The sequence below is a fragment of the Hyaena hyaena genome, unplaced genomic scaffold, assembly GCF_003009895.1.
Source record: "Hyaena hyaena isolate Hyena2069 unplaced genomic scaffold, ASM300989v1 scaffold_280, whole genome shotgun sequence".
In the NCBI taxonomy this organism is placed as follows: Eukaryota; Metazoa; Chordata; class Mammalia; order Carnivora; family Hyaenidae; genus Hyaena; species Hyaena hyaena.
This window is the reverse complement of record NW_024080912.1, coordinates 453,925-574,188: the sequence shown is the minus strand read 5'-3', so window position 1 is coordinate 574,188 and position 120,264 is coordinate 453,925. Positions and strand designations below refer to the sequence as shown.

General features: G+C 55.9%; 3 protein-coding genes across 14 annotated transcripts; 1 reads left to right on the top strand and 2 right to left on the bottom strand.

Annotated features, from left to right (window-relative positions):
• The first annotated feature begins 9,088 nt into the window (after positions 1 to 9,088).
• Positions 9,089 to 20,795, top strand: MAFF (MAF bZIP transcription factor F). Its single transcript, XM_039246171.1, has 3 exons — positions 9,089 to 9,312; positions 18,357 to 18,422; positions 18,999 to 20,795. Exons 2-3 carry the CDS (start codon positions 18,387 to 18,389, stop codon positions 19,455 to 19,457), a joined length of 495 nt encoding a protein of 164 aa, XP_039102102.1. The 5' UTR covers positions 9,089 to 9,312; positions 18,357 to 18,386; the 3' UTR covers positions 19,458 to 20,795.
• A 1,590-nt stretch (positions 20,796 to 22,385) lies between these two features.
• On the bottom strand, positions 22,386 to 72,617 carry TMEM184B (transmembrane protein 184B). 2 transcript variants are annotated; one of them, XM_039246116.1, is made up of 10 exons: positions 72,499 to 72,617; positions 47,289 to 47,537; positions 45,560 to 45,725; positions 33,269 to 33,359; positions 32,670 to 32,745; positions 29,337 to 29,428; positions 28,277 to 28,446; positions 27,654 to 27,848; positions 25,769 to 25,789; positions 22,386 to 24,886 (listed from the first exon to the last, which is right to left on the bottom strand). In XM_039246116.1, exons 2-10 carry the CDS (start codon positions 47,478 to 47,480, stop codon positions 24,645 to 24,647), a joined length of 1,245 nt encoding a protein of 414 aa, XP_039102047.1. In that variant the 5' UTR covers positions 47,481 to 47,537; positions 72,499 to 72,617; the 3' UTR covers positions 22,386 to 24,644. The 2 variants fall into 2 exon arrangements, with proteins under 2 accessions (XP_039102047.1, XP_039102048.1); XM_039246117.1 differs by lacking the exon at positions 25,769 to 25,789.
• Positions 72,618 to 85,791: 13,174 nt separating this feature from the next.
• LOC120241158 (casein kinase I) lies at positions 85,792 to 119,489 on the bottom strand. 11 transcript variants are annotated; one of them, XM_039246103.1, is made up of 12 exons: positions 107,946 to 108,165; positions 104,790 to 104,877; positions 96,983 to 97,093; positions 96,689 to 96,837; positions 94,942 to 95,170; positions 93,597 to 93,767; positions 92,024 to 92,172; positions 88,707 to 88,767; positions 87,714 to 87,906; positions 87,482 to 87,621; positions 86,823 to 86,888; positions 85,792 to 85,831 (listed from the first exon to the last, which is right to left on the bottom strand). In XM_039246103.1, exons 2-11 carry the CDS (start codon positions 104,863 to 104,865, stop codon positions 86,872 to 86,874), a joined length of 1,296 nt encoding a protein of 431 aa, XP_039102034.1. In that variant the 5' UTR covers positions 104,866 to 104,877; positions 107,946 to 108,165; the 3' UTR covers positions 85,792 to 85,831; positions 86,823 to 86,871. The 11 variants fall into 11 exon arrangements, with proteins under 11 accessions (XP_039102034.1, XP_039102035.1, XP_039102038.1 ...); XM_039246104.1 differs by lacking the exon at positions 88,707 to 88,767 and having other exon boundaries at positions 107,946 to 108,162; XM_039246107.1 differs by lacking the exons at positions 85,792 to 85,831; positions 86,823 to 86,888; positions 87,482 to 87,621; positions 87,714 to 87,906; positions 88,707 to 88,767 and adding exons at positions 89,550 to 91,233; positions 91,330 to 91,433 and having other exon boundaries at positions 107,946 to 108,157.
• Positions 119,490 to 120,264: the final 775 nt, after the last annotated feature.

The window sequence follows — 120,264 nt, the reverse complement described above, 5'->3', positions numbered from 1 at the left end:
GTGTTTTTTTTTTTTTTTTTTACTTTTTTTTTTTTTTTTGAGAGAGAGAGAGACAGAGACGGAGTGTGAGCAGGGAAGGGACCAAGAGAGAGGGAGACACAGAATCCAAAGCAGGCTCCAGGCTCTGAGCTAGCTGTCAGCACAGAGCCCGACGTGGGGCTCGAACCCATGAACCGTGAGATCATGACCTGAGCCGAAGTCAGACACTTAACCAACTGAGCCACCCAGGCGCCCCCCACCTTTTTTTTTTTTAACTGTTTAAATGTTTATTTATTATTGAGAGACAGAGACAGGGCATGAGCAGGGGAGGGGCAGAGAGAGGGAGAGACATAGAATCTGAAGCAGGCTGCAGCCTCTGAGCTGGCTGTCAGCACAGAGCCCGAGGTGGGGCTCGAACCCGCTTACCGTGAGATCATAACCTGAGCCAAAGTCAGACATTTAAATGACTGAGTTCCCCCCCTCCCCCGCCGCCTCTGTTAACCCCTGTTGGGATTCAAAGGTTGAAGAGGAGTTTGCCAGCTGGATTAAGAAAGTAAAAGCATGCCAGGTGGAAAGAACCGTGGACAAAAGTCAACATCATAAGATTGTGCGGATTGTTCGGGGCGACGGCGAGGGGTCGACCCTCCTGGATCTGGTGTGTGAGCCGGGTGAGTGGGCAGTGAGCCATGGAGGCCAAGCGTGAAGGGTGCCGAGTGCCAGGCTGGGATGCGGGTCTTGCTCTGCAGGGAGTGGGAGCCCCAGAAGGGTTATAAGCAGGCCACTGATGTGGGGAAAAAACAATCCCCCTGCTGCCGTGAGAGAGGTGACTGGAGGGCACAGAGGCCGCAGGCAGCTGTGTAATGATTAACTAATTATATGGCTTCCGACTTTATGGGTGGGGAGGCATCGGGGCTGGTGCCCTCCTCTGGAAGGAAATGAGTGCAGGTGACCTTGGGCTGCACGGCCACATGTGTTCCCATCTTAAGGAGGAAAGCCGGTCCTGGCCGGCTAAGGCAGGACGTCCCCACTCTGGGGGCCCCCTCAGCCCAGCTCAGGGGCTCGCGAGACAGATGGTGGCTTCAGGAGAGGACGGTTCTCAGGGCCGGCGGGGGAGGGGGTGCGGCGGAAAGGACACTTTGACAAGAAGCTAGCTTGAGCCTGGATCCTGACGGCTGGGGAGGGTTTGCAGAGGCTGAGCAGGGGGCATTTCAGGCAAAGAGGTGCACCTGAGCCAGCGATCCTGCAGAGCCTCTTCAGATGGGGTCTAACGTGGGGGTCCCAGGGCTCAGAGTATGCAAGGTCTTCATCCCTTCCTCCTGGGCCCCTCACTTCAGTGTCTCTGGCCAGTACGTATAAAACACCTACTATGTGCACAGCCTCACTCTTGGTGGGGTGGGACACGAAAGGTATCCCTGCCCCTGTCCTTAGAGTTCACAATTTAGTCTATGGCCATACCATTCTGAACGCGCCCGATCTCGTCTGATCTTAGAAGCTAAGCAGGGTCAGGCCTGGTTAGTACTTGGATGGGAGAGTTCACAATTTAATGCAAACTTGCCCCCAAACACGCAGGTCATTGTTTATCATAAAGAAGCACCGGACTGCAGGCAAATATGATTTTCTGGGAGAAATCATCAAGTTACAAGGGATCGCGTTCCAGACCACCAGTCGGAATAGACTAGGGAATGTTATAGCAGCGAACAACCCCACAATCACCTCGGCTTAACACAAGCTTATGTTCTGGTGCACAATGTACGTCCAATGTGGGGGGGGGGGGGGCGTGTTCTGGTCATCAAAGTCATCCAGGAAGTGTCTTGTCAAATGTAGGCTTCGGATTAGAGGCTGCGTTCGAAGGTTCTGGAAGCCACTGCAACTAACTGTCCAGGAGAGAGATGCAGTGGGCTGTAACTGAGGCCATGAGGGAGGGCAGAGAGAATGGACAGAAGTGAGGGCAAGGAGGGCACAGAGGCTGGGTGATGGCCCAGCTGTGGGAGGGAGGGGGAGGGACGAGGTGAGGATGGCGGCCTGCTGTCCCCCTGGGGGTGCCTGAGTGGAAGGTGGTGTCTCCAGGCTGCTAGGGAAATGAGGGGAGGTCCGGGTTGGCTGCCACTATCTTGGCAGAGCTGGGTTGGACCAGCTGGAGGAAGGGCAGGAGGGAGGCCCATGTGTCTGCCGTGCTCAGGGAGATCCGACCCACAGACACGACAAGACAGGAGCTGGGGACAGCCATCTGGGGGTCATCAGCCCCGATGGCACCTGAGATCTTGAGGGGGAATGAGACTCCCCAGGGAGAGGGCAAGGGCGGCTCTGGGCATCTCTAATCACTGAGCTCATAGGGAAGCAGGGATAGAGATTGAAAAGGCAGGAGGGAAGCTTCTAAGCTCTGCTTAGAAGCAGAGCAGAGAGAGTGTTTCAAAACGGAGAGGAGAGAGCCACACGGTCAAACGCTGTCAAAGGACAAGATAGATTGGGATGGAAAAGGGACCCGGATTCAGTAACAGAGCCACCCTGGGGAGGTGAGGGGTCAAGAGAGCGCAGAGGGGGCGAGGGAGACTTGGCTGTGAAAGGGAAGAAGGCGAGGCTGGGGGCTGGGGTGATGGGAGGTAAAAGATGGGGGCGTGGTGGGGGGTGCGGATGACAGCCACTGGGGGGAAACGTCGGTGCTGAGAGAGTGGACAGGAGTTGGAGGGTGGGCATGGGGGGCCAGGAAGAGGAGAGATGGCTTTGGGACGTTTTCTGCAGGGACAACAGGAAGGGGGAAGGACAGGTGCAGGGAGGGGTTGAGGCGGGGGCCATGCCTTCTTCCAGTGGAAGTGAGAACAAAGAAGTTCAGTTTTTCTCCCTGCTGGACCCAAGTCCCTTGAGGGCAGTGACCCGGTGCAAGGACACTCTCTGCTGGTCCCTCCCCCATTTGCCTTAGGATTTAAAAGTAGGAAAGAAGATGGGGCGCCTGGGTGGCTTAGTCGGTTAAGCGTCCGACTTTCGCTTAGGTCATGATCTCGCGGTTGTGGGTTCGAGCCCCGCGTCGGGCTCTGTGCTGCCTGCCAGCTCAGAGCCTGGAGCCTCTTTCGGTCTGTGACTCCCTCTCTCTCTGACCCTCCCCTGCTCACGCTGTCTCTCTCTCTCCTAGAAATAAATAAAACATAAAAATAAAATAAATAAATAAATAAATAAATAAAAGTAGGAAAGAAGAGGGGCAGGGGGGGTGGTTGGGATGGGGGTGGAGGAGACACAGGATCCCTGTACAGGACCCCAGCCAGAGCTGCCCACAGGGATCAGACACTCCAGTGGCTGGTGCCAAGCGGCACATTGCTCCCCTAAAGGTTACGCCGCCTGTGACAGCTCAGCCCTTGCTGAGATCAAGCCCTCCTCCACCACTGACCGGATGCGTGCATATTGGGCTGGTTGTTTTGTCTCACCTCCTGGATTTCCGATTTCTCCGATTTCTCCTCTGGCGATGATAACACCTAACTCCTTAAAATGCCAGAGAGGATTAAGGGCAATCAGGGCCGGCACATCCAGCAACAGGGCGCTCTCTGGGCAGCGGGTGACCCCATAAATTGGTCCGTTTCCTCGCCTTTAAAATGAGGCTGATCATCTGGGCACCACTGCCCACCTGCTGCATGAAGGGCTTTTCTGGCAAGGGAAGTTATAAAGACACTGAAATGTGAGAAAAGTACAGGTAATGGGGGGGAAGGGGATGGTTGGTGGATTTAGCGGTGGGAGAAAAGATCCGGGGAAATGCATACCGTGCAAACAGGTCTGAGGCACTCCGCGCTGTGCCTGCCACAGGAAGCATCTCATAAACATAGTAACGGTAATGAGCATTGAGCAGGAACAAGCTGGCAAGAGGCGTGTGATGGGTGAAGAACTGGGAACAAGACAAGGTGCCGAACACCAGCCCTGTGACGTCACTCCCACCCAGCAGAGGAACCCACCCGAAATGTGGCACCTAGTTCTGTTGATGGAGGGTTGCCCCCACTAAAGGGGGCTGGGAAGGCCCCAGTGTCCATGACAGGAGCTCTTAGGGGCCTGGAAATCAAATCTCAGGGCAGGAAGCACCTCCAGAGAACACCCTACCCGGGACTCTCAAAACCGGCCCTGGTTTCTTTTGAAGAAAGTTTACTGGGCTTGAGACTATTTCAAAATCACTGACCTAATGCTAGGCTTTCAGTGCAGCAAATGGGGAAACTGAGGCTGGGAGCGAGGAATGCCCCACACTGGGGTCAGCCAGGGATGCGAGTGAGCTGAGATCCAGACTTGGGTCAAGCTGTCACAGCACACCGCACCTGCTATTGAGCAAGGCGCCGCCTGGGGGCTGGGGTACCACGGGGATGCCCTTGGGTGCTATTTGGTGTTTTGGACTCCTGGCCGGGTGACCGGGTGTTGAGCTGAGCAGTCAGCGTTCTGCTTGACTCAGCTGTCGGAGATGCTCCCTCCTTAGAAACTGGTAACAAGGCCCCGCCTTGCCCGCAGGAGGTGGGGTCTCCGGCCCCAGGCAGGCGGGGTCCTCACTGCTTTTGTGTCACTCGAGCCCAGGGAAGAAGCAGGTTTCTCTAGGGGACTCCAGACGACTCATCTGTCTCTCACCCAATATCTATCAATCTCTTCTCCCACGCCTGGCACTGGGCCACATGCTTTTAAGTGTGAACACATTAACTTGTTTCTCAATCCATGAGGTGGGCACTATTAGTAAACCCAGTATACAAAGGAGGAGAGTGAGGCAGGGAGAGGTAGAGTCAGCCTGTGAGGCGTGGAGGCCAGGATTTGAAGCCGGCAGACTATCCTGAGAGCCCCTGCTTGAAAAACAAAAACAAACAAAAACAAAAAAACACACCCCAAAACAACAACAACAAAGCAAAAGACTGGTACTAAAAGATACATTGCAGGAATGGCAGAATTTCTGTACGTTCTTCACCCAGATCCCCCAATTGTTCATATTTTATCACATTATCTTTATAATTACCTCGCTATCTCGTTTTGAAACATTCGAGAGTAAACTGTAGACACGAAGCCCCTTTACCTCTAAATGTGCCAATGCGTGTTTCCTAAAATCAAGGACCTGCTCTTACCTGACCGCAGGACAATTACCCAAATTGGGAAATTGATGCCGATAAGATTCTATTAGCCGGTCCATAGAGCTTACTGGGATTTTACCAGCTCCCTTCACAACGTCCTTCATTCCAAGGGGAAATCCTGGATCTTACACTGCATTCGGTTCCCATGTCCCCTGTGGATCTGGAACAGCTCCCCTCTCTTTGTCTTTTGCAATCTTGTCTTTTTTTTTTTTTTAAATGTTTTTATTTTTATTTCTAGGAGAGAGAGAGAGAGAGAGCGTGAGCAGGGGAGGGTCAGAGAGAGAGGGAGTCGTAGACTGAAACAGGCTCCAGGCTCTGAGCTGGCAGTCAGCACAGAGCCCGACGCGGGGCTCGAACCCACGAACCGCGACTACATGACCTAAGCGAAAGTCGGACGCTTAACCGACTAAGCCAACCAGGCGCCCCTACAATCTTGTCATTTTTTAAAGTGCACAGCCTCTCAGTTTTAGGGTTATCTCACGTTTCCTCATGATCACATTCACTAGGCGTTTTTGGCGGAAGGGATGCTGTGTCCTACTCAGTGCATCCTTTAGGGGACACACATGTCGATTCGTCCCGTCGCTTTGATCACTTAGTGGATGTGGTGTCGGCCAGGTTTCTCCGCTGTAGGATTGCTACTGTCCCACTTCTAATTAAGAATTATACTTGGGGCGCCTGGGTGGCTTAGTCAGCTAAGTGTCCAACCTTCGCTTAGGTCATGATCTCGAGTTCGTGGGTTCCAGCCCCGTGTCGGGCTCTGTGCTGACTGCCAGCTCAGAGCCTGGAGCCTGTTTCAGAGTCGGTGACTCCCTCTCTCTCTGACCCTCCCCTGCTCAAGCTGTCTCTCTCTCTCTCCTAGAAATAAATAAAACATTGTTTTAAAAACTAAAAAAAAAAAAAGAATTATACTTGGGGGGGCGCCTGGGTGGCTCAGTTGGTTGAGCGTCCGAGTTGGGCTCAGGTCATGATCTTGCAGTTCGTGGGTTCAAGCCCTGTGTTGGGTTCTGTGCTGACCGGTAGCTCAGAGCCTGGAGCCTGTTTCAGATTCTGTGTCTCCATCTCTCTCTGACCCTCCCCTGCTCACGCTGTCTCTCTCTCTCTCAGAAATTTAAAAAAAAAAAAAAGGAATTATACTTAGGGCAGTACTTTGAGACTGTACAATTTCACATTGCGCATCAAATCTTCGCATCCATTGATGATTCCTCTTTGAATCCATTATTACTAGAATGTTTGCGTAACGGCGATTTTCTAAGTCTGTCATTCCTTCTACTGGAAGGAGGAGTCTTGTCTTATTAATTTTCATTCATCTATCCATTCATTCGTATTAGCATAGACTCATCAATTCTTTAATGGGTTATGACCCATCATTAGTATTATTTACTTTGATGTTTGAATTGTCCTAGATTTGTCCTGTAGGAATCCCCTTTCAAGCCACAGAGCTGCCACTTTTAAAAATGACGTTGCCAGGACGCCTGGGTGGCTCAATCAGTTAAGTGTCTGACTTTGGCTCAGAGCATGATCTCATGGTTTGTGGGTTTGAGCCCCGCGTCGGGCTCTGAGCTCTCAGAGCTCTCAGAGCCTGGAGCCTGCTTTGGATTCTGTGTCTCCCTCTCTCTTCTCCTGCTTGTGTTCTGTCTCTCTCTCTCTCAAAAATAAACAAACATTTAAAAATTTTAACAAAAAAATAATAAAAAATAAAAATGACATTGCTGTATGTCACTTGACCTTGACCAGAAAGGGAACAATGTCTTTGGGGAAGCAGCCTCTGCTGTGTGGGCACTGAGGGTCTGACTCCCTGCCGTGGGCAGCCAGGGGATGGGAGCAAAGGCTTTAGGCAGCGAGGTGTCCGGGGGTGTTGCACAGGCCACCAGGGATTCGTTCACTAGTTGAGCACCTACTATGGCCTCAGCTCTGGAGAAGCTCTTAAAAAATGGGGGTAGGGGGGAGAGAAAGACCACTGATCACAATGGCACAGTTTCTAAAGTCAAGAACTTTTGTACCCCAGGGGCAATGTGATGGTCCTGTTAGATGTGTGAATGTAGGGCAAGGGGTCAATCTGTTGGGGGATGTAGTTCTTTAAGTGTCAGACAAATTTGCCACCACATTTGGTCACTTGGGAAGCTAGTGGGTCAATCTGTATATGAAACCCAAGGCTTTCCGGAGGTGAGAGACCATCCCAGATGGACCCAGAGGCCAGAAGGCATGACAAGGACTCTATCGTTCTGGAGCCCAGAGCAGGGCTTGATCCCAAGAGCTGTGAGATCATGACCTGAGCTGATATCCAGAGTCAGATGCTTACCCGCCGGAGCCACTCAAGTGCTCCCAAAACTGCCCCCCTTTTTAAAAAATTTTTTTAAATGTTTTCTTTATTTCTGAGAGAGAGAGACAGTGTGAGCAAGGGAGGGGCAGAGAGAGAGGGAGACACAGAATCTGAAGCAGGCTCCAGGCTCCGAGCTAGCCGTCAGCACAGAGCCCGACGTGGGCCTCGAAACCATGAATCGTGTGATCATGACGTGAGCCGAAGTCAGACACTTAACCGACTGAGCCACCCAGGCGCCCCAAAACTGCCCCTTTTGAGTGAAGCTCCAGGCACTGATATATCCCTCACATTTATACTGGGACCCACTCACTTGGGTATAGCCCCAAACCGGGAATCAACCAGGTCTGGATTCAAACTCCAGTTCTTATACTTCCTAGCTAGGTGACTTTAAAGTCACTTTCTCTCTCTGAGCCTCCACTCATTTATCTCCTCAACATACATTTATTGAGGGCTCACTGTGTGCTGAGCGCTGTTCTAGGCTCAGGGCATGCAGTGGTTGAACAAGGTAGACAAGAAACTTTCATTCTGGTTGGGGAGACAGACATTAAATAGTAAGCAAATATAGAAGCAAGGTAACACCTTGTGGGATATACTAGGTTAATATAAAAACATATTTCTGAAGTGGGGGCTCTTTCAGCTAAGGGAGTCAGGAAAGGCCTCTCTGAGACAGTGACCTCTAAGCTGAGCTGAGAGATGAGAAAGAGCCTGGCGGTGAACAGAAGAGGAAATAGCTGGTGCAAAGGACCTGTGGTAGGAATAATCTAGGTGTGCTGGAAAAACAGTTAAGAAGGGCAGTGTGGCAGGGTGAGGAGAGAGTGGAAGGAGCTGAGGCTGCAGAGTTGGGTAGAGGCCAGATGGCTTAGGGCCCTATAGACCAAAAGGAGTATAGTTTATGTTTTATATGCAAACGGAAGCCATCGAGGGTATTGAGCCAGAGAGGGGGAGTGTGTGAAACAATCTGATCCTTGTTTTCAGAACTTTGGTGCGTGAAGAAAGCCATTGGGAGCAAAGTGCGGAGGCTATCAGGAAGCTTGCTGCCATTGTCCAGGTAAGTTGATGGTGCCCGGACCAGGTAGGATGACGGGATGGGGAAGAGGGGTCAGAGGCAGGAGGGTCAGATGCAGATGCATCGTTGGAGGGAGAGCCAGCCTGACTCGTGGGGAGGAAGGGAGAAAGAGGAATGGAGCAAAGCTCCTAGAATTGGGCTTGAACAACTGAAACTGCGGAGTCTGGGGGTATGGGGAGCTGAGAAAGCGTTGGTGATCAGGAAGTGGATTTTAGCGGTCCTCCTCTGGCACCCAGGTGGAGGTGCAGAGTGGGCAGTCTTGAACTCAGAGAAGCTCTTTGGGCATCATGGGCATATGAGTGGCATTTAAAACCACAAGACTGAATGAGATCATCAAGGCAGAGGGTGTAGGTTGAAAGGAGAAGAGGTACGGGACTGTCGACTGCAAAATGAGACAAATGACTCCTCCGCCCACGCGGCTCTCGCGAGGTATCACGTGAACGCACCCAGCCGCCTCTAACTAGGGCTGAGAACGCCTGCCGCGCGGAGGCCCAGCGATCAGGCCTTGTGTGGGCGGGGCCTGCTCGGGGGCGGGCCCGTATGGGGGCGGGGCACAGAGCCGAGAGGCCGCTCCGGGGCCGTAGGGGCCGCCAGGCGGTGACGTCACCGCATGACTGGGTTTTTATGAATGAAAGGAATCCTGTGAGTGAGTAATTCCGGGAAGCTCGCCTTACAACTCCGCGCCGCCCCCCGCGCCGCCCGCCCCACAACAAAACTCGGCGCTGCGCTCTCGGGAGCCCGGCTCGGAGCGACCCGCGGTCGGGACCGGAGGGGAATCGGACAGGCAGAGGGCGCGGGCGGGAACAGCAAGCCGGGACGGCAGCGGCAGCCGCGCGTGCACGGGGCGCCAGGCGAAGCGGGCCGAGAGGCGGGTAAGGGACGCGGGTCCGAGACGGGGGCTGGCTCCCGAAACCCGAGGCGGCAGGGTCTACGTGCCCGGGGCGGGGCTCCGGGGCTCGCTCCGTCGGCGCTTTGGTGTGTCCCTCCCCCGGACGACTGGCGGGTGGCGGTGGGGGGGGGGGTGTTCTGGGGAGGGGCAGGGGCCAGAGGACCCGGAGCACCGAGACGGGGCCCAGGCGAGCTTGGCGGAGTGCGGGAATGATGGGCCCCTTCTGGGGGAGCGCGCGGGGAGGCAGCCGCGCGGGGCAGGAAGGGACAGCGCAGCCGACGAGCGTCAGCGTCCGCCCAGGCGGGACCGGGGGCGGTGTGTGCACGTACGTGACTCGGTGAGAACAGTCCCTGGACCGGTGCCCGCGAGCAGTGCGTGCGCGGTTTGTTTACGTCCGAGGGCGGGCGGGCGTATGTGTTCCCGGGCCAGTGTCCCGCTTATCCTGCCCTGTGCGTGCGTGAGAGCGTGTGTGAGTGTGTGTGAGTGTGTGTGTGTGTGTGTGTGTGTGTGTGTGTGTGTGGTGTCCGCCCGCGCGCTCCCGGGGCGGAGGGTGAAGACCCTGGGGCCTGCGTGTGCCTTGGAGACTGTGCCCGCCTGAATAATGTGGAATAAGGACCCGACCGAGGGAAGTGGCCAGTTCCAAGGTCACACGGGGGTACGAGAATTCTCCCTCGGGTTGTCCGCTTCCGACCAGCCCTCGGCCAGGCCCTTGCTGTCCCCGGAGTTTCCCAGGGACACGGCCATGTGACTGCAGTGTTTGTCCCCCGCCCAGAGCCGGCGCCTGCAGCCCTAGGGTGGGGCGAAGTATCAAAGGGCCCATCCGGCTGGGCTGGGGGGTGAGACGAGTGCCCCTCCCCCAGCACCTGATGCCTCTGCCCTTGTCCCCAGGTTCCAGCTGCCTGGGGAATGCAGACCCTGGGGACTCTCCTTCACCCCCAGGGTTGCTCATCCCCTTCCTCTCAGGAGGAACAGGAAGGGCCTGAAAACCCACCACAAAGCTGGGAAGTAGGAAGGAATCCGTGGCTTCCTCTCTTTCGTGGCTCCTGGCTGGTCCTAGTTCTGGAGGTTGTACCTGCTGGGTCGGGGAGGGTGAGGCCAGGCAAACGGGGTGGAGCTGGTTTCTGCTCTCTGGGTGGTTTCAGTTCCCAGGTGGGATTAGTCAGACGGACCTATTGATGGCCAGACCTGAGGAGCTAGCTGAGGGCCTGGGCCAGCCCTGGGACCCAGAGTCCTCACCCTGGGCCGGCCATGGTCCACAAGCAGTGTGGAACAGGTGGTCTTGGTCCTGAACAATGTGTGAGGGGCGGGGCCTGGAACTTGCCCCGCCTCCCCATCGGCAGTGTGGACCAGAATGGGGGATAGGGAATCTTTGCTCCTGTTCTGTCTTCCCCCTCTCAACCACAGGGCATCAGAATGGGGATGGTGGTGGCAGTATTTGAACTTGGGGGGCGGGGTGAGGAACCAGACGATCTTTTAAGCTTGAATCTTTGAGCTCTAGTAAGCCCTGCTTCCCCAGCTCAGAACTTCGGTGTCTCCATCTGTGGCGGGGACTCGGCAACCTGCAGGGTGGCAGGATGGGTGTAGAATGGGGGAGATATGGCAGCCCCCATATGCAGCCTATTTTCCAGGGGACCAATGGGAGAGAAAGAAGAGTCAACAGGCGCAGGCTGGAGCCAGGGATGTCCAAGAGTATAGGGTTTGAGTAAGGGAGGTGGCAGCCAGAAGCACGGGAACCAGGCAGCCCATCCTTCAGAGTTGCGCAGGAACCATCCCCCTGCAGGGCCAGGGGTCAGGGCGCAGGGGGAAGTGGCTGGTTGGCTCACAGACTGAGAGCTAGCACTGACAGGTTTGACCTCCTGCTGAATCACCTCTGGGCCTTCCCTAGGGTCTGGGACCCAACATGGGCTCCTGTGCCTTCCTCAGTCCTGACACTGCCTTGCGATGGAGCCTGTCATAGGCCAGATTCTGGGGTGAGATGATGGGCAAACGGGATCCCTCTGGAGCTTACAATCGAGGAGGGGGAGCCAACGTTGAAGGAAGAGCTATCAGACTCAATGCAAAAGCATCACTGAGATGAGTAGTAGGAGGCAGAAGGCACTGTGATTTGAAAGCATATAAACAGGGCTCCAGTTTAGCCAGGGCAATCAAGGGAGGCTTCCCTGAGGAGGTGACCAGTGAGCTGGGTTGTCAGATGGAGTGATGGTCATCTATGAAGCCCTTCAGGGCAGGGGCTGTGATTCATCTTTGGGCCTTTGGGACCCAGCACCAAGCCTGGCACAGAGTAGGTGCTTCTGGATGTTTGCCGATTGAATGAATGAAAGAGCACTAGGTCCATGTCCTGAAAAGACTCTACAGCACTTGGGGAAAAAAGGTCTGGGAATCTTCCAGTGAAGCAGGAAGCCCGAGTGGGCTATAGGATTCTTGAAGCAGTTTCTCAAAAGTGAGCAGACCCTTTAGGACCCAGGTACCATCTTCTCTCTCTCTCTCTCTCTCTCTCTCTCTGTCTCTCTCTCTCTCTTTCTCTCCATGTTTGTCCCTATGGGAAACATACAAAGATGGTAGACTTTACTATCTGTCCCTTCATTTGTTGTTAGCATGAGGATCCTGGGAGAGAGTGGACAGAGAATATGGTGGAGATGTGGGCCCCCCACTGCGTAAGCTGGAGGGAAGACTGGCATTGCAGGGTTTTGAAAGGGCTGAACGTGGGCAGGTTTGGAGGTGTGTGTCCCTCTCACAGCACTTGGTGGGGGATAGATGTCAGGGCCGCCAGTGGAGCCATGCCGGACTAGAGGCCAGTGAGGAGGCGGCTATGGTCCTGGTTCAGCTGAAAAGGGGAAGTGGTCCCTGGCTGTGCAGGTGGAGCAGACGGATGGTCAAGGCCGCCAGTCTCAGGTTTGTGTTCTCATGCCCCTGCCTCCAGGAAGCCTTCACTGATTTCCTTTACCAGGGCCTCCACTCTGCTGGTGGTTTTGGAGCTCCATTCTAGACCAGAATCTGACACTCTATAAAACTCCTAAATGATCCGTGCTGGGAGGAACGATAGGCTCGGGGGAGGTTTGGCCTGTTGGGGAACTGAGGCCCAGAGAAAGGGGGGTGACGGATTTGAAGTCACGTGGTGAGTGTGAGTGGGTGGCAGAACCAGAGCTAGAAGGCAAGGGCCGTGCTTCCATGGGGCGCTGGGCTCGCCCAGCTTTGCTCCCCTTCCAGCAGGGAGGAGGCTCCAACCAGCGCTGGCTGCCAAGGCCCAGGAAAACACATTTTTTCCCTGTGTCCTCACAGAGGAAGCAGAACGGCTCAGCAGCTAGAGAGGAGCCCATGCCAGTGGGTGGGCCGTCTACAGGATGTCTCTGCAGTGAACTAGGGGGCCCCGGCGGGAGGGCGGGGGTGCCGCAGGGCTGGCGGCTGCTGACTGGGCGAGCCAGCTGTCAATCACTCCCTGAGCATACGTTCCTGTTCATTCTTCGGGCCTCCCAAAGAATGTTAGGAACCTGCGGTCCCTGAAGGTCAACTCCGCTGGCTTCAAAGGGAAGGGGGGGCAGGGATGTGGTGGCTGGCACCGAAGAAAGGGCCCTGAGCTGGGGGTCAGGATCCCTGGGTCCCAGGGTCCCAGCCCTTCATTGCCCTCAAACAGTTGCGTGGTGGCCTCAGTTACAGACGTGGTTGGACCTGCCGCTATCTCAGGCCCAGGGTCCACGGGCTGGCCCGAGGCCCGCCCCTTGGCTTGGAGCCCTGCGACCCCAGGCCTGGGCTTGGAGAGCGAAAGCCTGAGGTTATCAGCCAGTTCTCCCTTCTTGTGACTTGCCCTCGGTGATGGCCTGACTTTGCTGAGCCGGGGCATTCCTGAGCAAACACGAGTGGCTCTGCTGACATCCAGGGTTTGCTTGAAGGGGCTGAGGCTAGAGCAGGAGAAGAGGGAAGCACAGGTTCAAAGTGGCCCTAGAAACTGAAAGTGTTTAGAATCCCAGTCAGCTGAGCAGATGGGAACTTCAGCCATTATATAGACTAGTGGGTGGCCAACAGGTTCCGCCTCTTGGGTCAGCTCTGGAGGGTCGTATGCGTTGTGTTGAGAAGGATTCCGAGGCTGTCTCTTTTCTTTTTTAATGTTTGTTTATTTATTTGTTTGTTTGTTTGTTTGTTTATTGGGAGAGAAAGAGAGAGAGACAGAGTACGAGCAGGGGAGGGGCAGAGAGAGGCAGACAGAATCCAAAGCAGGCTCCAGGCTCTGAGCTGTCAGCACAGAGCCCGACGCGGGGCTCGAACTCATGAACCGCAAGATCACGACCTGGGCCAGAGTCGGATGTTTTTAACTGGCTGAGCCACCCAGGCGCCCCCCTACCCAGGCTGTTTCCAAGCTCAGTGGGGGACAGTGCTGTGATTGATTAGTGATGCCTGCAGAGAGAGTGGAGGAGGGGTGATGGTGAGGCAAGCCAGCCATTGGCCACTCCTGACCTTGTCTAAGTCTCTTGTGTTTTGCGCACTTCGACTGTTATGATTGTCCCTGCTTTACAAGTGAAGAAACCAAGGCCCAGAGATTCCTCTGTTGCCTGAGGGTCAGGCTGTGCCTCCGAGGTTCTGCATCAGCCCCAGCACTCAGCGGCCAATGGGCTCTCAGCTAATCTGCGTCTCCTGTCGGGTGTCTCTGTGTGTAACCCTGGACTTCCCTGTCTGACCACACTGGGCATGACCTCACAGGGCTATCAGGAAGATCACTGGCATGAAAGGGGTCCAGTCCAGCTCTGGGTCCTTTACACGTGTTCAGAGCTCCCCCCAACTTCGGGGGGAGGAGGGAGGCAGCCACTCACCTGCTGTGTGACTTCAAGCAAGAGATGGCCCTCTGTGGGCGTCCACCTCCTCCTGGGAAAAGCGAAGATGCAGGGCTGGATGCTCTCCAAGGGCCTTTCCCGTGTGACCCCAGCCAGCTAGGAGACACTGAGTCACAGCAAGGTCAGTGCGTGCTACCGGCCTGACCCCTCCCGGACGGACTCAGCAATTCTAATAACCCCTGGCGCTCACTGACCGCTACGTTCTACACCACTTGGTTCCTCCAAAACCCTGTTTGGCGGGTATCGTTCTGATCCAAGAATTGGAAAAGCGGAGACCCAGAGAGGTGCAGGGCCTTGCCCGAGGCCGCCCAGCCTGGGGAAGACAGAGATGGGACTCAAACCCACGTTTGACTCAATCCAGTGCCCCTTCCTTCTCATCCCCCACCTGGCGGCCAAACATGGTGATGGTGAGGGCGGAATCGCTTTTGCCCCTTCCCATCTCCCTAGCGTCTGGGTACCATCCTCGCCAGGCAGGAGGAGGCAGGTGGAACGGAGGAAGAATTGGAACCAGAGCCAGGGAGGTTTTCTCCTGGACCCTATTCAGCTCGGCTTGGGCTTTTCAGACGCTGACAAGCTGGGTCATGGTGTCAGGGACTGCCCACCCACATCTTACCAGCGCCTGCCCCCTGCTGGGCCCAGTGCTGGTGGCCTCAGCACCCAGAACTGCTTCGGCCCGGTCCCTGTCAGATGGGGAGACAGCAAGGAAATAGACGATCACAAGATAGGGGAGAAGAGGTACTAGGGTGGGCGGCACCGGTCAGGGAGGGCTTCCTGGAGGAGGAGTTGTTTGGGCCCAGGGCAGAAGGATGAGGAGAAGTCTGCCACATACAGTCACAGGAGAAGTGTCACAGGGTGTGGGGTTGCCCAGACGCCAGAGTGTGGGAGCGAGGAAGTGAAAGAGAGCAATTCTGCGTGACTGCGATGCCAAACGGAGGCAGGCAGGGATGGAACATGATCCTCGGGGCATAGACGCTGTTCCAGGGGTAGTAAGGAGCCGTGGAAGGTTTTCATCTGGGTCATGGTCAGAGTCGCCTGGTGGAGAGACCCTCCAGTTGCTGTGTGGAGGAGGAACGGAGGCCAGCCCAGGAGCCTTCTAGGCCCTCCCTAGGTGTGTGCGGGGCGGGAAGGTGACGATGGAAGAGGCCTGTATTGAAGACTAGGAGTGGTAGGGGTGGTGTGCGAGGGTCTCAAGGTAGTGTCTGTGAAAGGCCAGGGCCCTACTTGGGGCTTTCTGGAACTCAGCTATACTGCAAGAAGCCTGGGTGGTCCTGAGGGCCCTCCCGGCCCGAGGGCCACGGTGGCTGCCTCTCTCCGGGGATCCTTTCAAGTGCCACCTTCCCCTCCTGTCCCCCTCCTGGCCGTCCTCTGGGGCGTCAGGGCCCCCGGCTGTGCGGGCCAGAGGAGCTGGGGGCCTCCAGGGAAGCCTGGGGCTTATCTGCACATCAGCCTGAGCCACACCAAGCATCCCACCTGTAATTCCGCAGGATTGAGTGGGCACCTGCCGTGTGCCAGGCCCCAGACACCTGCACAAAGGCAGAGACAGGGGCGCCTGGGTGGCTTAGTCGGTTAAGCGTCCGACTTTCGCTTAGGTCATGATCTCGCGGTTCGTGGGTTCGAGCCCCGCGTCGGGCTCTGTACTGACTGCCAGCTCAGAGCCTGGGGCTGTTTCAGTCTGTGACTCCCTCTCTCTCTGACCCTCCCCTGCTCACGCTGTCTCTCTCTCCTAGAAATAAATAAAACATTAAAAAAAAATTCAAAACAAAACAAAACAAAACAAAGGCAGAGACAAATGTCCACTGCCATGGAGCTGGCACTCTGATGGGGAGGCAGACACTGAACAAACAGGTACAACAGACGTAATAGCAATTACATATAGTGGAAAGTACCATGAAGAAATATGAGATAGGAAAAGGAGATGGAGAGGAGAGTATCCAGGGCTGGGATTCTAAATTCTAAATTCTAAACTGAGTGAGAACATGAGATTTGAAAAGAGACCTGAAGCTAGGAAGCAAGCCTTGTGGCCCTCTAGGGGAAGAGAAAGCCAGGCCAAGGGAACAGCCGGTGCAAAGGCCCTGGGGAAGAGCCTGCGTGGTTTGTTGAGGAACAGCAAGGAGGAGGGTGTGGCCGGAGCAGAGCAAGGGAACGGGAGCCAAAGCAGAAGCTGAAGTCAGAGGCGTACACTGGAGCCACTCCATGCGGGTTGCGGGCCATTGTGATGACTTCGGCTTTTGCTCCCAAGAAAGATGGGAACCACGGGAGGGGCCCAAGGGACAAATAACACGAGTGGCCTAATGCGTTCTGTGGGGGAAACTGAGGCACAGAGCAGTTATCTCATCTACCAGAATCAGAGGTGGTGAGCGGAAGCACCATCAAAAGGCTCCTGGTGTGTCTGGCACCCAAGTCCGTGCACTTTCCAGTTCCCCACAGGGACACCCGGGGCCTGTGGGGATGTGTCGGAGGTGAGGTGTGCCTTGCAGAAAGCTTGAGAAACCAGGGTGTGCCCTCATTTGCCCCTGCTGGTATCATATGGGGCACTGCTAATGTGAATTGATAGGGTGCTGCATCTCAGGTCACAGGGCATCTTCCCTCCCCCTCCCCCCCTCCTCTGTGCTCTAGTCCTGCCTCCCTGTGGGGGCATCAGGTGAGGAAGCACAGGCTAACAGTGAATGGGAGAGATCAGATCTGCTGGGGACAGAGAGGACTGCTGTTTTAACAGGGGGCTTTGGGAGACAGTCGCCTTCCTGGCCCCTAGCAATGGGCGCTGGCCTCCACAATGTACCCTCCATGTCTCCCCAGTGTCAATGCTTGGCATACCGTAGATGCTCAGTAAATATTTGCTGAAGGAACATAGAGGTTTTATGCCCACGGGGATACATTGAAGGCCACCGGGCCCCTCATCAGTTTAGGTATGGCTGCCCTGTCTGACCGGGGGGGTGGGGGGATCGGGGGGTGCTGAATTAGTGCTGGTGGCTGCCGAGCAGAGAAGCTTAATTTTGGTGAGGAAGGCTTGGGCTGGGGAAGAGGGAGGAGGGGTATGTGTTTTTTCAACTTTATTTATTTCTTTTTTATTATTGTTATTTGTAAATGTTTATTTTTGAGAGAGAGAGACAGAGCACAAGCAGGGGAGGGGTGGAGAGAGAGGGAGACACAGAATCTGAAGCAGGCTCCAGGCTCCGAGCTATCAGCACAGAGCCCAACGCAAACCCACGAACTGTGAGATCATGACCTGAGCCGAAGTGGGAGGCTTAACCGACTGAGCCACCCAGGCGCCCCTATTTATTTTGAGACAGAGAATGTGCCCATGGGCGTGTGAGTGGGGGAGGGGCAGAGAGAGGGAGAGGGAAAGAATCCCAAGCCAGATCCATGCTGCCAGCACTGAGCCAGGTGTGGGGCTCGAACCCATGAATGGTGAGATCAGGACCTGAGCCAAAAGCAAGAGTCAGATGCTTAACCATCTGAGCCACCCAGGTGCCCAATATGTTTTATTTTGATGGGGTGCTGGTTGAACTCTGAAAAAGTCATTGACTAGTGCATTTATTATTATTATTATTTTAAATAAGCTCTACATGTCATGTGGGGCTCAAAATCACTGCCCTGAGATCCAGAGTCACATACTCTACTGACTGGGCCAGCCAGGTGCCCCAAATATATTTTGGGTGCTTTGGTGTATGTAGGTTATACTTTAGTGAGAAGTTAAAAACAATCAAATAGACATATTTGGACCCCGTGCAGAAGGATGGCTGGGGGAGAGGGGAATCCATTTGCTTGATGCATTTTTATTGAGCACCTGCTGTGTGCTAGGCACTGACTTAGGCACACTGATGCTGTAGTACAACAGGCAAGGCCTCGATCCTCGTGAGTTTGCATTTTGGTGGAGAAAAGGCGGGACAGAGACAGATAACCAAGAATGAAACAAAATAATTGCAGAAGAGGTGATTGTTATGAGGGTTAGCAGACCCCTTTGAAGAGGTGACATCGGGCAAAGCCCTACATGATGAAGAGTCACTATGGGAAGATGAAAGGGAAGAGAACAGTCAAGAGAGCAGCAAGTGCAAAGGCCCTGAGGCTGGAATGGACCACTGGGACAGAGAAAGGTGGTATGACAGGACTTCCATAACAGCAGAGGCCTTGAATGCCAAGGTAGTGAGTTTGGGCTTTATTCTAAGTAGAAGAGAAAGTAACCTTGGGCTCCTCTCTCTCCTAGGTCTGAGCCCAGAGGGCACCTTCTGAAAACATGTCTGTGGACCCCTTATCCAGCAAAGCCCTGAAGGTGAGGACATAGTCCCTGTTGTCCCTGTTCTCCCCCTCCCTCCTTGCTTAGAGGCTGACTGTCCCATCCCATCCCAGCTTCGTCTTCTGTTACTGGAATCTTCAAGGGTGGCCGGGCTTCAGGCGTTCATGAGGCCCCCGGAAGGGCCCTGGGCCGGAAAGCAGGAGGCCTGATCACAGCCTGTGTGCCGGGGGAGGTGGAGGGGGGTATTTTCTTCTCTGGGCCAGCTTCCCCATCGGAACAATGCTCACTGGGCTGTAGGACTTCAGAGGTGGTTTCTGGGCCAGGTTTCGCTGGCCTAGTCCAGGTTGGGGCACTGGCTTAGACTGTGAGCCGAGCCCTGGTGTGGTGGCTCCTTTTATGTTCAGATTCTGGTCTGGCCCAGTTTCCCCTTTCTGGATTCCTTGCCTCCCTTCGGGGCCTTGGAACAAGTCCGGCCGCCGCATTAGGGCCTACGGGGATGGACGGTGAGCCGTGTCCGGCACCTGCCGCGCGCCAGGCCCAGGGGTGGGGCCCAGAGGCAGGGTGCGACCTCGGGCCTCAGTCTCCCCATGCGCTCAACGTGCTGTCCCCCAGATCAAGCGTGAGCTGAGCGAGAACACGCCGCACCTGTCGGACGAGGCGCTGATGGGGCTGTCGGTGCGCGAGCTGAACCGGCACCTGCGCGGGCTCTCGGCCGAGGAGGTGACGCGGCTCAAGCAGCGACGTCGCACGCTCAAGAACCGCGGCTACGCGGCCAGCTGCCGCGTGAAGCGCGTGTGCCAGAAAGAGGAGCTGCAGAAGCAGAAGTCGGAGCTGGAGCGCGAGGTGGACAAGCTGGCGCGCGAGAACGCAGCCATGCGCCTGGAGCTCGACGCGCTGCGCGGCAAGTGCGAGGCGCTGCAGGGCTTCGCGCGCTCCGTGGCCGCCACCCGCGGGCCCGCCGCGCTGGTGGCGCCCGCCAGCGTCATCACCATCGTCAAGTCGGCCCCAGGCCCGGGCCCCGTCTCCGCCCCGGGGCCCGCCCCCGGGCCCGCCCCCGCCGCCTGCTCCTAGTGCCCGCCCCTCCCAAGCCCCGCCCCCCGCCCCCCCCCTCCCCTCTTCCTTCCCAAAGTGCCTAAGAGTGGTCTCTGTCCCCGGTGCCTGGTGCCTGTTTCTCTGCAGCCACCAGCCCTTGTGGTGAACACATGTTCCCTCCCGAGCCTGCTGTCTTCCTCGTTGGAGCCCCTATAGGACCCGATAGGTGGCCCTGGGGTGGGGCAACTTTGGTGAGAATGGTAGGGTGGGGCTGGAGGCTGGGGTTTCTTGGGGCTGAGAGGCCAGCCTTCTTAGGCTGGGAGGATGGGGTACAGAGCAGATCAGAGAAGGGCTGTCCGGGCGAAGAGGGCCACCCCTCATTCTGTAAACTGTTTGCTCAGATCGTGCCATAGCCGCCCCCCTCCTTCCCCCAGGATTTAAGACTAGGTTAGGCTCTATATGTCTCTTGGGGCTGGAAAGCTGATGCTCCCACCTCCTCTTTGGGCCCCGGGGTGCCTGGCTTTCCAAAGCTGGGAGAATCATCAGAAGTGGCCTGGTGAAGGTCAGTTAACAGACGGGAATACAGGCCTCCAAGCAGCCATGCCAGTGCCCAAGGCCATCTGGGCTTAGTGGTTGAGCTGGAAAAGCTAGGTCTTCTTACTCCCGAGATTCCAGCGGGGGGGATCCAGGCGGGATTGTCAGGGGGATTGTGGACATGGATGGACCGGAAAAGGTGATGGAAGGGCCTCCCTGGGCCCCGGGGGGCTGCCTCTGTGAGTTAGGGGAAGAGAAGTAGAGGGCCAGAGAAGGTGATACAGTGGAGGAGATGGAAGGAGCTGGCCAAAGAGAAAGGGGACCAAGGATGTGACCACCCACTGTGGCAGGTGGGAAGATGAGAAGACAGATCCAGAAGTCCTGCAGCCAGGGGTGGGGGTCCTGAGAAAGGAAGGGTCCCACCCCTCCCCCTGGGAATGTCTACCCTGGCTTGGGGGCTGGCCCCTGTCATCTATTGCCAGTCTCCTGGGAAGCCCAGCCCCCACCCTCCCTGCGCCCCCTCCCCCATACAGCTGTCCCTCCCCGCTGTTTATTTATTGCACTAATCTAAGTTATTCTCCCCAGCCAGAAACCTAGCACCCACTCCTTGGGAAAAGTGGTGTGTGGCCCTGCGCTGGACTTTATATTTTATATCTGCAGATAAATCACATTTTATCTTATATTTAGGGAAAGCCGGATGACAGCGACCAAAAAAATGTTTAAAAAAAAAAAATTCGCCCGGCCCCTAGAATTTATTTATTTTCTGACTTACAGTAAGCGAGTTATCCGCCTTCTGTATTTTGTAGACTTTCTGAATAAAGTCAAGTTCTCTTTTTCCACAGAGGAGAAGGCTCTGGGCTGTGATCTTTTGTGGGGTGGGGAGGTGGGTGGGGTCTGAATGAGGGGCTCTGAAAGGTAGAGTTCTGCTTTCAACCCAGGGTCCGGACCCTCCGCTCCAATTTGCAAACGAAGAAACGAAACTGCGCCCATCAGCCATCAGCCCTCACTAGCTCACTAGCGCCGGGGCTGTCAGCTGCCAAAACCTCGGTTCTTCCGTCTGGAGCCTCCCAGGGGAAGAAAATACCAGGAGGACAATGAAATGTAGGGTTAAATTCTCTGGCATCCCTTCAGTGAATAAACAGTCCCGCCCAGAGGAAAATTCCCGGATTTAAGAGTAATCATTCCAGCACTTTCCCACCGAGGTCTGATTTTCTACAGCCAAGTCGAAAATATTTTCCCCATGTTCCGGAAGGCATGGGGGTGGGGGTGGGGGGCCGAAGGGGGGTGTGCAGGCCAGAGAGAAGTGACTTCTTCAGTCCCAGCCTGCAGGCCTAAAAGGCGACCCCGTGCCTCTGGGGCTCCAAACTCATTGTAATGAATTTCAACCCAAGCCGCCAGCCCTTCGGGGACACCCTGAGAGCGGAGTGGTCAGGGAGATGGGGGGGGCAGTTTGGATCTGCGGGACTTTTGGTGACTCATTTAGCTTCTCGCCCGTCTGTCTGCCCACGTGCACGCTGAAGGGCACAGGTGGGACGCGCGTCGGGAACCCGAGGGGCTGCGGGCTGGAACACGCAGAGGAAAGGTTCCCGGTGGTACAGACGCCAGCAGCGAGGAGGCTTTCAGTCCGCAGAGACAGCAAGGCTGGGCTCGGGGAAGGACACGTCTGTGGAAGTGGGGTGGGGGGGGCGGCAAGCCATATGGGTTGGCTCCATCCTCAGGCCTCTGTCCCCCTCTCAGGTTGAGGCCCTCGACCCTGATCCCTGACCCTGGGATGCTGAGCTCAGGCCTGAGCAGCAGGAAGCCAGGGTCCCGGACAAGTGGAGATTGGTTGGTGGCTGGGAAGTCCCCCCACCCACGCCGCATTCCTGAGCGCTCCTGTCAGCAGGCCGGCTCCTCCTCCCCAAAGGCCTGTGGCGGGAAGGTGCCCGGGCCCCTTAGACACCTGGCCTGGTAGCCCACTGCCCAGCAGGCCCCGCCCCAGGCGTCCTTACCCCTGCGGCGGGGGGGGGGGGGCGGGTACCTAGGGTCCCATGTGGAGGGTGGGCTCAGGGAGGTAGGAAGATACCTGGAAAGAGTAGGTGCCCCGCCAACCCCCCAGGGGAACCTGCAGGAATGGGGCTGCCCTTCGCCGGCCCCCCGCTTTGCTGGCTGACAGAAGGGGGAGCTTCTGCACCCACCAGCCCTGTGGGGAGGGAAGGGTGGGACCCTGTGACCAGAGCTGCCACCCTGTCCCACTGGCTGGAGGAGACGGAGACGCTGTGTCCAGTGGGAGCCTGGACCCCAATGTCAGCCTCCGGTGATGTGGTTTCCCCCGTGAGCTAGACGTCACCCCGTTTCCTAGGACACCCCTGCCCACGGCCACTCAGCCCACCCCCAGGCGCGCACACGGGAGGCCGGGAAGAGGAAGGAAAGAATCTCACCCACAGGCAGAAGAGATTTCAATACAATCTATATTATCTCATATATAGATTTCTCACTTTATTTGCTCACTTCTGTCACGCATTTAAAATGTCAGAGACCAAAATAGAGCGGCTTTCTGGTGGAACTCATGGCAGTCACACACGAGATACAAAACTAGGGGACTCTGTCCTCTCATACATCATACAATTAATTTTTCAAGTATCTTTTATGTACAAAGAGCTACTCTACCGGGGGGGAAAATTAAAAAAAACAACAACAACAACAAAAAAAAACAGGTAGGTTACGCATCCTAGGAAGGAGGGGTGGAGTGGGCAGGCACACATTCCTGGGCCCTCATCTCCTGGGCCACTAACTTCCTTGCCACTGAGGCCCCCTCCGTGTCCCCCCAGACCACGCCAGGCGGCCAGTGCCAGGGCGGGCAGAGACCAAGGGGGCAGGGGGTCGGCGGCACATGTTGGCCCCAGAAGGAGAGTCAAAGAAACAGCTTCGTGAAAGCGGAGGTGGGCGCGGGGACAGAGGGTCTCCTCAGATGGCCGCTCCCACTTGCTCCTTCCGGGGCAGTTTGGTACCGGCCGGCCAGGGCCGGAGAGCTGGCCTCCAGGAGCCTGCACACAGGCCTCTGGGACCCAGAGGCGCTGGCTTGGTCACAAAGGCCAAAGGAAGCCTGGGGAGATGGCTGGCGTGGAACCCGCCCCCCGCCCTCCCCCAGCAGACCCTTGGCACAGTTCATTCCAGTAATGAACCAAAAGGAAGAGACTCCTTGGTGAACTTCTGGTGCCACAGGGCAGGGCCCCTCTTCACCCTGACACCTTCTCCAGGCTGTTGCGGCCCAAACCCCGGCGCCATCCAGGTTTCAGACCCCAGAAGGCTCCACCTGTATGAACATACACCGTTATGTCACGAGGCCCTGCCTACGACAGTGGCTGGGTGACAGTGGCCGGCGTAAGCCCTGACTGCCTGGGGGGTGGGGGGGCCCGGCCCTAGGAGGCTCCAGGTATATGGGTGTGGAGGTGAGCGAGGGGAGGGGACCGGTGATCCCGGCCACCCCTAAGGCCTGTCCGAGGGTGCTTGGCCCAGCACTGCAGGATCCTGAGCGCCAGCAGCTTGATAGGGCGCCCCCAGCGGCTGCCTGCGACCAGACAGACTGAGGGCCTAGGAAGGGGGAGCTTTCATATGTGACTAAGGCACAGAAGAGATGGGCCGAGGGGCCAGCCGAGGCAGGACACCAGGCCCTGTGTGGACGCGGCGCCAGGGAGAGGAGGCTGGGGTCGCCACGCCCACCTCCCAGCTCGCTGCCGCGTGCCCCATCCTTCCGTCCTCCCTCCCACGGGGCCACGTTCCTCCAGAAGCTGGTCTGAGATGTGGAAACTCAGACCCTTCCCCTGAGGCGGGGAAGAGAAGCCCTAGGGAGAGCCCAGGGCCCGCGGAGGGTCTCACTGCTCAGCCCCGGCAGGAGGGAGGGCTGGGAGCCGCCAGGAAGCCAGGGCCCTGCCCCAAATGCTCTCAAGCAGACAGACCCCAAGGGCTAGGGCAGTGGGGCTGCTGGCTGCCCTTGGCAAGCCGGGAGGAAGGGGGACGAGGCAGGCAGGACGGGCAGCCGCGCAGAGGACACCCAGGGGCCCGGAGACCCCTGCTGGGAGACGTCTAGTCAACAGAAGAGGGGCCCGGTGCGCCTGAGCACCCTTCCACCAGGGGACGCGTGGCTCTGGTCCTTGCAGCATGCCAGGCAGGCCCTGGGGTCAGGAGGGGCCCCGGGGAGTAGCGGGGCTCCGACCTCCCCCTCTTGCCCGAGGTGAGGCTAATCTAGCAAGGCCGGGGGGGGGGCACAAGGGAGGGAGCAGGCAGGCAGGAGCCCCAGTCAGAGTATTGCACGGTGTGGGCGGCAGGGCCGGAAGTCTCACGGGGGAGCGGGTGACCCACGTCGGGGCTGAGAGGGCTGCGGCCGCTGGTCCACCATGGCCACAGCTGGTCCCAATGTGCCGCCGCCACTGCCGCGGGACGAGCCACAGAGGCACGGGAGTCACTCCCGGCCTCCTCCGTCCCTCGCCCAGCAGCGCAGGGGTGGCCCTGTATAAATATTCCTGAAGGCTGGGCGCGAGCCTGGGCTGTCCCCTGGGCAGAGAGCTCCTGGCTGTTCTTTCGGAAGCGATATGTGAGTATCTCTGGTCCAATAAATTAATGGGCACGCTGCCAACGCTGTGCCCGCCTGCCTCCCGGCCCGTGCAGAGGACCGCGGGCCCCGGCGCCCATCCTCCCCGCCAGCGGCCGCACCTAGAACTCGTCGTCAGAGCTAAGCAGGAGAGTCTTCTCGTTGTCGCGGGCGCCGCTGAGGCTGTGGGAGCGAGAGAGGCCGTGGGCACCACCACGCCAGGCGGGCCCGGGCTCCAGGGTGGACTGCTGTGTGTACTGCTGGTAGGCGGGCGAGAAGTTGTGGATGGCGTCCTGCACGATGTCGTGCGGGTTCATGGTCTCCTTGAGGCTGCTGGAGATGCTCTTCATGGGGGCGCAGCGGCCTGCGGGGGCAGGAGCCCAGGTGCAGGGGTGAGGGCCGAGGGGCCGGGGTGGCAGGAGGCCCCTGGTCCTGGGGCTGCCACCCACCCCAAGGCTGGGTCGCCCAACCTCCTCCTCCTGCACCGGAGAACGTCCCCCCGCCCCAACATGAGATGGCACAGGCAAAAAGAAAGGGCCCCTCTGGCCAGGGCACAGAGTGGGTGCCAAGGTAAGCAGCCACCGGGGGCGCCAGTGAGTCTGGCCACCGGGAAAGGACCCAGCGTGGAGAATGGCAGCCTGCAGGCATGTCCCAGGGAGGCCGGAGTGTTGGGGACCCCCTCAGGGGGCCCCCTTCACTCTGGGAAGGGCACCAGTGTCTGCCCTGAGCAGCTCTGTCAGGACAGGCCGCCAGGGGCCTCGGGCCCACAGACGCGCTGACTCGTAAGTCCTCGCAGGCTCCCCTCCGAGAGGGTGGAAGCCAGTAGCCTGGACCCGGATGTGCTTCCTCCTAACTCCCTCTCTCATGAACTGTCCCCATGGGTGAAGGGGGCAGAACTGGCCCAGGCCACAAAATGTCGAGGTAAGAGATAAGCCCAGGTCTTCCAATTCGAATTTGGCATGCTCTTTCCACCTTCAAGTTCTTGGCCACAGATTTCCCATTAACAAGCGTTATGCCCCCAGAACCCAGCATGGCATATTCCAGAACAAAGAGAGACCAGGGTGGAAGCAAGTGAGCTCTACGGAGGGCAGCCCTTGGCAGGCAGGTGCTCTGAGCTCCGCCGCCTGGGGGTGCCTGTGCGGGGAGACAGGGACACAGAGAAGGGGCTAACGGGGAGAGGCATGCCGGTGACAGTGACCAGGACTGACGTGCAGGACAAGACGCGTAGACCGAGAGCAGAACCTACCGTAAGGGCCGTATGTCGGTACTGCCCGCGGCCAAACCCGGGGGCAAAAGCAGGGCGGAGGGGGGACGGGGAGGGGGAGAGAAGCCAGAGAAATAGAGAAGACAAGAGACAGCTGAGTCACACCATCTGCCTGCCACCGAGGAGGCCAGCACACTGAACCCCACGCCCGCCCCGCCTCCCTGCCAGGCCCCACCTAGCACCCGGGCAGCCCCGGCTGCCCCCAGAAGCCTGGCACCTGGCAGGGCATGTCCCCTAGGGATGATTCCCCCCACAGGGCTGGCGCTTCCGGGGGAGGGCACAGCAGCCGCCACATCTAAGTCAGGACCTGCCGCCCCCTCTTCTGTTCAGTCTTGGCTGGAATGGCTAGGGCTGTGCCGTGGGCTTCACAGACCTCACTGCACTTCACAAGTGAGGCCGGCGAGGCTGGGGGGCCGGCGGGGGTGTTTTCTTGTACAGATCCCATGGTAGAGGTGGCTCTGGACCCCAGCCTGACTGGAGGGCCGAGGGGTTGGCGCGTGGGCAGCAACAGGCCCAGGCCCCGTGCGGAGGAGGGGTCCTGCCTTTCTCTGGTACGGCTGGCCTGCGTCTCTGCCAGAGCTGTACTTCGGCCATGCTCTGTTTTGCAGGGGTGGATGTCTGGGAGCCGCGGGTGGGCAGAGAGCCTCAGAAGCCACCGTGTGGGCCACTGTACACCTCAAGGGCCCAGAAAGGGTTCTCTGCTGTGGCCCCCGGCTCCAGGCACGATGCTGCCTTTCCTATGGGCGCAGGCTCTGTCGGGACCAAGTCCAAGGGACATCGTTCTCAACCCTGGGTGGGTGTTTGCCAGATCCCTGCAGTGGGGGGGTTGCCTAGCAGGAAGTGGGTGGGTCCCCAGTCTGCAGCAGTGGGGCGTGGTCAGCACGATGCCCGTCACCGAGCAGGGGTGCCTACAGGCCTCGGCCAGCAAGTGTGCAGGGAGAACACAGTTGGGCGCCTCTAAGAGTTGAGCGACACTCCACAAGCGTCCAGTGGGTCTCTTTCCAGCGAGGAAGAAGGAGAGGGGGGCTGAGGGGCCCAGCAGCAGCCCTCCCCACCTCCCAGTCCCCGGGGCCTGTGGTAGGCCTGGCCGCTAGGCCTGGGGAAGTGGGGTTCTCTCCTCCAGCCACAAGGAAGGGAGCCGGCGGCAGCCCAACCCCGGGCTGGACACGTTAGACCGGAAGCGTCCCCTCCCCAGACCCTGCAGAAGTCATTTCAGACATTCGCATCCTCCCCCCACCATCCCCCCTCTGTCCCGTGGCAGCCAGAGGCAGGTCCCCTGACCCCAGGCCCTTGGGGAGCTCGGAAAGCAGCCCCTGTCGCCGGGCCCAGACACGGGATTCTGAAAGGCTTTCCTTGGCATTACCATAGGGTGCCAAGCTCTTCTCACGAAGAGGAAGATGGGCAGGTGTAAAAAGAAAGCTATTAAGAGCTATTACCATCTGAGTCTGTTTCTTAGAAGTAACCCCTGTTAAAAAGAACTTTAGAGAGAAGGGAATTAGAGCACAGAAGGAAAGCCGCCTTTGACGTGAGGAGCCCTGAGCCACTTGTCTATTCTAGGGTCTCCGCCCTGGCCTTGCGGGGAGGGATATGGCACTACAGCATCTGCGGGGGGGGGGGGGGGGGGGGGGGGGGGGGGCGGGTGGTGTTCCACACTCCAGGCCTGCTGCAAGAGAAGGTGCTCCAGGCTTCCCGGACTTCCCTGCGACCTTGTGTGGGGGGCTGGGGGCGGGAGAGCCCTGACCTCTGTGTCCCCTTTCCCACAAGTCAACAGGAGACACCTGACCGGTCACCACCCGTCAGACACTAGGGGGGGCAGGAGGGGCCCTGGGGCGGGGTAGGGAGTCGTCTCCAGGACCCTGGCTCATACCTTGTGCGTCCAGCCTCTTGTCAGCATAGACCTTGTAGGTGAAGGCGTGCCGCAGGGCCAGCGCCGCGAAGAACATCTCCACGCAGATGATGAAGTCCTGGTAGCCGGCAGCCACGGTGCCCTCACCCACGGACACGCGGGCCGAGTGGATCTTGGGGATGGCCCCACACTTCTCTAGGATGGCCAGGAGCATGCCTGGAAGGGGAGGCACGGGCATGTGGCCCTAGACTGGACCCCTGCCCCGGTCCCCTTTCCTCCCTGGAACACTCCCGAGTGCCACTCCTGCCAGAAAGGATGACAGCGGGGTCCGTGGTTGGTCCTGTGGGGTAGGGAGGCCGACACAAAGCTGAGGCCTCTGGGAACCCCCTCCACTGGCTCCTTGTAGGCTACCAACACTGAGGTGTCAATGATTATGTGGGGTTCCCTGGAACCCCATTCATGAAGTGGCCCCACGGAAGATGCCCCACAGCCAGGAGGTGCCCGGTGGACAGAGACCCTCTGGGCTCCAGGCTGGGCTTGCCCAGGGACAGCACGGGAACTGTGACGAAGAGCAGGAAGAGGGGACAGATTTCAGGGGACGGGGCAGCACGAGGTGGCCTCACAGGGGCTGGGAAGAGGCTCACCTTGCCAGAAGGAGAGGAAGATGACGGACTTGACCATGAAGAACTTGAGGACGGGGCTGTAGGGGCTGAGCAGGTCCCGGGTGGCAAAGTAGAAGAGGAAGAGGGCGTAGAGGGCCAGGCTGACGGAGATGTTGTAGATGATGGTCACGTAGAGGTAGCCGCTGGTGACACTGTGGGAACACGGAAAGTTCTCTGGCTTGGACAGAGCTTTCTGAGGGACGTGGGGGCCTCCCTCCCTCCTCTACCCCTCCAGGATGCCTAACCCCATGAGCCACCGAGAGAGGGATCAAAGCAGCCAAAACACCGGGGGGCGGGGTGGGGAGGTGTGCCAGGGTGCGCACCCTGGGGCGCCGGCCAGCTCTGCCGCCTCCACTTTGCCCGCGGGTGTGTCCAAGCCACCTGCCTGCAGCCCTGGTGCCTGGGCCCCTGGGGGGGACGCCAACATGGAAGCCAGCAGCCGCAGGGGTGGGGGCTCCTCCCGATGGTCAGGGGACAGGTGTCAGAGTGACACAGGGTTCAATTCTGCTCTTTTCTCTGGAGCCAAGTCATGTCCCCCTCTGAGCCTCGGTCTGCTTACCTGCCCTGGTGAGGCTGTAATGTGGGGTGCAGGGGGTACAAAGTGTCTGCAGGCGCAGGGCCTGGACACACGGCACTTTCACTAACCCCCAAAACGAAATGAAATCTACACAGGAGAAGTCTTCTACCCAGGGACTCGTAACGGGCCTGTCGGGGCTCTGACCTTGCTCCCTGCCTCGGGGGTGGTCACTGTTCCTTGCTGACCCACCCCTGGGGCACCACTCAGTAGGCTGTCGGTGAAGGTCATGTGTGCGGCAGGCTGGCTCCTGTGCTGGAGGCAGGGGCAAGTGTGACGGCCGTCACGGCCAGGCTCGGGCCTTGCAACTCGGGGGTGCAGGGAGGCTGTGCTCAGCCTCCCCTCCAAGGAAGGTCACGGGCGGGCAGCCAGTCTACAACCACCCCTTTCCCTAAGGCAGGGCATCACCCACCCACTCCTGAGCCCGCGCTCCTCCCCCCACGCCCCTCAGGGGGACCCGCTGCTTACTCAAAGTCACCGTCCCGGTACTTGCCGAAGGCCTGCAGGACCACAGTGCTGACAGCCATGAGTGGCTTCACCACGCAGAACTGCAGGGTGGCCTGGTCGGGGAGAAGGTCAAGAGTTGGGGCTGAGCAAGGGAAACCGGGTGACAAGCACCTCCTCCGGCCAGCTGGGCCTGTGCTGGATGCTGGGGGGTGGGCCGGGGGGCCCCACGTTCCGCCCCGAGGGAACTGCTGTCTGGAGGGGGAGGGGGATTCTGTGGGAGGACAGCAGTGCAATGCAGCTGTGCGAGCGGACAGACAGATGTTAGGAAGGAAGGATGAAGGAAGGAAGGACAGCCACTGGAGGGGCACAGGAGCACAGGACAGGAGGGCCCAGCAGAGAGGGCTCCTCAGAAACAGGGCCAGAAGGAATGTACCAGAAAGACAAGGAGAACGGGCAGAGCGAGCATCTCCTATGGAGACTGGGAGGCTGAGAGCAGACACAGGCAAGGGGGAAGACACCGGTGACGGACAGCAGGCAGGGAAGGGGCCAGGGCTCGAGGCCTCCCCATCCAGCGCCGTCTGGTTCCTGGCCCCGTGCCGGTTTATACCGGGCTAGGGATCTCCCTGGGGCTGGAGGGGACCCTCCAGGAGCACAACAAAGGGAGCAGCCCAAAGCACAAGGTCTGGAGTCCCGAATTGGAGTCTGAATCCTGGCCTCGCTTCCATCTGGGGAAGCTTGAGAGAGTGAGCGGTTAGTCTCTGAGCAGCCACCTCACTGGTAAACAGCCGTAACCAGCCCCACGCCGCAGGGCTGAAGGGCATCCGGGTGTCTCAGTAAATTCCAGGGCAGCCTGGGGGGGCCCACATAACCACCAGAATCACCAATCTTTTGAAATCAATAAACCTCAGGTCATACCACAAGGCCCCTTCTGTAGAGGCGGAGCAGCGTTAAAAGGATAAGCCCAGGGCACCTGGGTGGCTCAGTTGGTTAAGCACCATCTTTGGCTCATGGCTCGTGAGTCTGAGCCCCCCACTGGGCTTGCTGCTGTCAGTGCAGAGTCTGCTTCGGATCCCCTGCCCCCCTCTCTCTGCCCCTCCCCTGATCGCTCGCCCTCTCTTAAAAATAAATAAAGCTTAACCGACTGAGCCACCCAGCCTCCCCTTAAAAATAAATAAAGCATTGGGGCGCCTGGGTGGCTCAGTCGGTTAAGCGTCCGACTTTCGCTTGGGTCATGATCTTGCAGTTCGTGGGTTCGAGCCCCGCGTCGGGCTCTGTGCTGACTGCCAGCTCAGAGCCTGGAGCCCGTTTCAGTCTGTGACTCCCTCTCTCTCTGACCCTCCCCTGCTCACACTCTCTCTCTCTCTTTCTCTCTCCTAGAAATAAAAAATAAATAAATAAATAAATAAAGCATTAAAAAAAAAAAAAGGATAAGCCAGCGTGGCTCCGAGTTGGGCAAGGACCCTGGGGCAGGGACAGCAACTTGCTGAACCAAGTTTCTGTCCTGCTGGGGCCCTGAGTGTAGTTTGTGGGGAGTCCTGGGGGGTGGGGGCTGAGCAGTGGGGAAGCGTGTGTGATGGACGCTGCCACCCGCAAACCCTCACAGCTCCCTGGCCCCGCCACCTGCCTCGAGGGGACAGGACCAGAATGTTTGGGGAAAAGAGCAGCAGTTGGTGCCCAGGGAGAACTTGAGAGCCCGCCTACGGGCTGGTGTCATCCGGGTCAGATCCCTCTGTTTGCACGGCAGCCCCACCACAAAGTACTGTTACAGGTGAGGAAACTGAGGCAGGGAGAAGCTGAAGAGGCCTCAGAGCCTTCGCTCGGCCACACCCCTGGATCAGTCAGGGCTTTCCAGCCAGGCCAGCCCTCAGAATCACCCTCGTTGCTATAAACACATTCCGGGCCCGGGAGCTCCGGAACAGACCTCCTCCATCAGGCTGCGGTGGGGGGTGGCTGGCCAGAGAATCTCTGCCTTGAACCAGGGGATCCAGAAACTGGGCGCTGGCCTGGGATTTCTCGGGAGGAAACTCTCTCCCAAGTGAAAGGGGCGCAAAGGCTGTTTTTATTCTCTTTCCTTTTACTCCCTCTCCCTGCCACCTCCAGGAAAATGAGCAGGACATCTGACCCCACAGGGCTGGGGAATCATTTATAGCGAGGCTACGCAAGCTAGCGATCATGGGATCAAAACTCTGTACACAATGCACTCATCAAAGAAGGCAGTGAGTCACAGCGGCTGAAAGGCTGGTAAACAATGGCTCCGAAAGGCCCCACCCACCGCGACCCCAGGACAGTTTTAACTCTTTCCCTCCAGGCCCTGTGGGGAGACTGGGAATCTAGGACTGCCCCAGGGAGGGCAGAGCTGGAAACAGCAGTGTAGACCTGCTACCTCCAGGTGGGTGATTTGTGGGTGTGTCCACACTGCAGGCAGCCCCCGCCCCCACCCCCCGTGCACAGAGGGGAGAAGAAAGGCCAGACCTTGGGTGGCCGCAGGGAGCAGGGATCGGCTATGGTTTTTCATTTCCCCTTGTGACAGCTCTTGATGCTTGAGGGGCTGGCAGGGGTCTTGCCACCCCCCCCCCCCCGGGGAGACTAAATTAAGGTCACCCTAGCAAGGCACGGCACCTCTCTGGATAAGAGACAGCGGGCTCCGTGCCAGTGTGTGTTACCTGCTTGACACCTGCCACCACACCTGCTCCTTACACCATCCCTTGAGAGAAGTATCGTTATGCCTATTTTACAGGAGAGGCTAAGTAAGGCTCAGAGAGGTTACATAACTCAGCCAAGGTCACACAGTCAAGAGGAAAAGTTGGAAATCAAACTCAGATGGGCAGACACCCAGGCCCATGCACTCAACCACATCACCACGCTGCCTCCGCCCAGGCTACTCAAGACCACAGGGAAGGCAGCCGAGGAAACTGGCGGGCGGCCCCCTGGGAAGTGGGGAAGAGACCAGACACTGCGCAGGCCTGTGTTGGCTCGCATCTTTTGCACAGGAGCCCTCCTGGCCTCTAGCTGCGGTGGCTGAGAAGTCTCAAACTGAGATTCGAGAATCCCCACACACTTTCCGATTCCCACACGCACCAAGACTTGGTCCAACTGAGCAAAAGCACAGGGCCACTTCCGGCCCAGGGCCACTACAGGCGTCTTCCGGACACCCGCCGCTGCCCCTCGGAGCGCACTCTGCGAACGCACGTGCATGCCTACCAGCGTGGGGAGTGGGCGCTGGGGTTGGGGGGCAGGAACGCCATGAGCGGGTCCTCCAGGCCCCACACCCGCCTCCGCCACTTGACGGCCAGAGGCTCCTGGTCCCTGGCCTGTAACTAACTCTTGGCCGGGGCGGCTATGGGGGGCACACACCTGCTTGCAGAACCGCAGGAATCCGATGGAGTAAGTCTTCCCCCACAGGCAGCAGGTGCCGTACACACAGCTGGACCTGGAAGAGACGAGCAGGGAAGGGGCGGTGGGCAGACAGCCAGGGTTCGGGGAAGGTGCGGCTGGAGGCGGCCGTCCTCCCTCACCCCCACGCAAGCCCAGGTAGAGTGGGCCGGGCTGGGAATGGGGCACAGAGCCCAGGCAGCCTTGAGGCGGAGGCCGAGCACACGGAGAGGCACAGGGGAGTGTGTGCACACGCGGAGGGCATGAGGGGGCGGGACTATGCTGGCCGGGGCGGGCAGTGGGCAGCAAACCAAGGTAAAAAGCACTGAAGGTGAACACGGTGAGAGGGAGCAGCAGGCAGACGGGAAGGGACAGGAAGAGAGAGGGGGCAGAGCCAGAGAGGCCCTCCCCCCCGGGGACCCAGTGACCGGTGTCACTCGGTAAGTGTGGCGGGGCACCGCAAAGCCAGGTCAAGGGCGGAGGCGTCCGTGCGTCCTGCTGACGCCAGGACAGCTGGAAGAACATCAGGCCCAGGAAACAGGGTGCTGGGGGGCGGTGCTCCAGGGAGACTTCATACTCACTCAATGGGCTTCCCTCTGATCTCGGACATGATGGAACTTTCTCCCCCGAGGTATTCATAGCACAGGCTCAGGAAATTATAGATGACCAAGGCTGTGAAGAACATCCAGAGAAAACCACTCAAATCAATGGGATGGGCAAACAGACAGGGGAATTCTAAACAGCAGTGGAAAGGAGGGCACCCCCATCACAGGCAGCAAGGCCTCGGGGACGCGGGGACCTGCTCTGGGACTATTCCAAGTGTGCTCAAAATCAGGCAACAGTAAGTCGTGCTGTTTAGGGTTCACACGCAACGCGGCCGGTCACACCGCAGAGAAACACAAGGAGGCGATTAGCACAGAGTTCTGGATTGTGCGAGGATGCAGCAGGAGGCGATGACACGGCAGGAGGCGAGGACCATGTCGGGCTTACGGGGCTGCTGGGAGCCAGCCACGGGCACGTTTCTCGGGTTCAAGGTACTGGCTTTAAGACTGCTTGTTAGTTTCAGATACCTTTCTGTTTGTGTGTTTCCGGATCCCAGTTCTACAAGGAGATAAGCATAAAACTTTCCCTAGAGGGACCTCAGGAGAAATTTTTAACAAGATCGAGACAGGAGCACCTTTGTCCGTTCAACAACCCGCAGTGCCATGTTGGTGTGCACGCGGCACCATCAACTCTGAGGTGCACGGAACACAGCACAGGCGTCTTGGGGGGGGGGCTGGGGCGACTCATTCTGGATGCGGCTCGATAGCACCACAAAGACACAACTCAGCAACGCGACTGATGGCATAGAAGTATGTCGTCAATGCTACCAATCTAGCAATATGCTAGAGCATCTCCTGCTTGGAGGATTTCTGCGGGGCCAGCAAGATGATGGCTCTGGCCTGTGGATGCTAGGAGCGTGGGGACATACCAGGGACACGGATGGGGAGAGCGAAGAGGAGCAGGGGGGACGCAGCAGAGGCTGCCAGAAGGAAAAGGCCCAGGAGGAGGATTAGGCAGAGAGCGTGGGAAACTCCGGAGCATCCAGCGAAGCAGTGAGGGTCCAAATGGGGTCAGGGGACAGGAAGGGAGGGGGAGGTAGCAGTGGCCCTGTAGCCAGAGGGTTCCTTCTCATCTGCTCCTTGCTGTCCCCCTGTAGCACAGAGGCTTTGAGGATCCCAGTGTAGCCGCTGGCTTGGTGGTCAAGGTTTTTCCAGTGAACTGACCCCACCTACCCCTCATGCAGCCTTCCCAGCAACCAGATACCCCTCTTTCCCAGCCGGTTATGAGGCTCTCCATGCTTTTGCCCTTCTTGATCCCATTGCCTGGGGTGCCCTTCCCTCTGTTCCTGGTCCCCATGAAACCTGTGAGGTACCCTGAGAAGTCTCTGGCCCCTTGCCATGGAGGCTGGTGCATTCTCACTCACGGAACCGCTGATCTGAAGACACTGTGTGGTACTTCCCGCCCTGCAATGTGGCTAAGCGTGATCCCCAGACCGTGGCCCCTGGAAGGGGCCCACTTCTTCCCCCAAGCAGAACCCAACACTCGGCTACCCTAAACGTGGGGCTACCCTAAACTGGAGTACATCCCAGCCTGGTGACAGAGCTACAGGCAAACAGTGGCCTTCGGCAATTTGGAAAGGAGTATTTCTGAGGTGCTTCATAATACTCAGTTGCTCTAACCTCTTAAGAGCTGGGATGGGTAGCACCCTATATACATGATCCACAGCACCCACCACACTGTGCTGTGACTGTCCCTCCACAGACACACAGCAGAGGGTTTGCAACACGGGTTGGCCACTGATTAGCCGTGGGCCTCTCTGTGCCTGTCTCCTCATCTGTTAAATGGGGACAACAGAGGTACCTCCCTTGCCAGGTGGTTTGAGTATGCACAGTATTCAGAAAAGGGGCTGGCATTCTGTGGTGCTCACTGGGTCGCCATTACTGTCTATCTGCTTGCCTTTCTCAAAGGCTAGTGTCCCTTGATGGGGCCGAGGACCTGGATGCTGCCTGCCTGGCACGGAGGTAGCTCAGGATATGTGGGGAGGGCACAAATCTCCACTGAGCTCCAAAGCACTCTTGAGTGACGAGAACTTTGGGGCTAAAGGAGGGTGAGCATTGAGCCAAATCTGACATTGGGCTGCTAACGTCCAAAACCACACAAGGCCAAGTAGAATATATATGTCCATTCCAAGCTGGGTCCAGCTAAAGGGTGGCCACGGTACTTTCCAAAGATGGCCACACCCTGGGACATTGACACCCCTCTTGGGGGAGATAGGGTCTCCCTCCCTCTCTTTGCATCTGGGGGGACGGTGGCAACTACAGAAGTGATACTCCCAGACATCTGATGCTGGGGATCAGGGCTTCTGTCCTCTGGTTCCTTCTCTTGAGATGCCTGCCCTTGGACATGGACACCATGCTTCAAAGAAACCCAAGACAGCCCACGGGGAGAGACTTCCCAGGGTGGCTCATGCAGGAGGAACTGAGGACCAGCCGATGCCAGCATCAACTGCCAGACACGGGAGTGAACCAGACTTCAGATCCCACCCCAGCTGAGGGGCCCCCAGAGGACACCCAGAGAGCAAGGCACAGGGACAGACCATCCTCACTGCGCCCTGTCCAAATATCTGAACTGCACTGTCCATGAACAAAAGAAATGGTTGTTTTACACTGGTCTGTTTGGAGTGATTATTTATGCAGCCGTAGTAAATGTATACATATACACGTGTATAAGTGTATATACGTGTGTGTGTGCATATATTCATGTGTATATGTGCATGTGTGTATACATATATACATGTGTGTATGTATGTGTATATCTACACACATGTATATACATGTGTTTTTGTGTATATGCGTATGTGTGCATAAATCCATGCATATATGGGTATGTACACATATATGTGTACATACCCATAATATGTGTGCGTATACGTGTATACATATATGCGGGCATACATATGTGTGTGTACGTATAATACGTATGTGTGTGTATATGTATGCACATACAATATAAAACGACTCCTGGAGTTCCCAAGACGTGCGATGGGCTCGCACACCTCCGCGGTGGCATGCTCTGATGCCTCTGCTAACTCCTAGGAGCGAGCCCTGCTGAGATGCCACCTCTCCCCTGGCGGCCCTCTGTCCATTGCCAGGCTCACTCCGCACACTGCAGTCTCCCTGTCCATCCTTCTGATCCTTCCTGTTCAGGGGGCAGCATAATGGAGCGGGGTAGCCATGCACCCCAGAGCCAGACTACAGGGTACAGACGGCGGTTCCTCCGTGTAGGAGCTGTGTGACCTCAGGCAAGTTTCTTAAGTGCCCTGTGCCTTGCTTTCCTCATCCATAAGCCAAGGAAAACAGCAGCTCCTTCCCTGTGGGGCTGCTGTGGGGAAAGGGGTAAGAGTGACTCCTCCGGTAAGGCTGAGCTCACACTGAGCAACCCACAGTGTGCCACCTACTCCTCTTCCGAGACAGTGGAGCCCTTGTAGGCGGGAACTGGGGCCTACCTCCGACGACCAGAGGGCCCGGCACTTAGACTCAATCAGCATGGAAAGAAGGAGCTGACAGACATGGGCCTTAACTTGGGGTGAAGCTCGGAGAGGCGGGCGTGCGGGGCAAGCACACGGCCTGCACCCCCGTCTGCGCCCCCCCTCCCCGAGCCCACCCTTCCACGGCTGCGCAGCTGCACCGGCCCCAGGCAATCAGGCTCCGGTTCCTTGAGAGAAGCCACAGGGGCTGAGGCTCATCACCCTCTTGTCCAGAACCGCCCTCCCAAGCCAGGCTGTCCTGTAACCCTCTCCTGAGAGGAGCACTTGGTGTCTGAGCTCACATCCTTTCCTGTGTCAAACATACGTCAGCAGCCTCCTCAGTGACATGGCTGAGCCGGCTATCCACAGCCAGCCCCGCATTCGACTGCAGAATCATCAAATTTCATCCATCTCTCTCAGTTCAAGGTTCTTGACCTTCTACCAGTGCTCTAGGGCCGGCTGGTCTGTAAAATACCAACTCGCTGACGATTTCCTTTAAAGAATCATTAATGAGTCAGTAATGCACTCTCGGAGAAGGGAGATGAGATAAAATCTCCTCGAGGTGACTCAAACAGCCCACATCAGCAGCCACTGACCATCTGCACAAATAATCCCCTCCTAGGAAATTATAGAGCCGGGCAAAGCACTACCCCGACCCCAGCAAGGCTGTTGGCAGTGGACAACTTAACCACCCAGTTGCCCCTTCCCCCCACCAGGAATAAACAGGAGGACACGCCAGCCCTGGGCATGGGAAGAGCAAAACTGCTGGGCTGGGGGTCAGCAGTGCAGTTCGTAGCCAGCAGGCTTGTTGCCCGCCCTGCCTTCTGATTGCAGCCCCGGCTCTGGCCCCTGGAGCGGCCCCAGAGACACAAAGTGGCTCTATGCCTCCCTAAATACTAACGACAGCTTGGTGCCAGACTCTGTGCTCGGCCCTGTGGACACATAAGTGACCAAGGGACCCACAGACCAGGCCCTCCAGTTTAGAGAGGAGCGTGCAGCATGAGGGAAGGGATGGCCCTTCTCTCTGTCCTGCCCTGGACAATCAGGTACCTGGAACCTTCTGCTCCATTCTAGATACCAAATCTTTTTTTTTTTCCCATTTGTTTTTTTTTAATTTGAGAGAGAGACAGAGTGCGAGCAGGGGAGGGGCAGAGAGAGAGGGAGATATAGAATCAGAAGCAGGTTCCAGGCTCTGAGCTGTCAGCACAGAGCCCAACGCAGGGCTCGAACTCACAAACTGTGAGATCATGACCTGCGCCGAAGTCAGAGGCTTAACCGACTGAGCTGCTCAGGCGTCTGCCCCTAGGTACCAAATCTTAAATGGACTGGAGGCAAAGGTACACAACCAGGTGCAAAGGACCAAGTTGGGAGATGAAACCAAGATCATACTAGAGCCTTGAGGCCCAGAGGACTTCAAGACGTCCTCTTTGAGGACCAAAGACATTATGGTCACTCTCTTCCTATAAGGGATATGACCTTGTCCAGAGGGTCAGAAAGGATCCACCTGTCTGACAGCGGGCAGATCCTAGGCCTTCAGCCTAATATCAGAAACAACCGCCAACAGGCCGTCGTCAGAGATGAAAGGTAGTGAGCTCTGTGCCAGCAGGAGCAAGCAATCGGAGGCTGGGGAGCCTCTTGGCAGACACTATAGAAGACTTCCAAGAAACCCTTCTGTCCCTGAGACTCCAAGCCTTCTTTCCTCACCGGTGGCTTCTCTAACCCATGGCTGCCTGGACAGGAGGCTACAGTCCAAGAGGCTGTTCTTCACCCACCCCCTACCTGTGCCCCCCACCCCTCACCCCTGCATGGGCACCTACAACAGCACAGTGCTCTCCTTCAGAGAGGGCCCCCGAGAAAGTGCACCCCGGCCGTCCCTGCCAGCAGCTCCCTGGCGCAGGGGTCCTCATGAGCTCCCCAATGAGGTCAGACGGGCACAGCTGTCAGTGACAGCTCGCTAGACACCGCCGGTGTGTCACGCTCCGTGTGCGGAAACTCGGTGACCCCGGGGACAACTGGCTGTCCCGAGCTGGCCGCCTCCACGCACCTTTAGCATCTACAGCAGGCCCTGCGGCCCAGCCTCTCTTGCTGCCCCAAGGTGGGCTCTGAGCTGACAGCACAGCCCCTGCTGGGGATTCTCTCTGCCCCTCCCCCACTTGCTCATGTGCTTTTGCTCTCAAAGAAGTAAAAACTTAAAAATATATATATATTTTTTTTCAATTTGAGAGAGAGAGCGTGCGCGTGAAAGAGAGCATGCAAGTGGGACAGAGGGGCCGAGGGAGAAAGAGAGGACCTGAGCATGGAGCCTGACCCGGGGCTCGATCCCACGACCCTGGGCTCATGACCAGAGTCGAAATCAAGAGTCGGATGCTCAACCAACTGAGTCACCCAGGTGCCCCCGGAAAACTTAGTTTTGACCACTTGGGACAGAACCTTCTGTGCTCAGGAAATAGGGGCCTCAGAGTGTGCTTCCCCTCTTGTTCAGTGATCACTATGGACGCCGCGTGCTACAGCCACGGTGGGCCAAGAGCCTGCCCTGAGCTGCTCTGACAGCAGATCCCCCTCCCCCCTCGTGGCTTTCCTGTCCTTCCAATTCTGCTTATCACTGCCTCCTACCATCCAGGCCACTGTTTCTGATGCTTCTGATTGGTTTCCTCTCAATGCCCTTTCTTCATTCTCTTGCCTTTGACCTTGGCCTTTGATACCTTGGGGCGCCTGCATATGCGGCCCTCAGGCGGGTTCGGTTGATCCCTGCTGTACTCTCTCTGCCTAAGAAGACGTTTCGCTTCGGGCTGGATTCCAGGGAGCAAGTCTGTCCAAGTTCCAAAATGGGGCGATCGAAGCATCATCCTTTAAAGGTTTCTTTGCAGGCACCTAAAATCTCCTCTCCTAACCAGAGCTCGCAATTCTCCATGGGAGAAACCCATCTTGCACTCCTCCACCAAGCCTGACACACGGCAATTCTGGAGACCAAAGACCCTGGGTGAGTGCGGGCCTCTGGCGATTACTCTCTATGTAATGGTAAGTTTCTTCGCCAACTCAAATTCTTTCCTCCACACGCGTAAAATGGGGATGCCAGGATAGCCACCAGGTGACTGGGAGGTGAGAATGAGCTGCCAGGAATGAAAAACGTGGCAAAACTGAAATGCCACCCAAACGGCATTTTAAGTAAACAGTGCTCAGGGCGCCTGGGTGACTCAGTTGATTGAGCAGCCGACTTCAGCTCAGGTCACGAGCTCACGGTTCGTGAGGGTTCATGAGCTCGAGCTCTGCGTCGGACTCTGTGCGGACAGCTCAGAGCCAGGAGCCTGTTTCAGATCTGGTTTCCCCCCCTCTCTGCTCCTCCCCAGCTCATGCTGTCTCTCAAAAAGAAAGAAAGAAAACAGTGCTCGTGTAAAGCAGTAGTGGAAGCTGGGTCTCCCTCCTCTGAGCTCTGGCCCCTCTGCGCCCCTGATCACAGAGCTCCCCAGGGTGGTCTCACAGTCATCATTAGGGGCCCCCCTCGCCCTGAGCACAAGCACTACCTGCACGCAGGGGGACTCGTTCCGCCCTCCTCTGCCCCCTGCCACGATGGCACAACCCAGTGCCATGGGGATCACTGCCCTTGGCAGATGGCAGAAACGGAACCCTGGCTGCGCCATTTACTTCTCGGAGATTCAGCCGCCCCTTGGAAGACAAGCAATACTGCCATCTATTTGCGGGGTTCGGTTCTACTTGCTGCCCACCCCCCGCCCCAAGGAAATGCTGCTGACATGAGAACAGGTGGGGGTGGGGTGAGGAGTACAAACCTTCACGCACAAGGACACAGCCGACCAGAGATGCTGTCCACAGCTCTGGATGGTGCAGTGTGGTCACCGACCCTGAGAGGGGAGGGGGCCAAAGAGAACCCCGGGGAAGCCCTAACACTGGCCACGCCGGGCAGCTGTGATGGCTGCAGGCGAGGGTGCAAACAGGAAACTCGGCCACAAGTCTCCACATGGAGGTGCTGTGCTTTTACTCTCAGGGCAGGTGGAGTCGGGCCTGCCCTCAGAGAAGACGGCTCGGCTCGGCGGACCTGACAGCAGAGAGATGTGCAGAAAGTAGGCGGGGCCTGAATGCGACAGGCGAGATGCCAGGTGCCTTGCCCCATCTGCACCCTCGACTCGGCCTGCCCAGGCTGGAAGTGAGGACTTTATTCTCTGGGGAAACAGGCCCGGAGTCAGAAAGTCTTCATTTGGTGCCTGCCCCTCTGTCCCCTCTGCGTCCCCCCCCACCGCATAAAAATGGCAGAGGGCACATCTTGTCACCCAAATGGGAGGCCCAGCAGTCTTAAGCCCTACCTTTTTTTTGAGAGAGAGAGAGAGAGAGAGACAGAGACAGAGACAGAGAGAGAGAGAGAGAGAGAGAGAGAGAGAGAGAATCTTAAGCAGGTTCCATGCTTGGCACTCAGTCTCTGTCTCTTTCTCAAAAGTGAATAAACATTAAAGAAAATAATAAATAAATAAATAAAGCCTTTGATAGAAAAGCTCAAGGGTAAAAGATTAAAAACCCAAACAAGGGGCACCTGGGTGGCTTAGTCGGTTGAGCGTCCGACTTTCACTTGGGTCATGATCTCGTGGTTCGTGGGTTTGAGCCCTACATGTGCTGACTGCCAGCTCAGAGCCTGGGGCCTGTTTCAGTCTGTGACTCCCTCTCTCTCTGACCCTCCCCTGCTCACGCTGTCTCTCTCTCTCTCCTAGAAATAAATAAAACATTAAAAAAAAAAATTTAAAAACCCAAACAAAACAAAAACAAACAACTCCCCCAAAGCAGAACAAAACTGAGCTCAAAAATTATAAAGAAATTCTGAGGCTCGATCCAGAAGCGCAACATCCTACAAACAGGAATTCCAGGAAGGGAGGATAAAGCGGAAGGGAAAAGTTATCAAAGAAACATACGAGGAAACTTCCCAGAACCTCAGGACAGGGCTTCCCACCCGGAGAGGGCCCACGGGAGAGGGCCCTAAAAGAGCAGGTCACATAGAGGCACTAAGGATCAGAATCTAGCACTTTCCCCAGACAACACTGAAAGCTAAGTTTCCCCGGGGTAGAAACACGCCTTCAAAATTCAGAGGGAGGATTCCCATCAAACTCCAAAAAGGACTATAGTAAAAATAGTTACAGATCGTTTCCAGATTTTAGGCCTTTCAGGCACCTTTTTTTTTTGCCAAGAAGCTCTGGGAATATATGTACTGACCAAAACGCGGGAGCAGATCATAAACAAGGGGAAAATGGCATCCAGGGAATGGGCGATTCAGCAGAGGAGAGGGGAGCGGGATTCCCAGGATGATGGTGATGGAAAGACCCAGGGCAGTGCCTGAGGGGTAAGAGGCCAGACGGGAGCCAGTCCAGACCTGAGCGAGAAGAGCAAGGCCCGGGGCAGGTGCCAGCAAGGGAAACCCAGAACTAACAGATTCACTGCTGTGGCTGCACAGAAGAGGGTTTCTCTCTGCTATTCAGCGGAAGCATCTGGGAATGAATTAATGATAGCCCCACAGCGGAGCAAACCAAAAAGTAAGGCAAGCAGTAACCAGAGGAAAATAAAGTTATCCAGGGATATGTAGACTTGGAACGCCACAAGGCTATGCTCTGATCAATATTTACAGACAGGTAATAAAGCAAACGTTGAATGCAGACTTAAAAAAAAACGTGATCTAGTCACAATGAAAAGATGAAGAAAAGAGCAGTGTGTGGTATAAAGTACCTAAATCAAAGCCTTGAACAATAGGAAGTCACTATGTAACACTATCTAAAATCGAGAAATCAAGAAACAATAGTATAAGCATATTTTTTAGATTATTCTAGGAAAAAAAAATTTTTCTACAGAGATTTTCTACAGAGTTGAAAAAGCAGTGAACTTGGAAGTGAGGAAGAGTCAGGGCAATTGTATCTTTATATTTCAACTCTGTGCACTATTACTTTAATGAGTACAATTTTAGTTGTCTTAATTTTGTTAAAAAGACAATCGGGGGCACCTGGGTGGCTCAGTTGGTTAAGCATCCGACTTTGGCTCAGGTCACGATCTCACGGTTCGTGGGTTCGAGCCCCGCCTCAGGCTCTGTGCTGACAGCTCAGAGCCTGGAGCCTGCTTTGGACTCTGCATCTACCTCTCTCTCTGCCCCCCACCCTGCCCCACTTGCAATCTGTCTCTCTCTCTCTCTCAAAAATAAATACACATTAAAAAAAAAAGATTAAAAAAAAAAAGATAAGCAGGTATCTGTGTGGCACCCAGTGAGGTGCGGGCTGCCTGGCTCCGAAACAGAGGTCATCCAGCACAGCCCTGCTCCCGTTCCCCCTCTGTCCCTTCCCGGGTCCTGGGGGGCCTCTTTTCGGATTTTAAGGGACATACTCTATCCCCAACTCTGCAGGCGATCCTGCAGATGAAAGGACAGGGGGAGGGGGTCCCAGACGCTGAGCAGAGGTGCAGTGAAGGGCAAGGCTGAGGGCTAAGCCCACCAACTCAGACACTCAAGCTGGTGAACTTCCCCGCAGCTGCCTCACTGTTTGTAAACTCCGTGGGAGAGGGGATAATAGCGTTGCTAGGAGACGTGCCCAGCAGGGAGGCAGACGGCTTACCAGGACCTTTAAGTGGACGGGGAGGAAGGCTGGGACAGGAGAGGCCTGAACAAAGAGGCTTCTGGAGTTGGGGGGGGGGGGCGCCCAGCCAACCATCTGCTGCCGTCTCTGGGGCACAGCGTGAGGATGGTACAGAGGCTCCTCTGGCCGTGCCCCACTTCTGCCAGGTGCCCGAGTCTTCTGGGCCCCGCAGAGAAGGAGGACCACACCCCCCTGCCCCCTGACCACACAGGAGAGGACCCCATGGCAGGGAACAGCCTTCTGCTTCTGAAGGGACCGGAGGGCCGAGGCCACTCCTTCCCGGGCACCCGTGTGACACTGGCGCGTGATCAGAAAAGGATCCACAACACCAGCCTCTGCAGTTCCCCAGGGACCCAGAGGAATCTCTGGCCTCTGCTGCTTCCGGGGACATCAGGCATTAGAGCCCCAGTTATGCCCACAGCAGGTCCCCACCCGGCCTCAGCATTCCCCCCTGGCAGAGCCAGCCAGGGAACCCAGCCTGGGAACTCAGGGCGACCCCACGCGAATCCAAGGCACCCAGCAGGTGTTTGATCAAGTTCCTTATTCGCTCCAAACATCCAGACTGAGGGAACACCTACCGGGTGCCTGGCTCTACGGCCCGGGCTCTCTGCCCGTTCCTGCTCTCGCAAGCAGGGCTAGGTCTCCTCGGGGAGGAGACAGCAGAGCAGGGGCGCGTGGCGGACTTGAACGCCTAGCTGCAACCGTGGGCAGGTCGTGAGGGCGGGGCGCTGGGAGAGGAGCGACAGGGGAGGCCTGAGGAGACTCTGGAGTCGAGACAAAAGAGAAGGTGCGGGCCAAGGATCTCTCTCCAGGCACTGGGGAAGCACCTGCCAGGCGGCCGGAGGGGGCTGGAGGGCAGCGTGGCTGGAGGGGCAGGTGAGGGCAGGTCTGCGGCTGGAGGGGCGGGAGGGGCCCAGAGCGCTCCTGTCAGGAGGCACCTGCATTTCCTCGCCAAGTCCGAAGGCGATGCCTGTGGCCCACATGACGTCAGGGACACACGGGTTCAGAGCGGGACAGGAGGAGAGACTCCGCTTCCGCGGGAATGAGCATGCTGCACTCCCACATCCACGAGGAGCCCGGGGCCCTCGCACAGCCAGGGGAGTGGACGGCTGTTCGTGGTCAGCTCTGTCCCGCCCAACATAAGGAACCCGGCATCTGCTCACTCTGCCCGAGGCCAGCAGTGTAGATATGGGAGGAAAGAGGAAAATGCATGACTCTGACAGGAGGCGCAGGGGTCACCGGAGTGGGGGTCCTGAGCTCAAGGACCCCCTCCTGCCACCCCTGCTGGCCTATGCCAGCCCAGGGATCACGGGCACATGACCTGTCCGGGGATTCCGGCCTCTCCCTCCTTTACCCGTTCTCCACAGAGAGGTTTTCTAACCTGCGCTTTCCAGTGGCGTTGTATTTCCGTGCATCCACAGTAAAAAAAGAAAATCTCATCTCATCTAATAATCTCTTCCAGCCGTGGTCGGCCCCCAGCCCAGCTCCCCCCACCTCCCGGCCCGCAGAGTAAGGATTCCTCCCCTGCACCGTGCACGAGCTCTCTCGTCTGCCCAGGGTGCTGAGTCTCTGCTCCCTGTGTCTGCCGCTGGGCCCCACGGACAGCTGCCCCGACCGACCCGTGGTGACTGGCCAGGTAGGGAGGGGGCCTGCCTTCCCCCTCACAGCCTAGCGCCCAGCCGAGGGCCTGGCCGGTGCCTGGAGCTCAGCCCCAGAGCCAGTGATGTTTCCATACCACACACGAGGCCCAAGGCCCGTGAAAGGCAGAGGGTTGCTTTCTTGGGTGGCCCAGCAGAGCTTGCTCCCGGGACCAAGCCCTCAGAATTAAGACATGTTGGGGAGGGAGACTCACCCCTGCTGCTGCCCTGCCACGGGCCCCCAGCTAAACCCCGTTCATACCTGGGGTTTCTATCTATGAACAGACCAACTTCTTGGCCATCTTCCCCTATCAGAGACGCCGGACTGAGAAAGGAGCCCCAGGGGCAGGGTCCCTGCTTGCAGCTAATCTGTGAAGGGGCTGTGGGAGCCAGGTGGCAAAGTGCAACCCGTGTGTGTCACCAGTCACCTGGGGCCCGGATGGAAGCCCTAAAGTAGGTAGAGAAGGGAGGGGCAGCCCGCTGGAGGGAGCCGAGGAGGGAGGGGTTTCGGGAGGGGTGTGTGCCCGCCCCACCCACCCTGCCCGCAGTCCTCACCCTCGTAGCAGTCCCGCACGGTGCCGAAGTACACGTAGTACTGGTCGTTGGTGAAGAAGAGAAGGCTGAGCCAGGAGTCGAAGGCGTAGATGGGCACGATGAACAGGATGCGGACGATGTAGCGCTGCTCGTTGGGGCGGCTGTAGCAGCGCAGGTGCATGTAGATCTGGGGGCAGAAGCGGGTGGGCTCAGCCAGGGGCCCGGCTGTCACAGCAGCGCTGCAGCCACCGCCCTTCTGCAGCCACCGCCCTTCTGCTCCGCCCTGCCGTCCAGCTCTGCCACTTGCTAGCTCTGTGACCATTACTGAACCCCAAGTCTCGGTGCCCTCCTCGATGGTGAAACTTCCCATGAGGCTGTTCTGAACATCAAGCCAGAGGGCGCATGAAGCTTGCAGGGTGCATTCGGCGGTGCCCGGGCCAGCCTCAGCGACACGGGGCCGGGAGATTGTGCCCAAGGCTGCGCTGATCAGAGTCAAGGATGACCGGGGAGGCTAGAGTCGTAATAAGCTCCCTGGGGACCCGTATGTACAGCCAGACTTGGGAACCTCAGGTGAGGGGCACAGAGCAGATATTTACATCTCCTTGCCTCCACCCCAGCCTCCCTGCCACCCGGTCCCCAGGGTTTCAGGGCAGCAGCATGGGACAGACGGGACCCTCGCTCCCATGGAAGGTGGAAGCGGTTTCTTTTTTTTTTTTTTTTTTTTTTTTAAAATGTTTTATTTATTTCTAGGAGAGAGAGAGACAGCATGAGCAGGGGAGGGTCAGAGAGAGAGGGGAGTCACAGACCGAAACAGGCTCCAGGTCCGAGCTGGCAGTCAGCACAGAGCCCGATGCAGGGCTCGAACCCACGAACCGCGAGATCATGACCTAAGCGAAAGTCGGACGCTTAACCGACTAAGCCACCCAGGCGCCCCAGGTGGAAGCGGTTTCTGGCTGAACAGCGGCCATGACGTCACCCTGCAACTCACTTTCCCATCTGTTACACAGAGGCAGCGCTGCCTGCCTCACCGGGAACTTGGAAGAATGAAGCACAGTTTTTAGAAAGCAGGGGGGAAGGGGATAGAAGCCACACACAAATGCCAACAACTGTTCTGGCCACGCTCCTCAGTCCCTGCAGCCAGAGTCCCGCCCCAGCTCTCGCGAATTCACACTCGGCCCCACCGAGTCCTGGGCCCGGGAGGAGGAGAACAAAACAGTCCCCACTGGCCATGAGCCAACTGCCTTGGAAGCCACTGCATCCAAGGAGGGACAGGGACCCAAACGGGCTCAGCCTCCCCTCTTCAAACCTTCTCCTTCCTCGGACGGCCGCACCGGAGCTCAGGCCACACCAGCCTGCTCTCGGGACCTCGTGTACGGGGAAGGACAGGAGACCTGACTTCTCTCCGGCTGCCACCGGCTTGTGCATGAGTAGACCAGCACCCCCGCCCATCTTGAGGTCTCACGTAACCTACACGTGTTCTGCCCCACGCAAGGTGAGCAGCAGTGTCCTTTCTGGACTGAGATGGCTGAAGAGCCACACCCAGGTGTCAGACGGTTGATGCCCTCAAGCCACAGGACGTGGGAGCCACACACTGGGCCCAACCCACACCTGACAGGGACATGAACAAGCATGAAGTTCTACTGGCCGGAAGCCCAGCTTCAGCCTATTCATTACCGCAGCAGAGCAGGGCCTAACACTCTCTTGGACTCAAGAGGCTCGCTGGCTCAAGGCTCCTGATGGGCCCGGGTACCTGATGGCAGGTGATGAGCAGGGCCGTCCAGACGAAGAAGCCCGAGATGGCCTGGGCGGCCGTTGTCATCAGGAACACAGGCTGCTCCATGGCTGTGGGGCTGCCCTCGGGGATCACAGAGACGCTGGGCGAGGCTGCCATGGTCGTGGGCGACGCAGGATCTGGGGCCAGGGCGGCCCCCCTCACGGTCATGGTGCCTGGCAGCAGGGGGTCCCTGAGAGAAACCCTTGCAGTTGGCGAGGCGCTGGCCTGGAGAGAGGAAACCGCACTGTTAGCCCCCTTCCCGGGTGGGTGGCCGCGCTGCAAACAATCTTCAGGGTCTCTTACGTCCACCATTAAAATGTAACTGGACACTGACCACGTGTCTCCCTGGCCCGGCCACCACGACAGTCCCAGCCCCTACCGCGCCTCCCCCGGGTTCACGAAACAGACTCTCTGCCTTTGCCCCCACTGTCCAGTGCCCACACGGTGGCCACATGAAGCTTCTCAGACGTTAGCCAGACTGGGCTCCCCCTCAGCTCAAAACTCCCCAGTAGGTCCCATCCCCTTTCAGAGTATAAGCTGCTATCTGTCCCCTGGTCCATAAGACCACCAACGGCTCCCCGCAGCTCTCCCCTCCCCTCCTTACAGTTCTCACTTTGACCATCCACTCCAACCACAAAGGCCTCCTGCTGTCCCTCCACCGTGCCAAGCCTGCTCCCACCACAGGGCCTTTGCACTGGCTGTCTCTGCTCAGCCACCTGGCTCACTTCTGCACTGGCCGTAGGTCTCTGCCCGGGACACCGGCTCACACATGGCGACGCCTCCGGGACCCCAGGCACTCCTCACCACTTTGCTTGATTTCTCTCCAGAGCACTCACTCCCACCTGACAGCCTCCAGCAAGGCAGCAAGGCGTACATTTACTCAGTATCTGTTATCAGTCTGCCTCCTTCCCCAGAGTGTAAGCGCCCTGAGGGCAGGAGCTGCGTTCTGCCGTTCTGCCAGCAGTGGGCTCTCCAGCGCCTGTCACATGGCAGACACTCAGTAAACACATCTGCACGCTTCCCAATCTAGCAAGATCACTGTGTTGCTTTATCTCCTCGAAGGGCTGTGCCTTTTGCCTTTCTCCCCAACTTCCCTGATGGCTGACACCCGCTTATCATCTGTCTGTGCTGCCTTAGAAGCTCTGTGCCCCACCTTGTGTGCCTTCACACTGCTCTTTTAATCCAGGTGTCCGGATGGCCTGCCTCCCCCCTCCCCCGGATCTGGGATGTCTATTCCTGTTCCATGCCTTTGTGCTTCTGCGTAAGATGCGGTCCCCTCGCTTGTTTCTCCGCCTGAGGCTGTCCACTCCTTGAGGCAAGACCGCATTTCCATCCTTCCAGCCCCAGCACCAAGTTCAGCCCTGAAGCCATTTACTTTATTGCCTATTGATTTTCAGTCCTTATTACAAAAAACTAAGGCTTTTTGTTTTGAGGCTTTCACGGAGAAGCAGAGAGGAGGAGACTGGCATAAAGGGAGCCTCTGGGTGGGAAAATAAAGACGGTGGCGGGTGGGACACAGGCTGGCGTTCTCGGGTCCCATCCGGCCACCCCGTGCAGGCTCTCTGTCTGCTGCTCTTCCCAGCAGCAGCTTCAAGGCCCCTAGTAACAAAGGAATGATTTCACACGAAACATGAACCCAGATGTCCCCAAGGAAGAGTTGCCGTCAGAGAGCAAAGCGCTCGAGAGGCTGGCCACAGCGGCCAAGGGCACCCGAGCCCCGCGGCCCAGACAGGCGTCCCTTTCGGTTCTGCCGGCTGTTGACAGGCTGGTCACCGCCATCCTGGGGCCCCTTCTCCCTGCAGCACAGGCCCTGGGACACTAGCCTGCAGGGCCACCAGAGTCGGACCAGCTGACCACCAGGTGGAGAGTACGGACACTGGGGAGGGAGGGACACTCTGGCTGCAGCTTGAGTCGCAGGTCCCCCACCAACCAACCATGTCCCCCCCCCCCACAGCTTTGCTGGAGGGTCCCTGCGGCCTGGCCCAGAAGACAGCCAAGCCCCCCAACCCGACCATCTCAGCCAAGATGACCCCTCTTGGTGCCTTCCAACCCGCAGCGGATATTCTCGGCCAGAACCCAGTGGCACCAGCGGGGGCGCCCTGGGAACGCCCAGGCCCATGGCCCCTCTCCCGCGTCCTCATGTGCACCGCGTCTGCTCTTAACTGTGAGTTTTTACCCTCGGAGGGCCCTCTGCATTTCTATTTTCCAATTAAAAAAAAAATAAGTGCTCTCTAACACACTGACCAAGAGATGAATCCGGACTAAAAATCAAAAGTGGAGAAAGGCATCTATATAAAGAAACTCCGAACTGGAGAAGGCGTCTATATAAAGACCGGTGGCGATGGCGAGCTCTGAAAAAGCAGCAGTGACAGGGCTAAGAATAGCTCCTGCAAGCATGGCTGCAAAACTGGAAACCAGTGCCAGAAATACTGCTTTTAAAAAAGAAGATTTGGGTTATAAATCATCATCTTTGTCTATCATCCCAAATTAAATGAATAAACACAGGGAATTGGGAGGGGGGCACCTAGAGGAAGTGCAAATACTCCTAAATCTGCAGCTTCTGAGCAAGGGCGGGCGGGTGGGTCAAAGGCTGTTTTGGTTGCCACCGAAGGCAGTGGTGAGAGGCCCTGCACTGGGGCATCGCTGGACTGACTCTGCCCGCGGGGCAGGGACACGCGCCAGGGCGGCTACTCAGCTGCGGAAGCTGGGCAAGCCGGGCGAAGCTTCCAGGCCCAGCGTCTTCCCAGGGCTTTGCTCTCCGACCCTGGAGAGTCTCTGGCATGCAGAGATCTCTCACGCTCCCCATGTAGGTCAGTGAGTTCGCAGGAGATCCGCTTGGACAAGGTGGGGCACTTGCCCCGGAATCAGGGCCAGGACTCAAACCCGGGTCCTACATATACGTGGTGGGCCCTGCGTGAGCAGCTCCCGTCGGCTCCAGAGCCTCCTTCCAGGACAAAGCCTCTGCCCAGCAGGCCCAGGACCCTCCCTGCAGGAAAGGGCCACCGAAGCTGCCGGGGCTCTCTGGCCTGGCCCGCACTCGCCACGCTTCTGGGTTTACCAGCCATCTATCTACCCGACGCCAGGCAGCGCTCACGGTTTACAAACATCTTCCCCAGCATCGCCTCGTGTTCTTTCTCACGGCAACTTTGCAGTAAACACTCAGGCAGCGTCACCTGCCTCGGCCAAGGCTGGGGAGAGGGTCAGGGGAGGCTCCACAGTGGCAGGGACTTTGGGGCAGCAGAGTGTTTAAATAGCACAACCAGGCTTCTGCTTTGAGGTCACCCAGCAGGGTTCCGGCCAGACTCCACCATGTGCCAGCTGGGACGAGTGACTTCACCTCTAAGGCCCTCAGTTTCCCAATCCCCAATACTTCGGGGTAACTACAGAAATGCTGAGGGTGTGTCCTACTCTACGGAAGTCCCATTAATCAATAGACAGAACAACAGAATAAAAAGGACCATTTTGCAACTCCTAAAACAAATACTAGACGTAGATGTGGATCATCAATGAATGATAAAACCTCTAGCTAACAGGCTGATGGAGAACTTGATAAGGGACGCACTAGGCAGTCCGAGGAAGCCCAACTCTGAGCCCACAGTCAAGATCAACATCCCCAAAATGGGGCAGAGGGAAGTTTCCAACCACCAACCAAGAAGGACCCTCGCCCTAAAGTGAAATGGGACCGAAACAAGATTTTAGAACTACTACCAGTATCTAGGAGATACAGAGGGTAGTGGGCCAGGTTAAACGATCTCACGAGGAAGCAGCAGGCAAATCTAGACGATGGGACAGTCTACAGGACAAATGACTTGGTTTCACCAACAAATCAGTGGCTTATAAGCAAAGGTGCTTGAGGGGCTATTACAGAACAGAGACTTAGTCAGTAGACGCAACTACAACGCGTGGACTTTGTTGGGTCCTGACGCTAACGAACCAATGCTGAAAAGATGTGTTTGAAATAGGTAACACACAGGAATTCTTATCAGTTTTCGTGAGGTGTGATCGTGGATGGCGGGTACATAAGGTACAGAATAACCTTTTCAATAAACAAAACTGGAACAACTGGACATCCAGAGGCACAAAAAAAAAAAAAAAAAGAAAAAGAAAAAGAATGAACCCTAACCTAAACCTTTATACCATATACAAGAAGTAATTCAAAATAGATCACAGATTAAAACGTAGAATGCAAGGCTACAAGTTTTCAGAAGACACATATCTAGCCAATGGCAAACATCTGGAATACAGCAAGTATGCTTAAGCTCAACAGTAAAAAAAAAAAAAAAAAAAAAAAGGTAGAAATCAGAAAATGGGCAAAAGGTATGAATAGACATCTCACTCAAGAAGGATACATGAACAGGGAGCCCGGGTGGCTCAGTTGACTGAGCATCCAGCTCTTGGTTTCAGCTCAGGTCATGATCTCACAGCTTTGTGGGTTCTGTGCTAGCAGCAAGGAGGCTGCTGGGATTCCCTCTCTCTCTCTCTTTCTCTCTCTCTCCCTCCCCCCACTTCTGCGGTCTTGGTCTCTCTCAAAATTAATAAACTTAAAAAAAAAACCAAACACATAGTGGCACCTAGGTGGCTCAGTCAGTTAAGTGTCCGGCTTCGGCTCAGGTCATGATCTCACGGTTTGTGGGTTCAAGCCCTGCGTCAGGCTCTGTGCTGACAGCCAGCTCAGAGCCTGGAGCCTGTTTCAGATTCTGCATCTCCCTCTCTCTCTCTCAGAAATAAATAAAACATTAAAAAAATTTTAAGAAAATAAACACATAAACAGCTGTGCAACATTGTTAGCAATGAGGGAAACGCAAACTGAAGCCACAAGGCATCATCACCATGCACATATGAATACAAAACAGAGACAACCTCAAAAGCTGGCAAGGATGAGGAGAAACTATCTCTTACATACATTCCTGTTAGGAATATAAAACAGTAGAGCCACTCTGGAAAACGGTTTGGTAATTTCTTGTAATACAAACACGCAACTTACCATACAACCAGATAATCGATCACTCTTAAATGTTTATCCTACAGAAATGAAAACATATGCTCACACAAAACCCTACGCACTTAGGTTTGCGGCAGCTGTATCCATAATTGCCAAAATCTGGAAAGAATCAAAATACCCCTCAACAGGCAAAAGGTTAAATTCCAGTACGTCCAGACCATGGAATACTACTCAGCAATAAAAAGCAACAAACTACTGATACAGGCAGAAATGTGGATGGAGCTCAAGGGCATTCCGTTTTGTGAAAACAGCCAATCCCAAAAGGTCACATACTATCTGGGTCCATTGCAGAGAGCGCTCTCAAAATGGCACATCTATAAAATTGCAGAACAGATGAGGAAAGTATGTGTACAGATAGATAGCAGCATAGGGACCCCCCTGTAGGTGAGGTGATCCCCCTCTTCTATCTTGACAGTGGGGGTGGCTACATGAGTCTGCAGGTGATAAAGCTGTACACAGCTACATACATACACAACACACACACACACACACACGGTGAAAACTGACTAAGGTCCATGGTATAGTTAATAGTAGTGTACTAATGTCTACTTCCGGCTTTGATACTGTCCTACAGCAATTCAAGATGTCACCAAAGCCCTGGGAATTCTGAATACTATTTTTGCAACTTCCTGTGAGCCTATAATTATTTCAAAATAAAACAAGCTTTTTATTTTTTTAAATGTTTTATTTATTTCTGAGAGAGAAAGAGAGAGACAGCATGAGCAGAGGAGTCAGAGAGAAAGGGAGACACAGAATCTGAAACAGGCTCCAGGCTCTGAGCTGTCAGCACAGAGCCTGACATGGGGCTCGAACCCACGAACTGTGAGATCATGACCTGACCCAAAGCCAGATGCTTAGCCAACTGAGCCACCCAGGCGCCCCAAAACAAGCTTTTAAAAAAGTCTTTATCAAGCAAGTAGAGAGACATTCTGAATTACTCAAGGGTGAAAAATAACAGGACTTCTGGGATTCGCTCTTTATTATTTTTAAAAAATATTTTTAGGGGCGCCTGGGTGGCTTAGTCGGTTAAGCGTCCGACTTTCGCTTAGGTCATGATCTCACGGTTCGTGGGTTCGAGCCCCGCGTCGGGCTCTGTGCTGACTGCCAGCTCGGAGCCTGGAGCCTGTTTCAGTCTGTGACTCCCTCTCTCTCTGACCCTCCCCTGCTCACGCTGTCTCTCTCTCTCCTAGAAATAAGTAAAATATTAAAAAAAAAAATTTTTTTTAAAAAAATATTTTTAATGTTTATTTATTTTTGAGAGAGAGAGAGATGGAGCACAAGCGGGGAGGGGCAGAGACAGAGGGAGACACAGAATCTGAAGCAGGCTCCAGGCTCTAAGCTGCCAGCACAGAGCCCGATGCGGGGCTCCAACCCATGGACTGTGAGATCATGACCTGAGCTGAAGTCGGGCGCTCAACTGACTGAGCCACCCAGGCACCCCTGGGATTGGCTCTTTAAAAGGGAGAGAGGGGCGCCTGGGTGGCTTAGTCGGTTAAGCTTCTGACTTTTGCTTTGGTCATGTTCTCTCTGTTTGTGGGTTCGAGCCCTTTGTCGGGCTCTGTGCTGACTGCCAGCTCAGAGCCTGGAGCCTGTTTCAGTCTGTGACTCCCTCTCTCTCTGACCCTCCCCTGCTCACGCTATCTCTCTCTCCTAGAAATAAATAAAACATTAAAAAAAAAAAAAAAGGGAGAGAGGGATAGGGCCACCTGGTTGGCTCAGTTGGTTAAGCTTCTGAGTTTGGCTCAGGTCATGCATGATCTTACAGTTTGTGAGTTCGAGCCCTGCGTCAGGTTCTGTGCTGACAGCTCGGAGCCTGGAGCCTGCTTCGGATTTTGTGTCTCCCTCTCTCTCTGCTCCTCTCCCACTCATGCCCTGTTCTCTGTCTCTCAAAAATAAATAAATTTGAAAAAAATGTTTAAAGGGGGAGAGGGATACAGGCAACGAGATGGAGGACATTCCTCACTGTCAAAGCGCAGGGACTGACAGGCAGAAATTCATTCTATTATTTGCTCTACTTCTGTGTGTTTGAAATTTTCCACAATAAAAAGCTTTAGACACTAGAACAGAATTTTCCACCAAATTTGTAATGAGATGGGCAGTGACTCAGGAAATCATCTGTTTCAGAGATTTACTGGTTATCTTGTAGAAAAGCAATAAAAAATACCTAACAACTTAGTTCAACACATCTTTCTCTCACAAAAAAATTTCCACATTTGTCCTTCTTTCTCATGACCACGGGCTATCGGGAATATACTTCCCGGTTAAGTTTCTGACCCATCTTTAAGCATGTTTAACACGTCTCTTCACGGGAAAGGCATGTTATCACAACACGGGAAAAGCAACCTGGGCTGGCAGAGCCTTCTGGAAAAGGAGATTTGGAAATCTTGGAAATGTTTCTACTGCCAGAGTGATTTGTTACCGAAAACAATATTAAGTCTGTAACTGAGAAAAACTCTCAGACCTGAACTCCTAAAAGCCTACGGAAGAGAATTTTCTAATCTGTTTAAAACTTTCCAAAGTGCTGGGGTGGGTTTTGGGCTCGCGTGTTAAGAACGTTAACATCAAATACCTTCCGTTTAGTTCACAAAACCATCTGACTGGCATCAGGAAGGATGGAAATGTACCAGCCAGATTTCAACAAATCCTCTGCACACACAGTGGACAGGATGGAAAAATGAGTAACCCAGTTTGGAAAGCGGGCCGGTGATGCGCTTCCTCTGTGTACGGCTGCGTGTCCCGAGCAGGGATCTTAGAGGGCAGCCATTGAAATCAAACATCCAAACAAACTGAACACGGAGCCAGATCTTCCAACTGTTCTTTCACAGAGCATCAAAGCACGCTTTCCAGAAATAATCAAGCCCATGGAGCCAGAAGGTTTCTGTACCACCAACAAACCAAAAAAAAAATGTTTTTCTAAGTGTTACATCTGTAGCTCATCCTTTGGTTTCTATTTTTGGTGGAGGTTTTATGATACGCACGGTCTCCCAGCAAGGCGATATATGGATACAGCAATTTGCACACATGGGGGCTCGGGCGCACACCCAGGAAGATTTTTACTGACACGGATGTGTGAGTAAAGAAAAGCCCGAAGAGTGTAGCCAGTCGCTGACAGGGCTCCCTCTTCTCCCCGATGCCTCTGCCTCTCTGTCCTCCGGCCTCCCCTGGGGACACACCTGTCCCCTCCATCCCAGGCTGAGTCATACACAAAGCACAGCCGAGGCTCGGTCCCGCCCCTCTCCCAGCAGCGCACCTGCCGGCCAGGTGGCTCCACACCTGTGTCCTCGCACCAACACGCAACCTGCGGCCTGTGGGGGACCCAGGCCTCGGGCTGCACTCTGTCCCAGGCTCTGAGTCAGGGAACCTGAGCTGGAATCCCGGAGCCGCCACCCAGCTGTGACGGGGCGAGTACCTGGGTGTGTCTGAACTTGTCTCCTGGGCGCACCAGGCTGTGGCCGCAGCCCTTGGGCCCAAAGAGTGTGGGAGTGCAGAGTTTTTCAGACGTAGAAAGGATCACAGTGCTGTGTACGGTGTGCACAGAGGGCCACCCCAGAAGGGAGCGGGCAGCACCCCAAAATCGCACACAAAGTATCTCCATAGAGAAACAGGAGGTATTTTTAAAGCCCATAATTAGTCTTGCATCAATTCAGGTCAGATTTCTGCCACGAAATTAGTTTGCTGCAGACTTGGGAGGACCTTTGGGATTTTGAGTGTTCTGGATTCCAGAAAGGTGGGGGCCTGGGCCGCCCTCCAGAGTTGTAGGGAGGCTGGCGCTCAACGAAGCAAGACTCAAATGTGGTCGAACTTCTTCCCTTATTTTTAAATGTGACCACGTCCCTCCTCCTGACCTGAGACCCTCTGAGAACGTGTCAGGATGTGACGTGGGCGGGCTGCAGTCCTGGCTCCTCGGCAGAGAAGCCCACGGCCTTTGGCAGCTGGGACTCAGCCTCGCCCCCCACCTCTCGCCTCGCCCCTGAGGTCCCCGCACATGCGTGGCCCGCGCCTCGATGCCAACCTGACTTCCCCTCAGGCCCGGTCCTCTTGAGGAGAGCCAACTCGTCACTTACCACCCATCCTAAGCATCACAGCCTCACTGGAGGGCCAGCCCGCTCCTGCCCAGCTGCACTGGGCTCAGTCCATGGCACTAAAAGGTAAGCGGGGACAGTTGTCTCCCACACCTGGGTCACCGGTCTCTAGCCTGGCATCATGTCACACATAGGAGGGATTTGGAAGAGAAGGATCCATCAATCAGCTGACTGCGTGGCACTGAGCCACCTGCTGCATAGACCACAGGCTTTCCATCACCTGGTCCCCTCCCCACCATGGACACGCTCCAGAGCATGTCTGAAGGACTTGGACCTTTGGCCAGACAGAGGAACGGGCCAGCTGAGGGCAGAGGATGGAGGCCACGTCACACTGTCCCACACCCGTCTTCCGAAGCGGACAGACCACACCAAGCAGGCCAAAGGGGCTTATTCGATGAGGCCCCACAGGATACAACCCAGTCGACCTGGTGGCAGTGGCAGAAAGAGGAGTCTGCTGAGATGGAGATGTTTTCACACCTCAACCTTTGCGCCATGTTCTGGTTGCTTCCAGAATAAGAAAGCTCCCAACCAAATGAGGCTAGATATCCCCTGGGGCGGGAATACTGACCGAGGAACCACCATTGGGGAGATTACTCTTACCTATCTCTCCCCGCCACTGGCCTGTAACCTCCTGGAGCTCAGAGGTCACGTCTTCTATGCAGCCGTGACACAGCACTGGCCTCTGGACACAGTCCACACTCACTATGCCTGGACCGGATAAGGGACAACTGAATGAGTGTCTGCCCTTTGCAGTTCCCTCCAACTCTGAACTTCTGCGACGCCCTCCGTCACCACCAGGCCAGCCCTGGGGAGCGGAGCACTCTCTCGCGTCCACTCATGGACCTTTGTCCCCAACAGCTGCGACACATGTCGCCTTCTATGACCTATTCGAGTTTGCTCAAGGACCGTCTTCCCGGATCTCCCAGAGCATTTGCCACCCGGTGACTAGATCTGTTCCCTTAACCTCCTGTGAGTTGGGCTCCCTGAGGGCAGGGACCGTGTGCCACGCTGGAGAAGTATTTACTGACTGATTGCTTAGGGGACAGGCAACAACGGGAACAGAGGCGTGGAGGCAGTATGTGGGCAGGTACACAGCCAGGGACATGCCCAGGGCAGAATCTCTGCATCTAGCCCCTGTTACAGATGGAGGCTCTCCAGATGGACAAAGGTCCTCCCAACACGGGTGCAGTTCCCTGGGAGGCCACAGGGGGCGCCAAAAAAAGCAGAGCCCTGCTGGGTCACCAAGCCACAGAGCTGGTCAGAACTCATCTTGTGGGTCAGAAAGCCAGGTTTTAGGGTGCCAGGGAGGGGGGGAATGCTCAGTCAGTTGAGCATCCGACTCTTGATTTCGGATCGGGCCCCCCCGTCCCCAGCTGAGCGTGGAGCCTGCTTAAGATTCTCTCTCTCCCTCTGCCCCCTGCCCCTCTCCCCAACTCACATGCTGTTTCTTTCTAAAATTAAAGAGAGAGACCAGGCTTCAGAGGATCAAGGGAACAGGGTCGAGCAAACCCAGCTCACAAGAAAAGGGGGGAGAGCCAGCTTATGAACGTCCTCTTCACCTCCCACACGGAGCCCAGGAGAGCCAAGCCCACTACCAAAAGGGTGTTTGAGAGCACAGAGCCAGACTACAGAGATTTGCGGGGTCTTGAGTAAAATCCAGGCAAGCCTGGCAAGGCCTAATGAACTAAGCCAAGCCCTAGAAAACCACCTGGAGAGCCGCGGACGCTCACTTCCCCTAATACAGCCCCACCCCATCCTTCTCTAAGCAGGGTACCTTCGGGCTAACCCCTCCTGAAGGTACCCACCTCTTCCGGAAAAGCCACAAAGCTATGTGTGACATTGGTCACTTGCCTTGGGAGTTAGGGATTTCAGAGAACACCTCACCATCTCAGAGTACTTCTCTTCACGTTGACGGGGACGCCTTGGTGTTACTCTCTTCCCCAGATTTCCTGTGCCGAAGACTGAATAATGTGCACCCCCCACCCCCAAAGATGCCACTTCCTAAACCCCTGAGCCTGGGAATATGTTGCCTCACCCAGCAAAAGGGACTTTGCGGCTGTAACTAAACGTAGGACCCTGAGAGTCTCCTGGACCATCTGGGGAGGCAGGTTTTAATCACAAGGGCCCGTATAAGGAAGAGGCAGGAGGCCAAGGGCATGAAGGACGCGGGGGGACAGTGAGAGCAGAGAGGACAGACTGGAAGGTGCCAGGCCGCTGGCTCTGAGGACGGAGGAAGGGGTCACAAGCCACAGAATGCAAGTAGCCTCTAGAGGCTGGAGAAGGCAAAGGAAACGGATTCTCCCGAAGGAACGCGGCTGTGCCAGCACCTTGATTCGGGCTCGGTGAAGTGCATTTTGGACTTTCTGACCTCAAAACTGTAGGATGACAAGTTTGTATCTTAAGTCACTAGGTTTCTGGCAGTCTGCTGCAGAAGCCTTAGGAAAGTAATGCACCTGGTTTACAGAGGAGGAAACAAAGGCTGGGGGGGGGGGGGGCTAAAGAGGTTTGCCCACAGCTTCCGGCTAAAGGGCTGCGGACACTGCCCTTGCCGCACCATCAAATCCACAGATCTCCCAGCTGTGGGCTCTGCACTCAGGCCACTTGGACTCAAGCCCCAGGCCTGCCACTTACTAGCTCTGAGTCTTTGCCTCAACTTCCTCAGCTGTGAAATGGGCTTGCAGTCACCCCAGCCTCAGAGAGAGTGGCGAGGAGCAAGCAGGTTAATACAGGAAAGCCCTCAGCACTGGGTCTGGCCCCATGTCACGTTTCTCTTACGATGACACTCCCATCTTAGGGCCACTTCATCCTGTGGTCAGGCCAGGGGTCCACACACCCAGCAGGCTCTGAGACCCAGCCCCGTCCTGTCTCTGATTGTTTGCTCTGTTTGTTTTTTTAATTTTTTTAAATGTTTTATTTATTTCTGAGAGAGAGAGAGACAGCGTGAGCAGGGGAGGGGCAGAGAGAGAGAGAGGGAGACACGGAATCCAAAGCAGGCTCCAGGCTCTGAGCTAGCTGTCAGCACAGAGCCCGACAATGGGCTCGAACCCACGAACTGTGAGACCATGACCGGAGCCGAAGTCGGACGCTTAATTAACCGACTGGGCCACCCAGGCGTCCCTGCTCTGTTTTAAACCTCCTGAGATCAGATGTTCATTCATCAGGTTCAGACCCAAGCCCTTGCGAGCCACAGCTGTGAAGGCCTCATTTAGGCAGCTGCCACGTCCCCACAGGCCGAGCCAAGCGGGTGGCCTGTTCACACACCAGTCTCCAGAATATTACCCCAGCCTGGGAGAGGGATTTTGTTGAATATATCTAATTTGTAAAAATATATAGGGGTGGGGCGCCTGGGGGGCTCAGCCGGTGAAGCGTCCAACTTCGGCTCAGGTTATGATCTCACAGCTTATGGGTTCGAGCCCCACATCGGACTCTGTGCTGACAATTCAGAGCCTGGAGCCTGCTTCAGATTCTGTGTCTCCTCCTCTCTCTGCCCCTCCCCAGCTCATAATCTCTATCAAAAATGAATAAATGCTTTAAAAATTTTTTTAATTAAAAAAATACATACATACACACACATAGGGGAAACATTTCATCTTAACATCGCTTACTAGGTAGAACTTAACCACTCTAGCACCTGCGAGTGACAACAGCCCCCCTACCTTGTGGGGCTGTTTGGCTCTGTGAACTTGGGGGTGGGGGGAGGAAGCTGCATTCTGGGGCGGGGTTGGGGGAGGCTGATCCACATCAGAGCAGGTCAGCAGCCCACAGCCTGGCCCTCCACCAGGGGGGATTAGAGGAACAGAGCGCCGGAGCTGGCCAATTCTGTCTGCGCAGAGCCTTCGGGAAGAGGGTCACGTGCCCTCACGAGGGGGCAGGGTCCCCTCTCGGCCCCACTCCCTTTAATCAACACCCACAAGCCAGGCCACTCCAGTGGCTCCTCATCTCTCCGCCTTCTCCCGGGGCCAAGTCCCCACAAACCTCCCAACTACGAAAGAAAAATCCTCCAATCATGTAGCTATCCTTCGCTTGGCAGGGACAGAAATATCAGGAGACAAGGTCAACCAAAGTCTTCAGCAAGGGCTGGCTTAATTCAGCCTTGTAATTAAGTTGTCGTTGTTGTTGTTTTTTAATACACACCAGGTCAAACCTTGATCACTCTGTAGTTTCCTCCTAAACCGCGAACAGATGGGCCAAGCTCTGCCTCTTTAGCCTGAGCCTGTGTCCCCTTAAATGTGACCACCTTTCCAGCCAGTGACACCCCACTCGGCACTGCACACACACCACGTGAGCCTCAACTGTCCTCCTGCCCTGTGCGAGCAGGCTGTCCGATCAGGACCCCTGAACCTGCCCTGACCCGGGGGTGCCTTGAGCAAGGAACCTGGCTCCTTCCTGCCCAGGGTGTCTCGGGGGGACACCTCAACCTGACTTTCGCTCCGGCAAATAGGCGCCGACCAGGGTGAGCCGGCGTCCCCCCCGCCCCAGGTGTCCGCCCAATGAGTGCGCGCATCCCGCAGACAAGAACAAGAACCTTCATGCAGCCCTGGGCACACATAGCAAGAGGCAGGACACAAGCCTGCTGCCCACCCTCAGGGGAGTGGATGACTAAATGGTGGCCCCCCACATGGCAGGGGAAAGGAACAAAGGACCGGTAGCCACAATCCGGATGAACCTCAGAGTATTTCTATACGATTCCATTTCTGCCAAGGTCAAAGCCAGGCAAAGTGAGTCAGTAGCGATGAGGTGTGAGTGGTGGTTACCTTGGGAGGAAACTGTGGGGGGCCTTCTGGGCTCTGGGAATGTTCTACAGCCTTGATCTGCACACGGTTGATGTATTTACAGATGTACAAGCTCATCGTGCTACAGGGCTAAGACCAGTGTATTATATTTACTTATTTTAAAGATTTATTTTTGAGAGGGGGGTAAGGAACGGCAGAGAGAGGGAGACGACGGATCCGAAGCAGGCTCCATGCTGACAGCAGAGAGCCCGATGTGGGGCGCGAACTCACAAACTGTGAGATCATGACCCGAGCTGAAGTCAGACGCTTACCTGACTGAGCCCCCCAGGTGCCCAGACTAATGTATTTTACTATATATAGTATGTTAACCTCCTTAAAAACTTTAAAAGCATAAATATTGGGGCACCTGGGTCGGTGGGGTGTCTGACTTCGGCTCAGGTCATGATCTCGCGGTTTGTGAGTTCGAGCCCCACATTGGGCTCATTGCTCTCAGCGCAGAGCCCGCTTCAGATCCTCCGTCCCCCTCTCTGCCCCTCCCCTGTTTGCGCTCTCTCAAAAACAAATAAAAACATTTAAAAACATTTAGGTGTAAAAATATTTATCTTTGAGCACCCCGTGTGTGTTCTTTAAGGGTTCATGGTCTGGTGGGGAAGAAAATATGCTCAAACAATACAAGGATGTCTGTGGCCAGGGGGGCGGGTGGTGAGTAAGCCAAGGGTATCAGTATTACTCATGATTTGGGGGAGGAGACAGAAAAAATGGATTGAATGTAGGACCTGGAGGTGGCCAGACGGGTGTCCAAATCCAGCTTCTTGCTGTGTGACCTGGACAAGCCACTTGCACCGCTTCCTCGTCTGTAAGGGGGACTCATGGCAGGTGCACCTCAGGGGCTCTCGTAAGGATGCAAGGAAGGGATGCACAGGGCACTCGGGCCGGAGATTGCTGCTCCTGCTGAGGCTGCGCTGAGGATCGCAGAGGTGCACCAGGCTCTGCCCCCAACAGTTTCCAATCTCACACGGACTTTGCCTTAAAGGAACCCACAGCCGGCTGGGGAATCAGATTCCTCGGACACCATGTAAAGAGGCTTACGTGCCAGCCAAGGGGAACAGATAAAGAAGCCAGAGGTCAGAGGGCCCTGCACGGGTGGAAATGGACCTGCGCCTTGAAAGGCAGACAGGATTCGGACACGTGGAGACGGCCAGGGAGGGAAAGGCAGGCAGGGAGAGGGACCTACGTGGGCAGAGGCATGGAGGTGGGAAGTCAGCGAGGCACACAGAGGAAAAAGGAACTAGTCAGGTGTGGCTCAAGGAGGGGCCCAGGAAAGAGGGCCTAGAAGGCCCAGGGCTGAGTTTGACTTCATTTGGCTGTCAATGGGGAAGCCCCTGCTGGTTGCAGAGGTTAGGAAGCAAGCATATCAGGAAGCAAGGATTTAAACTGACAAATCATGGGGCGCCTGGGTGGCTCAGTTGGTTGAGTGTCTGACTTCAGCTCAGGTCATGATCTCAGCGGTTCGTGGGTTCGAGCCCTGCAAAGGGCTCTGTGCTGACAGCTAGCTCAGAGCCTGGAGCCTGCTTCAGATTCTGTGTCTCCCTCTTTCTCTCTCACCCTCCCCTGCTCATGCTGTCTCTCTCAGAAATAAATAAAAGCTTTAAAAAAAATTTATTTAAATAAATAAAATAAACTGACAAACCGGGGGCACCTGAGTGGCTCAGCCCGCTAAGCATCTGACTCTGGATTTCAGTTCAGGTCATGATCTCATGGTTTGTGAGCTCGAGCCCCATGCTGGGCTCTGCACTGATAGTGTGAAGCCTGCTTAGGATTCTCTCTCTCGGTCCCCCCGCTCAATAAATAAACATTTTAAAAAATTAAAAATTAAAAAAAAGATAATAAAACGACAAGCCAGCCAATAGCAGTGTTTAGGAGGAAGGGGGTGACTAGTGTCTCCAGGGCTGGGGCTGGGGTCATGTTTGCCGAGAAACATCCAAACCTTCACAGCTGGTCCCCTCTGTGAGACCCAAGGTGCGTTTTGTCTGTTTTTTAAGTAAACTCTACATCCCATGTGGGGCTCGAACTCATGACCCTGAGATCGAGAGCCGCACATGCTACAGACTGAGCCAGCCAGGGGCCTCCAAGTATGCATTTTTGATCAGATGGTGGTAGGAGCCTGAGTGAGGCTGGCAGGTCCTTGAGGGAATGGCCAGGCCCTTGACCTTCCTGCACCAGGCACGATGTAAGGATACATTTCTTTTGGTTACTGTGTCCTTAATTTAGTTTTTGAAAAAACCCATCTATTGCCATGACGAGGCACGCAAGCACTTCAAGGGTTCTCTAGCGATCAGCCTCCCAGCACCAGGCCGAACCCAGAGGCACCATAGGCACCGACTTGCCGCAGACCCCTGAGGCCCTGTGGACACGCCTAAATGCCCTTGACTTTCACGCAGATAGAAGTGCACCAGACACGTTGCCCTGCACCTGTTTCTTTCGCAGCAGCCTACGTCGGCCCTTGTTCTGTGTCCATGCACGGCGTTGCGACCTTATTTTCCATGGCTGCACAGTATTCCGTGGTTTAGATGGAGCATGATTTGTTCCTGGCCCTCTGGGGAGGGACATTAGGGTCCTTCCAGTCTTTTGCTAGTACCAACAGGCAGCAATGACTGACCTTCAAATAGATCATTTCGCACACGCGTTATATCTGTAGGATGAATTCCTGGAGGTCCCACTGCTGGGTGAGAGTGTACAAGAGTCTCTGCATTTGAAAATGTTGCCAGAGAGACAGGATACATTTATATCCCCATGGAGAAATGAGCCTAACTGGGAGGAAGAACACTGACATTGTGTAGCTGTGAGAGTGCCCGGATAAGGAAGCAGTAGAGCAGAGCCCCGTTCAGCAGACAGAGCGCTGGGTCAGGAGATGGTCCTGGACCTGAACCAGCCCCCACGCACCCAGCGCCCTGGTCCACTTGCATTTCTTCCCCTGCAGGGGAAGGGGCAGAGCTGCTCAGCCCCTCAGCTCTCCCTGGTGCGGAGAGGCTCTGCTGCCCTGGTCCCGGGGCAGGTGGAAGGGTGGAGGATGAACCAGGGTCACCACGAACACCCAGCCATAATCGGTCTGCCTGGGCATAGGTGCCAGGGCCCTGGGGGAAGCAGGCCACAGAGTATGTGCCATGGGCAGGCCTGGAGGGAGGGGGTGGGAGTGGAGAGCCGGAGAGGATCAAGTGTTTCCAGCCCGGCCATCCCAAATGCGTGGTAAGCACCCGGTGCTTCCCTGGTTCAGGCTGCAGGGACATCACCGCCACACAAGGCACACTCACGCTCTGTGACATTCACTGCTGGGTCACTACGGATCCCTGACACAACATGTGCCTGACCAAGATGGCCACCTAAACCCCACTTTTCAAGTGGGCAGCCGGTGGAGGACGGAGGCGGGTCTCTGGATGCCTAACGTCCTGCCTGTGAGGACAGCTGGGTAAACACAGTGGCCAGGGTGGGGCTTCCTCCCACCTGCACAAACCCAGCTCAACTACGGAGAAGAGGGAATGAAATGGTCTTTTACCCCCAACACAGCGGGAGAGACCTCTTGGCAAACCAAAGACAGCATTCGAGAGGAAGAAACCCTCACGCGCCTTCCCGTTCCCAGCCCATGCTCCGCTCCGACAGACCGGAGGGCCAGGCACTCCTGTAAATCAAATGCACTGAGGTTACTGCTGCTAAAAATTTTTCTAACAAATGCTCAGCCTTTCTTTGTAGAGCGAACATGTACTGTTTTGGTAAATCTAGATTCTCACACAGACTATTTGCTTAAAATCCACACACAGGCTCATGTCGGGATGTACTTCCCATTCCTGGAGGTGAGGCTGGGACCCCAGATGCCCTGGGACGGCTCACTCGGCCCCCGCTCCTCAACTCACCGTCTCTGCCTGTGTGCGTGCTTGAGGCGGGCGCACTGCCTGGAAAGCCTTCCCCCACTTCTGCACCTGCTAACCCCCACTGACCATCAAAGCTCCCAAGGTCAACCGCCCTTCCCCCAGAGAGTCCTGGCCTCTGGTGCCCCCTGGAGCCCTCTCTGAAGCTTCGACCTGGTCCTCCCAACTCTAGGCAGCCACTCCACCTGCCAAGAGTCTGGTGGCAGAACTGGAGGCTCCAAGGACATGGCTGTGCTGGGGGGGCCACTCAGCGTGGCAGGGGCGCAGGATTAAAACCCAACACCTGTGAGCTTCCCTCCACAGGATCTCAGGCAAATGCACCCTTCTGGGCCTCGGTCTATCCAGCTCCCGAATAGGCGCACTAATTCCAAGGCTCCGGGACCACAGGGAGGCTTCAATGACACAATGGATGGGGGATGTAATTTGCAAGCTGCAAAGCCCCACTCCAATTCTGGTGAGGATTGGTCAGATCGGTTTTAAGACGCTGTAGCTTCCAGGTGGCTCTCAGTTGGCTGATTGTCCGTCCGACTTCGGCTTGGGATGTGATCTCACGGTTCGTGATTTTGAGCCCCGCGTCGGGCTCTGCGCTGACAGCTGGGAGCCTGGAGCCTGCTTCAGATTCTCTGTCTCCCTCTCTCTCTCTCTCTTTCAAAAATAAGTATTTTTTAGGATGTTAATATTAATTAATATCTTCACACACACCCCTTCACCAAGACCCACTGTTGCGCTTTGCAGGCACCCACAATGACTGCTGATGGAATCCCAGATTCTGTTTGTTGTAGAATAAAAAATCCAAGCGCTACAGGCAAAGGCTAGGAGGCTCTGCCAGTGGCTATGGCAGCAGCAGCCATGGAGTTAGCTATTTTTCCCTCAGAGCCTTCCTGTAAATGGTGACCCAGAGGGCTTTGGGGAACAGCCTGGCCAGCAGAGTGCAGGTTCTCGGCCACCTGCCAGCAGGACAGAGCCCCCCCTCCCTGCCCCACCCCGGGGGGGGGGGGTTGGCTGTCCACAGAAGTTGTAGCAGGAGAAAAACACAAGTACCAAACTTCACCGCGACCTCTGGAGTGGGGAGGCTGTCTGATCTGAAAATCCCTGCAGGGTGACAGATGCAGTAACTTCTAGAGGTCTCACCCCACCCACTCTGAGGTGGGGGAGGCCATCCCTGCTATCCCAGCACCGCCCACGGCCACAGGCACAAGTCTCCACAGATCCCAGGCCACCAGCAAGGAGACCAGAGTCTTCAGGAAGATCACCAAGCGAAGTGCAGGTTGGAAAAGCTCGCGCGCACACACACACAGACACACACACACCTTCCCCCGTCCATCATCACGTGACCTGCTCTTACTCTAAACCAGGCCCTCCCCTTGGGGAGCTCAAGGCTTTATAACCAAGGACCTCACCTGGGCCTTGCGGCACCACGGGGAAGTAAGCAGAGAGAGGGCAAGGGACTTGCCCAAGGTCATCACCCCGGTTCTCTGACTTCCAGGCAGTTCTCTGCTTGCCACTCATAGCCACAATGCCACCATAGTGCAAAAAGGGTGGGGATGCCTTCCTTCCCACAGATACGAAATAAAGCAGCAGGAGTTCTGGTTTGTTTGTTTGTTTTAACATTTATTTATCTTTGAGAGACAGAGAGAGACACAGAGCGTGAGCAGGGAGGGGCAGAGAGAGAAGGAGACAAAGGATTTGAAGCAGGCTCCAGGTTCCAAGCTGTCAGCACAGAGCCCAATGCGGGGCTCGAACCCACGAGCCATGAGATCGCGACCTGAGCCGAAGCTGGACATTTAAGTGACTGAGCCGCCCGGGCGCCCCAGGAACTCTGTTTTTTAACTTCTCTAATTTTTTTTTTAATATCTATGCCTAGCTTATTAATTTCACGGGTAAATGTTTATGACCTGGCATTATGTGAACAATGAGATAATTCAGGATTAAACCTAGAAAGAAAATACACCCACATGTCAACAGTGACTATTTCTTGGTTATGAAACTGGGGCTGATTTTTAGTCTTACCCACTAATCTTCTGGGTCCCAAGTTCACTATAATCAACAAGCACTGTTTTCAAAACCAAGAGAAGCCTATTGTTTTTCAAAGGCTGAAAGACAGAGCTCAACCCCGCAAACTTTCCGTTAAATACTCAATGACTCCTGTGTGACTTTTTAAAACGCAGTAGGGCCGGAAGTGAGGCAGGTTAGGCACAAAGGTTTTCTGGGTGGGATCTTCCCGCTCTGGTTTCCGCCCCATGGAGAAGGAAAAGGAGGTGACTGTGGGGCTTCCTGCCTCTCCGCACAGGCCCCAGACCTCCCAGACCCCAGGCTCTCCCATGTGCCCCGTGGGCTCCTGACGGAAGCTTGGTTCTAATCAACAATCCTGTTCTGATTAATCCTGGCCTTAATATCCATCACTTCTCGAGAATAAGTCCAGCCTCGTCCTGAGTGGCAATGACATTAAGCCATACAGTCGTTCATTTGTGCAGTCGAAAACCTTTTCAGCACCTATTCGGCACAAGGCGTCGGGCCAGACACTGAGCCCTCGATCGTCCACCCAAGGCCGGTGGAAACGACCAACCAGAGGCCACGCGTCATCCTTCCAAGTTCTGCCCCAAGCACAGGAGTAACAGAGACGTGAACAAATGCGGTCTGTGTGTGCAGCCTAATTCCAACATCTCAACTCCCCCTGCCTGAGTCCGGAGGCAAAGCGGGGTCCAAGAACAGGTCCCTGTAGAAAATGCTGGTGGCTTAGCGACACTGCGCTCAGGTGCCTGCACTGCATCCCACTGAGCAGATGTGAAGGCAAAGGAGGGGAGGGACCATGAGAAAACCCAAGATTTCGAGACAGTCCAATTCTCTCCGCAGCCCCCTCTCACTTGACTTCTCCTTCTCGTCTTCTTTGAGGCTGAGAAGACCACAATCGATTAGCACTTATTGAAGGTCCACTAGGTGCTAAGACCCGATGCCAAATAATTTTACAGCCAGGAACTTGGAACCTTTGCTTCGCACATGCTGTTCCCTCTGCCTGGAACCTCCTTCCTCTCCTTCCGGCTTAAATGTCACCTCATCAGAAACGTGCCCGCTCAGGCAGGAATGCCCTGATGCTCCCTCAGAGTGCCCACGACAACTGTCATGGCCCGTTTGCCGTCTCTCTCCCCAGCAGGACTCGGCTCCCTGCACTATCTGACACACAGACATGCAGCAGTTTTTTGTTTTGTTTTGTTTTGTTTTGTTTTTAACAGGCTCCACACCAGAGGTGGGGCTTGAACTCAGGACCCTGAGATCAAGAGGCATCTGCTCTACTCACTGAACTTGCCAGGCGCCCAGCAATACCTCTTGCTTAAATAAATTAAGCCACCTGTAATGTAACAATAAAAGCCCCAGGTTCACTGAGCAGGTACTATGTGCCACGTGTCACGCTGAGCTCCACGCAGACATGAGGTCATGACAGCCGCGTGACAGCCACACTATTATTACTCCTGGTTACAGATGTAGGAAACTGCGTCATTTCCCCCCCTATTTTTAAAGAACAGAAATTAGAACCTGGTAAGCAACTTGCCCAAGGCCACAGAGGGCTGACAAGAGAGCAAGGCTCTGAACAGCTCCCGACCTGAATGTCTCCCAGGCCACCAGGACTGCTCAGCCCCTTCCCTCTGCCCCGCAGCGCCCAAAGGGGCATATTTCTTTCTCCCGTGCCGCCAGGGACCGGTCGTCCCCTTCCTGAGTTCTCAGCCTCCTCTCCCAAGGCACCCAGTTCAGAAATCTTGACTCCCCCCTTCGTGTCCTACACCCGGAGCTCCCACACCGGATGCGATGCGATGTCTTGTAAAACAGTCCCTCGGCTTTCTGCCCTGGGGCTTTCTGGGACTACAGAAGCTTTGAGAATGCTGACCCCTTGACATCCAGCACAGCAGGCAGGGAGGGCATGCCCCTCCCCAGTGAGCTCACACATGGGACCTGTAGTTAAACCCAGCTTTCCAACCCCTGCTCGGTCCCTACTCCCCTCTGCTCATCCCCACTCCCCTCTGCCCATATTCATGGCGCTGCTGAGCGTAGGGGCATGACAGCCACCATAGCTCTCAACAGGGAAAGGGAGGGAGCTGCCCGCACTCACTCCAGAGCTTCGGCTGGAGAAGTCAGTGAGGGCCCACAAGGCCCAGGAGAGCCAGGGAGGACTTGAGTTCCTGTTCAGGGGAGTCACTCACAGCCGGCCCTGGAAGCCAGTGGGAGGGCAGACCCCACGACAACAGTGCGCTCCAGGGCCCGTCCTGGGTCGCACGGGGTCATCACAACCAGAAGCCGCTGGAAGAAGAAATGGGAAAGGCAGCTGGGCCTAAAATACGAAAGGATGCCTGTGGGGAGAGCATCCTGAGGGGAAGCAAAAAAGGAGAGAGGAAGGCCAGGGGTTCTCAGAGTTCTCTGCAGGAATAAGGGAAGGAGAGACGGTAACGCTGTCCCTCATGTGTGTAGCACGAGGCCGGGGACCTCAAAACATTTCTGCAACGTTCAGGGGCTCCCTGTTGACCACACCGGGGTCAAGTTCAAACTCCCTAGCGGGGCCTTCAAAGATCTTGATGCGTAGGTCCACCGTGGCCACGTCTGGGAGGCGAGGTATCCCAGGCCTCCCTCCACACTCCGCCCAGGGGCTCCTCATCCTTCTCGCTTCTAGAAGACTTCCAGCACATCATGGGGTTAGTGGAGGAAGAGCTTGGGCTCCAAGGCCAGACCCTCCGGTTCAAAGCTCGGCTCCACCAACTACCACCACTGGAACTTGCTAGGCGGGCTCTCTGCAGAGAGGGAAGGTAACTAATCCCACCTGACCAGGTTGGGGGTGGGGGGAGGATGAAACACAGTGATTCATCAAAGCGCTCTGAACTGTGCCTGGCACACAGTAAGTGCTTAATAAACAAGCTGTTGTTCCTATTGTCCTCTGCACCCCTTTGGGGCCTCTGTTTCAACCACAAGTAGAGCACTGTCTTGCATGTTTGTTACACGCTGGACTCCTTCGGCCAACCACGGCCTTTTAGAAGGCACCGCCCACCATTCAGGACTCTGTCCCCTGAGGCCTAGCATGGAGCCCAGCACACAGTAGGACTTCAGCGAGTGCTTACCGCCACGGTCAAGGCCCGTGGCAGGCCCCACACAGAGCTGACCCAGGGCCCAGCTGCTGGCCCTCCACAATGCGCACACCAAGTCCCCAGCCGAAATGCCCCACAGAGCAAGAAGGGCATTCGCTGTTACTCGGTTTCAAAACAATGAAGGGCTGCACTCTGCTTTACTGAGTTTCCACTCCAGGGAACGAACGAGGAGAAATGAGCACAGCAGGGACTGGAAATAGCACTGAGCCCCTCTCGGGGCGAGAGCTGGGCTGGCCCGCCAGAAACCGGGAGCAAAACCTCAAAGGCAGAGAGGGAGAGCCCACGGGCCACGGGGGTGGGCCAACACGAGTGAAGTAGGACACGGAGCTCACTCGCACCCATTCTGCCTTGAGGGTCTCCTTCCCGCCCACTTGGAGAGCTTTAGAAGGGGTTCCCTGTATAACCCACCACCATGCGGGAGCAACTTACAACACATCCAGAGCCCCAAGGGCCGCACGAAGGCACCCCAGGTTGCCTACGATCTTCAGTTTGGGGTGGGGGGATTCAGTGTCTTCTCTACCCAAATGGGTTAATGGGCCCTGCTGTCTGAATGGGGGTCACTATCTCCTGAGCACACCAAGCCAGGCACCAGGCCCCATTCATCTTCAGATGCCTGTGCCCCTAGCACGGTGCCCAGCACATAGAAGATGTTCAACCAGCAACCGGACAGCCAATTCTGGCAGCAAGACCAGTCCTGGCTCAAGAGTGACTCCCCGGAGGTCTGCCACGCACCAGAGACAAGGGAGTCATGTGCCACCCCCCACCCCCCGGGGTCTCAGTTTCCTCAAGTGCACACAGGGAAGACAACGGCACTGTACACACAAAGCCACCGAGGAAATTAACGGGGGACACATAACGGTAAGCACCAAAGCACGAGGCGAATGTTCATCATCCTTCAAGCCTCGGCTCAGCTGTCCCCATGTGCTGGACCTCTGCCACTGGCCATGTTCCCCCTCCTCCAGCAGTGAACACACCCTGAGCTCTGGCTGTTGTTTTATATTCTTCACTTCATTGAGATTACCCGTTGCTAAGTTTTATTGTCACCCCCCTCACTCACTCACACACACACACACACACACACACACACACACCAACCCAAGAGCTCCCAGAAGCCAAGGGCATCAATAGTTCGTGTCCGAGGTCTGTGACAAAATGGGCACATGGGTAGGGCTTCTGGGGCCCGCCCACCCCACGGTTCCACACCGATATGCACGGCACCCTCTGAGGAGCCTGGGGGGGGCCACCAAGCACGCTGCAAAGGAACAAAGATGGGAAGGGACGCTGCAAACAGAACCTGTGAAGGAAGTCACACCTCTGAGACCTGCATCCCCTCGGAGGTGCAGGTGAGCTTGTTTGCCTGGCTGGCTCCACAGCGCACAGGCCTCCAGGGCACAGATTGCTGCTTCTCTCCTTACGTGAAACACCCAGCAGTCAGATAAATAATACATGGCCTTCACCTCGCACACAGGTATCAGGCGTGCAAACATCTGCTTTGTGCCATGGTGCCCTGGGCGTGCGGGCACACCCATGCCTATGTGTATATAATATCTGGCCTTGCACAACCCCAGAGAGAACACGAATTGGGAACAGATACCCAGGCCCCTCCCTCAACCCTCTTGTCTTGCCATGGCCTGGGATCAGCTGGTACCCGACCTGAGCACTGTGCTCAGAGAGGAAACGTACAACCCACGGGATGGACACATGCGCCCTAAAGCAGTCTCTGCGGTTCCTTTTCAACCAAATATCCTCTGAGCCCCAGGTTAGCCTCGATGCCCCTCCAAGCAGCTGGCTTGGATGCAAGGCGTGTACACCCTCCATGCGAGCATCCCCGAAGGCCTGGCCAGGCCAGCCACACTCCCAGATCACAACCACCCGCACAGGGCACGGATGCCTCCCCCACTCGGTGGTGCCAGGCGCCAGCACACCCACCGGGCACACACAACCCCACTTGCAAAAGGCCTGTCCATCCGCCTTCCCTCTTCCCCGGCCACCCCCACAGGCAGGTCCGATTACACTCCAGGCGAAGGCCTGCCACGTTGGCGAGGAGGGGGCCAAGGCACACCCACGGGCAGCCCCGCGACCCTGCGGGGCGGGGAGGGGGCGCAGGGCGGGACGGGCTGGGCGGCGGACTCCCCCTCCCTCGTCGGCCGGGCAGGCCACCTTCGTGCCTCCCCCTCCCGGGGACCTGCGGCCAACGCGACCCCTGGGGCGCTCCCCGCGCGGGCCTCTCCAAAACGGAGCAGCCCCCCGCCCCCGGGAGCCCGCAGCCACCCCCCTACCCCCACAGGGCCTCCGGCGTGAGGCCGGTCAGGCCGAGTACCTCAGGAGCCCATGGCTGAGGCGGCGGTGGCCTGTGCGGACGGCGCGCGGCGGCCGGACTCTGCTGGCGGGACGGGCGGGCGGCGCCGCAGCCCCGGTGTCTCGCCGCCGCCGGCGGGTCCCGGGCCCAGCGGAGTGCCGCCGCGGCGCGCCTGCGCGCTGAGCACGTCTCCGGGGAGGGCGGGGCGGCGAGCGCGCCGCTGAGATCACCGGCCCGGCCTTAAAGGGGCCGCGCTCGGAACCCCCAGCTCTCCGCGGGGTGGTGGGGGCGACCTAGCTCCCAAACAAACCCTCCGAGAGTCGTCTCCCCCACCTCAATTCGACTCCCCCAACCCTGCCCGCCACAGAGCTTCTTAGGGTGCACGGACAGAGTCCGTGTGGGCTCCGAGGTCTGTCCCCGACCCTCGCAGGCTGTCTGGCGCTTCACTTTTCTTAACTCTAATTACCTCCATTTGGGCCTGTTTGGAAGGTGGTACAATCTGTAATGGCTATTTGTCGAGTGGAAGGATGCCTGTGGAAATGTGGAATTAACGTGTACTGAAGCGCTGTGGGCAATCACGCGAGATGAAATTGCAGAGCAGAGAACGAGACTTTTTCTTCCCATCCCGCTTGACCGCGGCGCTTCGTTCTTGCCCCGCCTGTCTCTAGGCAGCCTAACCAGCAAAATTTTTCAGAGGTCATTCAAGCCGCCAGCCCATTGTTGTTTGCCAGCTCCACACCTTAACCCAGGTTAACTGAAAAAATCCGATCAAGTTCTGACGTTGATGTGCTCAAGATCCCCACATGTATTTATATCCGCTGCCCAGACCCCTCTTCTGAACTGTCTCCTTAACACTTCATACTTGATGGGGCGCCTGGGCGGCTCTGTTTCGGCTTAGGTCACGATCTCACAGTTGGTGGGCTTAACCCCACCCCCACGCCCACCGCCCGCCTCCCCCTTCCTCCCCTCCCCCCCCCCCCCCCCCCCACTGCACTGGCAGTGAAGAGTGTGCTTGGGATTCTCTCTCTCTCCTCTCTCTCTCTCTCTGTCCCTCCCCCACTCACAGTCTCCGTCTCTCTCAAAATAAATTAAAAAACAAAACAAAAAACAACTCATACTTGAAGCCCAGTAGGCATCTCAAAGTCAATGTGCCTACTAAACACATACAAGCCGGCCCCCTCACAGCCTCCCCCAACATCCGTTGGCAACTCTGTCCTTCCAGCACTCAGGGCAGAACTCCTGGAGTCGTCCCTGCCTGAATCCCTCCTCCCGCCCCCTTACCACTGGAGCAGGAAATCCTCTTGGTTCTACCTGCAAAATATATCTCCACTCCGATCTCTTCCACCCGATCTCTCCGCTGCTAACACTCTCATCCAGTTTCTGTCGAGGATCACAGCAACATTCTTGTTATAGACAATGTGTGTCCCCCAGATTCATATGCTGAAATCCTAACTCCTTAGATGATGGTATTGGAGGTGGGGACTTTGGGAAGTCATCAGGTCGTGAGGGTGGAGTCCTAATGAGTCGGATTAGTGCCCTTATAAAAAGGATCCCAGAAAGTCCTTTAGCCTTTCTGCCATGTGAGAAGAGAAGAGGTTGGTAATCTGTAACCCAGAAGAGGATTCTCACCAGAACCCAATCATGCTGGCAGGCGCCCTGATCTCAGACTTACAGCCTCCAGAACTAGGAGAAATGAATTTCTGTTGTCAATAAGGCCTCTCTCATTGAGGCTTCCCTGACCACACCAATAAAATTGCCAAGCCTCTCACGTGTGCTCCTGATTCCCCTCTTACTACACTCTATTCTTCCCCTTATCACTTAATTTCTATTCTCATATATAGTTTGCCTGTTTTTCTGTTTGTCTTCCATCAGTAGCACAAAAGCCCTATGAGGACAAAGATATGCATTCTTTTCATTTCCTGATCTAATCCCAGTACTTAACTCTGGGGTTGGCATAGAGAACGCGTTCAAAAGGTATTTGTAGCACTGATGAATGTCTTCTAAAAAGAGTCCTATAAAAAAAATTCTTCCCCAGCCTCGGGTAAGAAGTTCCTCAGGACAAGCCTTATTGGCTGCGTTATAATAATCTGTTTAGGACTCCCCAGCTCTCCAGGGCAAAGTCCTGGTCCCAGTTTCGCTATGTCTTTCTTCACTTTTTCTGGAAAGCTTACAAACCAGACACATTCCAACATCTGCGAACCCCTTCAGAGTGTTTGAGCCAAACTACATGCAAATTCAGGTTTCTCAGCCCCTGCTTGTCAAGGGTTCCACATCTTGGGTCTCACTTACGGAGGCCCTAGGCTGGCAGGGTCTGAGACAAGTGGTGGGTATTTTTTTTAATAAGTTTTTTAAAATATTTTTATTTATTTCTAGGAGAGAGAGAGAGAGAGAGACAGCGTGAGCAGGGGAGGGTCAGAGAGAGAGGGAGACACAGACTCTGAAACAGGCTCCAGGCTCTGAGCTGGCAGTCAGCACAGAGCCCGACGCGGGCCTCGAACCCACGAACCGCGAGATCATGACCTAAGCGGAAGTCGGACGCTTAACCGACTAAGCCACCCACGCGCCCCAAGTGGTGGGTATTTTTAAGCTTGAAGACAGAAACTCACCTGGCCTTAGTGACATGGCAGGTTAGAGAGCCCTGGTTGTTTGCTCCCTGCCTTTCCTCATCCTCTCTCCCAGGCTTTCCAAAATGAGAATCAGTATCTACCCCCTCTGCCTCTTCCCCACTCCATGCAGTTGCCTGTCCACGGAGGCTCAAAGATGCTGCTCCTATATGTCCCTTCTCCCCTCCACACTTGGGACCACTGCCCTGGTGCAGGTCCCCTTATCTCTGGACAATTCTAACAGTTCCCCAGGCCACCAGCCATCTTTATACCCACCCGGTGGTTGGACTGAAGGCAGAATGCCTTTCTTCACCTCCAGCAAACAGCTACTCTTCCCTCAAAGACCAAGCCGGAGGGCACCTTCTGGTTCCTTCTCGATCCCAATGCAGGACAACAGTGGCAGGATTATAAATATTGGTTTGGTTACCTTCTCCCTCCCACTCTCCCTCATCCCTTGTTTCTCTGATTTTTCCAAAATTTGTTGGCAAAAAGCATGTAATATTTTCAAGATAAGAACAAAGGGCTTTTTTAAAAAAAGATTATTTATTTTTAAAGAGAGGGAGAGAAAGAGAGCACGGGAGGAGCAGAGAGAGGGAAAAAGAATCCCAAACAGGCTCAGCACTGCCAGGGCGGAGCCGGATGTTCAACCCACAAACCGGTGAGATCATGACCTGAGGCGAAATCAAGAGTCTGACCCTTAACCGACTGAGCCACCCAGGCACCCCGAGAACAAAGGTTATTTAAATAAATGATACGTTGTTTTCTTCTCACTGTGCCTCTGAGAACCTCTCATTGGTAGGGACCTGGTTGCCTGATCTCCACATCTAAAATCCACCCCTAGCATTTGGGCGGGGAGTGCAGATTCAGGAAAAGCCAAGACCTCAGCAGTGCAAGCTGATGAGTGGCGCAGAGCCCAGAGCACTCAGGTTACCTGCAGCCTCCGTGTCTCCAACTTGTCCCCAAGGATGCTGTGGGAGACCTGGCCTGGTGCCCTGGAAAGGCAGCATGTGTGGCAGGCAGAGCACAGGCCTACCTCCATTACTTCCTAGTTGTGTACCTTGGGCGTGTGCCTTTGTCTCTCTGAGCTTCAGTTTCCCCATCAGTAAATAGGTGGAATGTAAGAACGCCCCATCTGGTAGAATTGTCCTGATAAACATAGGTGAAAATGTCAGCACAGTACTGTGCACACGGCCGATTGGGCTGCCGTCCACAGAAGATGAGTGCTGAAGACCCAGCTAACTTTTTACCTGCATTAGACCCTTTTGTTTGCAAAGAGACTGAACCCCAATTCAAGTGAAACAATGAGAGTGAATTTATGGGCTCGATTAGGAAGTGCAAGGCAGATCTGGACTTGAGGCTTCCCACACGGTCATTGGGACACTATTTCTCTGTCGTGTGTGCGTGTCTGTGTGTGTGTGCGCCTGCGTTGACCTTATTCTCAGGTTGTGTTCCCCCCCACCTCCCTCCCCCACCGGTGACAATGGCAGAGTACCTCTTTCTCAAGAATTCTCAAAGTTTTGTCTCAGCGTTGCCTCTGATTGGCCCATCTTGGGTCATGTTTCCACCTCTGAGCCAATCGTTGTAGCCAAGAGATTGCAGTGCTCCAATTGGCCAGGCCTGATCATGGCCCTCCCCTGGAGCCAGGGGGTGGAGTCCGTTGCAAACAGCCCAAAGCTCTGAGCAGGGAGAGTTTATTAAGGAAAATGGGATGTCCAGAAGAACCGGGAGTGCTGGGGAGGAAAAACCCTCAGATGTTCAGCAGCTCAGAACGTTTAGGTGGTTCTCCCAGCGTTACCCAGAAAGGACAAGGGCTGAAGTGTGACTTCAACAGCAGACACCGTGGGGAACTAGGACAGAGCCATTAGGAAGGGATGGCTCTTTCTGATGCCTTTAGCCTGTGCAGTGGCCAAACTACTTGGGTCAGCTCTCAGCTCTGCCGCTGCCAGGTTGTGAGACTCTGGGCAACTCACTTAGCTTCTCCGAGCCTCAGTTTCTTCCTCTGTAAAATGGGGGTTCCTAATAGTACCCATCCATCCCTTCGGGGCTGATGTGAGGATTAGATAACACAAATAAAGCTGTCAGAACAGGCCCTAGCAGGTTACCGGCACTCAGTGTGTGTTGCTTTAAAAACCTTTTTTTAACGTTTTTATTTATTATTGAGAGACCGAGAGACAGAGCACGAGCAGGGGGAGGGGCAGAGAGAGGGAGACACAGAATCTCCCTCTCCCAAGTGGACCCCACGCTCCAAGCTGTCAGCACAGAGCGCAAGGCGGGGCTTGAACTCACAAACCGCGAGATTATGACCTGAGCCGAAGTTGGATGCTTAACGACTGAGTCACCCAGGTACCCTGAAGTGTGTGTTTTTACTATCTGCAAATAGAAACAGTAAGAAGGTCCTTTCTGAAACTCCTGTCTGGAACTGAAAACATAAACGGGCTCTACGGGGCTGATTTTGATGAAGCAAACCTGCTTCAAACACTGTCATCAGGGATTTCATTTCCAGCAGCCACCTCGTCTGGTGGCAGGGCCTTGATGCGGCTGTTGTCATCACTGGGAGCACGTTCCTCACTCCTATCTCCGCACCGTTTCCTTCTGCGCCTCCTTTCAGGTCCTTAATAAAACATCAGTACCCCTGGATATGTCCTTAAGTGGAAAAAAGAAAATATCACACAAGACAGTAAGTACTGGATGTCTCATTTATGCAAATATATATGGATATGTGTATTTGTGGGTGGGTTGGATGCGCGCTCGTGCCTGCATGAGTGTGTGCGATTTAAAATGCGTAGAAAATTTCCAGAAGTCAGGAGAATAGTGTTCCCATAAATGGAGGGCAAAAAAGGACTGGATCATAACCATCTTTGCATTCCCAGCACCTGACGCGCCGGGGCTGGTATTGGTGTGCTCTTTAATCACAACAACTGTTTACTGAGCATTTACTCTGAGCAGGCAATGCACTAATCTCTTTATCATCTCAGCAAGCAGCAGTGACTGCCAGATGAAGAAACAGGCACAGAGAGGCCAAGGGCACACCTGGGCAGCCTGGCTCACAGGATGTTGGTGACATGAACCAAGGACCCATGCCAGCCCCCCACGGGGACTAGGAAAATCGGGCAGCCAAGAGCCATGCTTCTGACTTCACGCAGTCTCTCTCTAATAGTGGTGGTGACACTCAGGGCATCAATGGCCATCAGCAAGCAGAACAAGGCCATTTCTTGGGGACGCCGTCTGGGGTGGTCTGTGTATAAGTCAGGGATGTGGCCAGTGATGATTTGCAGGTTGCTGTGCAAAGAGCCTGAGTTGGAGACACAGGAGAGAAGCTTCTTTTTCCTGTCTCGCAGTCACGCACACATGCATCCACACACCTGTCCCTCCAATGTAGGTGAGTGTGAGTCCCACTTCTAATGTACCTAGCAGAAACGAACAAATGAAAGCAGGCCACAGAGACGGATTTGCTGCCAGTTTCCTTGGAGTGCCTAGGACCATGGTTCAGATTCTCTACAAAGTCCCAGGTTGCAGCCAACTACCATGGAGGGCTACCATTGGGAAAGGGAGGTCCGCTACAGGTCGGGGGCAGGTGCGGTGGGGGGGGGGGATAGGCAGTAGGGAAGCATGGGGTTTCTCAGAGAGGCTTTAATGAGAGAGAGGAGAGGAGAAAGCAAGAGGCTTGGCTGTGCCTGCCTTGGAGCTACAGTGACTGGGTAAACCTGGATACAACTTCAAAGCGGCCCCCTCCTTAATCATGGGTGCTTTGAAGATGCTGGGATGAAAAGCTGGGAGGTGTAATTACCCGAGATGCCGTTCTCCCCCCACCCCTCCCTCCCGGGCCTGCAGGAGGCCAGGTTACAGTCGGTTGGGGCCCCTGGGGAGCCTCCTTGTGCCTCAGGGCTGGGCCCTCCACTCTGCTCCCCGCCTCCCCCCTGCAGCTGGCTGGGCCGCTCCCCCATCCCGACAGCCTCTCCTGCAGGGGCAGCACCGCCTAGGTGAAGCCAAGCCCCGAACCTCCAGAGGCTGTGGGATGCGGCTGGGAGGACACAGATGCCGCTGGAGAGAAGCTGAAGGAAGAGGCGGGGAGGGGCCAGAGGAAGAGGAGGAGGGGAGGGGACAGGTGTCACCAGGCAACAGCGATCCTGCCCGCCAGACCCCTTCTCCCTCACCGCAGGGACACGGCCCCAGAGAAGTGTGGCTTGAGTGAGAGTCGTACAGGCTGGGCGGCCGTGGCAGGCGGGAGCTCGGAACGTGCTCACCCGTCGGACTGATGGGCGCGTTAATGTGGGCGCCTGTGTAGTAGACTCTGGCAAGGAGTGACGCAGGGCTCGGCGTTCTGAGCTCCAACTCTGCCCATATCTGTTTCCCAACTAGGGCATGGATGGGGGAGGGGCGGCCGAGGGAGAGAGGATGTTAGAGCAGAGGGAGTGGCCCCCCCTGGAGCCGGCCACAGGGGTCCGCCGGGTCCACGCCCCGTGGACACGAATGGAGACCGCAGGCCACCGTCTAGGAGGGAGCAGCGCAGTGACACCAGGGGCTTGTACTTTTTGCGGGTGACCCAGCCACACAGGCGAAGTGACTGACCAGGTTCTCCGTCTGTCCCCTCCCCTGCCCGCTCCTCCAAGCCCTTCTGCAGCCAGTCCCCGGTCCCCCTCCTCAAGGTGCCCAAGTTGCTGACCCTTAAGACCCACCCGAGGAGGTGCGGGGACCAGGCCTTCCTCCGCCCATCGGGCTCCTGCGCGCACTGCCATCTCCCAACCCCGCTCAGGCTCTTCTCCCCGAGTCAGAAGATCACCGGTTGATGGAATCCGGAAGGGGTGGTGTCCTGTGTCCGTCCGAGAGTCGGGGGCACTGAGGGGGAAGGGGCTTGAGGGAGCCCGCTGGAGTATTGACAGTCGCCTACATCTTCATCGTGTGGTCACTGCACAGGTATGTAGAAACGGGGAGAGAGCAGTGGAGCTGTACATTTAAGATACATACGTTTTCCTAAATTCTATTCCTTTTTTTTTTTTTAAGGAACTACGGCGAAAAGGTTGCAGCCTTACTCTTCCAACTGCTCTTTCGCTTGCTGGCTGCTCACCACGCCCTCCTCTCTGATGCCCCGCCCCCAGCCCCGCCCCTCCCGCGCGGGGAGGGGTTTGGAACTCAGAATGTACTTCTCCCTCCACCTGCTTTCGAGATTTCTGTCGATGTTCCTGCTGTGATCCCAGGCACAAGGCGTCCAAGCAGGCAACCCCACAGCCTCCTGACTCCTCTCTCTCTCTCTCTCTCTCTCTCTCTGTCTCTCTCTCTCTCTCTCTCTCTCAGAGAGCTAAGAACAGACCGCATTCTGAAATGGTTGTCATCCTTGCCTTCTGGATGCCTGCTGCCTGGGTTCCGTCTCCCTGTCTACTGTTGCCAAAGTCACATCCCTCAAGTTCACATCCATTGGGCCCTCTCCCTAATCAGTCGATTCTCACATTGTAGGCGCTGGTGGATAAGGTCAGGTAGGAGAGTAGGCACTAGCTTGGTCAGGCTTGCGGGGAATTACAGCATGATCATTCCCATTTTACAGATAAGAAAACCAAGGCTCAAGAATAATGAGTTGTTTGCAGGTAAAGAACAGCTTTCTGCACCCCAACTTTTACAGAATCACCTCTGCATCCCATAGCATCAGCTGCTGTGGAGTGGATCTTCAGATCTTCTCCCTTCCTCTCTGTGCTTGGAATTCTTCTTCTTTTTTTTTTTTTTTTTGAGAGAGAGAGAGAGAGAGGATGAGTGGGGGAGGGTCAGAGAAGAGAGACGGAGCGAGAGAATCCCAAGCAGGCTCTGTGCTGTCAGGGCAGAGCCCAACGCAGGGCTTGATCCCATGAGCAGTGAGATCACAACCTGAGCTAAAACCAAAAGTTGGATGCTTAACTGACTGAGCCAGGCACCCCTGTGCTTGGAATTCTCTTAGAATATCAAGCTAGTTCATACCTCTGGGCCTTTGCACCTGCTATTTCTTCTGCCAGGAATTACTTTCCGTCAACAAACTGTTACATTTCAAGGCTCAGGGCAATATCTTTGAAACACCTTCCTTGATGATACCAGACACATTCCCTCCCTCCTTTGTCTCTAGTTCACACTGAACGTCTCACACCAGATTCTGGATGGGGATGAACCATTTGCTAGTCTGTCTTTCCCCTGACTCAGCTGTGAGCCCCTGGAAGCCAAGGTCATATCTCATGTTTGAAATGTGTAGTTACCATTTCTGAGCACATATGAAGTGCCTGGCTATAGTGAAGGTTAAAGGCATAGGTTCTGGAGCCAGGCAGACTTCTCCGAGCCTCAATGTTCTCAGCTATAAAATATGTACACACCAACCTCCGAGGATTGTTACGAGCAAAGGGTTGGGAACGTGGCACAGAAGGTCCTTACGCTGTTCTGTCGCCTTATTTAATCCTATCACCCTCTGAAGTGTGTATCATCACCCCCCATTTTACAGGAGAAAAGCAGGACCTAGACAATGCCCAAGGTCACAGAGGGGCCAAGTTGGCCCTCTGGACTCCAGCCCTGTCTGTGCTCCCTACCCCTCACCCCTGCGCCCCCCTCTGCTCCAGCCCAGCACCTGTCATCCCTGGCACCCACACAAGCCCAGTCAGTGTTTGTTGCATGAATGAAAATGATTCACCAAGTGGCACGTCTGCCCCCTCCAGTCTGGGCAAGACTTCCGGGTGATTGGCGAACTTAATAAAAATAACCTGTTTGCATGGTTGACGCATCCTGGTCACCTCTGGTCTCAGTAAAACGTCAGTTCCTCAGAGACTGTCAGCCACCACCTGCTCCCATTTACATTAGCTCACAGAGCGAGAAACAGGAAGGATGAACCAGAAACCAGCGAGGATCGTGGGTAGGAACAGAGGGAGGGGACAGGAACAGGAGCAGTTGTGGGAGCCCGACAGTGACCACAAGAAAGCGTGGTTAGGGACGCGGGGATGTGCCTGCACATGGGGCTCCCTGCCTGGGCACAGCATGCCTGCAAACAGGATGCTCTGCCGGGAGGCCTGCACACAATATCCAAGTTTAATGGTCCGCTCGCAAACGAGGGAACATGCCCTCCTAAGAAGTAAGGAGAAGGCTGGAATTGTGAGCAGGCCTCTTAGTAAACATGTTGTGGTCGCTTCCTCCCTTTGCTCCCCCCTGTCCTTGAAATGTGTTTGGCTACTTGCCCGTAATTGGTAAAGGAATGCATCTTGTAGATTTCAGTTTGTATCCAGTTACCGGGGTATAAAATAAACCACAAGAGGGGCTTGCGTAGAATTGTTCCTCCGGCCGGAGTTGTGTCTGTGTCTGTCTTTTGTGTGTGTCTTGTCCTCTGTGTCATTTCATCCGCAACAGCGGTTCTCTGATTCTAACTTCTCATTCGGCTTGACTTTCACGTATGTAACATCTCCAAAAACTAAAACAAAAACGGGGGGTGGGGGAAGAGCACTAACTCGTTATTAAAATCAATACAGGGGCGCCTGGGTGGCTCAGTCGGTTGAGCATCCGACTCCAGCTTAGGTCATGATCTTACGGTTCATGGGTTCAAGCCCCACGTCGGGCTCTGTGCTGACAGCTCTGAGCCTGCAGCCTGCTTCAGATCCTGTCTCCCTCTCTCTCTGCTTCTCCTCCCCAGCTCTCACTCTCTCAAAAATAGATAACTATCAAAATGTTTTTTCCTAAATCGATACAATAACCACAGAGGAAAGGATATTTTCAAGTTACTTCTGGGCACTGTACTCTGACAGTACATCCTTAGTGAAATACATTCCAAGGGCAATAAAATCCCCCAAAACTGTAAAAACACCTCTTTACTCCATAGGTATTTATTTAGTAGTAATTTTAAAATTGTCATTTTGAGGGGTGCCTGGGTGGCTCAGATGGTTAAGCATTTGACTCCTGAAATCGGCTCAGGTCATGATCTCGCAGTTCAGGGGTTCAAGCCCCATGCTGGGCTCCATGTTGACAGTGCACAGCCTGCTTGGATTCTCTCTCCCTCTCTGTCCTCCTCCCCCTGCCTTGTATGTGCACACTCTCACTCTCTCTCTAAATAAACTTAAGAAAATTTTTTAAATTATAATTTTGAAACTCATGTATATTTTAGGATGCAGCAAATAACACATTAGTGCTACTAAGTATTAGGATTTTTGCTGCAAAAGATACGTGTATTTTTTTAAACATTTAATTTTTTTTGAGCGAGAGAGGAGGGTATGTGAGCAGGGAAGGGGCAGAGAGGAAGACACAGAATCCGAAACAGCTTCCAGACTCTGAGCTGTCAGCACAGCCTGCTGTCAGCCTGCCGTGGGGCTCGAAACCACGAACTGCAAGATCATGATCTGAGCCGAAGTCGGACGCTCAACTGACGGAACCACCCAGGTGCCCCAGGATATATTTTTTCAAAAAAAGATTAGCTCTTCGTATTTTCCCTCAGGGCCTGTAGTTGATAACAAACACCACACTTACTGTTTGATGTCAGATAGGCCCCCTGAAAGGTCCTGAGGGGAGCACACAGAAAGCTGGGGGGCCACCAGCTCTCCCAGGCAGGCCTCCCGGTGCCCAGCCCTGGCGCACTGCCGGTCACTTTGGGCCCTCCTGCGTTCCCTGGTTTTGAGTCATGCCCTCCCATCCCCGATGGTTGTGAATAACAAAGAACGACCCAGCTTTGCCCAAACCTTACACGGAGGGCCAGCAGGCGACCCCTTAACAGGGCTGTGGGGTCACAGGGTCCTCAAATGCTAGAACAGCAGGGACCTTAATTCTGGGAGGGGGCCGGCTGAGCTAGGCCAAGATCTTCCAAACGCCCCTGGGGAACCTCTCAGAGCCCTTGACCTTCTCGCCAGTCAGGTGGCTTTGCTCTGGTCTTGCAGGTTATGTCTGTAAGTGGCTCTTGGGTTAATGAGAAGTGGAAAAGTAAACTGTGTTGGATAAATGTAAACCGACAGGCAAATTCTTCTTCGGGCTGGAGAGACAAAGGCCGGGGAGGCTGAGGGCTGTACCAGGGCCACCGGCGACAGATGGTCCTGGAACCTGACCCTGGGACCCTCACTCACAGGGCTCCCAGGTAGGGTTCAAATCCTGGCTCTGCTGCTAGAGAGCCAGCTGTGTGACCTTGGGCAAGTTAGTTATTTTACTTGTACTCTGTTTCTCCATCTGAAGACAGGGAGATTAATAGGACCAAACTCAGAATTCTCATGTAGATAAGGTCCGGTTGTGAAGAGCGCTTTCAACCTTCCTATGCAATGCGGTCCTGAGTCAGTGGCATCATCTGGATGGACCTCGTGAGGATGTGGATAGACGGACACTCAGTCCCCACGCCAACCCTCTGGAGTCAGAATCTGCACTTGAGTGAGGCCCCCAGCTGGCTGGTGTGTCGGCAGGTTTTGAAACACTGATTTATAACCCTAACCCCAGGGAGGCACCTACCATCGCTGCCAGCCACACCGTTCCTGGGTCTGGTCACACCTGCTCCCGGATCTGCTCAGGGAACCCCCCTGCCCAGCAAAGAGGTGGACCAAGGGCCGCCCATGTCACTTTATCCTTTTCTACTTTATTACTTCAAATTAACAACCACAATAAAGCTCAAAAAAGTCCGATATTTACACAGGAAAAAAGTACAAAATTCCCCCCAAAGTTCTTCAGTATTTTTTTTCAGTTTTTTAAATTACAAAGTAATAAAAAGCTTTGCTCTTTAATTAAAAAAAAAAGGAAAAGAAAAAAAGGGGAAAAAGAGGTAAATAAATTAGGAAATACACACATGGAGAAAACAAACAAAAAGTAAAAACAGGTGTTAAGTAGGAGGGGTGGGGAAAATCCAACGCCCGGCCCGACCCCAGGCTCCTCCTCAAGAGAGAAAGGACGCAGGGAGGTTGGGACCCCAGTGAGGGTCAGGACCGGAGAATTCATTTATAACCCAGGAGCCAGATGCTTTCTGGCAGCAGTCTCCACGGATTCTGCCCCAGGACCCGGAAAGTGGGATGGGGCCCACAGGCTGGTGACAGTCTCGGGGGTCGGTGGTGGCAAGTTCCCTCTGTGCCCATCTTGAGGGATGCGGAGGTCACTGTGTCCTTGTTAGGAGAAGGAGACCGAAACGTTGGCCTGGCAGGTGGGGCGGGGCCCCAGCCGTCCTGGGAGCTACAGATCCAGACACAGACACGCACGCGCACAAGGGATCTCAGCCCCCGCCACCTCGCTACCCATTCCTCGAAGTCTTCTTGGAGAGGCAAAGCAGGGACCCAAACGCTCAGGGGATGCCAGTAAAAGCCCAACACAGAAATTCAGCCACGGTCATTTCAGGGTGGTAGGGGCTGCGCGGGTCTCCTGGGGTCCCCACTGGTCAAGAGCACCCAGTGGGATCTGCCTCCAACCGGCCAAACCGTTCCCCTGGCTCCTCGGGCCACCTCTTGATGCCACCGGAGGACCAGCTGCCTCTCCACCTGAGACATCCCCTCCCAGCCAGTGTCTACGGTGGCCGGGGCGGCGCCCTGGCGCTGGCACGCAGAGCCCAGTGTCTGGGGGAGCATTTGGTAGCCTGAAGGTTGTGGACAGTGGGAAACGCGTGGGGACAAGAATCCTCTGTGCCGAAGGCTTCCCGTCTTCTTGCCGTTGGTGGGGGAAAAAAAAAAAAAGAAAGAAAAAAAAATCAAAGAAACAAAATCCATCGTCGGGTTTATGCTGGGGTTTTTTCTTTTTGTTCTTGTGAGTGGTTTTTTCCCCATCTTGTTGTTGTTGTTGTTGTTTTCTTAAAAGAAAATACAGTGAAGACACTAGAAGGGGAGAAAAGGCAGATCAGGCGCACGTCTGCCTCTGGCAACCCGTCCGCTGGACCCCCCGCAGTTCCTGCACTCTTGACCCCAGACTTTTTTTTTTTATTTTATTCTTTTCTTGACCCCAGACTTTGCACTGGACCTTCTCTGGGGCACCTAGTAAGCGTGCCATTTTCACAGGCAGAACACAATCTCTCCCTCCTCTGTTCTGGTGAGCGGCCACACGCCTGCCCCATCGTGCCACGGAGGGACCGGTCCCTGGGCCTGAGACCCAAAGAAGGTAAGTCCTCCTTTATGTCCCAGCTCTATCTGAGGAAGGAATTTCTGCGGAGCCAATCATGCCCAGGGCGTCCTGGTGTGAGCCCCCCCGCTGGCGGAGCCCCCTGAAATGTATATACCCACCCAGGGAGCTCGGACCTTCACCTCACACACCCCCCAAAGAATCTCCGCCTCCCTTTCCCCAAGCCAGGCCCCAGAGTAGACACCTGCTGTCCACCACAAGACCACACACATGGCCATGAAGTCCCTTCCGGGTTCATGCTGGCCAGAGGGCTGGCCGAGGCCACCAAGGGACTTCTTTTCCAGCACGTCAACTCCCAAGTCCCTACTCAAGTGCTTTGCGGGAAAGAAGTGTTTAAAAACAGCCAAAGGGCTGGGCTGGGGCTAAAGAGGAGCTCCGGGTTTGGGCCCTGGGACTGTCTCTGCTAGGAACTAACTTTCCAGACAACTGTAAGGCAAAGAGGTGGGATTGGGGGTGGGTGGGAGTGGGCAAATGGGCAAAGAGTCTTCCAGCAGAAAAACTAGTTGGTGTGGGCTGGGCCTACTCAGAGCCTGAATCAAGAGGCTTCGAGGTCTTAAATTCTCTTGAGAGCTCTTGGTTTTGAGGGTCCCTGCCACCCCCCCAGACCCCGCAGCATATACTCATCTCTTCCTGGGGCCATGGGTGTTTCTAGACCTGGCTGAGCCTCGTCTCCAGCAGATATGGACTCACCTAAGCAAATACTGGTCGGATGGTGGGTCCTCCTCACTTCCCGAGATGGTCAAATGGCACGCTTGTCTTTGGGAGGAGAGGCACAGAGGTGGAGAGGGCATCAGCAGCTAACAACGGAAACCTGGCAAGCCTCTCCCCACTGCGGAGCTCCAAGCACTGCCAATCCCCCCACCCCCCACCCCCAGCCCCACCACTGCCCCTCAAGCCAAGGGTAGGGCTGTGCGAGCTCAAAGACCGAAGGATGTAGCCGCCCAGAGGGGCAATGCAGCTGCTCCGGGCCACACACACGTTGGGGCCACCAGACGGGATCTGCCCGTCTCTCGATCCTGCGCTGACCCCGACCTGATGGGAGGGGCCATGAGCCCCTCCTCTGTGAGCTCCCGGCTGCCCCCCTAGGCTGGGCCCCGGTAGTGAAGGCGGGACCCCAGCTCTACCACGTGCTGGGGCGAGCTACCGCTCGGAGCCTCAGTTTCCACTTTGGCCAGTGGGGGCCAAGCCAGCTCTCTGAGGATGAAAGGAGGCCAAGACGCCGCTCGAGAAAACGGGCTGCTCCAAGGGTACCGGAGGGGTGAGAACAGTGGCCCGAGCCTGGACTCCCTCCAGGACCGGGCCCTGGGGCGCAGCGGTGACGCACAGGAGGGCCAGGGAGAGCGGCTCACCTGTGAGGCTGAAATCCGGGAGACCTCTTGCCGCCCAGTGAGGTCGGAGGATGAGACGTTGGCGGGTGCACCCCTGTGTAGCCTCATGCTCACCTTCCTCTCTCTGTCGACTCGTGAGATCGCTCTGGGAGAAGTATTGCCTGGAGGGTGGGGGAAGCCACCCTCAGCGTCGGGGCGTCGGGGTGCCCCGGCAGCCCCTGCGCCCGGCCCACCGTGCAAGGTCCCTGCTCACCAGCTTGCTGGATGCGGGAGGCCGGGGTGGAAGCCACAGGCTCGGCAGCACTGCGGAGCCGGTTGGCGGTGGCCCCCGTGGGCGGCCCAGGGGGCAGGGCCCGGGTGGCAGACCCCCGGAGCTGCCCCATCCTCTCCTCGCGCTCGTGTTCTCGCCGCTCCCGGTCCACGTCCTCGGGGTTCCGGGCTGCACCCTGTGGGGAGGAGAGGAGACCCGGTCAGCCCTGCGAGCTCAGGGTGCTCTGAGATCTGGCACTCCCGTGGGGCAGAGCGCGGGGAAGGAGGCCAGGCGAGCCCAGCTCAGAAACCCTCTGGTCCAACCTCCTTTCCCCACAAGGCAGGAAGCCCGAGAGGCCGGGGGATGACCCGCAGTCACAGAGTACAGACAGACGAAGCCACGCGACCGCCCGGAGGAAGGAGGAAGCTGGGTCTGAGAAGCAGAGGGAGGTCACTCTGCCCTGGTCTCATGGGGTTGAAGCGGAGCCCAGAGGGCTAGTGCCCCACAAGGACCAAGGGCACTCCTTGGCCCTCCCAACTGGGGCCCCTAGTGTGTCCAGACGCCCTCGGCCCCTCCGAGTTTCCAAACAGAGCAGAGCAGGTGGTCAGAGGCCCAGAGGAGGAGCAACAGGCTAAAGGCAGGGCCAGCGCTTGGACCAGGGCGCCAACCAGGGGATCTTGTCAAAGGCTGTCCTTCCCCTGTCCCTGGACCTGGCAGCGACTTCTGGCAGGTGCTGTGGGGGAGGCCCAGGGACTCACCCAGATGTTGCCAGCCCTGGGACAAGACGAGAGCTCAGGGGGAGCTCGAGAAAGAATGCGCTAGATGCCCCATGGAAGAAACAGAGGCCCAACAGGCGGGCTAGGGCAGAAGGGGGAACATGAACCCCCAGGGCCTGCCCTCCAGCTGCTGCCCCCACCCCCCACCCCCAGTGCAGGAGGAAAGGAGAGAGGCCCAGAGAAAGGAGCCCGGCGTGGGAGCGGCACCCGGCCGCGTTACCTAGTTGGTCCTGGGGTCGTCCACAGGGAAGGGCAGGGGGCTGGCAGGAGGGGGGCCGCATCTGTGGAGAAGAGAGCTGCAGGCTGAGTGCGGGGGGGGGGCTGCTCACAGGCCACGGGGTGCAGGCTCCTGCAACCCTGTGTCTCTCCCAGGGAAATGGCCAGGAAGGCCCCGTTGTCCTTGGGAAATGAGGGCCAGGGCTGGCCCTTGCCTTTAAGCAACTCCAGGAGGTAGGAACTGGGGATCAGAGTGATTCCCGAATCCTAGTGAGGAACTGAGGCCCAAGGAGCCCTCATGACCTTCGTGGGGCCACATAGCTCAGGATAGAGCCGGGATCTGAATCCAGGCCTCTGCCACCCAGCCCTGCTCCGCGCTCCGCACCCCAGAGGACCTTGCGGGACACTTTTGGCAGGCGCGTGCCCAGACCTCCCACCCACAGGCCTGTGCAGGCAGGCCTGCAACCACCAGGGCTTGACCTCCTGACTCCCAGCCTCCACCACTCCCCAACCCTGGGCTCCTGCCCACTCAGTGACCAGCTGGCAGCGAGCAGCCCAGCCAGAATGAGAGCAAGTGGGTGGTTAAGAGGCGCAGCACCACTCAGGAACCCTCCTGAGGACAGGCCCAGGGCAGGTGGGGGGGTGGGATGTACTAGTCCCCTGCCTGGGGAGGAATTGAGGCTGGTGAAGTCAAGTAGTCCCTTCAGAGGGGTGGAGCCCTGGGGCGAGCGACTGAACGGAGGGCTGGAGCCCCTGCCCTTTGTGACCCCAGAAGTCTCGGGCCCAGGCCGGCCCCAAAGCAAGAGGAGCTATTCTCCACGTTTCCGTCCAAGAAATGCACACTGGGGAGGTTTCTTGGCTTTTATTTGCCCACAGAAAACACAGAAGGTCAACATCAAAGTCACACCAGCATCCAGCCCTGCTGTGTGGACCCCTGTCCTTGGCAGTGTGGACGATCCTCTGGCCTGCTGCTTGGGCCTTGGGACACAGTGGCTGCATTTGCTGAGAGCAGTGTCCCATCTGCTGGAGCAGCAGAGCTCCAGGACTCCAGGGCCCTGATGCTGAGCGGTGTGGCCACTTCGGGGAGGGAAGCTCTCAGTCGAGGGTGGGATCCTTCTCGTAGCCCTCTGTGCCCAGCACGGTGTCCGGTCTGCAGGTAGGTGCTGGTGACGTCATGGGGGACGGCCTGGCCTTGGGGGCGGCAGGCATGGAAGGTCCCCGTCACGGGTCTGTAGATGCTTCCACCAGAGGGCAGGTGGAGATGGTTGAGCTCACCGTGGAGACAGGGTCAAAGGCGCCCGCTGGTCCAGCCCGGGCCGAGTCAGAGATCAGTGCAGAATAAGGCTGTTGGCACCTCTGCTCAGCTTCTGACCCGGGAGCTTGGCTCAAAGGGGACTCCAGGAAGGGGTCAGAGTGGCAACAGCGGGTGGGGAGGGTGCTCCTGGCCTGGCTTGATGCGAGGTGTCAGCCGGATGGTCCCATGAGAGGCTCTGTGAGGAGCGATCTAGAGTAGAACTTTCTGGATGACGGAAATGTTCATATCTGCCTCGTTGGATATGCCAGCCAGCCACTGACCAGCTCACTTGTGGCTCCCGAGGGCTTGAAATGTAGCAAATGCAACCGAGGGACTACTTTAACTTTCAGCTTTAGCTTTAATTAGTTAAAAATTAGCCACACGTGGACAGTGGCTGCTACCACGTTGCATGGCACAAGCCTAGACAACGTAAAGCCCATTCTCAGAACTGCACATAGAGCAAGGGCCAAGCCCATCCCCGAACCAGACCTGGGAATGAGTTTCTACACAGATGACTGAAGGCCCGGCGTCCAGATGCCTTGAGCCACGCCCTCTGGCGAGAAGAGCCAGCCCTTGGCCATGCTCCCGGCTGGAAGGGCTGGGGTGTACGGTGCCCCACTCCCCATCTCCCACCCTCCACCCCTCGGCTCCCTTGGCCTGTGGAGCCGCTGTTCTCTGCCCGACCTCTGTCCGACTCCTTAGGGAACAGCGCCAGGCCACTGCCTGAGACCCAGCGAGAAGAGGGGTGCGAGCCCAGGTGGCAACCCCAGTGTCCAGGACAATGAGCCCTTGGGTCCTGCGCCTGGCAGAGCGGGCCGAGGGGATCCGCCACGAAAGGAGAGGCACACCGGGATGACGCGCAGAACAGGCGGGGGGCGTTTAATGAGTTCGGGTTCGATACAGAGGCCACCGTTGGGGTCTTGGCTCCGGGTGCTCCCACCAGGCCCTCCGAGGCAGTGAGCATTATCCCTCCTTCAGGCTCTGTTCGTCGGGCGGCTGATCCATCCCTATGCGTCTCCCGGCAGGGCCTTCTCCACCACCCCCTCTCTCCACCGCACCCCACCATGCCAAGGGACACCTCCTCAGGCCTGGCCCCGATGGGCTCAGACACACCTGGTGACGTCAGAACTGGGGCCCTGGAGTCCAGACCACAGGCCAGTAGTTTTGGGGGGGCAGCTCCTCCACCTCCTCCACGGGCCTATCTGGAGGGCCCTGGGTGCCCAGGGGCGCCGGGCACCTGGAAGGGACAGAGAGCACAGCAGAGGCTCAGCCTCTTGTGCGTGCCCAGCCAAGTGGCAAATCTTGGAAAGGTCAGGCCTCAGTGGGTCCTTACCAGTAAGAGGGCGGGTACGCGGGCCCGGCACAGGGACAGGGGCGGGGGCAGGGCAGTGCAATAGCTTCGCTGTCTCGGGGCTGAGCCTGGCTCGAGGAAGCCCCCTTTTCCAGAAGAGACGTGAAACAAGACACACAATTTCACAGATTCCGGAGCTCCAGAGCACAGCTGACGAACGCTTCTCCCCACCCTACCCCCAAGACCCTTAAAAGAGGGAGACAGAGCAGCCGCCTAGCAACACCCAGGGTCCCATGACCAGGAAGAGAGAAACCACAATGAATGGGTCCAGGCTGGCCAGAGGGGCTGCTGTGAAGGCGGCCGCCTGGGACGTGCACAGCAAGAGCAAGGTGGCGGAGGCGACAATCAGGACAGCTGGGGGGCCAGCCAGTGCCACCCACGCCCCGCTGAGAGCACCTGGGAGGGACTCGAGGCCCAACCAGGTCTTCTCAGGTCTGGCGGGAGGTGAGGCCCCTCCCAGGCCCCGCTGACTACAGCAGCATGTGCTGTCGGCACAGATGAGGCCGGAGCGGGGGCCCTGTGGGGACTCGGGGACCCCAGTGAGGTCGCTTGTGCGGTCCAGCTCACAGCTCCCATTTTCCCAGAGCCCCGCCCGCCACTGGGTCACTTTGGCCTCATGAGTCAGGGCCTGCCCCGTCCAGTCCCCCAAGCCCGCCTTGGCCTCCACGTGACTCACGAATTTGAGCATGTTCCAGTCGAAGACGTAGTCGTAGGAAAAGCCCTGCCTGTGGAAGAGGTTGCGGAAGAGCTGGCGCAGGTAGGAGTAGTCGGGCTTGTCGTCGAACCGCAGTGAGCGGCAGAAGTTGAGGTATGTTGAGAACTCGGCTGGCAGGGGTTACAAGGCACAGAAGAGGTGAGGCCCAGGCTCCCGGGGGCCCCCAGCAGCCCATGTTGCCCACCCACCCACTGTCCCCACAAACACTTTCATCCGAAGGTAGGGGAGGACAAGATGGCGTCAGAGCAGAAGCCTGGGTGGCTGGGCGGTGCTAAAACCCATTGCAGCCCACGAGCAGGGCCTCTATAGACAAGAACCGAGGAGCCGTGTGTCGGGCCAGTGTTCCTTCTCAGTGAGCTGGGCCCACAGGGCCTTGGGTCACTGCTCTGGGAACCATGCAGATGGCAGACCAAGAGCTGTCATCCATTCTGAAGGACAGCCTAGAGCCCGACGGGAACTCCCAACATCACAAGAGGAAAACTGCCATCGACACCTGCCCAAAGCAGGGGTGGGGAGAGCCCCTCATGAGAGAACAGGAAACATACATTGGTCTCTGGCCCACGGTTCCTGGCGCGGAATTCCTAAAACCCTTGGAAAGCCTTAAGTGCTAAGCGTGCCAGGAGACTCTTTTGCTCCGGGTGAGGCGCCTCTGGGTGGGCTCCTCATGGCTCCTGGGCGGGTGGGAGCTGGGCACCAGGAGGACGCCGCCCGGATAGAAGCTGAGAGTTTCCAGCGACTCATCTCCCCAGACACTTCTCTGGGAGGGAGGGGGCTGGACATGGAGTCGGTGACCATCCGTCTGTGGGTTCGTGAGGAAGCCTCCATAAAAATCCCAACAGCATGGGGTTTGGACAGCTTCCAGCTGAACACAGCCACATACAGGAGGGAGACACACCTCGCCTCTGCGGGGACAGAAGCCCCTGTGCTCGGGCCCCTCCCACACTGCGCCCTGTGCACCTCTTCTTCTGGTTGTTCCCTGTTCCTCCACACCCTTCCTCAAGGCCTTTAATAACGTGGCAAACAAGGTATGTTTCCCTGAGTCCTAGGAGCCACTCTAGCGAACTGAGGCCCTCCGAGGCGCAGGGCGGGAGAACCTCACACACACAGCACGGTGGCATCCTGGCCTTGCCAATGGCGTCTGAGGTGGAGGAGGGGGCAGCTCGTGGGATCGAACCCTGAACCCCCAAGCGGATGGCAGCACCCTGCACTACACTAGAGGCCACCCAGCTGGCGTCGCAGGGAACTGCTCGGTGGGGGTGACGCCCCACACGAGTGGTGAGCAGAAGCATCAGAAAAGATGTGTTCTCTGCAGGCAGTGAAGGAGGCTCCCAGCGTAAGGCCACACTAGCTTTTCTTAACACACAGCCTCGCGAGAAGTGGCCGGAAGGGAGGCCGGGGCAGTGACAGAGCACGTGCCATTAACGTGCTGGCGGTGGGGCAGCAGTGGTCCGGGCTGGGCTGTGTGGCTTTGTCCTGCCCTCTGAGAGGCCTTCGGGGGTCCCCAGGCCGGCCGCCTCCCCACTGGGCTACTCACAGGGGTAGCCTTTGCAGAGGACCTCGATGGGCGTCGACATTTTCTTCTCACTGATGCGCTCATACTTCTGGCGCTTGGTGGCCGCTTTGAGGCCCTGCCAGGGCAGGGAGCCCAGGTTGAAATACATGAGCACGTAGCCCAGACTCTCCAGGTCATCTCGACGGCTTTGCTCTGCATGGAATCAAGGACAGGGTGAGGGGTGGGGCCCACCTGGGCCAGGGCCCCCTCCTCCAAGACACGCTCCTCACCTGAGGGGCACCACCCGTCCTGTGCTCCCACTTGGCACTGCCCCTCCCCACCCATACTGACTTGCTGCGACCCCAACACAAACAGGTACAGGTTATTAGCCCTTGTACAGAAAAGGGCAGTTTGGGGGCACATCTGACTTGGGGTCCAGTCACGATCTCACGGTTCGCAGTTTGAGTCCTCACCTGTACTGTTGGCACAGAGCCCGCTTCAGATCCTTTGTCTCCCTCTCTCTCTCTCTGCCCCTCCCCAACTCACACACATTCCCCTCCCTCAAAAATAAACATTAAAAAAAAGGGGGGTGCCTGGGTGGCTCAGTTGGTTCAGCGTTGACTTTGGCTCAGGTCACAATCTCACGGTTCGTGAGTTCGAGCCTCGCTCTGGGTCCTGTGCTGACAGCTCAGAGCCTGGAGCCTGGTTCAGATTCTGTCTCCCTCTCTCTCTCCCCCTCCCCTGCTTCTCTCTCTCTCTCTCCCTCAAAAATAAACATTAAAAAATAAAAAGGAAAGAAAACGGCAGTTTCTCCAGCTCAGGTAGTTACTCAATCAATAACTATATAATAGGTAACCTGGTCCTCCCCACCAGCCCACTCTGTGGATAGGGCACAAGTGAGGCGCCACGCAGCGCTGAGGTCAGATCTGGCTTTCGTACTTGCTGAGCTGCACAGCCTACAGCAAGCGGTGCTACACCTGCGACCCTGTGTTCCCCACACTGTAAAAGGGGACCAGTCCCCACCTGCTCTACAAGGCTGCTGTGGAGGTGAAGTAAGTCACCTTAAGGTGCTTGCTTTGCCACAGCTCTTCTTCTTAAGGGGAAGACCGGACTTTGGGGCAAAAATTGGGGGAACTGGGCGCCTGGGTGGCTCAGCTGGTTAAGCATCCGACTCTTATTTAGGCTCAGGTCGTGATCTCGCAATTCGTGAGTTCGAGCCCCATGTCTGGCTCTGGGCTAATGGTAGAGTCTGGTTGGGATTCTCTCTCTCAAAATAATAAATAAACTTCAAAAAAAAGTGGGGGGTGGATAAATCCAGGCCGCAGAAAGCCAGGGTCCCGGCCAGCAGCCCAGGGATGCGCACTGCTCTTGAACCTCACACACTCACCGATGCCCAGGTGGGTATTGATGGAGGCATAGCGGGCAGTGCCAGTCAAGTTCTTGTTTTCCCGGTAGGGGATGTGCTGGTGGGTGCGGGCGTCCCGGTACTTCTTGGCCAGACCGAAGTCAATGATGTACACCAGGTTGCCCTTCTTCCCCAACCCCATGAGGAAGTTGTCTGGCTTGACGTCCCGGTGTATGAAGTTCTTGGAGTGGATGTACTCGATGCGGCTGATCTGGGCAGGGGACAGCGAGTCATTGGGTAAGCGGTCCACGGAAGGGCCTTCAATAAGCACTCTGCGCCAGGGCCGGGACAGGGGGCAGAGGGCTGGGGCAGCAGGGACAGAAAACACATCCATGGTCCCTGCCCCGGGTAGGGGAGAGAGATCTGTCTGCAACTGTGTAAGATGATGTCAAGGGGCAAGTCAGAGAAGGCTTCCTAGAGGAAGTGATAGAGAAATTCTGAAAGAGGAGTCCCCCAAGGTGGTTGTGAGATGGGGAGAGAGAGCAACATAGGGAAGCTAATGGCAAGATCAAGAGATTAAGCCTGGAAGGGCATCTGGACCCCCATGGAAGGCTCTGCTGCTTGAAACTGGAGTCAGAGAAGCAATTCGAAGGATGTTCTGGTAACCAAATCATGGCGGAAGGGAGGAGAGGGAGAAGAGAGGACAGGGGTGACAGCGATGGAGTCCAAAAGACAGGATCTGTCCCCCAGCTTGCACAGGACAACCAAGTCAGGCAGACACACAGACTTCTCTTCCTTTAAACTTCATGTCAGAAACTTAAACAAACAGATATGCATACAATTTGTCCTCTGGCCCGTCAGTCCCTCTCTGGACCTCAGGCTTCTGAAAATCAGCAGCTTCCTTTGGCATTGGCCGAGTATTTCCTAAGCCTTTACTGAGTGTCACATCCTGTGAGGCTCTGACAACTCTCCTCTGCACACGTCTGGACCAATACTGTGGGTATCGGCAGACTTTCTGGAGGTCAGCCACAGACCCAGACTCCGGGCTAATAAGAACTCTATGCATCATTCTGGGTCCCAAATTCTATGCTTCAGAGGCCCCTGGGGCTGGCTTACTTAGTAGAACGTGTGACTCTTGATCTCAGGGTTGTGAGTTTGAGCCCCACGATGGGCACAGGGCTAATTTAAAAAGTAATAAGATAAAATTAAGAGTTCAAAATTCTATGCTTTTATATTTGTATAGAATTTTCCTCCCCTGAGTTTAACAGGGCTTGAGACCCCCAGGACTCCTCCTCAGTAGGCATCTGCTCTGGCCCAGGCACTGGGTAGAGTCCCAGTTGACCCCACCCACAACAATCCAGCCAAGGGGAGACTCTCATCTGAGATGATGGAGGCTCTGAGAAGCTTAGAAGTCACCTATGGTCACCACGCCAGGGCGGGACCCAGGTCTGTGTGGCCAATGGTTGGAGAATCACCTGAGAGCAGAGTCCCAGGTCCTACCCCAGGAGCCCAACCCAGGATTCCTGGAGTGGGACTGGGAATCTGTATTTAACTCCCTCCCCCCCATCCTACAGCCAATGGTGAAGGTCCCCTGGTCCCCGTCCAGGAACCAAGCCTGTCCTATGTCCCCGTCACTGCCTCCTGCCGCGGCATCCTCCAGAGGCAACAGGCAGAGCTGGCACCCTGCACCCGTTGGCACGGTGGGCGCGCAGAGGCTGGGAGGGCAGCTGCAAGCCCAAGAGAGCCCACGGTCTCTGGCCTGGGGTGGGGTTGGGGGGGCGGGGCTCACCATCTGGTCGGCCAGGAGCAGCACCGTCTTGAGGCTGAACTTGCGGGAACAGAAGTTGAAGAGATCCTCCAGGCTGGGCCCCAGCAGCTCCATGACCATGACGTTGTAGTCACCTTCCGCTCCACACCACTTGATGGACGGGATTCCCACTGAGGGCCAGAGAGGAGAGGGGCTTCAGAGGGGGCGGGTCAGGGTAGGCCCTCCCGGGAGCGCATGCACGTATTCGCATGCCCATATTCCCATATTCGTACACAGGCCTTCAGGCTCCGCCCCCAGGCCCCTTTCAGCGCTCACCTCCTCCCTGCATCATCTTGTAGAACTTGCTCTCGATGTGCAGCTGCGGGTGCTTCGTTTTCACACACTCTAGCTTGATGGCAACTTCTTCACCAGAGGCGATGTTGGCACCTGCCAGGGGTGGGGGAGGGGCACAAGAGACCCGGGTCACGCTGGGCCAGGCAGGTGGCCCCAGGCCAGGGCTCACTCGTGTTTGCCCCCGAGCAGTCCGGCACCGCTTGGGGAAGGCTGGAATGGCGGCAAAGGGCCCAGCACTGCATCAAAGGGAAGTAGTGGGGCTGTGGGCACAGCGGGCACTAGCCAAGCTTGGGCAGGGAGCAGGAAGAGTGTGTGCGAGGGGAGGCCCGGAAAAACTGTGGCCATGTCCCAGAGCCCCAGGCTGGTGTAGTGGGAAGACCAGATGTAAAGGGAGATGGGTCACATAAAAGGAATTTTATCCTGGAGAGTGGGAGCCACTGAGCTGGAGAGGAGTGAGGACAGTGGGATGTCAGGCTGAGAAGGAGAGAAGGGCGTGGAGCCAGGCTCTGTCTCAAGAAAGACCCAAATCCAAACTGTGCCTTGCCTCAGTTTCCCCAGCTCTAATGCTGAGTGGGCTGAGCTAGAGGTCTGGGGGCAAGACCAGAGACATGGGCCAGCTGTTACCTGTAGCTGCAGTAACTAAAACAGTGTAGCCTTAGCACACAAACAGAGCAGAAAGTCCAGAGAACACCACCGCGAGAAGAACTGAGGGTGGGGGAGAGCCTGAGTCTCAAGTCAGGGGATGGAGGAGGCTATGAAGTAAGGGCCCTTGGGACGGCTGGCCATCTGAGAAGACACCATAGTTCACACCGCACACTGGGAGAAATCCCAAGCAAAGCAAAAGTATGTAGAAAAAAAAAAAGGTGGGGTGTAAGCATAGCCTCTTTGCCCTTTTTTTAAAAGTTCGTTGATTTATTTTGAGAGAGAGAGCGTGCACACAAGAGCAGGGAAGGGGCAGAGAGGGGAGGAGAGAGAGAGAATTCCCAAGCAGTCTCCTTGCTATCAGCACAGAGCTTGAGGCTGGCTTCAAACTCACAGATCATGAGATGATGATCTGAACTGAAATCAAGAGCCAGATGCTCAAACAACTGAGCACCCCAAAGTTTTTTTTTTTTTTAAAGTAATCTCTACACCCAACATGGGGCTTGAATTCATGACCCTGAGATCAAGAGCCATATGCTCTACTGACCCAGCCGGCCAAGCGCCCCAGCACAGCCACCTTCACAACCAGGCTGGCATTTACCTAGTAAGGTCCGGCGTCAGAATGGTAAGTCAGGATGCAGTCAAGAGCGCAGTGCCGCAGGGGAGTGCACGGGAATGGACATTGGCTCCACGCAGCTAGGGGGCGGCTCCGGCATCTCAACACTTGAGTACAAGAGAGCGAGGGGTGGCCCCATTCACAGACACCCAAGGAGAAGACAACCCAATGGCCAGCAATGACCCTGTGGGCACGCCAAATGCCTCTCTCTATGCAGTGGGATGTGACCCGGCCCAAAAAGGGATGAAGGACGGACTCACGCTGCAACGTTAATGAACCTTACTAACGTGCTACGTGAAGAAGCCAGACGCAAAAGCATAAATACTGTGTGATTCCATTATAGGAAATACCCAGAACAGGTAAATCCGCAGAGGCAGGAAGATGATTGCTGGTTGCCAGGGGTGGGGGGAGGGGGATAGAGGGAGATGTGCCACATGCCAATTAATTGTGTACTTTAAAAAGGGTTAACTTGGGGGGCACATGGGTGGCTCAGTCAGTTAGGCGTCTGACTTCGGCTCAGCTCATGATCCACAGCTTGTGGGTCCGAGCCCCGCATCAAGCTCTGTGCTGACAGCTCAGAGCCTGCAGCCTGCTTCGGATTGTGTCTCCCTCTCTCTGCCCCTCCCCCACTCAAGATATGTCTCTCTCTCTCTCTCTCAAACTAAACATTTAAAAAATTAAAAAAGGGTTCATTTTGTTATGTGAATTTCACCTCCATTGAAAAGAGAAAAGAGGAAGACAGAACAAGGCAGGCACAGTTCAAAACAGGCAGCGCTGAGCAGTGTTAGGTCTGGGAATACAAACGTGATAAAACTCTTTAGCAACAGGGAATGATTTCAACAGACAGTGGTCCCCTCTGTGAGGGGAAAGCAGAGGAGGGGACGCAGTGGGGTACCAGGGGCCAGCTAGAGGAGTGGCACATCCTCCTCCGAGAGGAAGAGGGGAAAGGTGCCTAATACCATGCTATCTGCTGTATGTATTCCTTTGTAGCTGCTCAACAATTAATAAAAAGAAAACAACGAGGGGCGCCTGGCTGGCTCAGTCAGTGGAACATGTGACGATCTCGGGGTTTTAAGTTCGAGCCCCACTTCGGGTGTACAGATTACTTAAAAATAAAAAAAAAAAATCTTGGGGCACTTGGGTGGCTTAGTCGGTTAAGCATCTGACTTCGGCTCAGGTCATGATCTTGCGGTCCTTGGGTTTGAGCCCCATGTCAGGCTGTGTGCTGACAGCCAGCTCAGAGCCTGGAGCCTGCTTCAGATTCTGTGTCTCCCTCTCTCTCTAACCCTCCCCTGCTCACGCTGTCTCTCTCTCTCTCAGAAATAAATAAAACATTTTTAAAAATCTTTAAAAAAATAGACAATAATAAAAATTTTGAAAAGTTAAAAAAAAATGAAACATTAGAAGGAGAGAGAACTGCTTTATAACTTTGGGGCAGGCAAGCCTTTTAATCCCTGCTTTAAAATCCAAAGGCCACTAAAAAAAAAGAAATGAAAAAAAGGCTCCCTCCCATCCCTTCTCCGTGGTAAAAATACCAGCAACAAAGTCCTAAGAAATACATACTTGTAACTCTTATCTGCCGCAAAGAGCTGGTAGCCCTAATATGTTAACGAGCTACTATGTATCAATAGGAAAAAGACCAAAGGCAAAAAGGAAACAGAGTAAAAAATCCGAACAGACGCTTTGAGAAGTGAAATCATTCATGTCAAAATGGCCTACTCCTGGGAAAACACACTCAACCTCCTTGTAAGAGAAACGCAAATGGCCCTGAACGTGCTGCCCCAGGCAGGGCTATGGGGTGGGGGGGGGCGGGTGCCCCACCAGGGGTGCATCTCAGCTCCTGCTTCGGGAGTGCACTCAACACCCTGGTGAGTGCAAAAAACGGCCTGGGAAGAGGCGTCCGCTCTGAGCTGTGCTGTGAGCTGTTTGCAACAGCAAAACTCAGACACAGCCCAGCTGTCCATCATTCTAGGGCTGGAGGAGCGGCCCACCAGTAACCCCGAATACAATGGAAAAAGAATGAGGAAGCTCTCTCTCTCTCTCTCTCTGTGTGTGTTGAAGCGAACAGATCTCAAAGATACAGGAAGTGAAAAAGCAAAGTACAGAACAGCATGTATTCTATGCTCTTTCCAGTTTGTAAACAAACCAAAAAAAGTGGGGGAAATAATACATATTTGTGTTTGGTTGTATCTACAGAAGAAAACCCTGCAAAGAAGCCTGAGAAACCAGTGGGGGGGCGGGGGGGGGGTACAGGGCTGCGCTGACCCCTAGCCCAGGAGGGGTGAAGGACACTGCACTAGATACCAGGTTACACGTGGTCACATTTCCCCAACACCTGTTGTTGGAACAGAATTCACATACTTCACACTACTTCTGAAGTGTACAATCCAGGTGGCTAATGTATTCACAAGGCTGTGGAACCCACATCCCCAAACACCAGTACCCCTTCCGCAGCTCCCCCAAACCCCAGCTCTAGGCAACCACGCATCATCTCCTTCGCCTCTATGATGTGCCCATTCTGGACGTTTTGTGTAAATGAAATCTTAGGACATGTGATCATTTTTGAACCACATAAAATAAAATGAAAAAGAAAATAGATGACCAGATCCAGGGAGGAACAGGAGAAAAAGTACTTTGCAAACTGTAAGCACTTCTGGCACATCAACACCCATGGCTGGGGAGAGCCACACACGTGTCTGGGGGACAGGGAGGCTGTGGCATGGGAGAGGTTGTTTTGAGTGCCTGGCACCCAGGAAGTACTCAACATAAATTGGGTTTGGTAAGTACTGGCCCCTGGGCTTCAGAGGTGAGCCCACCAAGGCTGCAAGGGCTCCCAATGCATGAGCAGGACAGTGCCAGAGGGAGGTCACAGCACGTACAAAGGCCAGACGGGAGTGGGGTGCAGTGAACTCGGAGTGGTTTGGTGTCTCTAGAGCTCGAGGTAGCCAGAGAAGACAGAGGAAGGGCTGAGCAAGGGAGACACCAGGAGGGTCTCGGATGCCAGGCTAAGATCATGGCCGTGAGCCTGAGACTCCGCAGGCCGGGTATGAATGCCTCATTACAGGTTTCGCAGCCTCTGGGGTGACAGCTGAGGCCCAGCAGTTCTTTGCTGTGGGGACTGTCCTGTGCACAGCGGGACAGTTAGCACATCCCTGACCTCTACCCACCAGTTGCTGGCAGTACCCCCCTATTCCCTGAGTTGAAACGATCAAAAATGTCCCCAGACCCTGCCAAATGTCTCTTGTGGTACAGATCTGCACTCTCTACCCTCGTTCAGACCCACTGGCACATTAGAAAGGACTGGAGGGGACGGGAGGGGCGAGGGAGACCCAGAAGGAGCTGTCCCAACTGTCCAGGCAAGAGTTGACCGTGGCCCCAGCCAGGCAGGAGGCAGAGACCTAGACACGTCGGAAGTGGGGCCTCAAGTGCTTATGATTTAGCAGATGTGTGCAGAGCACAGAGGTGCTGGGGAGAGCGCCCTTCCCCGAGGTGGGGAGGAGCCCTTTATTCCTGTGAATAGTCTTCCCCAGTCTGGCAAGGACTACTGTTTGTGTCTTTCCTGGACACGTACAGAGACTGAAACACCAGAGGTTAAAGACTAGGCCCAGGCTTCGTGTCCCTGCAGTGTGCTGGAAAGCCGCCACCGCTGCCTGTCCCCAAAGTCCCCCCTCCAGCCCCCCGAAGCCCCTTTGCTGCCTCTGGGTTCTATTATGAACCTGCCAGCCTTCTCTCTGATCTCCCTTACTTCTCACGACTGAGGCTCAGAAAGGTGAAGTAACTGGCCCGAGGTCACAGGACTAGTCGGGGACAGAGCTAGGATTTAGATGTCAGTCCCCAAAGACTCTGCCTTTTTTTCTCTATTCCAACTGTCTAGCAGCTCATTCATTCAATCGACAGACACAGAGTGAGCCCCGGACCAGCTGAGGCAGCCCTGCCCTGGATGAACTCAGCCCACCCGTGGGGGCAACGGAGGGAAGTTCTAAGTGACAAGTGCCAGAGCAGGGGCAGTAGAGGTGACCCAGCCGTTAGAGAACAGTGGCCCTGCTGGGGGATGGGCCAGTCTGGAAAATAAATTTTGGGACACAGAGCAGGGCTTGGAGCTGGCGGGCCCTAGGATCTGGGGCCTGGGGAAGTCCTGGGTGGGGAGAGGGGGTGGCCAACCTCACGTGGGGGCTCACTCAGAGCCACATACACCATCAGGCACCTGGCTGGACTGGAGGGGCCGGAGAGAGCACCCCCACAACCACCTGTTGGGGGACGCCGTCCCCTCGCCATTTAGAACCGAGGAGCAGAGACCAAGAGGTGTAAGGAGTTCTCCAGGGTGCACGGCCAGTGGAGGCAGAGTGGGCCTGGTCTTGGCCCCTTCCAGGCCCTGTGTGGCTGACCCGAGGTCCTGACAAAGCCAGCCCCAATCGCCTGGTTGTCCCCTTGTGATACTGGCAGGAGGGACCGGAAGAGAAGCAGCCCTGTCCACAAAGCCCTCGCCTCCGGGCGATCCTGGAAAGCAGGGCCTGGAGGCCGCGCCCAGCCCCACCTGTAGAGGCCATCTGGAGTCCGGCCCTGGCACAGGCACCTGCGACAAGAACATGGCCAGAGGTCCGAACAAAGGGAGCCAGCGAGGCCAGCCGGGGAGGCCGGACAATCACCGCTGCCCCACACAAGCAAGGAGCCTGGGAATGAGGGGGCAGGACACGGCGTCGGGCCGGGACCCCCTCGGCCAGAGCCCCCAGCACAGGCTGGATGGGGCAGTCGCTCTCGGGGCGGAACTGGCTCCCCACCTCCACTCAGGCCCAATGGGGACCCAAATCCTTTTGACAGTAGCAAATCCCCAAAAAGACGGTAGGTTGGCAGAGGACACAACGTGAAAGCACGACAGCTGGGCCGAGCACGTGCGGGCGTCGCGCACCCTCTGCTCTCATTACCTCGCGCCACCTTGCAGGCCCCATGACCACGTTTCACTGACAGGGAAGCCACGGCCGGCGGAGGTCACCACCTGTTCAAGGGCACACAGCTAATGGAAGCACGCCGCGAGAATTCACATCAGAGCCTGTCCACAGAGGAGTAAATCGGGATCTCGTCTTTAAAATAAACTAGATACACAGGAAGTCCTGCCCCCAAGGAGGTCCCACCACATGGACCAGGGACACTAGCTTTCTGCATGACCTTGGCCTGCCTCTTCCCCATTCTGTTCCCTTCTGTAAAGAGAAGGCCCCAGATCGGGTGTTTCCGAGGAGCAGATGTGCGTGTGCACCGAAAACTGCTTCTCCGTGCCTTTTGCTCTCGGCCAGCCAGGCCTCGTCATCAGACAAACCTTCTGTGTGGGGACACTGAGGCACAGAGCAGCCGCACGACGTTCCCGCAGTGGCACAAAGCCAGGTCTGGAACTCGGGTCTATCTGACGTCTTCCTCTCATGTTCTGTCACCACCCTCTACCCCATGTTGGGGGGACAGTACAGCCCCATCTCCAGAGGCTGCTGCTGCGTGGGGCGACCACATTCGGCTAGGACCCTGCCCAGCACCAACCACGTGCTCTGAGAATGTCCCCTCCCTGTTCCCTCTGGAGGGGGAGGCAGCAGCTCACCGAGAAACAGAGTCCATACTGCAAGAGGGCAGAGACCCAGACCACTGGGGAAGAGAAACCCCCTCGTCCCCGAGTTCAGGACCAATGAGCACAGCATGCTGCCTTGATGGCTCTCTCTGCCCAGGACAGAAATTATTTACTTTGCTTTCCCAAGGAGGGAAAAGGGGCAGAGAGACAGGCACAGGGATAACCCCCAGGGGCTGGCCGCCCTGCCCTAACAACTCCCATTCAAGGGTCCCCCCGCTGTATCTCCCCTTCCAGACCATCATGTGCAAGAGAAGGCCAGCGACTCCTGACCACGCCCTTGGGCGGTGAAGGCAGCATTTGAAGGCAGGAGTCTCTTTTCTGCCAGGTCGGGGAACAGGGGTGAGATGTCAGCAATTTGCTTAAAATGACAACACAGGAGCAAACTCAGACTTTCAACAGGAAGCACATCCGGAGAGAGAGATCCTGAAAGCCATGCCCAGACCCCCTGCTCCCCACCCCCACCCAGAGGTTACTGGGAGAGCCTGTGTCATTGTCATTCCAAAGCCTGCCTGGGGTGAATTCCAGGGCGCCCCCCCCCCCAGCAGAGGGAGGGGGCCTCGCTGGGAGCCGGTGGTAACCCAGGCCTCCTCTATCAGCATCCTGCTCCCAGGAGGCAAGAAACAGGGGTGCTACCCTAGCCTGGGCTTTCTCAGCTGGAAACGAGATCTAAAGATACCGGCCAAGGCAGGTGGGAACCCCACCCCACCCCTCCCGGGCCCGTGTGAGGAGCCCCCCTCTCCCCCACCACCCCCCGCCGGCCTCCTTGACAACCTGCTGCTTCCCTCCTTACCTGGGATGGCCCTGGGGACAAAAATGGCCACAACATGCCACCAGAGGTCTGGAGCCAAGTGCTGGCTTCAGAGCCTGGAGACCTGGCACGTCTCCCTCCTACCTGTCCCCGGCGCTGGCCCCAGGACACTTACCCAGGTAGATGTCTCCAAAGGACCCACTCCCGATCTTCCGTCCCAGGCGGTACTTGTTTCCCACACGCAGCTCCATGACTCACTCTCGCTGCAGAGGGAAGCAGAGACACGTGGGTCAGGGAAGTGGAGCGCCAGAAAGGGAGACTGGCCCCCTGGGCCCCACCACACCCCCACCAGAGGTCGGGGAAAGACACAAGGAACCCGGGAGACCAACGTTCCCCACCCCCCCCAGCCCCCCCACTGTACAAGGAGAGATTTGGCCTGGCTTTGCCCGGGGACAGAAGGACAAGGTGAGCGCAGGGTCCCCTGCCTCCCCCATCCTCACCCCCCATGCTTCTAGTGCCAAGAACTGGACCCTGGGTCTCCATGGCCTGGCCTGGGCTTTCCAGTGGCCAGCACTTGCCAGCCTGCGGCGTGCCCTGCAGGAGAGGGGCCTCCTCCCCAGCTCAGGGGGCAGCAAGGAAAGGGGGCCACCAGAACGGCCGGTCACCGCCCTCTCCCACAACCCAAACCCCTCACGCGGGTCTTGCTGCCCATCTTTGTGGATGGACAGTCTGGGGCTGGCCTCCTTCGAGACTAGAAGGAGGGTCTTCTTCGAGGGCCCCATTGGGCAACCGAGGGGGCCAGAGCTCGGTTGAGCTACCGGCCTCTGGGGTGGGAAGGGAGGTCAGAGGGAGGGATGCTGATGTGAGCAGCTTCCCTCCTTCCTGTGCCCCATCTGGTGGCCAAGCCCACGGGATACCAGGGGCCACCCTGCTAGGGATCCCTGTGCCCTCCAGGGTCATGCCAGCAGAAGAGGAAACTCAAAGGCCAGGAGGTGGTTTCAATAGTTTGGGGATAGAGGATGGTGAACTAGGAAATGGGGAGAAAGACGGGGGATCCCTAAGAACTTAGAGTGTCTATTAAGGGGGGGGGAAGCGTCCCTTTGCCACCAGGGAACTCGGGCCTAGGGAGGCCACATCACTGGCCCCGTGCTCCCCAGCAAGTTGGTGGCAGCCTCCTCACCTACGACCCAGACGGTTCCTGCCACCCCGGCTGACAGTCAGGACTAATGTCCTTCCAGGGCTGAGAAGTAAAGCAGGAAGACAGTAAAGCGGCTGTCGCAGGCACGGCGGCCCTGCCTCTTTCCCAAGCCAAATGCTATCCCGAAAGCCAGACCCACCTGGGAGGGGAGATGGGCGAGATCTAGTTCACGGCCGGCCAGGCTGGAGCTCTGTGGCCCAGCAGAGGCCAGAAGCCAACAGCTCCTGCCCAGCAGAGGCATCCAGCCCCGGCACCTAACTCCCAGGGAGCCACCACTGGCCCTTCACCCGGTGGCCACAAGGAAGTGGCCTCCACCCCATGCCAGCCAAACTCTGGGCTCTCAACCAAGGGCCTCTGCCCACATGCCCGGCCAGTCCCAGCTGAGGTGGCACGGCTACCAGGGAAACACACTCTATATTTGCAGAAAACTCACATGCGGCGCATTTCACATATATACCGACCTGTGTGTACACACCAAAGGAAGAAAAGAAAAGCAGACGCACACCATGGGCCCCACTGAGGGGGGGAGGGAGGGGGACGGGGTGGGGGGGGGTGTCACGGGTGTGTACATACACAAACACTGCCTCCCCAGTCCGTTTTCCGCCAACGCCAATTCAGAGACCACACATGGCAGCCAGGAAAGCCGCAGGTTAGGAGAGAAACATAAATATACCCGCATCCTATATTACATAAATACCCACGCCGGGTTATATAAATACCCGCGCCCTCCGTCTGAGTGTCTTACATAAATACACTGCACATGACCCCCCAGCCCCTCCCCACTCACCGGGCTGTGGGCAGGGGAGAAGAGAGGGTGCAAACAACCGCCCTGCAGGAAACCACTGCTGGGCGCTAACCACCCAGACCCGGGTGGGGGGACCAGGGCCCCAGAGACAGCCTAGATTGTCCCAGGACTGGCCCCTAAAAAAGCCTCCCAGAGGAGAGAAGAAGGGATAGAGTCGGGGAAAAGGAGAAGCTTTCCAGTTCTTTGCCGATTCTCCCCTGGGGGGTGGGGGGTGGGTGGAAAAAAAACGATGTGGAAAAAAAAAAAAGGCAGCTGCAAATCCGGAGTTTCAGCTGGTTAAAAAAAATTTACAAACTACCCAGGAGCAGAGCACATGGACAGTTTCCTTACTCTCTGACACCCCCTCACCCCTTATCACTGGACCATCAAAATAAATTGGAGGGGCCCTCTAGACAGGAAGGCAAAAGCGCCCCAAACACAGGCATTCACTGGGCGCAACTTCAGACACTCTGGATCCCCTTCTCCCCAAATCCTTCTCCCCGAGGAAGGTTGGGTCAAGAACACAAGCAAGAAAACTAAGGGGGAAAAGTTGGGGAGGGGGGTCACCCCATTCTGAGTTCGGGCGTGAAGAGGAAGGAGCTTGGGAACCCTCTCTCTCTAGAGAGACCCGGACACAAACATAGTTTGCGTCCACACAGTCTCGCAAAACACGGATTTCTCCCAGGGACAAATGGGAGAATCCGATCTGATAAATAACCCCCACCCCTTTCTTTCTCTCCACAAAGGAAAACAGAATCTGTGGCTGAGTGACCACACACCCCATCACCGCGGGGGCCCCCCGAGCGCCCCCATTCAATATGCGGGAGCAGCCTTGCTGACCCCCAGGTCCCGAGCCCCGAGGCGGGAGAGAAGGGGGGAGGCGCTGCTGATTGTCCGGTGAAACACACAGAAGCCCAGGGTTTGGCCGAGAAGCCCGAATCAACAGTATCAACAGTCTGGGGTGGCCCCAGCACCCTAGTCCCGGATCCAACCCCCCTCCCGCAGTGTCCCCCAATCCCAGCCCCGGGTGGCCTCTCGGCCGGCTGGGGCCTTGAAGGGTCCAGCTGGGGGAGGGGGAGGCGGGCCGGACTGGGGTGGGGGGCTCCCCCGGTTAAGCCTGCAAAATAATAGTCACCCTCCTCCTCCTCCTCGTCCCCAGCCGCGCCTTTGTCCTCGCCGGGCCGAGCGGGCGGCGCCCGGGCGGCCCCCCCTCCCCGTACCCGAGTGCGAACGCGCGTGTGTCCGCCCTCCCCTCCCCTCCCTGTCGCGCAAAAACAAAGAGGCGGAGGGAGCCCCGTTTCCCCCCGGGTTTGCGCCCCTCCGCGGGCCCGCGGGCCCCCAATATTTACCCCGCCGGGAAGGCACCGGTGCCGGGCCGCTGCTCGGGGGGCTGCCGCGGGCGGGGGCGGCCCGCCGGGGCGGATGCCGGAGGATTCGCGGAGCCGCCCGGCGCGCCAGCCTCTCCCGGCCCAGCCGCCGCCGCTGCCGCCGCCGCCGCTGCCGCCTCCGCCGCCGCCGCACTCCGCTCCGCTCGGCCCCGGCCGGGCTCTGGCTCTAGGTTCTTGCCGCCGCCGCCGCCGCCGCCGCCTCCCTCCTCCGGGCCCTCCTGCCCGTCCGCCCCCGCCGCCGGCTCGCGCGCTCCCGCCCGGCGCGCGCGCCCGCCGGCTCCCATTGAGCCCCGGGCCCGACCGCTGATGTCATCCCCGGCCCACCGCCGCCGCCCCGGAGGATTTAAAGGGCCCGCGCCCTCGGCTCGCCCTCCCCGGAGGATTTAAAGGGCGCTGGGGGTGGGGTGGGGGGCGCAGCAGGGAAACGCAGTCCCCCGGCCTGGCGAGGAGCGCATTGCAGGCTTACGTGTGGGGCCAGGGAACACGCACAGACACCGACACCCTGATCCAGTCTGGGGCACAGGTGGAAAAAGCTGGGTGGGGTTGGGGAGGAGGCGGGCGCACAAGAAGCTGGGGTTTTCTAGACCCAGAGCCTCCTCTTCCCCCGGCTCGGTTCTCTCTCCTCTCAAACCAAAAGAGAATATTTAGCGAGCTGGGTGCTCTGAAGACTGCAGAGAACAAAGTGTGAGACAGACCCTCAAACCCGAATCCTGATCTCACCGGTTTCATGAGAGGCCCCACACACTGCCAGGGAACTAACACTTGAGTCTGGGGCGCCGCAGGCGGTGCAAGGTTAGCTAAAGGCACCTCCCAACTCCCGGCTTGGGGTTCCACATCTGCGAATCAGGAAGAAGACCCTGCTTCCCCAGGTCACCAGGAGGATTAATTAAGGCTTCTCACCAGCTTCCAGAGTAGCCAATGAAAGGTTCCAGGGCAAAGTTATTAAGACGATATTGACACTGTGCCATGCACAGCTCCAAATTATGACACACATCCACACACACACGCACACACACAACTGTGATTGCGGACACACAAAATGCCTGAGTGCACTGTATCCAATCCCGGAAGCATGGTTCCTGGGAAGAGTCACTTCTATAATAACCGCATCTTCCCTCGAGCCTGAGGGACTGAGTCACACACTGTCCAAACTGGTGGGAGCCCTGCAGGCCAGGCCCTCCGATCACACAACAGGAAACCGTGACCCAGAGAGGGGAGGGGTTTGCTCAGGACCTTACAGCAGGGCAGAAGAGATAGCTCTGTTCTCCCAATGTCCCTGGAAGACTGAGTCTATCATGAGGTCATTTCCAAGATCAGGAAAGTGACAACGAGCCTTCTGCCAGGGGAGATCTGCAGCTGTGAAGTGGGGACCCAACCTCAGTGCACCCTGCAGTCACCAGCCAAGGTGGTGGGCTTTGCTGGACCTGCAAGGTGTTTGTTATTCATACGGTTTTGTTCGTTGATAACCCGGTATTGTAAATGGGCCGGTTTCATATTACCGGTCCATATTCCTTACTTCTCTTGAAGGCCCGGGAAAACGGGCAACTCTGGGTCCAAACTCACACTGGGCTGTGACCACACCCAGCGGGCCTAGGCAGCCATCCATCTCATTTCCTCACGTGAGTCTGCAGTACCCATTTTTATGACTTCCTTCATCCCCTGGAAGTCCCCAAGTGTGACCCCGTCCTAGAGGCCAGCCACCACCCTTCCATAGATACCAATGCCCTTGGTTATCTGCTTTCATCCTAATCTCACCAACCCTGAATCCAGAGGCTGTTTCCAGTGTCTAAGGATGCCAGCCCTCCATGTGGCTGCATGTTCTCCTAAAGTGACACAAGGTGCCCCAGCCTGGGCCCAGGCAGAGGGACCCTAGAAGTACAGGGCAAGGGCGGAATGCACCCCTGTGTCCTCCATCCTCACCACCCACTCTTCCAACCTGGTCCCTGCTTCCCAATTAAGGCCTCCCTCTCCAGGAAGGGACTGGTACTGCTTCAGCATCTACTAAGGACCTGGCCCTGGGGGAGGTGGTTAACCTCTCAGACAACAGATTAAATCCTATTCTATTCTTTCCCTGGGTTTACAGAGCACAGAGCACAGAGCCAGCATCTGAGGCTCTTAACAGTGTTTGCCTACGGGCATGCATTAACCACAAAGTCCCAATGTCCCTGTCCAATCTTGTCCCCCCACAGTCCTCCCCACTGAAGGATCTTGGTCAGTTCCCTGGGCCACCCAGTCTTAAGATCTACTTGTCCCCTAAGTCGGCTCCAAGGCTCCCTCCTGCTGTCCCCACCCACCACCCACACGACACCCGATTACCTATTGTAATCAGGTTTTGGGGTGTAGTGGGTCCCAGTTCTCTTCTTTCCTACACCCCTAGAGAACCAGCCCCCCAGGGTCCTTCCAAAGAGCTTTGCAGCTCAGCTCTAAGGAGAAACTGAGACGTGACATAAAACCTAGCAGAGAAATGGAGGCAGTTCCAAAGGGGAAGAAATCTTAGGGAGTTCATTCTAGCAGCCTCTGGGCCTGACTTCTGTTTTCATGCTGGTTTCTCAATGATTCCTCCTGGGACTTAACACCCAAGGAGCTGCCCGCTTGAGTTCACCCTCGTCTGCTCCCTGCACACCCTCTCACTCACCCAGAAGATTCACTCAGCCTTGAACAATAGGCACCAGTGGGGTCCCAGCTCACGTGGGCCCCACCCCGGAGTTTGGCTGCTCTGCACTGGGGTCAGGAGGAGAGACACCCCGACACCCTTCCAGTCTGACCCTACTCTTTCCTTGGAACCCTGGAGCACTGGGCTGGGGAATCTCAGGGTCAGCCCCAGAATTGCCAGACCACACAACAATATTGCAGAAGAAGCCAGAGATGGGGAGGGAGTTTTCAGTCCTCCCGAAGGGATCTGTAATCTGAGTCTTGACTGTGGGCACCCTGGGTTTACTAAACATCAGGGAAGGTCCTTCAAATGGCCCTTCACAATATGTGCTGAGGCCTTAGCCTGGGCTGTTCCTGCTGCCTGGCATGCTTTTCCCTCAGACGCCCGCATGGCTCGTTCCCTCACCTCCCTGAGGCTTTGGCTTTCATCTCCTTCACAGGGAGATCTGTGGTTTAAGATCCGGACCCTGCTAGGGCCCTTTTCCCCCCTTTCTCTGCTTCATTTTTTTTCCTGGCACATAACTATAATATATTCTCTACATATCATTTCCCTAACATATTCTCCATATAACATATCTCTATATAACATATTCTACATGGTACTTATTTGAATTTTTTTTTTTAGTAGGACATAACCTCCATGAAAGCAGGGAGTTATTGCTATTTGGGGGACACCACTGGTCACCAGTATCAAGAATAGTGTCTGGCGGGGCGCCTGGGTGGCTCACTTGGTTAAGTGGCCAACTTCAGCTCAGGTCATGATCTCACAGTTTGTGAGTTCGAGGCCCACGTCGGGCTCCTATGCTGACAGCTCAGAGCCTGGAGCCTGCTTCTGATTCTGTGTCTCCCTCGCTCTCTGCCCCTCCCCCGCTCACACTCTGTCTCTCTCAAAAATACAATAAAACAATTAAAAAAAACTTAAAACAAAAAAAGAATAGTGTCTGGCACACAGGAGGTGTTAAGGAATATTTGCTGAATGAGTAGTCTATGAAGAGACAGCCTTCACTCCGTCTGAAAAACAAGCGCTTCATGTATTGAGCACCTATTGTGTGCCAGGCACGTTATAAGACCTGATACCTGCATTGAGTCATCCAACCTTCACATACATTCTCAGCAGAGAATGTGGCCTGGCAGAGGCCCCTAACTGCTTCCCCCAAGCTGGTGGAGAACACAGAGTAGAGAATAGTTCCTGGCCCCCCTCCATCAGACTCCTGAGCCCCACTCCTAGAAAAGCAATTCCGGGCCCCTTCAAGAGCCCCAGGGGCTCATTTATTCCAGCTCCATCATTCTGCAGGAGGAAAATGAGACCCAGGGAGCCTTGCTCAAAGTCACAAAGGTAGCCCAAGATGGAAGTCCACTGTGGTTAAGAATCTAGCTTGGAATGCTCACTGCTACTTTTTAACTATGTGACCCTAGGAACGTTCCTTCACCTCCGAGTCTCATTTGAACAATGGGGATGATCATGCACAAAAACAAGTTAGCCCAGAAGAGGCTTCAGGGTAGAGGAAGATGTTGACAATGTTGTGAGGAGCGGGCAGGGAGTGAAATCCAGGCCACCCAGCTTGGACTTCTTCTAGCACCATCTCCGGCTTCTTCTCCCTTGCCCTCCCTGGCCCCTTGAGTGGAGGTGGGTCGGAGGTATGCAAACCCAGGGGGCCCCAGGTGAGCCATGGGCCTTGCCCACGCTCTGTCTTCACCCATGGCCTTTGCTCTAGGATGGCCCCACAGGGAGTTTCTCAGAGACTTCTTCTTCTCAGCGGCTACATGGGCCTCTCCAAGACCACAGAATCTGCTCCAAGGGGTCCTCCTCGAGCCTGCCCACTGGAAAATGCTGCCCTGGCGCATTCTTCTCGCCCAGTGAGGCCCTGGCAGCTGGCCCCCAGACCCTTCCCTGATGCTCCGCCCACCTCCAACTGCTCTCAGGGCCGCTGTGAGGCCCTTGGCCCGGGGCCTCTCCAGACTCCACTGGCTCTAGATGCTTCTCCTGGTGACCTCACCACATCGCCATGCCTGGTCTTTCTCCAGCAGTGGTTCCTCCCTCCTCCTTCAGCGGACAGGCAGCCGGGTAGGGTAGCAAGAGGCCTGGACCAGGGGCCAGGAAGCCCGCATTTGAGCCCCAGCTCAGCCACTGGATATCAGCAGGGGTTTGGAGAATTCACAGTCCCTCTCTGAGGGTCTGGATAAGGAGACGTCTAAGGCCCTTCCTTCGGTCCCCCCGTCTATAAACTAAGGGCTGATTGGACGGGGAAGGTCCTATCCACTCCACATCTGGGCCACTCTGTTGAGAAAGATCCTGTGATCACAGCCTGTGGGCTCAGAGGGAGAGGGTTTTCCCTCCCCCTCCACCCCCCATTTAAAACATTGTCCACAACTCGTCAGCAACATCTCCCAACTGTACCCTGAACTCAGTCACCTCTCACTGTGTGCATCCTTCACTCAGATACTACCTGTGAGATCACATCCCTTGGCTACCGAAAATACACCAAACGCTCCCTCTGTCCTTAGTGTGAGATCCATGTTCTTTCCCAGGCCTGCTAGGATCTGGCCCTGGGCTGCCTCTCTGACCCCACCTCAAACTACCTTTTTTCATTTCTTCTTTCATTTCATCATACCGCAAGGCCATTCCTTCCGGCTAGAATTATCCCCCCGCTCCAGATCTTCAATGGCTTGAACGCAGTGACTGGTGGTCAAAGTCACAACTCAAAAGTTACCTCCTCAGAGGCCTTCTCTGACTACACAGTCTTTTAGGAAGCTCCACACCCACCAAGGGTCTTGAACTCACAACCCAGGATCAAGAGTCATATGCTCTTCTGGCTGAGTCAGCCAGATGCCCCAACCACACAATCTTAAGTAGGCCTCCTTCCCCTCTGCCTCTTCCTACTAGATCATTCTGCCTTCTTTTCTTTCTTTCTTTTTCTTATTAATATTTATTTATTTATTTTGAGAGAGAGACAGGGGAGGGGCAGTGAGAGAGGGAGACACAGAATCCGAAGCGGAATCCACACTCTGAGCTGTCAGCACAGAGCCTGACACGGGGCTCAAACTCATTCATTGTGAGATCATGACCTGAGCCGAAGTTGAAGTCATACTCTCCACCGATAGAGCCACCCAGGTGCTCCCCTCCCCCATCTTATTTTCTTTACTCCACTTACTGCGGGCTGAAAACATTAACTTGTTTATTTTGAACGCCCTTAAACATAAGCTCCAAGAGAGAGAAATCCTCTTACATGCTCCTGTGGGTGTCCAGTCGGTGATGAGTGACCCATAAATACTTGTGCAGTGAGCAAATTCTGCTACGGGGGTGTGGCTACAGGAGTGGAGGCGAGGGCCTGGCACTTTCCATCCCTGGGCCTGCCGAAAGCCTGACAGCCTTCCCTCAGGGACAGGCCTGGCTTATCCTGTGGTTCCTCCCCACCCCATCCATCCCTTCCTGCGGTGGGCTCTTGCCCCCACCCCCACACCCCTACCGGGGCAAACCCTCTCTCAGTATTCTTTGTGCTGCTGGTCTTCTTTGGGGAATCAACTCCCAGAAGAGCTGGGAACACTTGTCACTCTAGGCACAGGCACAGGGAGCACTGGACACCCCAGCATCACCAAAGGGCCACGACCTTCACCTCTCCCCACCCCCACTCTCCCGCCTCTGTCTGTATCCACCTGTCACCTCGCTGTCTCTCCGCTCACAACCTCCCTGTTTGCATTGCTGCCAATTCTCTCCAAAATGTGCTCCTTCCATCCTCTGGGAATCCCAGAAATCTGATCTCCAGGACATACAACCACTCATTAGCTGGGCCGCGGGAATTACGATGATTGCCTCGGCTAATGATCCCAATTCCCACAGCAACACTTCTCGACTCAGCAGAGCTGGGGCGACTCATCATCTCACCACGTCACACGTCTGTCCGCAAACATTTCCCGATGCCAACTCCCCACAGGGCCCGAGGGATCCTCACCTAGCCCTGCTCACCCCCTGTTGACAGTCCTGGGGCTGCTGGGTACATGCAAGTCAGAGGACTCTAGATGCTGGCGAGGATGTGAAGAAACGGGCACCCTCCTACACTGTTGGTGGGAATGTAAACTGGTGCAGCCCCTCTGGAAAACAGTGTGGAGGTTCCTCAAAAAATTAACAGTAGAACTCCCCTATGACCCAGCAATAGCACTNAGTCTGGAAACATCCATTTTCTTCTTGCTGTATAACTGACCTTCCTAATGACCCAAGACACATCATTACACCAGCATTATAGCCACATACCAAAAATAGCCCAGCCACACATCTTTAGCAGCCTTTTCTTCCCTTCAATAGGTAGCCAGGCAATAAAAACAAATCCTATGCACGTTTTAAGTGACTACATGGATTAGTTTTCACACCTATATCTCATTCTCCTTTTATACTTTGGGTGTTTTGACCCCAAACTATGACTTCTTGCTATTTTGTTTTGATGAAATTCCCACCACCTTGCCATGATTGTGGGGTGAAGCCCTAAATAGTGGGTTGGAGGATGGGCAGGACACTAAAGAGAGAAAAGGGAGAATGTCTTTTACTCAATCTACTTTAGTAAGGAGTGTTCACTATTCTCTTTAGAGAGGAAAGAAAGGTCAGATGTATTTAATTAGACCATTAATCTCTTGCATGTAATTAACACTTCATACTTTGCAAGGTGTTTGTGTGTGTGTGTGTGTGTGTTAAAGTTCACATACCACATATCACCCATTTAAAGTGTACAAGTGGGCGCCTGGGTGGCTTAGTCGGCTAAGCGTCCGACTTTCGCTTAGGTCATGATCTTGCGGTTCGTGGGTTCGAGCCCCACGTGGGGCTCTGTGCTGACTGCCAGCTCAGAGCTGGAGCCTGTTTCAGAGTCTGTGACTCCCTCTCTCTCTGACCCTCCCCTGCTCACACTGTCTCTCTCTCTCTCTCCTAGAAATAAAAAATAAATAAATAAAATAAATAAAAAGACATTAAAAAAAAAAAAAAGACGGACGAAGGAAACCTGAGAGTGCCTGCTGGATGGTGAGCCCCACAGGTCAGGGCCACGTGGCCTGGGGTCAGCTCCGCCCAGGGCATCCTGTGAAAGGCACAAGTGGGGCATTTCTAACTTTATGCCCAGTGCTACATGGATACAGCATCCAGATAAGTCCCTGAGGCCCCTTCTAGCCAGACTGCCCACCAATCCCTTCCCTGGAGAGATGGGGGAGTTGCCACTGGAAAGGGAGAGGAGGAGGGGCTTGAAGGTGGGTAGATTTGGAGGGTGGAGCTATTGCTCTGGTAGGAAGCTCAGACATTTGAAGGTGGGGGGCCCACTGCAGGAAGACCAGACAAGAGGCACCCAAGAACCCCCCTCCCTGGGGGAGGAGGCTGATGAAAGAGGGGGAGGCACGCACGGTCTTGAATCTCAGGCAGCTAAATACGGGATTTATCCACCGGTTTTGCTCAGAACAGCTTGGAGTTTTACACATCGAAGGGAAGAAGAGGGAGGGAATGCGAGAACTGGAATTTACTGGGCCCTGTGGCACCACAATAGGCACTTTTCATTAATTCTACACCCATCCTGTGATTCGGAGATCGACGTGAGACTAAGTTTACCAGAATGTGATTTAATATTCATACAGGTTATGAAGGACTCCGACTTACCCTTCAGACCCACCCTGGCGCCTCATCCTCCCTGCGGGACTGTACTGTGGGTCAGCCTTTGTCTCCCACAGTGAACCTGCATGTATCTGAGGCCCCAGTGAACAGGTCCCCTTACTCTTCAGGACGTCGTGAGTCCGCTCACCTACTCTGAAAAGTGTCCAGAGGATTCTGGTGACCACTAACATAGCTGTCTCCAAGGCAGATGCCGTCACCCCAGGAAGTTCCCTGAACGATCTACTGGGGTGTGGGAAGAAAGATCAGAATTCCTATTCTTACTTTGTTTCTAATCTTGGCTTTCTAAATATTCTATTTTAATGTATGTTTTATAATGCGCACTTGAGGGACGCCTGGGTGGCTCAGTCAGTTAAGTGGCTGACTTTGGCTCAGGTCACGATCTTGGGGTTCTTGAGTTCGGGCCCCACATCCAGCTCTGTGCTGACAGCTCAGAGCCTGGATCCTGCTTTGGATTCTGTGTCTCCCTCTCTCTCTACCCCTCCCCTGCTCGTGCTCGCATGATTTCTCTGTCTCTCTCTCTCTCAAAGATTTAAAAAATTTGTATAATGCACACATGAGCACAGCAGAACACACGTATCTAAGTTAACAAGTATATATACATGTGAATACAAAACGCATGCTCAAAATTATTTTTACAGAAGGGGTATGAAGCCGTAGTTTACATGAGTATTTGAAGACCCCTGCAATGAGTTCTCGCGTTGAGAGGCAGTGGTAGGTAGAGAGCCTGCTTCAACAAGCTGAGTTCAGATCTTTAATCAGCTATTTCTGGGCTGTGCGCTGGGTAAGCTTATAGAATCTCCCTAAACCTGAAGAAGTCTCCTCATGTCAGAAATGGGATGGCGGGACACCTGGGTGGCTCAGTTGGTTAAGCATCCAGCTCTTGATATCAACTCAAGTCACGATCTCACAGTTTGTGAGTTCGAGCCCGAGTCAGGCTCTGAGCTGACAGTTTGGAGCCTGCTTGGGAGCCTCTCTCTGCCCCTCCCCTGCTTGCTCCGTCTGTCTCTCACAAATAAATAAGCTTTTAAAAAAATGAGAGAAAGAAACGGAATGCCCATTGGATCAAGAGAGTTGAGGCACATAAAAGCCTGCAGTCCAGAGTCTGGTGCCCGACTGACAGACGCAGTTGTTACTAATTCAGTCACAAGGGCAGAGCCGGGCCCGGCCTGGGGGACATGCATGTCCTGTAGGAGACCCAGAACCTGGAAGAAGTCATTAGAAATCAGCATGAGACCGGGGTTAAGACAGAGACTGCTACCATTGCTAGGGGAGCCTGACATCCTTATTACTGTCCCAGAGTGACAGGCCAGGCAGAAAGAGGTGGCTTCAGAGGGTCGGGGACCCTCACTCCAAGATTGTTTTTAGCACCTGGGAAACTCACACCAGGGCACAAAGCCCCTTCTCATCTTGCAGTAGCATGCTGTAGGGGATGTTCCAGGAAGGCCAAATTAGAAACACAGAATGAAATCTCTCAGGTCTAGAAACAGACGGCTCAGAGAGGGATGGACTTTCTCATCCTGAGATGTGGCCACAGGTCCTCACCAGATTTAGCTGACAGGTACCCAGATCCCTCTCTGAAGATGGCCGGGGGGCCATGAAGATGAAGGGGTCACGTTGGGGGTGTATGATCAGAGATTGAACAAGCCCTAAAAATGGAAGGGGGCCCTGGCTACCTGTGGATGGACAAGCCTGGCAGTGGGTACTAGGTAGGTAGGTGGGGAGTTATTATCCCATTTCACAGATGAAGGAATGGAGGCCAAAGAACAAATTTCTGTTTTCTCTAAACATACTTCAGCCTCCTATAAGTGCAGCTGATGACTCAAGCCTGACCTTCTCCTTCCCCCAGCATCCTGGAGTTTCTGTTGCAGAGATCCTGGGTGATGGGGGGAGGTGTTAGGAGCCCTGGGGTCTAAACCTACTCAGTTACTGCTCCCTGTGTGTATCCTGAACAAATCCCTTGCTCTCCAGACCTCAGTTTCCTTATCTGTACAAGGGGTTGATTACTAAGCTTCACCTTCACCCTCCCCTCCTACTTTTCTTCCACTCCTCTCCCCTCAAAGACCTTCCAGAAGTTTATCCCAAGGGGTGGAACCCTTCTAGGAGGTCACAGCCCTGTCTTAGGGTCCTGTCTGTGCCCAGCCCACCCAGAGCAGATATGAGCCCATCTGCCCCAGACCCAGAACCATGTCCATTCTGGAGAGCCTGTCCACTCCCTCTTCATCTACTCCCTCAGCAGCTTTGGCTCGTCCAAATCCCTCCTCCCAACTCACAAACATGTGGACCCTTTTTCTTCCAGAACCACGGGGATGGTGTGGGAGGTTTTCTCCATAAATTAGCTCACTTAATCCTCACAACAGTCTGGGGAAATAGCTTTATGGATGTAGTTCCCTGATGCAGAAAGGGAAGCGAAGATCTTTCTCGAGATCCCAGTGCTGGAGGTGGAGGTCTTGGCCTGTCTGACCCAGAGCCCACGACTTTTCCCATGACACCTCCCCGTCTCCCCCTCAAATCCTTCCTGCGAGTGTTCAGAGTGGCACCCAACCATGGCCCCTCCCTCAAATGTAACATTATGCAGCCATTAAAAATGATGATTACACAGATGACTAATAAGAACACGAGAAAATGCTTCTGACACCATGTAAAGAGAAGAAAAGCAAGACCCAAAAATTGTAAATACAGGATGACAAAATTATATTCACATGGTTGCGCCCAGAAACAAGACGGTGAAAGAAAATACACCGAAATATCCACAGGCGTTCTGTGCGCGCGTTAGGACCGCGGGTGATTTCTTCCCTACTTTTCTCTATCTGCCCAACAGTCGGTCAGGGCACATTCCTTTTACAACGAAGAAAAGATAGCAGGTGCAAACAATGATAGCTTTTGTGGCTGAAATACTTGGAAACCTGCTGTTTCCACTCCAACTTCCTCTCCGTCAAATCCCTCCAAAGCCTACATTTTCAGTACGACGTGACTCTAACCAAGAGGCATCGCAGGAGTTTGGGGAGCCACGGGCACCCCCACAGACCCACGCCCAGCTCCGCCTGCTTTGACCCGGCTCTTCTCTGCGTCCAGGGAGGACCCCCTCCCCCGAGTCCCGTCCCAGCCCCCAGCCGCGGCTCCTGCTAACGCTCACCTGACACTCGCTGGCCGGCCCTCCGAGACGCGAGATGTGCACACCTGTCCCTTCAGGTGAGGACTCGGCTAGGGCGCCGCGCAGGAAGGAGGGAGCCGGCCGGGGGCGGAGCCGTGACGCCACCCGCCCCGTCCCGCCCCCGGCTTCCAGGCCCCGCCCCGGCTTCCAGGCCCCGCCCCGGCTTCCAGGCCCCGCCCCGGCTTCCAGGCCACGCCCCGGCTTCCCGGCCCCCAGGCGTTGGTGATTGTCGTGCTTGCAGGGTGAGCAGCTGGGGACACTCCTCCCGACCCGCACGCCCCACGGTGGGCGGAGCCCCCAGCCGTCAGCCTCACGAGCTAGAGGGAGCCTCCAAGTGCGCCCCCGGAGGTGGGGGGGCTGAAAGGGGAGGTCCTACTTTTCCTTAGCGAGGGTCCCTTTGAGAAGCCTGGAAAGAGCTGAGATCCCTACTGCCCCCTAACCCCACCTCTCCACCTCCACCCCCGGTTTACCTGGGACTGTTGGGTCCGCAGGTTCCAGGTTCAAATCACCTGGGGTAAGGAATGACGTCCGAGGGACAGAAGGAGTCTCTGCTTCCTCCAGTATTTTTCTTCTCTTTGTACCCCACTCTCTAGTGCTTCCCCAGGGCCCTCCTTCCGACCCCTTTTCCTAAGGAAACCAGAATGGGGGGGGGGTGTATGATGAGTAACCAAGAAATGTGGTTCCAGCCCTTGGGGGTTAGGAAAAGGTAATCTGGCATCTGACATCTGTAGTCAGAAAACTATTTTCATCTACTTTATATCATGTGAGATTGCTTATATTTGGCAAAGTTCTGTATTGGAAATGCCAACCTGCTGGCGGTGGCAAAAATAAAGAGC

What these genes read in the sequence shown, in the direction of transcription:
- MAFF (XM_039246171.1), top strand. Translation starts at nt 18,387, where the DNA reads ATGTCTGTGGACCCCTTATCCAGCAAAGCCCTGAAG. An exon ending in TATCCAGCAAAGCCCTGAAG is followed by an intron (nt 18,423 to 18,998) that starts GTGAGGACATAG and finishes GCTGTCCCCCAG; the next exon opens with ATCAAGCGTGAGCTGAGCGA.
- TMEM184B (XM_039246116.1), bottom strand. Translation starts at nt 47,480, where the DNA reads ATGACCGTGAGGGGGGCCGCCCTGGCCCCAGATCCTGCGTCGCCCACG. An exon ending in CTTCCTCTCCTTCTGGCAAG is followed by an intron (nt 27,849 to 28,276) that starts GTGAGCCTCTTC and finishes CTCCCCTTCCAG; the next exon opens with GCATGCTCCTGGCCATCCTA. An exon ending in ACCGACATACGGCCCTTACG is followed by an intron (nt 24,887 to 25,768) that starts GTAGGTTCTGCT and finishes CTGCCCCCGCAG; the next exon opens with GCCGCTGCGCCCCCATGAAG.
- LOC120241158 (XM_039246098.1), bottom strand. Translation starts at nt 104,865, where the DNA reads ATGGAGCTGCGTGTGGGAAACAAGTACCGCCTGGGACGGAAGATCGGG. An exon ending in CTTTGGAGACATCTACCTGG is followed by an intron (nt 97,094 to 104,789) that starts GTAAGTGTCCTG and finishes CACCCCTGGCAG; the next exon opens with GTGCCAACATCGCCTCTGGT. An exon ending in CAATACCCACCTGGGCATCG is followed by an intron (nt 93,768 to 94,941) that starts GTGAGTGTGTGA and finishes GATTCCATGCAG; the next exon opens with AGCAAAGCCGTCGAGATGAC.